At 42.1% G+C, this 144179-nt stretch overlaps 2 protein-coding genes across 18 annotated transcripts in view; both read left to right on the plus strand.

Annotated features, from left to right (window-relative positions):
* Positions 1-15807: 15807 nt before the first annotated feature.
* SH3BP2 (SH3 domain binding protein 2) lies at positions 15808-83742 on the plus strand. Of its 4 annotated transcripts, none has more exons than XM_054030895.1 (15): positions 15808-15912; positions 41106-41160; positions 48343-48460; positions 66567-66706; positions 67851-67953; positions 70960-71077; positions 71648-71718; positions 72352-72437; positions 74103-74171; positions 74779-75421; positions 78300-78408; positions 78886-78941; positions 80288-80369; positions 80685-80744; positions 81186-83742. In XM_054030895.1, the coding sequence occupies exons 4-15, from the start codon at positions 66571-66573 to the stop codon at positions 81321-81323; spliced, it is 1671 nt and encodes a 556-aa protein (XP_053886870.1). In that variant the 5' UTR covers positions 15808-15912; positions 41106-41160; positions 48343-48460; positions 66567-66570; the 3' UTR covers positions 81324-83742. The 4 variants fall into 4 exon arrangements, with proteins under 4 accessions (XP_053886870.1, XP_053886868.1, XP_053886869.1 ...); XM_054030893.1 differs by lacking the exon at positions 48343-48460 and adding an exon at positions 57566-57706; XM_054030894.1 differs by lacking the exon at positions 48343-48460.
* A 12209-nt stretch (positions 83743-95951) lies between these two features.
* Positions 95952-144179, plus strand: part of ADD1 (adducin 1) — a 112233-nt gene continuing 64005 nt past the window's right edge. For 12 of the 14 annotated variants that reach the window (XM_054030821.1, XM_054030827.1, XM_054030830.1 and 9 more), the window contains exon 1: positions 95952-96040. The gene's annotated coding sequence lies outside the window, so the exon portion shown is untranslated. Of the gene's footprint in view, positions 96041-103232; positions 103433-133568; positions 133720-144179 lie in introns of all 14 variants that reach the window. The other 2 variants (XM_054030822.1, XM_054030823.1) reach the window with 2 other exon arrangements.

The following is a 144179-nucleotide window of genomic DNA, read 5'->3' on the forward strand; positions in this document are numbered from 1 at the left end:
TATATAAGAGCTAGGTAGTAGTAGTAGTAGTAGTATCTTAGGGCAGGCCTACACTTAAAAAGCTGCACTGTGGGGCTTTAGTAAAGATGCTGCTATACTGATGGGAGAGCTTCATGGTTAATCCACCTCTATGAGAGGTGGTAACTATATTGTTGGAGAAGCCCTCCCATCAACAGCGCCGTCTACACCGGGTGTTAGGTCAGTATAACTGTCCCTCAGGGGTGTAGATTTTTCTGACACTCCTGAGCGACCTAGTTATACTGCTGTAAGTTTGTAGCGTAGACCTGGCCTTAGCATCACAGAGTGAGTGAGTGAGTGGCCACTTTAAGAGGGAACAGGACCAGTGACTGGGCAGCTGACCCAATTAGGTTTAAAAGAGGCACCTGGGCCTAGAGGGGAGAGATACTATGGTGAGTCGGAGCAGCAGGAAGTTCCCTGAGGTAGGCTGCCAGACCTCCCTGGGAGGGGAGACAATAGGAACCTGATGGGGAGGGCTTCCAGAGAGAGAACCCTGGGTGGTAGTGCTCAGTGAACAGAGCACCAAAGCTTCCTGCAGGAAGCCTTGAAACAGGAAGGAGTGAGAGGTAAAGGGGAAAAATCCCTAGTTGGGGTGTAACAGGAGCTATAGACTAGGGAAATTGGAGCTTTTGACCATTGACTGAGCCTGCCTGCAGTATGGGTGATCAGATTTGTGTCCATTAATTCTTTTGCGTAGAGACTGTCCGGTATGGCCAATGTACATGGCAGAGGGGCATTGCTGGCACATGATGGCATATATCACATTGGTAGATGTGCAGGTGAACGAGCCCCTGATGGTATGGCTGATGTGATTAGGTCCTACGATGTCACTTGAATAGATATGTGGACAGAGTTGGCATCGGGCTTTGTTACAAGGATAGGTTCCTGGGTCAGTGTTTTTGTTCAGTGATGTGTGTTTGCTGGTGAGTATTTGCTTTAGGTTCGGGGGTTGTCTGTAAGCGAGGACAGGTCTGTCTCCCAAGATCTGTGAGAGTGAGGGATCATCTTTCAGGATACCATACCATACCATCAGGGGCTCGTTCACCTGCACATCTACCAATATGATATATGCCATCATGTGCCAGCAATGCCCCTTTGCCATGTACATTGGCCAAACCGGACAGTCTCTACGCAAAAGAATTAATGGACACAAATCTGACATCAGGAATCATAATACTCAAAAACCAGTGGGAGAACACTTTAACCTGTCTGGTCATTCAATGACAGACCTGTGGGTAGCTATTTTACAAAAGAAAAACTTCAAAAACAGACTCCAACGAGAGACTGCTGAGCTGGAATTGATATGCAAACTAGATACAATCAATTTAGGATTGAATAAGGACTGGGAATGGCTGAGCCATTACAAACATTGAATCTATCTCCCCTTGTAAGTATTCTCACACTTCTTATCAAACTGTCTGTACTGGGTTATCATGATTATCACTTCAAAAGTTTTTTTTTTTTGTCTTACTTAATTGGCCTCTCAGAGTTGGTAAGACAACTCCCACCTGTTCATGCTCTCTCTCTGTGTGTGTGTGTGTGTGTGTATATATATATCTCCTCAATATATGTTCCATTCTATATGCATCCGAAGAAGTGGGTTGTAGCCCACAAAAGCTTATGCTCTAATAAATTTGTTAGTCTCTAACGTGCCACAAGTACTCCTGTTCTTTTTGTGAAAGTGGCTGATCAGTCAACCAAGAACTAATGGAAACATTGACACTATTAGAGAGATCATAGGCAACAAAGCTGCCATAGGGAGACTTTGCATGCTACAGTTTCTTAATTCCATCCATGTGCCTATGAATACATGTGCGATGCCAGTCCCTCTGTTCCATTAAACCTTTATCTGCAGTTAATCAACTCCTTGGTCCTCTGCCTGTCCATCTATCTACCAGCAAATTGGTAAGGTGTGTATAATGCACTTTGTATTTACATATCCACATCCAGTAAAGAAATGTGAAGTCTCTGAAGCCTTGCTGTGTCTGTTAAGTGCAATTAGGGGGAGCATTAAAAAGGGAATTGAGGACAGAAGAAAATGAAGTCTTTCTTCAGAGTTCACTTTCTTTGATCTTATACTGCTGTATATTCTGTACTAGCTTTCAACCAAATCCGGCAATGCTTACTGAAGCCATCTCTACACTGGGTTTTAAATTTTGGGAACAATTTTCAAAACCATCTTGGTATCTTAGGAACCTAATTCCCATTTATTTCCAGTGAGACTTGGGCTTCTATGTCATGTAGGCACTTTTGAAAATTTTACCCTCTAGCCCTATGTAAAGTTACACCAGTCCAGCCTGTCTGCACTAGGGCTGGATACTGACTGAAAGAGTGACTTGCACTGATGTGGCCCACCTGGTTTGAAATGGATGTGCAAGTCATCACTTCTTACATCTATGCAGCCCATCTATGCATCACAGACTATCAGGGTTGGAAGGGACCTCAGGAGGTCATCTAGTCCAACCCCCTGCTCAAACTTCCTACTTCTCCCGAGACAATCTGGACAGTTTCTCATTCCTAGAAGCTCTTTTAGAGCTTCCCTTCATTTGGTTTAAGAAACATGTAAGATGCTTTAGAAGTTAATGATGCTTCTGCCAGAGTATGGACTGCAGCCTGTTGGCCACTTTGTACAATAATGTCCATCTCATCTCCCCACACAGAGAATGGTGGGCTGGCTGCTTAATGCAGCCAGATTTCTCTAGTAAGCCCAATAGCCTGTATTTTGAAACATCTGTGTAAGGAAGAACTCTTGAAAATTATATTTATTGTAGGATTACAATACCTGTGTACAAAGATGTGCTGATGAAACATTGAAAAAGCAGAATATAAAGCAGACTAGCAATGTTAGACATTACCTGCTGAGTATAAATCAAAAAAGAAAAGACAAAATGAACACTTCTTCATCAAAGCTTATGATCAATTATGGATGATATTTTTATGAAAGTTTTGAATGCAAGGATGGGTTACTAATAATTTACTTATAATTGTCTTCAAAAAATACATTTTAAAACAGATTTTGATGGAAAATAAAGATACCCTATGACAGGTCATTGGAAATGTGAAAAGAAATCAAAGCCATTCCAGCTATACCTAGACTCATGTTAAAAATCATAATGAATGCTGGTGAGCACAAAGAATGGAGGGAAGAGAGGCCCAGGAAACTGAACCTTTACCTTAGTCGTGTGGGCCTGTTGTAATTCGTTACAGGCAGGTTTCCAGGCAGAACTGGAGAGAACACTCCATTTCCAGACAAGAAGAAATGTAGTCTGTGATAATTTATTTGACAAAGTTATTCCCCCAAAGTCTGAGCTTGCTCTGGGATTGATTAGCTGGATTGGCAAACTGTTAGCGAGGTGGAAGTACTGTAATTAAATATCAGTTGGATTTGTGGTTCATCATAGACGCTGCTAGGATTGATACCAACGTAGCAAACTGCGTTTACATAATGGAAAATAAGGCTGTGAGGAAATCCCCGACCGAGTCGCCACATGAGCCAGTATTAAAACTGGTGGGAGCCCTATTGTAGACAGGGTGCCAGCAGGGAGAGCCATTATTACTGTTTTAGTTAAACACAGTGGCAGAAATGATTACAGCTGCCAAAGGGCTTGCACTGGTTTTAACACTTTTCAATGAATTAGTGGGGAATTTTTTAGTTTAATTACCCAAGTAGGGTTGCCAACTTTTGATTATTATTTTTTTAAACCGGACCCCCTGCTCTGCCTCTTCTCCCTCGGCCCTGCCCCCTGCTCTCCTTGCCCTCCCCTTATTGCTCGCTGCTCTCCCCCCTCTCCATATCCCACCCCCACCAGCACGGCTCCTCCTGCTCCGGGGCTGGGACGCTACCTGCAGCCCCCGACACACAGCCTGCCTGCCCATGAGATGCAGGTAGGGGGCGGCCCTTGCTGAGCAGGGGCTGCTGCGGGTTGGTGACCTGGCACATCCCCGCTTGCAGTAACCGGACTTTTGGTGTCCAGTCAATACATCTGGCCGGACGCTGCCAGGTACCCTTTTTGACCAGACTTTCTGGTTGAAAACTGGACACCTGGCAACCCTATATCTGAGTAATTGTAAAGGTTTAAAAATCAAGTTTCAAACAAGTGGCTATTAAGGAGAAATTAAGTAGAGGGGTTGGCTATTATTTAAAACGTCCCAAATGTTATTGAGAAGATGAGTTCCAGGGAAGTCAGTTGTTTGTATATTTATGTAAATGTTAGCAGTTATTCATGAAGGTGGACACACATGGGATACCAGTTTGTAGAACACAATTTTACTATCCTACTTACAATTAAATACATGCCTTGCGTAAAGAATTCAAAAATACTATTCAAGGTTCTGATCTAACCCTGCACAAATAATATATCCTGGGCAAAATTCCTGAGAAGGCTGCAGACCATACACAAAAAAGAGCAATTGTCCTTCTCAGTTGCTATGACTGTGCATGGGGATCCTTTTCAGTACACTTTCTTGGCAATCCTCTCTATTCCTGTCCCAAACATGAGAGATGTTATCATGGCAGGCCTGGGACCCAGTACAGCCACAATCTCATTGTTCAACCTACACACCACACAGAAGTAATCTAAATACATAATCATTCACATTTTTATATGCCTTTTTTTCTTTCTGTGGATCTCAAAGTGTAACAACCATTAATTAATCTCACAATAACCCTATTTACAGATGAGGAGATTGGGGCCTAGAAAGGTTAAGTAAATTGACACAGAAAACTTGTGCCAGAGCTAGTTAGAGTCCAGAACTTTCAGTCCCATATTGTAACCATATGATCATCTTCACCAGTGATCTATAATTAGTTTTTCTTTTAGCAATTCATGCTGCATTATGTTTTGTATTTTTACTCGTAATGATTAAAGCTGGTGTGATAATTTGTAAATATAATTTTAATTCAATGTAATGGTTGAATACTAGGTCCATTTATTGGATGTTGAATTGTACAAGTACAAAAACGAAATGACGCGAAAGGCCCACTACTATAGTGGTTAGATGCTGTGTACTGGTGCGTGATATTTATTTTGCACTCCCACTGATTTAATATTATAATATTATTTGTCTTATTTTAAAATAAAGGCTTTTTCAAAGTAATTTTAACCCCCCCACACCTCCCATGCAAAGAATAGTTCCTGCACACAGTTTTATAAGTGACTGCATTCTGTGACATGGACAAATATTTTCGATTCCTTCATATACTAACGTGAAAGTGAGACTATAGGTCCAATCCTGCTTGTAGTCAAATCAATGGCTAAACTATCATAAAACTTCAGTGAGAGCAAGACCTGGCACTAGTACACTAGTCAACAACATTATTGCTTATAAGAATAACACTTTTTGGCTTGAAAAGCTAAATCAACTATTAGAGTATATGAATAATCTAGATGCAGCTGTCAGGGGAGAAATCATTTACATGTCTGACATGTTTAACTAAACAACTGCTACAAGGTATGTCTTAAAATATTGTATTTATAGTTAGAGGCACAATTTATGCAACATACACTCTTTAATGTTACAAAGTGAGCTATCTGCATGGGTATTTAATTAACATTAGAGAGGGCAGGGGACAGAGTGCATAAAGCATCCCTTTCAATCTGGTTCAAAGACCCCAAATGAGAGGGACCCACAATTCGAAACAGGAAGCCTGTAATACTGTGGTATTCCTTCCTTTAGTGTGAATAACTCTGTAACGTCAGTTTCATTATCCTGTATTTCTGATCCACAATAAAAGTGGACACCAGATTTGTGGGGAAAGTAGATGACTTTGAGACTAAAATGAGCCATGTCCTCAGGAGCGCCGCCAGCTTTTCTGCTGCCGTAGGTGGTGGAAGGTCCCGCTCCAAAATGCCGCCCCCCACAGAGGTGGCGGAAGGTCCCGCTGCTGAAATACCGCTGCGGTCGCCGCCCCCCAAATTGTAGCGCCCTAGGCAACTGCCTAGGTGGCCTAATGGGTTGCGCCGGCCCTGTATGTCCTTCAAAAGAAGGTACAGCTGAGAGGTACGTCAGTGAGCAGGACTATATATTTTTTATCATAGTGCAATATAAATAATCATAAACGGCCTAATTGTGCACTGCTCAGGGCACATTCCAGTCTCATCAAGTCACTGAAGCTCAGATCCTCAAAGGTATTTATCTTCCTAACTCCCATTGAAACTCAATAGAAGTTAGGTGCTTAATTACCTTCAAGGATCTGAGCCCATGAGTCTGTCCATTGACTTCAGATGGTGCAATATCAGGCAACTCCGTTTGGATGTGGGCAAAATTTTCAAACATTATTAGGAGCAGAATGAGTCCTGGAGTTGTTTACTGACTTCAATGAGTTTTACCTGAGCAAGAATTGAGGAACAAATCCTACTTTCTCGTCTGTGGTTGCAAGTGACTCCCAACTTGGGTCAGAGGAGGAGGCCCCAGTACCAAGCCCAGTTTCCAAGGCTTGGCTCAGCAGAAAGGATTTAGCCCTGTGTGTGGACTGCCGGATTTAGCCCAATAATACACTGCGTTCTTCACGCCTTTAATCTGAGGATCTCAAAGTACTTTACAAGCAATAACAAATTAAACTTTGCAACTCCCCTGTGGGGTAGAGTAGGGAGAAGTAAAATACACTTTATGCTGAAAGTATGTGGTTGCTCCATCATGTTCGGAAAAATAAATTGCAATCATCTGATTTTTCCCCCCTGGCTATGCCTCAGCGTTAGCAGAAGGAACAAAGATCTATGACTAAACAAAATGAGGACTGAGAAACCTGTGGCCTATAGTTAAAGATGGGTGAGATCTGAACTTTGAAACTCAGACCCACCTTAATTTTACAAGTATCAGGGGGTAGCCGTGTTAGTCTGGATCCACAAAAACAACGAGGAGTACGGTGGCACCTTAAAGATTAACAGATTTATTTGGGCATAAGCTTTCGTGGGTAAAAAACCCACTTAATTTTCCACTATCCCTTATACCCTATATATCATACTATATTGCCTTACCAGAGCCTCAGTAGCTCAAACATCCTATGATGTTATCTTACTATTAGCTGCCTGCTTCTCATGGAAATTGTATGCCTTGAGGGCACTGGGTAATAATAAGGCTTTTGTTGATTATTGTAATGTTCTGGCATTCTGTGGTGTGCAGTGACCTAGCACACTGGGGCAGACTGGCAAGAAACAGCAGGTTGGCATTCTTCCTACTGCATCCTCATCTGACTTCGCTTTGTGATACAAACAATGGTTGTAGTGTCAAAGTTATTCCTTAGAACTCCACTAGCCTCTCTGTGTTTATTTTATTCTGTATTGTCCTTGTTTGTGCCTTTAGACCATAAGAGGAATGGATTCTGTTCCTTGTTTGACTAACATTAGCTATCTAAAAATGTTATATACATTTATGATGCTAGAGAGATAATAAAATTGCCTGTCAGTGGTAAGTCATGAATAATGGTTACCTCTTATTTTCCTAACCCAATTCCAGTCTAAAAAATGTAGCCACAGGCACTGTTACAGATGGGCCTGTGATATAGAATTAGCCTGGACAAATTTGCCTGGAAAATATTGCTCTTGAAATATTCTCGCAGGTCTCAAGTCAGGGACTTTTGTCAGTCCTGATTCGCTATGTCAGACACAGTCACTGTTACTGAGTATGTGCTCTTCTGAATCGCACTGAACAGTACCATACAGTTTCCCTGGTGATACAACACTGCCTTGTTTGTTTTAGTCATGTGTTTTGCTTATTAGCTGAATTCTTGGCACACTTTTTGGACAGATGTCTACACTTGTTACAAACCCAATGCTGTCTTTGGGCTTCTAGTTGTTAGGTTTGGCTTTTTAGAAACTTAGAGCTTCTTTCATTTATTGTCTGAAAGAGGGTCCAGGCCCTTCTTGGTGACTTGCTTATCCCTTACCATCAAGAAAGTTTGATGAGGAAAACAGAACTTTCTCACCCGTACAGTTGGCACCTCTAGGTCAGAATTTAGGGTACAGGACAGTTCAGCTCAGTCTCTGTGCCCACTGCACAGATATTTCTGAGAAGCTTTTGACCTGACTGATGCTGAGATTTAATGTTCAGTGAGTTTATGGTTCCAGTTCATATGGTCCAACAGACAAAGACTCTTGGTCCCTTTCTCGTAGTCAAAAAGCGATGTCACTCTGGCTCATGCCTCCTGGTACTGTCGGTGACGTGTTCGATGTAGCTGTCCCTGGACCATCGGATGGTGTCTGAGACCATGAGGCGCCGCATGAGCCGTGCATAGCGTTGACCAATCCCGCAGGTCTGCAGCACATGCTCGTTGCAGGGGTCCCAGGCACCCAGGGCTCCAACTATTGAAATATAAATACTAAGTCATTAGTTCTTCTCTTGGTTCTCATGTTAATTCTTTTCCAGTGTTTTTTCCAGTAGTTTTTTCTTTATATTAAATACAATCAGAGAATCATAAGACTGGAAGGGACTTTGAGCAGTCATCTAGTCCAGGCCCCTGCACTCATGGCAGGACTAGTATTATCTATATTTTAATGAAGATGAATTACCGAGGAGAGAGGGACAGATGAAAATACATCAGCCAGTGCAACCATAGAGTTATGCATTAATTCTTAGCAGTGATATAGCATGTTATGTATTCACAGTACTTCACAGGCATGCATTGGTCCTTGCAACACTTCTGTGGGATAAGTATTTCTTTACAAATGGGAAAAGTGAGACACAAAGGGTGAAATCCACTATTGGTTTGAAGGGCCACTACATGGGGCAGTACAACACCCTGACACCCCACATGATTAGATGGTGGTGTGGCCATATCGGAGTGCCTGTGCCTTTTAGCATATTGTGGAAATAGTCTCTGTGCCAGGCCTTCATAGGCCAGTATTAAAGATCACTTTGGAATGGAGTTGGGGTGGAGCGTGGGGGCCAGGAGGGCCAGTGTATCCAACTCAGGGAAGCTGCAACTGCTACTCCAGCAAAGAATATGTGGATTGATGCTGCAGGGAGACTGGCAGCAGTTCTGTGGTATGAGGCTAGCATGCTCCTTCTTGCAGGCTCCACAGACACATTTCAGTGGAATTAAAATACATTCATTCACTTCCCTTTGCATGACACAGTGGACAGATGTCTCTCTCAGTTTGCACACCCACAGAAAAAGTATGGCACAAGTTCCTAGGTATTTCCAGGTCTACAGCCAGGATACTCAGGACAAGATGCAGACATCGCCCCCTAACAGCATTCAGGACCCCTTATCCTCTCACCCCCAGTAAATGGAGTCCACTTCATTCCCCATTTGTACCCTTTATTAGCATATTAAGTCCACTCCATTCTTCGCAGATTGAGATTTTCAGACTCCCAAAATATATGGATGCCCAATTCTTATTAATCTTAATGAGAATTATGTGTCCAAATCCCTTTAGGTGGCTTTGAAAACCTCAGCCATTTATAAGCACAAACACAAGCTAAACACCACTTGTTCTGAAAGGCCTTATCCCTTTCTTTGGCTTGAATTCACACCCAGCAATCCTGCTGGTGTAAGATAACACAAAGGTTTTGTTTACACTAACCGTAGTTTCCTATTGGAAACTTTGTAGCTACGAAGGTTGTATCACTTTGACAGCATGAAAATAATTTACTCAGTAGTAGACTGGAATTATGATGTTTTCCATAACTGTGTACTTTTTTTGTAACAGAGTGGAAAGAGTGGGAGGAGATCACAGTATGACGTGGTCTACTCAGATTATTAAATACATGGAAGGGTTTATCAGAGGATTATTAGTATTTGGAATTCTCTATCCCTGCAGATACTGGTAAAATCCACTTACTTGGATTCAAAATGGGAAAAGAACAATGAGACCAATTTCCTAGAGGGGGTATGAATAGGGATAAGTGTTTAACTGTTGTGTTTCTTGATCACATGCACAGGGTTAAATTGACCACTGCATTTTGGGTGGGGAAGAAATCTTCCCCTGATGTACGTGGCAGAAACTCTGCTGTTTTCCCGCCTTTCTTTGGAGGACTGAACAGGAATTATCAGATAAGATCAGGTGGTCACACCCCATGCTATCAATTTCCAGCCCTTGCAGCAGTTGGTCTTGGTCCTTCCTGTCTGTTTTCATGTGTGTACTCACCAGCAATGGCTTGCCCAGTGCCATTCTGTTAAACAAGGACAGTAATTAATTGTATGCATAGGCTCACTTGACTTGCCAAAGCCTTTCACTGCTGCAGGGGAAAAGTGCTGAAAAGAGGAGACACAGACCTTATTTAGACTAGGGTGACCAGATAGCAAGTATGAAAAATCAGGATGGGGGTAATAGGCACCACCTGTATAAGACAAAACCCTGAATATTGGGACTCTTCCTATAAAATTGGGACATCTGGTCACCCTAATTTAGACATACCTTAGTGAATGGAAATTCCCAGCTAAAACCCATGTGCACAATAAATTGCTCTTCCCTTCATCTAAATTTCTGTTTATGCACATATTTCAAATACTCTTCCCTCCACCCCCCACAAACACTTTAGATAAACAAGGCTGTACAATTTTTGCATTTGCTCCCCTGCTGTTTTATTGGCTGACTGTATCTCCTGTGTCGAGCTCAGTACTGTTGATAATAAGGGCCAAATTATAGATTCATAGATGTCAAGGCCAGAAGGGGTCATTGTGATCATAGTCTAACCTTCTGTATAACACAGGCCATAGAGCTTCCCCAAAATAATTCCCAGAGCAGATCTTTTAGAAAAAATCCAATCTTGATAGATGAATTAGGGCTGCTTCAGCAGAGGCACATTAGAATATAGGCAGGAGAGAGGGAGCCTATTCCCTATATGGGAGCAGCCCATAATTTGGCTCTAAATGTTTGGCAGCTGCTGCTGCCAGCAGCACTAATGACCCCAGAAGTGCCATGTTCCCATCACCCTACACCCAGGACTGCGATGGACATGGTGAAGGTGGAGAGGGAAACACTGGCTTCTGGCCACATGCTATTCAAGTGCAGAAAGTCCTCACAGCTGCAGGATGTATCATGATTTACAAAGGCACAATGCCTCCAGTCATCCCTACTTTGGGGGCACACTTTATTCCCCTCCCCGGGGACTGGTCCAGGCTGAGGTTGATGGTGGGGTGGAAATCGTTGAAATCCAGGTGGAATTCTTCAAGGGCCTCCTTCCTGTGGGTCCATATGATGATGTCATCAATGTAGCGCAAGTAGAGTAGGAGTGCTAGGGGACGAGAGCTGAGGAAGCATTGTTCTAAGTTAGCCATAAAAATGTTGGCATACTGTGGGGCCATGCTGGTACCCATAGCAGTGCCGCTGACTTGAAGGTATAAGTTGTCCCCAAATCTGAAATTGTTGTGGGTGAGGACAATGTCACAAAGTTCAGCCACCAGGTGTGCCATGGTCTCATCAGGGATACTGTTTCTGACAGCTTGTAGTCCATCCTCGTGTGGCATATTGGTGTAAAGAGCTTCTATATCCATGGTGGCCTGGATGATGTTTTCAGGAAGATCACCAATGCATTGTAGTTTCCTCAGGAAGTTGGTGGTGTCTCGAAGATAGCTAGGAGTGCTGGTAGCGTAGGGTCTGAGGAAAGAGTCCAAACAGTCAGATAATCCTGCTGTGGTGCCAATGCCTGAGATGATGGGGCGTCCAGGTGTTGGGGCTGACCGCAAGTTACCTTTGGCTGTTGTTACGGAATGGTTTGGGGGGAGCTAGTAGTGAACTGGCTTTGACCGGCCGGACTGGCTTGCAGCCACTCGACTGGATAAACAAGAAAAAAGATAAGGAAGGCCGGAGAGTGAGTATGGGAATAGAGAGCAGTTATGTTTCCTGCCAGAGCCTGCTTATGGATGAATACGCCCCTCCTTAGAAGGGGATTATGATAAGAGCAGCTATGAGAATTGCTTTAGATGAACAGTCTCACCTGCGGACCCTGGCCTTGTGAGTGCCCAGGAATTCCCCACGCTGGAGCACTGCCTGCTACAAGCCCCCAAGGACAAGGCTGGAGGGTCCGGGACTGTCCATAGCAGAAGGGGCATAAGCATTGATTCTTGCTTGCTTGCTTGCTGGAAAGCACACATTTAGTAATGTGTGAAGGCTGGGAAGCTTATTATACTTTGGCAATAAAACCGGTTATACTTATGCACCTGATTTGGTATCACTGAGTATATCCGAACCCCCCCACCCCTTTGGCTTGACACCAGGGTTTCCAGGTTTATGGATCTTGGGTAGCAGATAGAATACCCCAGTCGGAGCTCTAGAGGTGTGTCTGTGTAGATTTGTTCCTGTGATATAGCCGGGAGTTTCTTGAGCAGATGGTGTAGTTTCTTTTGGTACTCCTCAGTGGGATCGGAGGATAGTGGCTTGTAGAATGTGGTGTTGGAGAATTGCCTGGCAGTCTCCTGTTCATAATCTAACCTGTTCATTATGACTACAGCACTTCTTGTGTCAGCCCCTTTGATAATAGTGTCAGAGTTCAGAGGGGTAGCTGTGTTAGTCTGGATCTGTAAAAAGCAACAGAGTCCTGTGGCACCTTTAAGACTAACAGATGTATTGGAGCATAAGCTTTCGTGGGTGAATACCCACTTTGTCAGACGCATGCCTGACAGAGTTGTTTCTGAGGCTGTGGATGGCGTTGCATTCTGTACGGCTGAGGTTATGGGGCAAGTGATGCTGTTTGTTCACAATTTCAGCCTGTGCACGTCTTCGGAAGCACTCTATGTAGAAGTTCAGTCTGTCATTTCGACCGTCAGGAGGAGTTCACACAGAATTCTTCTTCTTGTAGTGTTGGTAGGAGGGTTCCTGAGGTCAGTGCACTGTTCAGTGGTGTGTTGAAAATATTCCTTGAGTCGGAGACGGCGAAAGTAGGCTTCCAGATCACTGCAGAACTGTATCATTTTCATGGGGGTAGTGGGGCAGAAAGAGTCCCCGACATAGGACAGACTCTTCCGCCAGGCTAAGTGTGTGGTTAGATAGATTAACAATATTGTTGGGTGAGTTAAGGGTACCACTGTTGTACCCCCTGTGGCATGAAGGAGTTTAGATCGTTTACTGTCCTTTTTCCTCTGTAGAGAAGTAAAGTGTGCATTGTAAATGGCTTGTCTTGTTTTTGTAAAGTCCAGCCACGTGGAAGTTTGTGTGGAATGCTGGTTTTGTATGAGAGTCTCCAGTTTTGAGAGCTCATTCTTGTTAAAGGTGATGTGTCCAATGAACACAGAAGAAATACTCTATATGCAAATATTTGTTCTTATTTTATCTATTTATCTTTGTACCTGAGAGCCTTTTCCTGCCTCTTTAGGGCTTCGATTAACACAACTACACAACATCTTTACATTTAAAATATTTCTATTTTTAAATGCTAAATGTATGTTTCTTGGAGGAACAAGTTAGTATCTTCATACATCCACAAAGCAAATATTCTTTACATATATTATAGTTGCATTCATGGCTCCAATCAAGATCAGAGCCTCTCTGGGCTGGTTTTCTTGAAGTTTTGTTTCTGTGACTTCAGTTGCAATATATTCCCAGATGGTGACAGAAACTAACCTAAGCAGAAGGAAATTAAAGCAATACTGGCTGTAAGTCCATCTTAGCATGATAGAGTGCTCATCACCTGAGAAATTCTTGAGATGCAAAGTATCTTTCAGATTCAAATTACCAACCTACTCAAGAATCTGAAAACTGGGGATGTGTTAGCATCACAACATAATCTCAGCTGTTCAAAGGACATTAAAATGTCATACTGTGGTTTGTCTTGCACTTCCCTGACAAATTTTATTTTCAAGCAGAATATTAATTTGAGGTTTGACATAAATGGCTCATCTTCTTGAAAATGAACATGCTTTAAAATATAGTCATAGGGAATTTTACAGAATGGTTGTTATGAGTGTAAAAAAATGTGTTTGCGGATACAGACTAACACGGCTGCTACTCTGAAACCTAAAAAAATATAGCAGCTTTGAAATACCTTTGCATTGTGCTTGAAATTCCACCCAGTGCAGAGAGTTTATTGCAGGCTCTCCACACCACTTAAGCCTCAGATTAAGAACTAGGATCCAGACCCTGCAAAGACTTAGGCCTGGTCTACACCTATAATTTAGATAAATCTAGTTAAGTCACTCAAGGATGTGGAAAAATTCACACCCCTGAGAGCGGTAGTTTAACCAATCTAAACTCTGGTGTAGACACTGCTAGGTCAACAGAAGAATTATTCCATCAACCTAGTCTACCATTTATTGAGGGGGTGGGTTTACTACAGCAATGGAAAACCCCCTTCTGTTGCTGTATTAAGTGTCTACGCTACATTGCTAGCGTGGCATAGCTGCAGCACTGCAGCTGTGCCAATGAACCACTTGAAGTGTAGACTGGAACTTTATAAGCGAGTAGTCCCCTTAAAGTGAATAGGATTATTTAGGCTTAAAGTTAAGCATGTGCATAAGTGTTTGCAGGATCGGGGTCTAAATGCCAACCTCACTGAAGTCAATGACAAAACCCCTTTAGACTACTCTGGGCTAGGATTTGGTCTCTAAGGGCTTAAGTGGTGTGGGCAGCTTTGCAGGGTCATCTGCAGTGGAGCAAATGTCAACTTTTAAAACATTCAAAAGAATGGAAATGGGGAAAAATGTAAGTTTTTCATCTACTATGATACATCTGCACTCTGTGTTGTACATCCTAAAACTAAAGTCAGTTATTATTAGAGTGTAAAAGTTAGTGTACAGAATAGAGAGCCATGAACTCTTATATTTAAATCCCATCTCTGACAATGACTTGCTGTGTGGCCATCATCACTTAGTATACAATTTTCAAAAGCCCTTAAATGGCTTAGGAGCCTAAAGTCCCATTTTCAAAAAGTGACTTAGAGACAGATTTTTATCTAAAGATGCAGACAAGTGCCAGGTGCAGTGGAAAAAACAGTAAAGTTTTTAAAAATGGGGGGGGGGAGAACAAAATACAATGAGAAAATGCATTTTGTTTCAAGTTTTTCATTGAAAATTTAAAAACCTGATATTTTTGAATGAAACTTTGTATGAAAATTTAAAAAAACTGAACAGCTCTAGTGCATTTATTAAACCAGATTACAGATGTGTTTATTAAACTGTGATAATACCTTTTCCTCCTTTATTTTACAGATGGGGAACTGAGGCATAGATACATTTAGCCCCTGCAAAAATGTATGCATGTTTCACTTCAGATATGTGGGATATGTCCTAGTGGATTCAAGTTAAACACATGATTTCATTGGGATTCCTCACCACAAGTGTGTAAATGTACCTTTGAAAGCTCAGACCCTATGTGACAGCAAGATAGTGACAGAGCTGGGACTAGACTCCAGAAATCCTTGCTCCTGCTTGGCCATTTACCACTGGCGTGCAAAGTGATGCAGGGACCGATCAAGACAAAAACAATCACGATCTGCTGCTGGCTTCAAAACAAGTAGTAACAAACAAACCCTGGCGTGCTTACAAGTAAACGATGGGTTCACTAGAGAAAAAAAAAAATACTTATTTATATGGGGCTAATAATTCACCCTCAGAGTGGAGTTTACAGTCCCAACCTCCTTCAGACCTGCGCACTGCCACGCATGGGCCTGCCTCGCCACATCTCTTTGCAGGCAGCCTGTGCCGCAGCCTCTGTCTAGGGAGGAGTTTCGCGTGGCGGGCTGAGCCTCTCCCCGGCAACCCACCTGCGGCCGCCCCAGACCCTGCCCCTGCCCCGCGCCGACAGAGGTGTAGCGGCTGGCGCGCGGGCGGCCGAGCGGAGCCCTCCCGGGGAGGGGGCGGGCGCTGCTTGGGGAGGAGGAGCCGAGCTGGAGCAGGTGGAGGAAGCGGACGGGCTGCGAGGGAGCAGCAGGGGCTCGGCTCCAGCGCTGGAAGCGGGAGTGTGGCCGCTGGCTGCACGGCCGGGCCTCCAGGTGCGACTGGAAGCCGGCGGCACCCAGGTGAGCTGCTGGCGGGGGGACTGAGCCTGTCTGCTCCTGCTCCGCTCCCTGGGCGGGTTCGCCTGCTGGCTTAACCCCTTCCAGGCCGTGCCGGCGGGGCTGGCCTTGGGGCGCCCTTCCCGTGGCCCTGGGCGAGCCTCTCGCCCCTTGCCTGCTCCTGCTGCACGGTAGGAACGGGGCGGCCCCTCGCCTGCTGCCCCGACTGTCCCCTGCTGCCTTCCGCGGGACGGGACGGGCTGCGGGGAGGCCGCTGCTGGCTCCGTCCCCGCCAGCGCGGTGCAGCGAGCGCTCTACACTGGGGACGGCCGCGCTCTCCTCTCCTGGCCGGGGGTGGGAATTGTGTGTAGCATTAGTCACCGGGCGCTTTGCAGACTAAGCAGCATTGCTTGGGTCGAGGGCTGCCGGGCTAATCCCGTAGCCTAAAGGCGGCTGGAAACTCCGATGACTCACAGTGGTTTAACAATGAGTTTTGTTGCAAATGCAAACATTCCCTCTTGGTGAGCCGGGCACGTTCTGAGTTGCCAGGACCTGTTGGCGTAATGTGTGTTTTGCACCCATTATTTGGCTTCAGGGAAATTACCTGCAACAGGTCCAGGCTGGAAGCTCAGCGTACCATCCCCAGGGCTTGGAACCCAGCATGCCTGATGTAGTTACTTGGTGCTAGAAAGGTGCTTATGGTAGGGTTGCCAACAGTCCTTTATTACAAGGGATGGCCCTTATTTCTTCATCTCTGTGTACCACAAGATCAGGACTTGCTGAGTGCTGCAAAAAGCAGCAAGAAATACCTCTGGCAAGTGTCGGTGAGTACTGCTTATTACTATTGATCATATTAATTATAATAATGATAATATGGAGAGGAGGGATGGGGTGCTAAGAAAGCAGTCCCTCATTTTTGACAGTGTTGGCAACCCTAAAAATAGTATGCCCATCACTCAGAGGAAAGTCTCTGTGGTGGTCCTTAGGGGAGAATGGACCCAACATCTTACCCTTGCAATCAACATTCACTCCTCCTTTCAGATCTCTCTTTGGTTTGTATTAGGGGGTAGCCGTGTTAGTCTGTATCTACAAAAGCAACAAGGAGTCTGGTGGCACCTTAAAGACTAACAGATAGTTGGTTTGTGTGGCTGCAGATGGAGGGCGGGACAGAGTAGCTCAGTAGGGTGAGCTCAGAAGTCTGTTGTATTTAGGCTGACCAGACAGCAAGTGTGAAAAATTGGGACAGGGGGTGGGGGGTAATAGGAGCCTATATAAGAAAAAGCCCCAAAAATCGGGACTGTCCCTATGAAATCGGGACATCTGGTCATCCTAGTTGTATTTGAGGGAAAGTATGGGGGAGAATTGTACAGAAACAACTTACATTGTTTCCAGGTCAGACTTGATGATCTCAATGGCCCCTTCTTGGCCTTAGAATCTGTGAATCTGAGTGGGTGCCTTGTGCTGTCTTTTAAAAACCATCACTTTCCAACTAACTTTGAGCCTTTTTGGTGTTTGAATTACAAACTGTAGGCATTCAAAGATGCTTCCTGGCATTTTTCCAGTCAGATGAGAGTTAGATATTAAAGTGTAAGGCTGAGAGGCTTTTTAAAGGTGAGGGGTGCAAAGAACTAGATAGCTTAAAAACATTTTTCCTCGGTGACAGCGATGTAGTAGTAGTAAGATATTCTGTAAGCCCCTTTAAAGTTTTGAAGATCACTGTCCCCTGCTTTAAACATACCTCCAGCCCCCTCAGGGTTTGCAGCCACCATTTATCTGAGAAACTGAACTCTATGAACATCACTGCTCAGGTCACCAGATTTGGGGAAGCTGGTTTGGGTAGTAGCATGTAGTGGGATCTGGGTCCTTTAACCTCTTAGGTGACCAGTTTGAATCCAGCCCAGGTCAGTGATGACTGAAAGCTATTGCCATCCAGAATTAATGGGGGAGGAGAGGTGAACTGGCCCGCTTCTCAGTGGAAAGTTCACATTACAGAAAACACCATAATAATTGGTACGTTTTGAGCTTGTGAGTAACAGAGAAGCCCAGGAATAAATGAGCATGGGAACTGACCTGCTCTTGTACGCCTAGGAGGTGGCTATCATGGGTAGGCTGTGGGCACATCATTGGGGTGATCTGGAGAAGCTTCTCCTGCTGCTGTCTGTGCTGTACTTGGTCTGTAGATGAAAAGCACTTCAATTTTCAGTGTGGTGTTAATCTGCCACTTTTCATGAGTCCTAGTATTGTATTTAGTTAGAGGTATTTAAAATAAATTATCTGATAAGTTTGCTGCTGTGAATGGCTAGTCTCTGCCTCCTACTAGCTTGTGGATCTGAAATCAATTCACATGGCCAACTACATATCTGCCTTCTTATTTCTAATTTTTATTTATTTGTACAGGAATGTTTAGCTGCAGACTCTGGTGCATGTTTTATTCAGACATGCACATCAGATGCAAAACATTAATTTCCTTTTATCTCCAAAGATGTTAGAATGTTTCTCCCCTGCCCCCTTCTGTATTTTGCAGTGAGGAGGTGAGTCATTGCTCTGGGCAATGCCCCACTGATAGGTAGTCACTAGTGAGCCTGCATAGTGGTGGGTTAAATGCTGTTTCCTTTATAATCTTGTCTCTGTGTGTTTTTGTTATAAATCTCCAAATGTTCAATAACTCCTTTTGGCAGGAAGACAGTTTTTTTTTTTTTTTTCTTTTCTTTTGGGGTGTGAAAGGAAACAGTTTTGGCAAAGATTTAAATCTATGTATTTGTGAGCTCTCGTAGCTCAAAATGTCTTGTTGCAGACATTTCAGGCTGGTTTATACAGACTTGTTCATAAGACCAGTTTTGTCACAGTTTAGATCCTGATCCTGTAAGTTCCCATGCACAGACAGATGCTGCACCTAAGCTTGCAAGAGCACATCCTTAGTTTTCAGTTTAATTACTAAAGATCAGATGCTTAAAGGGATGCCGTCAGGTCAACCTAGATTTTCTTAAATAATATTTGACAAAACCTAATGGCAATAGAAATGTTTCCACTGAAATAAAAATATGTATGGGAACAGTTTATTTTTAAAAGCTATCTAGCATTCTAATGTAGTGGCTGAAAACCAAACATTGCAATTATTTTCCTAATGCATGCAATCAGAAACTGAAAGATTAAAAACTGAATGGTTTGTTTACATTGCTCAAACGGCTAGAAGTGCAAGAAGTGGACAGTCTAAAGCCCTGAGCCTACAAACTCTTACAGCTGTGCTTAACTTTACCCATGTGAGTAGTCCCACTGCCTTTGATATGAGTAAAATTAGGCAGATGTGCGTCTGAAGTACAAGAACCTAAAAGGTTAAAAATAAACTCGATTTCTAAAAATCTAAGGTACTAGCAACTTAGGTGGTCAACTCTTTTTTTTTTTTTTTTTTTTAAATATGAATTTTAACTTGTCAGTGTCCCGTTACTATTGGAATTTCTGTCTGGTTGCCTGGTGTTGGACATCTGACAAAAACAACAATTACAAGGTCTTCTGGCAATTCATCACATTTTTACTTTCTGTGGGACACGTAGCCCTGTGAGCATCTGGTCAGTTAATTGTTGGTGGTTTAGGCCCTGGTCATACAGACGCTTACAGATGCGAGTAGTCCCATTATACATACAACTACTTATATACGTAAGTGTTTGCAAGATTAGGATCTGAGTTTATTGCTTCTGCAGGCCCTTTTAAGATTTCTAGAAGTGTCAGATTTTGCCAAGATAACTGATAGGTGAGTCTTGTAATGTTGGTGAGGTGTTTAGCAGTTACCACCTCCATGAGACCTTTCCTACCCAGATGAAGTGGCCCAGGCAGCCTCCAGAGTTTCATCAGAAATATCAATAGACCTTGGAGTACTTCACCCTGCATTCAGTCTTTTGATGCAGAGGATTCCATGGGTTTCTGTTGATGCTGAAACACCTGAAGGATTTAACAAATAGGAAATGTGTGACACCTTTTAGGGCCATGGATTAACCTTCAAGGGAAGGAGTATTATAAGTCCTCAGGCCTATCCATGTTGCTGAGGGGGAAAATTCTGTTAGACCTCAGGTCTTTGTGACCTACTGATCCTTCTCCAAATAGCCAGCAATGCTTGTAACTTCCATGGAACCTCACTCTCTTTTAAATGTGTCCCTTAAGTGAGGCACTTCAGAGTTGCCTCTAAAGGCTGTGGTGGGTTGGGGCAAACCAGGGTATTACAGGAGTCTGGGAGGGAGCTGGAGTGCAGGCAATTCAATGGAGGGGTCATAGGTAAGCTGAGATGATATGAGTGCCTGGTTGAAAGGAGTCTTTTTGGGAGGGGTGTGAAAGGATGCTGGCCACCTTCTCTAATGAGAATGCGGAATGGAGTGTGTATCTTTCAAACTCTCTCTTTCACATATGTATATGTCCATCAGTTCTCACGACACAGATGCATTTAATGATCATTTGTTTTTGTTTTTTCTCCTGGGCTTTTCCAAGTATTCTGTGTTAAAGTGTCTAGATCAAATAAGGAATATAAAACATCCTTCACTGAAGGCTGAGGCCAGTTTAGGAATCTAAACTATGGTCTTTGTTGAAAAGAGTCCATGAAATATATAGAGTGCTAATTTTTTAAACTACACTGTGAAAACTGTTTCACAAGAACATAAGAATGGCTGTACTGGATCAGACCAATGGTCCATCTAGCCCACTATTCTGTCTTCCAGCAGTAGCTAGTGCCAAAGGCTTCAGAGGGAATGAACAGAACAGGGCAATTATTGAGTGATCCGTCCCCTGTCTGGCAGTCAGAGGCTTAGGGACGCCCAGGACTTATAGCCACTGGTGGATCTATCCCCCATGAACTTATTTAATTCTTTTTTTAACCCAGTTATACTTTTGACCTTCACAACAACCCCTGGCAATGAGTGTCACAGGTTGACTGTGTTGTGTGAAGAAGTACTTCCTTTTGTTTTAAGCCTGCTGCCTATTAATTTTTTTGGGTGACCACTGATTATTGTGTTCTATGAAGGGGTAAATAACACCTCCCTATTCACTTTTTCCACACCATTCATGATTTTATAGACCTCTATCATATCCCCTCTTAGTCATCTCCTTTCTAAGATGAACAGTCTGTCTTTTTTAATTTCTCCTCATATGGAAGCTGTTCCATACCCTTAATCATTTTTGTTGTCCTTCTCTGTATCTTTTCCAATTCTAATATATCTTTTTTGAGATTAGGTGACCAGATCTGCATGCAGTATTCAAGATGGGGGATACCATGGGATTTGTATAGTGGCATCATGATATTTCTGTCTTATCTGTCCCTTTCCTAATGGTTTCTAACATTCTGATAGCTTTTTTGACTGCCGCTGCACATTGAGCAGATGTTTTCAGAGAACTATCCACAATGGCCCCAATATTTCTTTTTTGAGAGGCAGTACCTAATTTACACCCCATCATTTTGTATGTAGTTGGGATTATGTTTTCCAGTGTGCATTACGTTGTGTTTATGAACATTGAATTTCATCTGCCATTTTGTTGCCCAGTTGCCCAGTTTTTTTAGATCTCTTTGTAACTCTTCACAGTCAGCTTTGGACTTAACTATCTTGAGTAATTTTGTACTGTCTGTGAACTTTGCACCTCTCTGTTTACCCCCTTTTCCAGATCATTTATGAATGTGTTGAACAGCACTGCTCCCAGTACAGATCCTTGGAGGACCCCGCTATTTACCTCTTTCCGTTGTGAAAACTGACCGTTTATTCCTACCCTTTGTTTCCTATTTTTTAACCAGTTACTGGTCCACGAGAGGACTTCTAATCTTCCCTCTAATCCTATAGCTGCTTACTTTTCTTAAGAGCCTTTGGTGTGGAACCTTGTCAAATGCTTTTTGAAAGTCCAAGGACAGTGTTACTTGTGTCCATATGTTTGTTGATCCCATCAAAGAATTCTAACAGATCAATGAGGCATAATTTCCCTTTACAAAAGCCATGTTGACTCTTCCCCAACAAATCGTGTTCATCTATGTATTTGATAATTTGTTCTTTGCTATAATTTCAACCAATGTGCCTGGTACTGAAGTATGCTTATGGTCTGTAATTGCCAGGATCGTCTCTGGAGCCTGTTTTTAAATTTGACATCACGTTAGCTATCTGCCAGTCATCTGGTAAGAGGTTGATTTAAGAGAGAGGTTGCATATCACAGTTAATAGTTCTGCAATTTCATATTTGAGTTCCTTCAGAACTCGTGGGTGAAAACCATCTGGTCCTATTGACTTATTACTGTTTTAGTTTATCAGTTTGTTCCAAAACCCATAGCTGCGGGAAAGGGGTGTGCAGCCACCCTCCCCAAGCCGTAGGGCAGGGGCTGCAGGGTCCTGGTTCCAGCCATCCAGCCCCAGTTGAAGGTCAGGGGCGCACAGTCCCGCCTCCAGCCCCGGCTTCAGCTGCTGACAGTCATGGAATCCGAGACTGCCGTGACCTCTGTGACTAAATTGTAGCCTTATCTATAGGCTACACTAGCAGCCTAAATTTGGTCTCCAGGACCTCTCTCCTACCTTTCCCTATGTCATTACTGCCTACGTATACCAGGACCACAGGCTCTTCCCCAGCACTGCACAAAAGTCTATTTAGATGTCTCAAGAGGTCTGCAACCAGCACGCAATTCACCTTGAGGTTTTTCTGGTCAGCACAAACCAAACTATATATTTCTAATAATCAAATCCCCCCATTACTATTACCTGTCACTTCCTAATAACTAGGGTCCCATACCCCAGAGGGGTAGCCTCAGAGTGAGAGGATACAATGACATTATCTGGAAGGGATGGAAATTGTGTCCCTGAAAGTCTCATCTGTGTACCTCTCTGTCCTCCACTTCAGACACTCTGGTTTCCTAATGTTATGAAATTTTCAGAAGAAAATTCTTCTTCTAACCTACATTACACACACAAATCTTCAAATTGTTTGCTCAGACAAAAAGTTAGAGGGGAGGTCAAACTAAGGCTAACAGTGGAACTTTCAATGTATAGTATAATGTCTCCATGATATTTTGTGAACACCAGTCTTGAAGGTTTTTTGCTGTTGTCCTTGAAATCTTGCCTTTTAAAATGCTCAGGGCCGGCTCTACCATTTTTGCCGCCTGGACTGTGCTGTCCCAAGAATGGACGGAATGTCGCCCCTTAGCATGTGCTGCCCCAGGCATGTGCTTCCTCCACTGGTGCCTGGAGCCAGTCCTGAAAATACCAGAGCCCTTACCATAAACTTATTTTCTGTTTATAAGTGCAAATAGGGGGGTGTGAGTGGATGCTGAAAATACCATCTGAGATGATGAGGTTATAGAGGTAGATTGCCCATATTTCATGGGGCACTGGCAGGAGTTTTGTGAAAACTACTTTTCCCCAGGCAAGGGGTGAATTTCGTACAGTAATGGCCTGACTTTTAGAGGTTCTGAGGACCTCAATACAGGGGCTGCAGGTGCTCAGCCATAAATGAGGCCATAAATGCTTTGACAGAAACAGACTTTTTTTATAAACTGGTTTGAAAAGGTTAAAGAAGTTGCAGTATTGCAACAAATCTGCTCAACAAACCTCCCATTCAGAAACTAAGGGCTTGTCTACACTTACAGCACTCCAGCAGCGCAGTTGCACTGATAAAACTGTGCTGCTGTAGTGTTTAGTGAAGACGCTACCTGTATTGACAGGAAAGCTTCTCCCATCAGCGTAGCTCCTCCACCTCCCTGAGAGGCGGTAGCTATATTGACAGGAGAAGCCCTCCTATTGACATAGCACTCTCTGTCCTGTAAGTTTGGTTGGTGTAACTGCATCGCCCAGGAGTGTGGATTTTCCACACCCCTGAGCAATGTAGTTGTACTAACATGACTTTGTAGTTTAGACCAGGGCTAACATTTGCTCTCTGTAATATTAGTGTGTTCATCTCGTGCAGATTTTGCTTTGGGACAAGTGGGGAAGGGGAATAGCTTGAATTCCTGTGATAAATGGCTGTGTAGTAGTAAACTTGAGTTGCTAGAGCTTCTCTACTAGAGCTCTTGCTCAAGAAGTTCTTGTCTTCTCTCATTCTTAGCCCAGGGAAACTGGAATGCATAGGCTCTGGCAATTAAAGAAACAGATTATAAAGAGCTGGGCTAAATAATTGCCCTGGTATGATAGCACTTTTGGCCACTTCCTAAACTTAGCTATCTACCATGCCACTAAAGGGATTCTGATCATCTCTGTGGGCAGTTGATGGTGGAGTGAACAGACATCAAATAAGTCTTATGGAGTTACAACCTATTCAAAAGGCCCAGAAACTCAAGAGCTGAAGGGAGTCCTGTTTAACTCTTTTTATATTTAGAAATAACTTCAAACAGAGACCAGTTGAAAAGCTTTCTGAATTTACTTCCATTATATGGCATTGGCTCTCAATTTGTAGACCATTGACCACCTATGATCTGCGGTACTGCTTCTGTCTAGGGCTGTCGATTAATTGCAGTTAACTCATGTGATTAATTAAAAAAAAATTAATCGCGATTAATTGCAGTTTTAATCACACTGTTAAACTATAGATTACCAATTGAAATTTATTAAATATTTGTGTTTTTCTACATTTTCATATATGTTGTATTCTGTGTTGCAGTTAAAATCAAAGTGTATATTATTTTTGATTACAAATATTTGCACTGTAAAAATGATAAACAAAATAGTATTTTTCAGTTCAACTCAGACAAGTACTGTAGTGCCATCTGTGTCCTGAAAGTGCAACTTACAAATGAAGATTTTGTTTGTTTGTTACATAACTGCACTCAAAAACAAAACAATGTAAAACTTCAGAGCCTACAAGTCCACTCAGTCCTACTTCTTGTTCAGCCAATCGCTAAGACAAACAAGTTTGTTTACATTTACAGGAGAAAATGCTGCCCTCTTCTTATTGATCAGCAAGTGAGAACAGGTATTTGCATGGCACTTTTGTAGCTGGCATTGCAAGGTACTTAAGTGCCAGATATGCTGAATATTCGTATGTTGCTTCATGCTTCGGCCACCATTCCAGAAGACATGCTTCCATGCTGATGACCCTCGTTAAAAAATAATGCGTTAATTAAATTTGTGATTGAACTCCTTGGTGGAAAATTGTATATCCCCTGCTCTGTTTTACCTGCATTCATGTTATAGCAGTCTCGGATGATGACCCAGCACATGTTCATTTTAAGAACACTTTCACTGCAGATATGACAAAATGCAAAGAAGGAACCAATGTGAGATTTCTAAAGATAGCTACAGCACTTGACCCAAGGTTTAAGAATCTGAAGTGCCTTCCAAAATCTGAGAGGGGAGAGCATGCTTTCAGAAGTTTTAAAAGAATAACACTCCGATGCGGAAACTACAGAATCTGAACCACCAAAAAAGAAAATCAACCTTCTGCTGGTGGCATCTGACTCAGATGATGAAAATGAACATGTCGGTCTGCACTGCTTTGGATTGTTATCGAGCAGAACCCGTCATCAGCATGGACGCACGTCCTCTCGAATGGTGGTTGAAGCCTGAAGGGACATATGAATCTTTAGCGCATCTGGCATGTAAATATCTTGCAATGCTGGCTACAACAGTGCCATGAGAATGCATGTTCTCACTTTCAAGTAACACTGTAAACAAGAAGCAGGCAGTATGATGTCCTGCAAATGTAAACAAACTTTTTTGTCTGAGCAATTGGCTGAACAAGAAGTAGGACTGAGTGGACTTGCAGGCTCTAAAATTTTACATTGTTTTATTTTTGAATGCAGGTTTGTTTGTTTGGTTTTTTTGTACCTAATTCTACATTTGTAAGTTCAAATTTCATGATAAAGATTTTGCACATTACTTGCATTAGGTGAATTGAAAACTACTATTTCTTTTGTTTTTTTTACAGTGCAAATACTTATGAATATAAAGTGAGCACTGTACACTTTGTATTCTGTGTTGTAATTGAAATCAATATATTTGAAAATGTAGAAAATATTTAAATAAATAGTATTCAATTATTGTTTAACAGTGTGATTAATCGGGAGTTTTGTGGATCTCAGCGGAGCCTAAATTTGTAGACCTGGGCCTTTGTGCTTCAATTTAGCCCTTAGCTATCGAAGTATTTATTATGTAACAATGTCCACACTGTAGAAGACCACTTTCCTTTACAGGGGTGTTGTGAAAATTAATTAATAGGTGCAAATAGCTTTGAGATCCTTTAACAAAAGATGCTCTGTAAGTACATGTAATTAGAACATGATAGCTGGCCAAGCCTGTAATGATAAAATATATGTTGCAGTCTGTAAGGAAGGTGTTGTAACTGCTGTACTTGTTAAATTATTACATTTGCAAAATTCTGTCTTGTTTGGCTCATGCATGCAGAGGAGTATACATTCTTTACAGAAATGAGGCAATCACAGTAAAGTTTTTTTTTTTCTGCTAGCAATCAGTCACCTTGGTACAGGTGTATATATTAATGCAAAATATAAAAGTTAATTACAGTTCCGTTGGTTCATTATTCCTTTACCCTCCAAAGGCTTGCAGTAGATGAGTGCACGTAGGGAAATGCTGATTTCTGCATTTGACTGTGATGGTGCTTTCACTTTTAGGACTCTTTTCCTTTTGAGGGGCATTTCTCAGACTGGAAAAGATTACAATTTTCAAGTCAGATTTTGCATCTTCTCAAGATATGGGATGTGACCACAGTGTGCCATTCCCAAACAATACAGGTACTGGGAGACAATCATAAGAAGCAGGCAACATATCAGTATTACTGACAGAAATAAAAAATCTGTTTGTCCAATCTGAATAACAGGTAAAGAATTGGCACAAGCCATGAAAAATAAACTAGATTTTAATGTTCTTTCTACTTTACCATGGCCAATCCCAAGTGTTCGGGCCCTTAAAAATCATGAGGTTTTTTTTTTTTTTAAATGTTGAGTTCTTACTTGCTTTCTGGTTTCTGAGCCTTTAGGGTGCACTCGCCTCACATTTTCAAGATTTTTTTTTTTCCCCACAACTACAAAAGCTGGAAACTTCCTTCTTTTTAAAATGGAAGCTTAGATTTCCATGCAATCTCCTGATTCCAGTAGCTGGGGCTTTACGAAGAGCTCCAAGTATTGCAAGAGTTGGTAACATTGTTTTATTTACTTAGATTTAAAAAAATAATAAAAAAAAGATGTCTATCCAAAGCTCTAGGGGCCCTAGCATTGTTAATCATACAATAAGTACAATTAAATTAAACCCCAGCAGCATTAAAATCAGTTCTGCAGGAACTTGGCTGTCCAGAGAGCCACCTACCCCCTTCATCATCAAGAAAATACACCCTCAGCCTTCTCCAGAAACCATAACAGGTGCTTTTACAGTATGCCTGAAAAGTCACCAAATTTGGGCTATTTCAGACCAAGGGGTCCAACCTTTAATGTTGTTCGGTGTTGTTTAATGTTGGCAACACACCATCTGTTGTGGCTTATACTTAAAGCAGGGGTGGGCAAACTACAGCCCGCGGGGTGGATCCACCCCGTCAGGGCTTTGGATCCAGCCCATGGGATTACCACCCCCGTGGTGCCGCGGGCCCCGCACTGCTCCTGGAAATGGCCCTGGGGATGGGTGAGCAGAGGGCTCCGCGCTCTGCCCTCGCCTGCAGGCGCTGCCCCCAGCAGCTCCCATTGACCAGGAATGGGGAACCGCAGCCAATGGAAGCTTCGGGGGAGGTATCCACAAGTGAGGGCAGCGCGCAGAGCCCTCTTTCCCCGCCTCCCCCTTCCTCAGGGGCCGCAGGGACGTGGTGCTGGCTGCTTCCGGGAGCAGCGTGGGGCCAGGGCCCTGAGCCCCTTCCTGCACACTGCACCACCTCTGACACCCCAACCCCCTGCCCCACCCCTACATTCATGGCCCTGCATGCTATTTCCCCACCCAGATGTGGCCCTCGGGCCAAAAAGTTTGCCCACCCCTGACTTAGAGTGTAAGTGGAGGGAGTGCTTTTGTTCTGTATTTGTACAGTGTCTAGCACATGTGTCTGACGAAATGGGTATTCACCCATGAAAGCGTATGCACCAATATGTCTGTTAGTCTGTAAGGGGGCACAGGACTCTGTCACTTTTTACAGATCCAGACTAATACGGCTACCCCTCTGATACTTAGCACAATAGAGTCTTGGTCTACTGTGGGTTCCCTAGGCACTGACTTATCCTCCTATCTGTTTGATTATTTCTTGTTTCCAAGGAAGTTTGTTTTAAAAACATGATGTTGAATCTGGCACTGACTCTTTCAATGTGATTGGAAGTTTGTCGAAGTTGGCAACATAAAAGGAAAGGGGAGAAGTATCATTGGCTCTTTAGTCATATTAGGCTCCAATATTTAGATGTCAATCATTTTTTAAACTGCACTGTACAACTGACCTAAATAATGTATAACCGTGAGTAGCATTAACTGGCCCGTGTTTTACACTCAGTCTACACAGCATTGTAAGCCCAGGCTCTAGCCTAACCCCCCTTTGCGTCCACAGCAATTGTGCTCATCTAGGGTCCCCAGACCATGCAGGGCTGGAGGGTCTGAGCCCAATTGCTTTCCTGGGTACATGTGGCCCTGGCTTGATTCAGGTCCTGGAAATCCTCTGGTGTATCCCAGAGTTACTGGTGGCAGAGGAGCAGCACTGCAGGCAGGCAGTGCAGCGGCTGGAAGTACCATTGCTGCCTGGCTGAGTGTGCTCCCCCTTCCTGCTCCAGCTCCTCCTTGCTGCTGTGCAGAGCATGCCCAGCGCAAGGAGCAAAGCTGACAGGCAGGAAGTGACTCCCGACATGTTGAGTCATCCCTCCCCGGGCTGGGCTGAGCCAGATGCCGCTCCCCTTCCCTGCATAACAGCGCTTGGTCCCTGTTCTGCTCTCTGGCCCTTGCTCCCAGGCCCCCCATACCCTCCCTGAGGCTTCATGTACAAGGGGGCCCGGGCTGCAGGCTCTGTGAGGAGGTGACTGGGAGCCAGCCCCAAAACTTCCCTGCAGCTTCCTGTGGTGGGGAAGCTTTGGGGCGGGCTCCGACTGCACCTGAAGCCCCGGGGATGCACTTCACTGCTCCGCATTTGGCAGCAGCCAGGTAGGGGGTGTGTGTGTGTGTGTGTGTGTTTTTCCTCTGAAAACCTACATTTTATAACAAACTTCAAAACCAGACAAAAATAAATAAAAAAAATCAAACAAAAACACCTTCACTGAACATCCCATTTTAAAAATTAAGAATTGCAAAGTTTCATTTTAATAGTTTGACAGCCCTGGAGACTAATGTCCTAACTGTCTTCAGAACAGGTTTCAGAATAGTCTGTAACTGCAAAAAGAACAGGAGTACTTGGGGCACCTTAGAGCAGGTGCACGTGGGCGTTTTCCTGCCAGTGTGACTCAGCCTAGATGTGGAGAGCCCAATTCTCAGGTTAGGTGGTAGTTCAGTATAAACCCTTCTCAAACTGTGGTCATTCTACCGACACAGCCACCAGAGGAGCTAATTATGCAGTTTTTATGCTCATGCTTCTTATGGGCACTTGAGACCCATCAGTAGCACTGTCACAGTTAGGAAACAAGGTGGGCAGTAGAGTTTTCCCACAGTGCACCATGTTCCTAGGACTAGAGTGTCAACATTAGCGGAGGGAAGGGGGAGGGAGGGGCTAGGCACTTTGGGATATATTTACTTTGACTCAGGTTTGTGCACTGCGATGTGGCTCCAGAGCCCTAGGTTTGAGCATGCGTCAGAAAATTCTTAACCTAGGGTTAAAATGCAATATAGACGTCAAGCCCAAGGTTCTCTGGGTCCCGCTAACCCTAGGCTTACATTGCTGTGTAGACATACCCTTCCTTTTAACCAAGCACACCGCAGCAGCACTTCCTGACTGGAGCTCTGATTACCTGGTTCTCATTTAGCGCAATAAACCTCTAATACAGCAAGCAATGCTAACTCGCTACAGAAAGACAAGTGGCATTTTGGAGCCTAACTCATTTTCTATAGGATTAATACCAGCAGCACTTGGGGAAGGCAGGGTGGGGAAGCCTTGTGCCACCAGTGTCTGTATTGCTCTTTTTGCTGTCGCATAGGGTTTTCTACTTGTTTAAGCTCTGTATTTGAAGATTAGAAGGGATGGTGGGAGTTGTGGTCCAAGACCTATCATGAAAGATGATTAATGAGAAATAAAGATGAGGCTGAAAAGTGAAAGATTTTTCAGGAGCTTGAGGTATAGCCAAACACCATATAGAAGCTAGGATATGATGGGAAACACCCCTCTAAAAATAGGAAGATTTTGTTTTTGGGTCTTAGCTTCAGGATTGCTAGGTCTACTACTTGTGTAGTCCAAATGAAAGGTGATTTTGCAGCATTCAAATCTTGCTATATATTGTGGAGTTTGGCTCGACTAGGAAAAGTGGTTGAGTGTATTGCCCTCCCTTAATTCTTTATTAATCAAGTCCCATCCCAGTTGTTCCATTATTTTGCCTGGGATTAATGTCAGGATGACAATTCTATAATTCCCTGGGTCATCCCTTTTACTCTTAAATATTAGCACAACACTTGCTTTCTTCCCGTCTTCTGGAACTTCCGTAGCTTTCCACAACTCATTTGAAAATCAACATTAACTGTCTGTCTACACTGCAATAGAAGACGTATGGCTCAGATGTGGCTGGCCCAGGTCAGCTGACTCAGGCTCATGGGGCTTGGGCTGTAGTCTATAAAATTGTATTGTAGAGTTTGGGGTTTGGGCTGGTGCCCAGACTATGAGACAAGGAGGGAGGGTGTCACCTGAGGCCAAACATCTACGCTGCAATTTTATAGCCCTAGAGCTCTAGCTGGAGTTAGCTGACCTGGGCTCTGTAACGCAGTGCTGTGTTAGGCATACCCTAAAAACCCAGAGTGCTCCTTGGCTAGGGCTTGGCTTCTTGGATCTAAATTATCTGGACCTGCTGATTTTAAAAATGTCTATCTTTTGTAGCTGCTGCTAACAGCCTCCTGAGTTACTGTTGGAATGAAAAGTGTTTTGTTATCATGCTGTGACTATATTATCTGGCTTTTTCCCCAAATACAGAACAGAAATATTTCTTGAACACTTCTGCTTTTTCTGCATTATTGTTGACACTTCTGACACTTCCCTCTAGTAACACCAATACCAGTTGTAGGATTTTTTTTTGTTCCTAACATACTTTAGAAAACTCATTATCGTCTAACGCTGCTGGCAATAAATTTCTACTTGTGTCCTTTTGCTTCCTTTGTCAGTTTTCTACAAGTACTAGTTTCTGATTTATATTCATTATTATTAAGTTCCCCTTTCTTCTATTTGCTATATCAGGGATTGGCAACCTTTCAGAAGTGGTGTGCCGAGTCCTCATTTATTCACTCTTAATTTAAGGTTTCGCATGCCAGTCATACATTTGAACATTTTTAGAAGGTCTCTTTCTATAAGTCTATAGTATATAACTAAACTATTGTTGTATGTAAAGTAAATAAGGTTTTTAAAATGTTTTTAAAGAAGCTTCATTCAAAATTAAATTAAAATGCAGAGCCCCCCGGACCGGTGGCCAGGACCCGGGCAGTGTGAGTGCCCCTGAAAATCAGCTTGCGTGCTGCCTTTGGTATGCATGCCATAGGTTGCCTACCCCTGTGCTATATTTTTTAAGAGACAAGGTAGGTGAGGTAATATATTTCATTGGACCAGCTTCTGTTGGTGGAAGTTACAAGCTTTCAGACTTCAAGGCTTATGCTACAGTTTAAGTCGACATAAATTATGTCATTCACGGGTGTGAATTAGCCACCTCCTGAGCAACATAAGTTATGCTGATTTACGTGCTAGTCTAGACAACATTATATGAGCAGGAGAGCTCTGTGTAGAATGACTACACAGAGAGCTTACACCAATGCAGCTGCACCATAAGTGCTCTCTCTAGTGCAGTGGTTTTCAACCTTTTCTGACTACTGTACCCCTTTCAGGAGTCTGAAGGCTGAGCCCTGGGACTCAAGCCCCAGGACTCAAGCCCGAGCCCCCGCCACCTGGGGTTGAAGCATGTATCTTAGCTTTGCGGGGGCCCTCTGTGGCATGGGGCCCAGGGCAATTGCCCTGCTTGTCACCCCCTAACACTGGCCCTGCACTTGTGACCCCCCCCCCCCCCCGCAAACCCATCCTGCAACACCTGCCCCTGGGGTCGTGACCCCCAGATTGAGAGACACTGATCTAGGTGAATTGATGTACCTCCTGGAAGACCTCTGTGTACCCCTGTTAAGAATCTATGTAGCCATAAGCCACAGAGTTTTTCCTATCTGGGGAAAGAAATCAGAGTGAGGTTAAATACAAAGACAGATGGATAAGAATAAAGGATAACAGTGGTAGGAGGTCACTTGAGATAATGTGGGCGATAAGGGTTAGATTTCAGAGTAGCAGCCGTGTTAGTCTGGGTTAGATTGTTATGCAAAAGGAGTTTGAAGTGGGCCATTAATGGTTAACAGGCAGAGGTGGTGTGTGTTTCAGATTGTTGCAATGGGCCATGAAACCAGTATCCCTTTTAAATCCAGGTTTTTTAGTGTCTAGCAGTGTTATCAATTCAAGTTCCTAGGCTCACCTTCTGAAGGTGTTGTGCAAACAACACTGCAAACATATAAAAAAACAATTATAGGTGCTTTCACTTCTTTTCTAAGTCAGGTAGGTTTTTTTAAATCAGTATGGCCTTTTTTTCCCAATTGTGTGATTGCATCTTGTTAGGCAGCTAGTAAAATGTTCTTAAACAGTTCCCAATTACATTAATATTATTATCTTTAGATTTTCTCCCAAATGATTTGACTCATAATTGTCTTCAGCTTTTGTGAACTTGACCATTTTAAAGCACAAAGTATATTATAGTTAAGACAAACCTATGCTGTGCGATTTAGTGATTGGCCTTATAATAATGCATAGAGGTAGCCTTAAATCTAAACATCCTTACAATGGGGTGATTAATCATTCTCCGTCTTTGTGTTCTCTTAATATAAGAGTTTGCATTTAATTTCCTTGTTTCTCTTTTTTTCTTCTGTTTTTTAAAGAGACTCAAAATAACAAAGAGGAACACTTGGAAAAATATTTCACTGAGTACATTTGACTCTATTTTTATGTTTGATTTTCAACCAGCTGAACAAGCTATTGCCCTGGCGGGGTGGGAAATCTGTTTCTTCGGTGCTGAAATTCTGCTCAGGGTCCGCTGGTAGACGCAGCACTCCTTGCAGCAGCTTAGAGATTCTGCACCAGATTTGAATAAATTAAAAAGTGAACAATTAGTCAGCTTTTTTTATTTAATTGGATAGTAAGTTGATTTTTACTCTTTTCCCCCCATCCCAGAATGCTAGTGTGCTCCAGAATTTTGTATTTAAAACTCACAACTGCTTGTAGAAGTTTTGCAGAGAAGGGGAAGAGAGAGAGAGAGGAGCTAAAAGTTTTGGCAGAGGAGACATTTGGGGCTTTTAGCTCCTTGGAAGGCGCAGGGGGCAGTTTAGATTTTGGGAACCAAGCAGGTGGTTGAGATTTTGGCACAGAAAAGGGAACAAATCTCCTTTTTACCTCCCATTTGTGAAACAGCACAGAGTTGATTTGAAACTTGTGAAAGAGACTTTGAACTCTTATTTTTTCCATTCCTGCAACTCTTGATAGAAATCAGTTGCCCAGTGCCCTCCTGCTCCTGCAACCAACAGTGGTAGGGTTAGTATATTGATTTGGCTGGATGTGTTTGTGCTAAAACGATGATCAGTGAGAGTTAAAAAATATATAGATAACCTTGCCATTAGGATTCTGAGTTAATTATGAATGGGGGCAATTTACCTTTCTCAGGGCTATTGTTTTAGGCTGGCTGCAAACTCAGGAAGACAACTATGTATTAGTGCATATTTATTTTGTGATATAGAAGATTTTCTGCACAACTAAAAGTGCTAGAAACATAAGTGTAAAGTGAATGGTTGGATTCTGGAGCACAACTCTGTAGCAGGGGGTCAGTTCAGCAGTAAATTCCATGACTCAAGATACATAACATCATATGATTGCAAATTTTAAATTTGATTAGTATTGGAGTGCTTGAACGTAATGAGTGTTTATGGTTTGTGAAAATAACTTCAGTTCTTATCAAATGCACTAGAAAACTAAAATGTCTAGATAAAGGCGGAAGAGAATTGGAAACTAATTAGACAAAATTGAGATATTCTTAGTCTAGCAAAGTCTGCCTCCTCAGACTAGAGCGTGGTTTGGCATGAACCTTTGTTTCCCCTTACCTATTTTTAACTTCAGCTACTGTACCAACAGAAACTAATCATCATCCTGGAAACAAATTAATCTTTTAATAACAAATGTTTGCATATTTTCCTTTCAAAATTATTTGTACTGTCACTTTTAAAATCAACCCTTTCCCACTTTGACTGTTTAAATAGGCAGGATACGTCAAAAATTCCAACCTTTTGCTGAAACTTGTTATAAAATCATTAGGGGACAAATCTGCTCCTGGGTCCAGACATATAACTCTCCTTAACTTCAATGTGAGCTGCTTGCATGCATCTGAGGGCAGACGTTGTCCTTAAGACATTACTTTATAAATTTGCAGCGAACCCTGCAGCTTGGCTCCTCTGAGGAAAATTTGGAAGGTTTAATCATTATTCTTCTGACAGTGCTGCTAGAAACTGAATGAATTATTAACTTGACACATTGCTTAACAAATAGATCTATTAAACATTTGAGAAGTAGTCCAGTCTTTTTGGACTGGGAGGAGTGTATACAGCCTGTTTCTTCTCCATTGCTCTCCTGGTCACAGATTTGGTCTGTATTAAGGAGATAAGGGCTTGAGACCACCTCAGATAATTGCAGCTTTATAGCACCTTTCATCCCCAAACACTTGGATATGTCTTCATTGCAGTTAACCCAGGGTCTTACTGGGTGCTGTTCCTAACCCGCCTGCCATCCACACACAAACCTCTCACCTGAGTTTGGCAGTGCTTTCAACTGGGGCTAGCTCGCTTGACTTCAGGCTATTCACAGAAGTTCGAGTGGTGCTTTCATTTGGGCTGGTAACCTGTTCACTTTGCAGTGAGGATGCAGGCTAAATTACTCACGTACTGATAGTCCTTCAGTGCCATCCCACAATTCCCTCTGTGTGTCCAGATGGATAGATGAGTTCTCCCACAATTCACTGGGAAAGAATTGTAGAGTGGCTCAGCTTACTGCAGCACAAAGAACCTTGGGATATACCCCCAAAAGCCCATGCGGCACCAAAGAGGACGAGTGACTCAGGGCATTGCAGGGTGGCTGCTTACTCCCAGGTGCCAATTACCCAGGCTACTCTTCGGTCAAGACATATTCTATGAAGACTGGTTTCAGCGTGGTAACCGTGTTAGTCTGCATCAGCAAAAACAACGAGGAGTCCTTGTGGCACCTTATGGACTCCTCGTTTTTTCTATGAAGACTGTCCCTCATTTGGAAACTTGGCTGACCAGAGTTATACACTTGGATCTGTATTTAGGCAAACAAGTAAGTGACCTGGTTTGCAGAGGTGCTGAGCACCTGCAACTCCTAAGTGCCTCACTAATCAACGTGAACGTTTTGAGTTCTTCCCTGTAATTCCGAAGTCACTGACTCAGTCTCTAGTAAAATCTCAGATAGGTACGTTTTCAAAGCATTGCAGACAGTTCTAGCTATGCCATTTTCTGGTTGGAATGGGATTTAGTCATCTAAATCAGTAAGTTTTTAAGTGAGGTGAAACTTGGGATACGCAAGACAAATCAGACTCCTGAAAGGGGTATAGTAGTCTGGAAAGATTAAGACCCACTGATATAAACCTCTGCCTGATTCTTTGAGAGGCTGTTAAAGGGGCGGGTACATCACCTGTGGGATGCAGCAAACCTTTTCCAGTCCCTGCTGCTGCAGATATAGAAACAGGGTGCCCATCCCTAGGTAATGTCTGATTGGGGACTTGTGTTGGGGATATAAGGAGAGCTTAGCGAATTCTTCTCTTCTCTCCCCCACCCTCCACTCCACATGTTACAGAAGCCACAAAACTGTTTGAAATGGGCAGCAAACTAAAAGTTAAGGAAGTGTTAGACCTTTGAGAAACAGAAACAAATTATCTGGATGAGGAGCAGGTAGTACAAAATGGAGGAGATGTAGCAACTAGTATAAGTAGCTATTTTATTTATTTCAATGTTTGTGAAAGATGCTGGATTTTGTACCCTGGAACCGTACTCTGGAGAGGTCAGAGAGAGGAGTTTGCTCTCATGGGCTGCTCCATTGGTACTGCCAACTAGGCTATTGTGACTGGGGTCCTAGTGGGGAGACAGCTATGGTCACGCAATTAGGGTGAACTGCAAAGAATGGGGCAGACAATCCCCTATAAAGCTGATGGCTATTCCAATACTTAGATTTACCAAACCAGCACAAAACAGCTTCTTTATTACCCTACTGGTTACTCAGAAGTCCAAACAACACAGTTCCCTTAAAGTGATCCAGCCTCAGGCCTTCATCCAGGTATCCACATCAAATATGATGAAAATTTCTGTAAATCTTATTTCTTCATATAAAAGAAAAGGTTCTACCAATCGCAAAGGACTGGACACATTACCTCCCAGGTTAATCTGTATTTCAGATCTTACCCAAATACACGCTACAGCCAATTCTTATTAACTAAACTAAAATTTATTAAAAAACAAGAGAGAGTATGGTTAAAAGATTAATATACCTAGAGACATAAGTTCAATTCATTGAGATGCAGATTCATAGCAGAGCTGGCGAGCTTTGTGGTTGCAAAGAGTTCTTTCAGAAATAGTTCATAGATTATAGTCCAATGTCCAATATCACCTTCAGAGAGCACCAGCACAACTGGGCCCTCAATCTTGCGACTCAAACGTCCTCTGATGAAGCTTAAGCGGCTCTGAGATGACAGAATCAGGACCCAAGGATCTTTTATACAATTTCATGGCTTTTGACAAGTTGGGATTTCTTTGGGGAACAAAAGGTCGTTAGCATGACTTTAGAATAGCTAAGTACCTCCTTCAATTAACATAAGGCCACTTGCTTGTTCCGCCACCATTCACAGTACATGTCAAAGAGAGATGAATACTATCCCGTGTTTACAATTCATTTAAATGCTAGGCTGTTCTTTTGACCTCTGAATTATCAGAATACAGGATAGACAGGGACTGTTGACTATATTGTTGACCCTATTCATACATATGTAAAAACACAAACATCATCTCCCCACATGTCTTTTGAGGGTTATTTATTTTGCAGGATGTTTAACCCTTTCTAGCCATATGTCACAGCTACCAGTTAGTGCTAGTATATTCTGCTAACTATTATTTGCTTTACAGGGTGTGTGTGTTGTAGGTGTTTGGGAACTGGACTGAAAATCCAGTCTCACTTCATGTAGTCCACAGTCAAGCTAGCTGTAGAAAGTACAAGGGAGTTAGATAAAGATTTGATTTGTGGGTTTTGGAGGGAATCCTTTTGATACATCTGATAAGTAAACCACAGGATAGATGTAGCTGGCCTGTCTGATACTCTCCAGTAGCTATAACTTCCCTTTTTTCAAATATCTATTGGAGGCCTTCATGGAAATCACTTAATTTGAAATCTGTTTTTTCAGAGAACATCTTCGTGATGTGGAAAATCCTTTCCCAGCGCCCAGTTTCAAGTAAATCAGCTGCATGCCCACAGGGACAGAAACTTTCACCGCTGCCCACAGGCCACTGCTAAATGGCACAGCTACTCGGCAGGTGGGCTTGCTCACTAAGCTTTAGCCCTAACCCTTCTACAGGAGAAAATTGGGCTGTTAACTGTGAAAACTGGGCTGTATAGCTGTGAACCTGCCCAGCCTCAACCCCCCTGCGCACTGAGGTGCAGGTAGCTTCCTGTGCTATGTTCTGACAAATAAGGGATCTGCACCCTTTGTGTGGGCAGCTCCCCAGCACAATGTGAGTGCATCAGTTCCTGTTTCCTCTCCTAAAATAGCCCCTTCATTCCCTAATCAGCCTAGTCGCTCTTTTCAGCACTTGTGCTGATTTGAATTCATCTTTCTTAAACTTCCGTGAGCAGAACTGAACACAGTATTCCAAATGAAGTCTTACCAGTTCATTGTACAATGGCATTAATACTTCTCTATCTGTACTGGAAACGTCTCGCTTGATGCATCTTAGTTCTGATCCCATTTGCTTTTTTCACAGCTGCCTTATGTTGGTAGTTCATGGTTATCCTGTGATTGACCCCCACATCCAGGGGTCTCTCCTCTTCTGTCACTTCCAACTGAGGAGCTCCCAGCTTGTAGCAGAAATTGTTATTAGACCCGAAGTGCATGACTTTGTACTATTGAGTTTTATCCCATTTTTGTCACTCCAGTTTTCAAAATCATCCAGCTCTTCCTGTTTAATATTCTGATCCTTGTCTGTATTGATGATGCCTCCCAACTTGTACATCTGCAGTAAGCCTGGATTTAAAAAAAATGAAAATAATATATAATTCCCCAATTCACTGTCAGATTTTAGTTCTAAAGTAGGTCAGATTAGGGCATGAACTACTTGACAGCAACCCTTTTAAGGTCAGTGTTATATTACTTTTCTTATTTTTTAGTCTAGTATTTACCCTGTCCCTTCCAGCTTCAGACTTCCTTTATCCCATCCAGATAAACTAAAACAGTTGCAATTATTAGCCTCGCTCACGTGAGATGGCTGTTTCCAAGGGAAATCTAATACACACTTGTGTTTTGTTGTTGTAACTGACTTTTCTAAACAAATTCTGCTTTCATGCTCCCAGGCAGCCCACTGACTTCACAGGCATTGGCACAGGCTATAAGTGAGGATAGAATCTGGCCCTACTAAGTTCTTAAAAACTTCTGGTAAACTTAGTACAGATTTTTCTCTCCACCCACCCTTCTCTCTTTCTCATGTAATCTTTGGGACACAATAAATGTAGGACTGTCAGGATTTACACTGCTTTCTGTTCTAATGAACCTTTGCATCAACTAAAGGGTTGAATCTGAATCCAGTGCAAATAATTTTAGAGTATTGTCATGATCCATGAAGAATTATTTGCAAGATTAACAAAAGTAAGAAAAAAAAATCAGGCATTGCTTTGCAACTCCTGCAGTATACATGCCAACTGCCTATGCCGCTAGCTCGCTGGGATGAACCAAGACAGCTATAGGGCAGAAACAAAAGGGAACTGTGATTGGGAGATGAAAAGGAAGAGTAACGAATTAGTTTGGTTGCTTTCCAGTGTAACATTCTGAAAGTGAAAAGAAAAATGTCACTTCAGAGGGATGAGTTTTTACTGATTTTCATTATATTGGGAAATCAAAACTAGTTATCTGGACTTGAAGTAAGTAGATTTTTTTTTCTTTCCCCCCTTCAAGTGAAAATAAGTCGTGTGTGTGTGTGTGTGTGTGTGTGTGTGTGTGTAAAATATATATCTATATATGCACACACCCCCCGTAAGAATCTGTGGAGTTAACACTAGCATTAGCTGGGGAAGAGACATGTAGAAGATATGGGGCTGATCTTCATTGAATCCTCTTTCTCTTTTGCTTGCATGTGAAGAGAAATCATTCTTGTCCTTAAGGTTAGAATGCACTGGCAGCTGCTTGCATCCAGACCAAATCTGGTCCATTCTCTGGTCATTGCTTCCAAAAACAAGTATCTGTGCAAGGCTAGCGATATCTGAGTATTTAAAATCATAACTCCAGTAGCGTGCTACTCTTTTTTACCATGCTCTTGATACTATGACAATTATAATTATGTACAATCGGAAATACTGTGATCGGATTTCTTAAAGCTTTAAATTCATGCAAATATTTTTTTTCTGTTAAATGTAATCAAATGTGCACTGCAGTATTGTACATGGAATGTCTATTCTATCTGGAGAGGGGCCTGCATTACTAACCCTGAATCTTTTTAAAATACATCTTTAGCTTCAAAGGAATAGGTCAGTTTTGTGCTAATACTAGCACTTGGAGCTCAATACTGTTCAGGAGGGGATTTTAACAAAAAATAAAATAAAAAGCCCCACTTCCCACCTAGGACTTTCTAACTCTAAAATAAGCTGCAGTGTCATTGAAAGATCTCCCTGATTGATCCCTTAGTATTCAAGCAATGTTCTATGCATTTTTATACATCGTACAGTAGAGCAAACTAGTTTCACAGAATTATAACTGTATGCAGAGTTATTTTAAATGGGAGGGGAAAATAGTAGCTTCCTCACCTGCAAAAATCCCACTTACTGCTGTCTTGTACAGTGGAGTCCCTTTCAACCAAGTATTTCATCTGAAGGTAAATAAAAACCCAGTATCCCAAACTTAAGCAAAGAAACACATGCGGAGGTAGAGGCCGCCAGGCTGTGCTGTTGAAATTCTTAAGCACAGGCTGCTAGCGACTCTTCTGTCTCTCCTTTTAAACACCCAGTGGCACTTTATCCCTATGGAATGTAGTAGTGCTCGGTCTTTAACCCTAACTTTAACTCTGACTCTTCCAGATAGTTTTGTGTCCACTCCCACTCAATCCCCCAAGAAGTAGTATAGTAATTATTTGCTTTGAAGTAGTGCCTAGAAACCTTAGTCATGAACCAGGACCCAGATTTGCTAAAGCACTGTACTAACACGCAACAAAAAGACAGTTTCTGCCCCCAGAAGCTTATAGAGTAAGTATTGTGGCATATTATTTATAACCAGATTACTACAGTACCAAGCTCCTTCCCAGATTAAGATTAGCCCATTCTGTAAAAAGTCTTTTTGGGTGGTTTGAGTGGCAATGTGGTCAAGTGGTTTGGGCACATGGCTGGATGGTCAGGAAACCTGGGTTCGGTTTCTGGCTCTGCCGCTGACCTGCTGCTCTGTGGGAAAAGCACTTCGTTTCTCTGTGCATGAATTTCCTCTCCCACCCTTCATCCTGTCTGTTTAGATTAGAAACTCTTTGTAACTGGTAGTCCCTTCCCTAATGTGGCTGCACATTGCCTAGCCCAATTGGGGCCTTGTCTAGGCAGTACAGTAATATAGAAAATAACGCAGAAATAGATAATGGTTTATTTTTAAGTCACCTGTTCCTAGTTAGTTTCCAAATATGAAGTCTAATTTCTATACTGTAGCTTTGCTGCATCTCTGTTCGGCGAGCAACACCGTCTAATGCTGTGCAACAGTAAATTTACGATGGAAGATTACCCTTGTTGATATTTTTTGTCTTTATATTGTATCACACAATATTTTTTTGTAAGCAGAATTAAAAAAAATATTTGTTTCATTTTCTCTCTCAGGGTCTGACAGAAGTTGAGCTTCCTCCTTGGTGCTGGGTGCAATCTGCCTGAAGAGGTAAAACTTGATAAATTAAGTAGTACTGGTACCCACCAGGAGAGGGGCTAATCTCCACCTCCTGTGTATCAGTGACAGGATCAGAGGCTTTCTAGCGGGGACGGGGGAAGGAGAAAGTGGCTCACTAGGTTTATTTAGCATGTAATTAAATAGTTGTTGTTTGGAACAATAACAGTATTTATAAACTTTCTCATTGCATCTGTTTGCTGGTAGATATTTGAAAAGATGTTATTGCTAGGCTTTATTTTTTTTCTTTAAATGTCATACTCTAGGGATCTTCTTTTAAATGATTTTTATTCAGTATCTTTTCTACTCAGTTATTTATGTTTTTAAACAAACAATAGACAAAACCCCAACATCCCAGATTTCCTTAAAATGGAAACTAATGAAACCCTGTTCCCATGTCCTGCACATTCTCCTTAACTGACCCAGGGCTACTGCTGCACAGGTTTTGCTTGAAGTTTGTACTAGAGAGGTTTTCAATGAGGGATGTGCACATGCTTCCTGCTTCCAAAATGCCTTGGCATCAGGAACAGCCAGAAAATAGTAAACGCAAAAGTATGCATACATCCCACGGTGTTTTGGTTTCTTCACAATTTTTGCTGCAGTCTGATAATCTGCAAATTCCAAGCTTTCTTTAAACCTACAAAACAAACAAAAAAAAAACAACAACTTTCCATTAGGAAATACATAAAATAGGTTCCAATAGCAACTCTATCTCACTGCACACTTGTATTAACTGGGGTTCCTTTTTTTCCTGGTTAAATAGATTTTATGACAAGCAGTAGGTCCTAAAATATGTGGGATGTGGAGTGCAGCTGAGCTATTGTTGATTTTAGAGCTATCATTTCTGCATTTTCTGAATCATGTAAAATTTACATGGTAGGATGTGGGTTTTTTTTTTTTTTTTATGTTGTAAGTAAAATAGGCAATAAAAGCCACGTAAATTCTCTGTTGTATTGATAGAATGGACAGACTAGCATCTCAATGATAAGAAGGGAGTTTTAGCTGCTTGCTACTCAGTTGTCTATAAGCAACAAGGCAAGCTAGAATTTTTGCATATGTTACTTTTATTTGTATAAGTCTGCATCAGCTAAAATATCAGTCTCAAAGCAAAAACCAGTATAACTGCTCTTTCAGCTCACTCAGCTCCATATCTATTGCTTTTAAACTTTGGAACTCCTGAAGTAATAATGGATCTTTTAAAGCCCATTTATTTTCAAGTTTTCAGTTCAGATCTCTCAAGCTGCTCTTCAAAAACAATGAGGAGTCCGGTGGCACCTTAAATACTAACAGATTTATTTGGGCATAAGCTTTCGTGGGTAAAAAACCCACTTGCCTACAAAAGCTTATGCCCAAATAAATCTGTTGGTCTTTAAGGTGCCACCGGACTCCCCATTTTTGTGGATACAGACTAATATGGCTACCCCTCTCAAACTGTTCTGTTTATTAAAGCTGAGAGCTTAACAGCTGTTGGCTTAAAAATACTGTTTCAGATCTAAGCAGAATTAATTGTATGGTCTAAGCACAATTCATAGATGCGTTACCCACAACCTATAATTGTAAACAGTTCATCGCAAGCTAGCCTACTAGTTGAATTGCTTCAGTTATAGCATGTTACAGTCAGAGCTAAGAGCTCTAGCCCCAAAAAAAAGTGTTTGAGGAAACTCCCATTGCAGCTGTCTGCAGTGCACTCACTGTCTGGGGGCTACGGAGAAATAGGGCATTGGTGGCTGCAAGCTGCAACTCCATTCAGCTACATGATTTTAAATGTCTTTATTTGCTAAATGTATTTGTTACCCTAAAATCACTTCATAATGATTTCAATTAGCCCTTTAATTAACAGCCATGTTTATAAGGAGGTACATATAACAGAAGTAGTTGCAGGAGGTTGAACTAGGGTCAGACACGTGTGAATGGGAACAGATGGAAATTTCGATTAGCTAAGGGGGCCTCAAGATTTTAAGGAAATGATGCTTTAAGATGAGGGGCTAAAATGTTTGGGGTAAGAACTTCTTTGCCTTAGAATTAAGGGTCTCAAGTTAAAGAACTTGTTGCCAGCGAACTAAAGACCTTGTAATGAAACTAAAGCCTCTCTTCGGTCGAGGAATGTTTCTAACTATATATAATTCTACATAGTGATTCTTGTCTCTTATTCTCCATTGGTTACTTGGGCTTTATAACAGAGCAATGTGAGAGTCACTTGCTGCTCACTGTGCTCCCTAACATGATGAAGATAGACTCTCAACAGCAGATGTATGTCCCAGGACTATTTTTCGTAAAAGCATTGTTGGAATATAGATAAGGTTTTTCTGGGGTCTTAGAAACAAATATAGTACACTGAGGATTTGTGGGAGGGAAGGAATCAAACTTTCTGAAAAGTCTGCTTTTTTAAGCACTTATCTACATGGGAAAGTTTTACTGGTATAATTATACCAATATAGTTAAATTGCTATAGTTTTCCTGGTATAACTCCCTATGTGGACACTCTTATTGTGGTATAAGAGTGGATTTTTTAGCTTAAACTCCTTCCAATGTGACATACGATAAACCAAAAAAAAAAAGTCGACCAGTCTTACAAGTGAATAAGAGTGTCTACACAAGGAGTTATACTGGTATATCAGTTTAAATGCACACCTTAGGTTATTACAGGATAGCTTTCCCATGTATACAAGCTCTTAAATGCTTGCCCAGATCCCGCTGATGCACAACAACCTGTTAGTGTGCAGTGGTGGTCTGCCATGTTACAGTGCTGGTGATACTTCTATTGCTCTTATTGTGAAAATTAATTTATTTGTGAAGAGCTTTGATGTAAACTGGGCAAGGTTGATCTGTGAATCAGTCAAGCTCAATTTAAAATTAGTTTTCTTCCTTTTCCATTTGACACATGAATCTTCATCTGTGGCATGGTCATGTCTACAGCTAGTTAGTGCTGGCCTGCTTCTTAGAGGTTCCAATCACACAGTAGTCTGAAGTTTGTTCATAGCTCGGGTAGAGGGGGAGGTAGAGCCTCTAAGCTGAGAGACAGACCTGACTTTTTTTAATTGAAGTAGAATGTCGCTGCATCCTCTACAAGACTGACGGGTTTCCTCAGGCTTTTTTTCTGGCTGAGGGGATTGAGGCTTTGTTTTGGGTGAAGGGATTGGAGCTCATTTGGGTTGGGGAAGGTTTTGCAGGAGACCTTATTTTCTGTTTTTAATTGTTGATATGATTTTCACTCTGTAAAGCGTCTAGATAACGCTGATGGGGCTAATAGAAGTAAATCTGAACAAATAAACTGGACAAGTGGAATTCACATGAGCAAATCCCATTGGATGGAATAGGAACTGCACTTGCAGCATGCATTGTCAGATGAGACATCTGTCAATATAATTATGATGTGCTTTCTACTGTTTACCGTGAACGAAATGGCCAAACTCCATTTTAAGGCTTGGAATTCTGGGAATGTACAAGTTTCAGATCACTTTTGGGTTTCATTGGTGTCCTACTGTAAATTACTGGGACAGATCCAGTCCTGATGTAAGCTCACCGAAGCCAGCAGACTTATAGAAAGAGGGAATTTAGTCCCTTGTTTTATTCTCTGTCTACAGTATAATGTCAATACAGACACGTAGCATGGTTATTAAAGATACTCTGCGGTATTCATTCAGGCAGCTGACTTTTTCCTGGGGCCTGGAGAAATTAGCACTTCAAAAAAAAAAAGTGGTATTTTCATTTCTTGCTGCTTTGTTCATTCGCCTGCGTGACCTGTTTCAGGGCTGCGTAGGGCTGCTCTCGGCCACACATGCTGTTTCCTGTAAATTGGTCAGCAAGAGGAAACTGCTTGCAGCACTGCAGAGCCCGCTCAGCACGGTGCTGCGTCTGGACTAGAGAACTAACACCAGCAAGGGCAGCACAGTGCTAGGGATGTATATCTCATTGCTCTTGTTTGCATGCACCTGAGATAGAGGAAGAGCTGGTTTTGACTGGAACAGGCAGAGAGTGAGGAACTCAGAAGAATCAGGGAAGGATCTGATTCGATATCTCAATTAGATAACGATCACCCCCTCAGACTCCAAACCAAATTCCACATTTCTGCTGGCATGAAATTCAGATGCTACTTGGTTTGTGATATTCTGTCCGCGGTCTAATTCCCTGATTGAACTCTTGTAGTACTAAAGGGATAAAATTGTAGTTAATCCTTCTGGGTTAAATTCTCCCCTGTGCAGAGCCAGCATGAAGCCTATGAGTCCCTGGAGTCCTACACTGAAGGACTGAGTCTTAGTAGTGTATAGACCTCGTGCTAGCCTTCTTTGTGGGGGTGAATTTCACTCTTTGTGCAGAAGGATGTATGTAAAAGTACTCCCAGTCTGTTTCCTTGGGGTACTGTTACATTCTTAAAGTTGCCAAGTTTGAATCTTCCCTTGTTAATCTATTTCAGGAAGGTTTCAGAGTAGTAGCCATGTTAGTCTGTATCAGCAAAAAGAATGAGGAGTACTTGTGGCACCTTAGAGACTAACAGATTTACACCTCTACCCCGATATAATGTGGTCCTCGGGAGACACAAAATCTCACTGTGTTATAGGTGAGACCGCGTTATATCGAACTTGCTTTGGCCCTCCCTGTTCCTTGTTCCCTTACCGCCCTCTCCAGAGACCCCCGTCCCTAATCACCCCCAGGACCCCACCTGCTACCCAACCCCCCTGCTCCCTGTCCCCTGACTGCTCCAACCCCTATCCACACACCTCCAGCCCCTGACAGGCACTCACCGGCAGCGGCGGGAAACAGAGCAGCCTGGCCCCGCCCGCTCCACTCCGTCACCTCCCAGCCGCGGCGCTCCGCTTCCCGCTGTCGGTGAGTGTGGGGAGGTTGGGGAAAGGACGTCCCCCTGCACTCACCTGCGTCAGGAAGCAGAGCGCCGCAGCTGGGAGCTGGCAGAGTGGACCTGGCTGGGGCCGGGCTGCTCCGCTTCCCGCTGCCGGTGAGTGCGGGAAGGTTGGGTAAAGCGCGATTTCCCCCCCCCCCACACACACACACTTACCTGCAACGGGAAGCAGAGCAATGCGGCCCCTGCCAGCTCCCAGCCGCGGAGCTCCGCTTCCTGCCGCAGGTGAATGCGGGGAGGTTGGGGAAAGGACGCCCCCTGTACTCACCTGCAGAGGGAAGCGGAGCACTGCGGCTGGGAGCTGGTGGAGTGGAGCGGGCTGGGGCTGGGCTGCTCTGCTTCCACTACTGCCGGTGAGTGTGTGTGTGTGGGGGGGATCCCTTCCCCCAAACCCCCTCCCCGAGCGACACGGCTGAGGCCGGGGCGAGGGAAGCAGAGCGGACTGCTCCCGGCCCCCTGCTAATCCCCAGGGCCACTCTGGGACTGCGGGGCCCCCAAAAGTGTCCCACAGCTCCTGCCTCCCAGACCATGGGGGGGGGGGGGGAGTCTCTGACCGCCCCCCAAGACCCTCTGCCCCTTATCCAACTCCCCGGCCTGGCCCAGCACCCTTAACATGCTACTCAGAACAGCATGTCAGCTTTACCACCTTGTATACGAACCCGTGTTATATCGGGGAAGAGGTGTATTTGGGCATAAGCTTTCATGGGCTAAAATCAACTTTTATCAGCCTTCCCCATTTATGGTTCTAAAAGGCACAATGATTCTGATTATTCCTGTACTGGGAAATGACACATGTTCAAACTGCATCTGCTTCTCCAGAATCAGGAACTGTGTAAGCATTCTTATCTAGTTCCTCACACTAACCCCAATGCCTTCTGCAGGAAACAGTTTTGGTTCTGACTGCATTTTCCCCCTTTTATGAGTATCTCCACAAAATTGAAAATCACCCAGAAAAATCCAAAGGGGATCTCGAAATTTGAAATGAGAAATCCTTTTGCACTATATGGCTGTCTGCCTTGAGTATGGAAGGAGGCTGATGGGGAATTCAAAGAGAGAAATAACGTGAAAAAAGTAGTTGCTAAAGGAATATGTTCTGGATAAATGAGAGGGGATTGAGGTGGGAATGTGGATACTGGAGACCAGCATGTTGTAGTAGCAAAGGCAGGAGTAAACTGAGATAGGCTCACGCTCTTGCCCCTAAGAGGAGGAAAGGAAGGGCCTTTTTTTTTTTTTAATGATATTGTAGAGCAGTAGTTTTCAAACTTTTTTTCTGGCAACCCAGTTGAAGAAAATTGTTGATGCCCACAACCCAACGGAGCTGGGGCAGGGGTTTGGGGTGTGGGATGGGGTCAGGGCTCTGGGCTGGGGCTAGGGATGAGGTGTTTGGGGTACAGGAGGGGGCTCCGGGTTTAATGGGGGGGCCTCAGGGCTGGGGCAGGGGATTGGGGCATGGGCTCACCTCTGTTGGCTCCCGGTCAGTGGTGCAGCCTGGGTGCCAGAAGCAGACTTCTCTTCCCGCCTGTCCTGGCACCGTGGACTGCACTGCGCCCCAGAAGTGGCCAGCAGCAGGTCCAGCTCCTAGGCAGAGGCACGCAAGTGGCTCTGTGCAGCTCCCGCCTGCAGGCACCGCCCCCCCCCCCGCCCCCCCAGCTCACATTGGCCGGTTCCCGGCGAATGGGATTGCAGAGCTGGTGCTCAGGGCAGGGGCAGTGCCTGGAGCCCTGAAGCCCCTCCCCCCCACCTAGGAGCTGGACCTGCTGCTGGCCGCTTCTGGGGGTGCAGTGCGGAGTCGGAACAAGTAGGCACTAGCCTGCCTTAGCCGGGCAGCACCGCCGATGGGATTTTTAACGGCCCGGTGGAGGTGCTGACCAGAGCTGCCGCAACCTAGTGTCTTATATTCCGCAACCCAGTACTAGGTCGTGACCCACAGTTTGAAAACCACTGATGAAGAGAATTAAATGACAGGGTTTGGTAGAAGCCTGGATGTGGGCTGCAGAGAAAGGGGATGGAGAAGTGTGGCACGGAAGTATTGATCCTGGGTTAAAGGAGCCTGGTGGTGGTATATTGATGGTGATGTAGAGAGCTTGGGAGGAAAGAGGAAGTCACTTACATCTAAGGCTGATAAAAATTGATTTTTTTAAAACAACTTTTGGGTTTTTTTTTTTTAATTTAAATTGATTTTATTTAAATCCAAATTGATTTTTAAAAAATAAACGTATTTAAAATTAAATTTGAAATTGACAACTTATGCTTACTATCTATTAAAATCATTTAAATTAAATACACAAAATGTTAAGCAGCACATATTTGCTTCCAAGTTTTAAAGAAAGTCGAACTCCTGTACTGGTGGAAGTCACTATCGAAGTACCTGGAACCAGAGTGTGTTGAAGTGTGAAACCAACTTTTGTCAGTGGTAGCCACTTCTGCAGGTGCACGGTGAATATTTTCTTTATTTCAATTTATTCAATTAGTTAATTTCAATGATTAGTTCATTCAAAGTTAAGAAACCAACTGGGAATTGAAAAAGCAGGAAAGCTTGTTTTCCTCTTCCAAGCAATGAATAAAATTTAGTTGTGACAGGATTTACTATTTCTAAAATCTTGAAAGACCTAATGACCAGAAAAAATCAGTTCTCTTCACTAACTACAGGTAATACTTCCTTTTTAAATAAATCCGTTGTTTATCAAAACACATGTATCCAGCATTTTTAAGGTAGTTTTATTTAATAATAAAATTTAAAATACTGTTTCTGTGCATTTTTAATGAAAATTCAAATTCAAAGTAAATAGCGCTTGATGCAAATAGCAAGTAAAAAAGTAATCACCACCTAATAAATATGAAATGCATTATGAACCATTTGCTAACATAATAAAAAATATAAGTTAAGCTATATAATTGCTTGTGTATAGTTGTAGTGCAGGAGTGACCAAATTTACTGACCCTCCGAGCCGCATACAATAATCTTCAGAAGTTTGAGAGCCGCAAGACCGGCACAACCTGCCGGGACATCTGCCCCAATGCCTCCCTTTTTCCCCCCACTCTGGGCTAAAGCTGTTAGACCCCCCCCTCTTCAGGGCAGAAGCCCTAGTCCCCCACTCCACCACAGGGGAAAAGCCCCTAGGCCCACCACCCTGCTGCAGGTCAGAAGCCTCGAGCTCCAGTCTTGTAGGTGGAGAATGATGGGGGGTGTGCACACGGGTGTTCCAGGAGCCGCATTTTAACTGCAAAAGAGCCGCATGCGGCTCACGAGCCACAGTTTGGCCACACCTGCTATCGTGTATCCTCCTAGTTAGAAAAAGAAGTACCAAATTTAGTGTAAAGACTATATTTTGTTGCAAATCAATATGTTTTAATGGTTACCAACCAATAAGAATAACCTCTTTAGAAAAATAACTAAAATGTACAAATGCAATACACGATTACAACTGATGGTTTAAATCAAGGTTTCCTACTAGCTGGTTTAAATAATAATTTAAATTGGTGATTTTAAATAATCCACCCTGGTTATATCTGTTTTGGAGTTGGTGAGGAGATGTTGGAGAGACATGGAGATTCTGTCCTTAAATTTATCATACTGTTGTTTTGAAGGAGGTTTAAATTGGGATCTATCTTGTATTGTACGTAGAGTAATATGGTGCAGTATAGTGGTTAGCACAAGTGATTACTGCTCAGGAACTGCAGAGCTTTAGTCTTGTCTGTCACTGACAAATAACCTCTGCCTCAGGAACCTAATCTGTAAAATAGGGTTACTTACTGTCTGTACCCCTATGTACACCTCTTTTAAAAGACTATGATAACTTTTGTACAAAGTACACCTTGTGAGATGGTATATGAAAACTCATAATTTTGCTGATCATTATTGTACTTAGTAAAATATGTGTGGCAACATTGTGTGTAAAGTTATAGGGTTCATCTGTATGTTATTACTAGACATGTTCTAAGTATGGGAGGAGCAGCCACAAACCAGTTCTCCAGAGACAAAGGGCTAGCCAGTTCCTCAGCTAGGTGTCAGTAAAATCAAATGGACCATCACCTGGTTAAGTGGCCATTCTTTGGCAGGAAAGAGGATGTGAGTAAAAATCTATATCTTGGCAAAGAAACAGCTGCAGGTTCCCAACTACACAGCGTTTCTGTCTCCTGAACATCAGCTGGAGATGATTCTCGATGAAAAGAAAATTATAAGATGAGAGAGCGGGCACCCCAAATCATTCCTCCCTTTCTCTTTACCCACGGCATCCACAACATCTGAAGAACAAAGGAAACCGCTTTGGAGTGGGGGAGAGATCCTGACTGAAAGGAATTCAGTCAGTAAGACTGCTGTAACATGTAGGGAGAGAGAACTTTGCTTTAAATTCACTTAGCTTGTTAAGTTAGGTATTAGTTGCATTTTATTTTCTTGTAACCAATTCTGACTTTTATGCCTCATTACCTGTTATCACTTAAAATTAGGGCTGTCAAGCGATTAAAAAAATTAATCGTGATTAATTACACTGTTAAACAATAGAATACCATTTATTTAAATATTTTTGGATGTTTCCTACATTTTCAAATATATTGATTTAATTACAACACAGAATACAAAGTGTACAGTGCTCACTTTGTTTTTGATTGCAACTATTTGCACTGTAAAAAAACAAGAAATCGTAGTTTTCAGTTCACCTAATACAAGTAGTGTAGTGCAGTCTCTTTATCGTGAAAGTTGAATTTACAAATGTAGAATTAAGTAAAAAAAAAAATAGAACAATGTAAAATTCTAGTTTATAAGTCTACTCAGTCCTACTTCTTGTTCAGCCAATCACTCAAACAAGTTTGTTTACATTTGCAAGAGATAATGCTGCCTGCTTCTTGTTTACAGTGTCACCTGAAAGTGAGAACAGGTGTTCTCAAGACACTGTTGTAGCTGGTGTCCCAAGATACTTATGTGCCAGATGCGCTAAAGAGTCATATGTCCCTTCATGCTTCAACCACCATTCCAGGGGACATGCGTCCATGCTGATGGGTTTTGCTCAATAACAATCCAAAAACAGTGCGAACCCACACATACTTATTTTCATTATCTGAATCAGATGCCACCAGCAGAAGGTCGATTTTTCTTTTTTTGGTGGTTCAGGTTCTGTAGTTTCTGCATCGGAGTGTTGCTCTTTTAAGTATCAGAGGGGTAGCCGTGTTAGTCTGAATCTGTAAAAAGCAACAGAGGGTCCTGTGGCACCTTTAAGACTAACAGAAGTATTGGGAGCATAAGCTTTCATGGGTAAGAACCTCACTTCTTCAGATGCAAGTGAAGAAGTGAGGTTCTTACCCACAAAAGCTTATGCTCCCAATACTTCTGTTAGTCTCAAAGGTGCCACAGGACCCTCTGTTGCTTTTTGCTCTTTTAAGACTCCTGAAAGCATGCTACGCACCATGTCCCGCTCAGATTTTCGAAGGCACTTCAGATTCTTAAACCTTGGGTCGAGTGTTGTAGCTATCTTTAGAAATCTCACATTGGTACCACCTTTGTGTTTTGTCAAATCTGCAGTGAAAGTGTTCTTAAAATAAACAACATGCTGGGTCATCATCCGAGACGGCTATAAAATGAAATATATGTCAGAATGTGGGTAAAATAGAGCAGGGGACATACAATTCTCCCCCAAGGAGTTCAGTCCAAATTTAATTAACACATTATGTATTTAACAAGTGTCATCAGCATGGAAGCATGTCTTCTGGAACGGTGGTCGAAGTATGAAGGGGCATATGAATGTTTAGCATATGTCATGTAAATACCTTGCAATGCCAACTACAAAAGTGCCATGAAAATGCCTGTTCTCACTTGCTGATGAATAAGAGGGCAGCATTTTCTCCTGTAAATGTAAACAAACTTGTTTGTCCTGGAGATTGGCTGAACAAGAAGTAGGACTGAGTGGACTTGTAGGCTCTGAAGTTTTACATTGTTTTGTTTTTGAGTGCAGTTATGTAACAAAAAAATCTACATTTGTAAGTTGTACTTTTACGACAAAAAGATTGCACTATAGTACTTGTATGAGGTGAACTGAAAAATACTGTTTCTTTTGCTTATCATTTTTACAGTGTAAATAATAAAAAACATACACTTTGATTTCAATTACAACGCAGAATACGATATATATGAAAATGTAGAAAAATATCCACAATATTTAATAAATTTCAATTGGTATTCTATTGTTTAACTGTGCAATTAAAACTGACTAATTGTGATTGTTTTGAGTTAATTGTGTGAGTTAACTGCGATTAATCGACAACCCTACTTAAAATCTATCTTTTAGATAAAGCAGTACAACAAGTTTTTTAATTACAAATCAGTATATTTGGATTCTTTTGCTTGGGAAACTCCATTTGGGGTAACAGGATTTGTGCATAATCATTTTCTATTAATGAAATGAAGGGCTTTATGTGAGCTTGTATTGTCCAGGAGAGAGCTGGGCAGTACAAGATGTACATTTCTGGGGCAAAGTCTTGGCAATTTGCTGGTGTCTCTCTGCAGTGTAATTCATAAGTGGCTGGCTATAGCACTCATATAATATAAATGGGGGTAATTTACTTGCTGGAGGCTGTGTGAGAGCAGACCAGGAGTGGTAAATCTCACAGTGAAACAGTGTAAAAGGCACCCCAGATTGTAGAACTGAGGGGACACAGTTCCCTGTTCATTAGTCCAGCTGTTCATTAGTCCAGATTGTACCCTGGATAATGTCACACTTACCTACCTCCCACTCTAAATTCTCTCTAAGCTGTGCAGCCATGTGGTTGCACAGCTGCCTATTAAGCCCCACACAGGGGCTCAGGGCTGCGGCGGAGAGAGGCACCCCTCCCCGTCAGCCCCAGCCGGGACCTCCCTCAGACTTGCTGTGGCCAGGGGAGAGGAGCCCTTCCCTCGGCCCGGCCCCACCGGAGCTGCCACAGTCGGGGAGAAGTGCCTCTCCCCCAGCCCTGAGCTGCTGCAGTGAGAGGGTTTGGGGGGGGGAAGTCCTCTCTCTCCCCCCCCCCCCACTGCAGACCCGGGACAGCCTGTACCCCAATCCTTTGCCCCACCCCAGAGCCTGCACCCTCACCCCTATGCCCCAGCCTTGAGCTCCCTCCTGCACCCCAAATCCTCATCCCCAGACCTGCACCCCCAGCCAGAGCTTTCATCCCCCCCATACCCCAACACTCTGCCCCAACCCTGAACCCCCTCCCACAATCCGAATCCCTCGGTCCCACCCCCACCACACAAATTTTATGTGCACCAACATGAAGGTGATGTGTCACACATCACCTCCATATTGGTGCACATAACAAAATTAATTCCACACATGGATGTAAAAATTAGAGGGAACACTGCTCCCACTGTGAGGTTTTGTTAACATTTGTGACTAAGGGTATGTCTACACTACGGGACTAATCTAAATTTATATAATTCGAATTTTGGAAACAGATTGTATAAAGTCGAATGTATGCGGCCACACTAAGCACATTAATTCGGTGGTGTGCGTCAGTGTACCGGGGCTAGTGTCGATTTCTGGAGCACTGCACTGTGGGTAGCTATCCCATAGCTATCCCATAGTTCCCGCAGTCTCCTCCACCCATTGGAATTCTGGGTTGAGATCCCAATGCCTGATGGGGCCAAAAACATTGTCGCGGGTGGTTCTGGGTATATCCTCCCCCCTCTCCAGGGAAGCAATGGCAGACAACTGTTTCGCGCCTTTTTCCTGGGTGAATAGTGCAGACGCCATACCACGGCAAGCATGGAGCCCGCTCAGCTCAAGACAGCAGTCATGAACATTGTAAACACCTCGCGCGTTATCGTGCAGTTTATGCTGAACCAGAACCTGCAAAACCAGGCGGCGAGAGTGATGAGGATATGGATATGGAATTCTATCAAACCGCGGGACCCGGTGCTTTGGAGATCATGCTGTTAATGGAGCAGGTTATAGCCGTAGAATGCCGATTCTGGGCCCGGGAAACAAGCACAGACCGGTGGGACCGCATAGTGTTGCAGGTGTGGGACGATTCCCAGTGGCTGCGAAACTTTCGCATGCGTAAGGGCACTTTCTTGGAACTTTGTGACTTGTTTTCCCCTGCCCTGAAGCGCCAGAATACCAAGATGAGAGCAGCCCTCATAGTTGAGAAGCGAGTGGCGATAGCCCTGTGGAAGCTTGCAATGCCAGACAGCTACCGGTCAGTCGGGAATCAATTTGGAGTGGGCAAATCTACTGTGGGGGCTGAACGTCTGGGTGAGGAGGATATGGAACATGGTGAGGGGGGAAGGAGGTTATACAGCGGCTGCAGCGGCAGTCTGTTATCCTGCTGCCGTTCCTGAAGCTCCACCCTCCTTTCCCACATACCAAGCAAAGCCCGTAGACTGCTGCGGTTTTCCTGTTAACCTTCAGCAGCAGAAAACAAACTAACCCCGCCCCCCCATCCAATTCTCTGGGATGATCGCTGTACCCCTCCCCCCACCACGTGGCTGGTAACAAGGAAGATCCCTGCTAGCCAAACGCGAAAAGCTCAGGGCCAGTTCCCGCCCCCTCCCCCGTGCTTGGCTAACTGCAGGGAAGGATTTCTTTTCAGCCACAGGCAAACAGCCCAGTAGGAACGGCCACCTCTGTCCCCTTAATTAAATTCCCATATTTCAACCAGGTTACCATGAGCGATATCACTCTCCTGAGGATTACACAGCGAGATAAAGAACGGATGTTGCTTGAATGCCAGCAAACACCGGGACCGTATGCTGCCAGGCTTTGTCAGGCAATGATACCAGATTACTTGCTGCAAGCATGGCGTGGTCAAGTGTCCTACCATGGAGGACGGAATAAGGCTGCACTGCCCAGAAACCTTGTGGCAAGGCTTTTGGAGTACCTCCAGGAGAGCTTCATGGAGATGTCCCTGGAGGATTTCCGCTCCATCCCCAGACACATTAACAGACTTTTCCAGTAGCTGTACTGGCCGCAAATGCATCCCAAGTCCTCAGGGCAAAGTAATCATTAAAAAATGCTTGTTTTAAAAGCAAGTTTTATATTTTAAAAGGTAAACTCACCTGAGGTCCCTTCCATGGGGTCATGGTCTTGGATGTTGGGTTGGGAGGGTACTTCAGTCAGGCTGAGAAAAAGATCCTGGCTGTTGGGGAGAACGGAGTGCTGGGTGCTCTCCGCAAGCTCGTCCTCCTCCTCCTCTTCCCCGTCCGCAGAATCCTCAGGTGTAGCTGATGAGATTATCCCCGCCTCGGAATCCACGGTCAGAGGTGGGGTAGTGGTGGCGGCCCCCCGTAGAACTGCATGCAGCTCGGCGTAGAAGCGGCATGCCTGCGGCTCTGATCCGGAGCGACCATTTGCCTCCTTTGTTTTTTGATAGGCTTGTCTGAGCTCCTTGACTTTCATACGGCACTGATCTGAGTCCCTATTGTGGCCTCTCTCCATCATGCCCTTGGAGATTTTTTTCAAAAGTTTTGGCATTTCGTCTTTTCGAATGAAGTTCTGCTAGCACTGAATCCTCTCCCCATATAGCGATCAGATCCAGTACCTCCCATACGGTCCATGCTGGTGCTCTTTTTCGATTATCGGCCTGCGTGGTTACCTGTGCTGATGAGCTGAGCTATCGGTGGTCATCTGTGCTCTCCACGCTGGGCAAACAGGAAATGAAATTCAAATGTTCGCGGAGCTTTTCTTGTCTACCTGGCCAGTGCATCCGAGTTCAGATTGCTGTCCAGAGCGGTCACAATGGTGCACTGTGGGACAGCTCCCGGAGGCCAATACCATCGAATTGCGGCCACACTAACCCTAATTCGAAATAACAATATCGATTTTGGCGCTACTCCGCTCGTCGGGGTGGAGTACAGAAATCGATTTAAAGAGCCCTTTATTTCGAAATAAATGGCTTCGTTTTGTGGACGGGTGCAGGGTTAATTCAATTTAACGCTGCTAAATCCGAATTAAAGTCATAGTGTAGACCAGGCCTCTGTGTAGAGACGTTAACTCACCTTCAGGGCTCTGCCCCAGTGGTACTCAACCTTGGGATTGTGTAGAGGTCTCCGATACTTTTCAGCCACCCTTGCTTATTCCTTATTTCTAAGTGAGGGGAGGGGTCCAGGTAAGGTGGAAGAAGGACTTCAGGTGGTGTCCTGGTATGGAAAAGATTGAAAACTGCTTTCCTACCCAACACCGCCCCTTTCTCTATTTCAACCTAGACTATTTCCTCCTTTTCCTACAGCCTTTGTTCTCCGAAAGCCGTGCACCTAACCATACTGTTTGTAGCCTTCTCCTTTTTCCATATCATTCCTTGTGCTTGGAATCTCGCCCTCCCCTTTTGGGACACGGACTCGTATGTTCTTAACACACATCTTCCTTGAAACCTGTTGGTTCTGATCCACCAAAATAAGTGAAGTATGCAGTATACAGCATATCCCTCTTTTAAAAAAAAGTCTTGTCCCCACCACTCTGAACCGTGCTAGTCATCTATTGTATTATGTGGCTTAAGTGTGCTTTCTATCCTGTGGTGTTGGTTAATTCAGCCTGGTTAATTCCCACTATCAGTGGGGCATGTGATTTTATTGCATCTTTATAATTTAAGACCCTAAATTGAAGGGGCTATAACAGTATAAAATAGTGGTATTTTAAACATCTATATTATCATCATCATCATCATCATCTGATGGCCCTTAAATTGTAGAATTTTGCCTTTACGTTATAAGCTCCTTGGGGAAGGGGTTTGTCTTCCTTTATACTTTGAATAAGGTGAAGCATGCTGACAGTACACCTCTACCCCGATATAACGCTGTCCTTGGGAGCCAAAAAATCTTACCGTGTTATAGGTGAAACCGCATTATATTGAACTTGCTTTGATCCGCTGGAACGCGCAGCCCCGCCTCCCCGGAGTGCTGTTTTACTGTGGTGTATCGGGTCGCGTTATATCAGGGTAGAGGTGTATTTAAGATATTCCTACTATCATAGAGGGTGAACTTTCTGCATCAGTTTTGTGAGTACTTAACAAGGTGGCTGTCTTTAGTTCCTTCGGTTGAAAGAAGAGGGTCAACCTCCGGTTGCTTTGGGGAACATTAGAGATACATATTTAATCCATTCTGCTATTATAAACCACCACCATCTGAAACATTTGCTTCTCTTCATAAGCAGTAAGAAATCATTCTGAACCAGGCTTCCACTAGAGTGTAAACTCAAGCGTACAACCACGCACCCCAAACCTTCCTCTTTTTAATCCTCCATTTTCCCATGAAAAAAGTACCAAACCAGCTGTAATGGAAAATTCTCTCCCTTTTTGGCTAGCTGTCTGCCACAGGCTGAGATTTTTGTAAGTTTCATTTTACTACCTCTCTGGCGAATCAGGAAATCTGTGATGGAGATAATGTTGCCCAATGACCCCTGGAAACAGGAAGCAACACACACAGTCAACAAAAAAGAAAGCAACTCATTGCTGAGGCGTCCCATTTGACTATACTGCGCTGCGTGGAAGAGTCGGGCAGGGTTTTTTTTTTTTTTTTTTTTTAATATGAAACCTGAAGCTGCAGTAGCAACCATTACAAAGATATTTAATCAATAGGTGCACACTAGGGGGAGATATGATGACTTCCTTACCTGAGGCGGATTATAAATGGCTAATGGCTTCATCTGTACAAAGGAAACGCTCGTTCGGTGCCACGTTCAGTAAGAAAGCTGTGTGCCAGTCAGATCTTGTCATCAGGTTAGTATGAGTTTGTGGTTTGTTAATGCCCTTTTCCTCTTATTTACATAAAGAGTAAACTAATAAGATATTACATCCTGAAAAGAATTCTCTTTTCTTCTTGACTTTTCTATGTGGATTAAGAATGAATCCGTCTTCATTTAAAAAAAAAAAAAAAAAAAAAAGCGGGGGTCGGGAGAATGGGGAGGAAGGCACTTTCATGAAATTAAAAGCCAATCAAGACACTATGTGCACATTAAACTTGCTCATAATTGAATGCTTTGCAGTGGGATTCAGTCCCCAGTGTCTCTCTTCCCATAATACTGACTGGACTTCCACAGCGTTGCCAATATCAGTAATTCTACTTTTTAACAGAACTGTTGTTGAAAATGGAGGCAGGAAAAGGATTAACCTGAGAAAATTTAAATTATGTTGTGTATCTGATCTTTTTATTAGAAGTTTCAGTCTGAAATGGATTTATGTAGTGGAAGAGCACCTGAGGTCTCCGCAAGGTTAGAAAATCCAGTTATAGGAACAGAAAGTAAATGTGTGGCATGGTGAAGCTGAAATGAGAGTTTTGTTCTGACATGCTGAGAATATGCTTTTTTTTTTTTTTTTTTTTTTCTTCCTCAGTAACAGTGCTCTTTGCAGCCTGGCTATGTGTATAATGTTGTCTCACTCTTGACTAGGCCACTTGTGAAAGATGGAAATCTCAATTGTTCTTCCCTCTATCTTTATTTATTGCAGCATTCCTTTTGTTGTATTATTTGTAGGTTCAAAAGCTTCCCAGCTGAGATCTCACTTTTCATGAATGTATTGTCAAGATGGGACTTAGATGAAATGCCACAGTACATGCGATATTATGGCACTTCTTAAAATTCTCAAACATAGTGTATGCTGAGACACTTCTGACAAACTGAACTCAGATTTAATGTTTTGTGCTGTAAATTTGAGGCTGTTTTTCATTTGCTGACCAAATTGATCCCCAGTGTTTAACAACACAGGGTGTAAATAGTATCACGGAAAGCTAAAACATCCAATATAACCTTTGGTTGGTGAAAACTCAGTGGTTTTTAGGCCTGAATCCTGCAAGATGCTGAGCAGTAACTGCAAGATACCAAGTTGCTTCATTTCCAGTTGAATTCAGTGGGAGTTGGGGCACATAGTGCCATGCAGGGTGAAGTCCTTAACTGTTGTTCTGTATTTGCTTTAATTTAGGCTGGATGTCTTTGCAACATTCACAGATTTTTAGATTAATGGATTTTAAGGCCAAAAGGGTCTGTTGTTGTTCTACGATACACTCCAGATTTTGAGGGCAAAATTACATTCGTTTGGGTTCTTTCTTTTTCATTTTATGTAAATCTAAATGCATAACTGAATCTAGCTGCTATATATACCCGATGTGCTCAAGAGATTAATGGAGGAATGGATAGGAATAGGATTTCATTTCTCGATAAGATTTAGATAATTGATTTGAGCACCCCAGCAGCTGCAGAAATCTGCCACCTTTCTGCAGTTGATGGGTTTCAGTAACCAAAGGCCATTATACCAAGATTGAAGACCTCTCTGCACCCTCATGTTGAAGTGGTATTACCAAGTGGACAATACAACATGAATCGCATCTGCCTTCAGCTGTCTGTATGATGTTATTTGCAGTGCTGTTGTAGCTGTGTTGGTCTCAGGGTATTAGAGAGACGGTGTATGTGAGGTAATATATTGGACCAACTTCTGTTGGTGAAAAAGATAAGCTTTCGAGCTGACACAGAGCTCTTCTTCAGGTCTGTAAAAGGTAATCAGAGTGTCACAGCTAAATACAAGGTGGAACAGATTGTTGAGCAGAAGTAGTTAGCATTTATTCTAAGGGACCATTCAAGGTGAAGTGGCCTATTAATGTCCCTGTAGTCACAGGACAAAAAAGGGGGCTTGTTATCAGAAGCAAGCTCCCCACAGGACCCACCAACTCAAAGTGGCACCAGATCCTACCATAACAGATGTAAAACCTGTAAACATATCTCCACTGCTACTATGATTGATAACCCCCCCCCAAACACACCCTTCAAGATCCATCAGTCCAAGGCATACCTCTCACTATGTGTAATGTGCCCATCCAGTGCACGAAATGCCCCAATAATGAAGTGAGTGAAACCAGACAATCACTATGCTCTTGAATGAACTCGCACAGAAAAATGATAAAAGACAAAACCACCATATCACCCATGGGTGAACACTTTTATAAAATCACTCCATGTGTGATCTCTCAATCTTCGTTCACAAAGGAAACCTGCACAACACCATCAAAAATGTGCCTGGGAACTTAAATTCATAATTTTGCTAGACACTAAAAAGAACTGGATTTATGGCTTATTACAGTAATCTGTGATGCGTTAAGACCCCTTTTGGCCTGTGACTGCAGAGGTGTTAATGGGCCACTTTAACTGGAATGGTCTCTCAGCACATATTCTACCTACTTATGCTAAACAATCTGTTCCATCTTGTATTTAGCTGTGATACTCTGAGTACTTTCCCCAAGCCTGAAGAAGAGCTCTGTGTAGCTTGAATAGGGTGACCAGACAGCAAGTGTGAAAAATCGGGACGGGGTGTGGGGAGGTAATAGGAGCCTATATAACAAAAAGACCCCAAAATCGGGACTGTCCCTATAAAATTGGGACATCTGGTCACCCTAAGCTTGAAAGCTTGTCTCTCTCACCAACAGAAGTTGGTCCAATAGAAGATTTACCTCAGTCACCTTGTCTCTCATGTATGCTGTTGGCACAAACACACTGTAGCAATACTTTTTTTTTTTGTCCAAATAACTTCCCAAGTAATCCATCACAGCAACTGCAGCTATGTTCAAATTACCTGTGATAGAGACTCAGACTAACTTAACCCATTAACAACCTATCTAGAACCTGTCCTGGAAAACGATCCCTCACTCTCGTGAGGTAAGAACCTCACTTCTTCAGATGCAAGTGAGCTTATGCTCCCAATACTTCTGTTACTCTCAAAGGTGCCACAGGACCCTCTGTTGCTTTATGCCTGCATCTGTAATTTTCACTCCATGCATCTGAAGAAGTGGGGGTTTTTACCCATGAAAGCTTATGCCCAAATACATTTGTTAGCCTTTAAGGTGCCTGTGACGTTGTGCAGTCTATATGGTTTTATAAGTCAATATAATGTAACTGAGATAGTTTTAGAGAAAATACGGTAATAAGTGAATGTAACGTAACTGGGATATGCTTCATGCAAAAGGTCTCTTGTAAGGTATCATTACAAAGCTTATAAGCTACTGAGTATGATCATCTGATTTGTATAAATGTACCACTCTTGTATCTAAAACTAGAAATATAAAATGTAACTCTGAGGGCCTATTGTAATTGTGTAAAGTGTGGACCATTAATGATGGTTTGGAATCTTGATGACTCCCATTGTCTGCAGATGGCTGTATTTACCTGTGAGTCTTCCTGTATATGTGTGTGCTGGCAAGTGAGTAATGAAGTCTTGCAGTGACGTGATCATGTCACCTGAACTGGAATCCATCTTTAACCTGGTGCTTTTCCAGTGAGGGGGGGGTGGAAAACCAGAGAGACAAAGAGTTCCCGCCTTATGCAAAAGATATATAAAGGGGGGAAGAGAACAGAGAGGGGGAGGAGCCATCATGAAGAATCCCCTAGCTACCACCTGAGCTGCAACAAGAGCTGTACCAGGGGAAAGAATTGTGCCCAGGCCTGGAAGATGTCCAGTCTGAGAAAAACTTACTGAAGCATCTCTGAGGGTGAGATTATCTGTATTTAGTTTGATTAGGCATAGATCGGCGCATTTTATTTTATTTTGCTTGGTGACTTACTTTGTTCTGTCTGTTACTACTTTGAACCACTTAAATCCTACTGTCTGTATTTAATAAAATCACTTTCTATTTAGTAATTCACTCAGAGTATGTATTAATACCTGGGGGAGCAAACAACTGTGCATATCTCTCTATCAGTGTTATAGAGGGCGAACAATTTATGAGTTTGCCCTGCATAAACTTTATGCAGGGTAAAACGGATTTATCTGGGTTTAGACCCCATTGGGTGTTGGGCATCTGAGTGCTAAAGACAAGCACACTACTGTGACCTGTTTTCAGATAAACTTGCAGCTTTGGGACAAGTGATTCAGACCCTGGGTCTGTGTCTGGAGCCAGACGGGAGTGTCTGGCTCAGCAAGACAGGGTGCTGGAGTCCTGAGCTGGCAGGGAAAACAGGAGCAGGGGTAGTCTTTGCACATCTGGTGGCAGCTCCCAAGGGGGTTTCTGTGATCCAACCCGTCACAGTGCCACCAGACTCCTTATTGTTTTTGTGGATACAGACTAACACGCCTACCCCTCTGATACATTAATACTGAGTTCGTTTACCAAAAACGTTGCAAACTCCATTTCTAATTGTCGTCTTGCAAAAGAAGAAACCCTCAGCATGTGTTAAGTACTTGCTCTAGGTAGAGTATGAATAGGCTGTGTGGTATGCTGGAGAGTAATGTGACCACACTGTGTTGTGTTTCAAAGAAAACTCTTCAGTATTGAAGACAGTCCTACAAATTACTGTTCCTGTGTTCTTCCCCGGCATACTATAGAGCGCACAATCTTCCTAGCTGACGTGGGATTGTCCTGGAAAGTCCCTGAGGAGCCAGGTAGGCCAGGGACAAGGCCCTTCCTGGTATGCTTTGATTGTCTTTGGATTAGTCTCAGTACTACTTCAGTTGGGGAAGGAGGTGTGTTCAGTGACCACTCTGTTTTTGTTTTTTGGGGGGAGGGGAGTGGGATGGGTTGTTTTCTTGGCTTGGTGAAAGTGACGAAAATTAGGCAAAAAAATTCATCCCTTTCTTAAAAACAAACGCTTGTTACTGTTACAAGGAACTCTCAGAATGAGCTGGGGAAAATTCTCCGAGTAGCCTCAGCGAGAGGCCCCATTCTTATCCTGGTTATGCTCTGTGTAGAGCTGGAGTAGTTCCATTGACTTTATTGGAGAGACTTGGTACTTACACCACTGTAATGGAGGCTAGGTACACACTGCAGCTTACATCGGTGTAAGTGATGTCTCTTGGGTGCGAATAAGCCACCCTCCTGAGCAATGTAAGTTACACCAATCTAAGCGCTGGTGTGGACAGCGCTATGTTGGTGAGAGAGCTTCTCCCACCAACATAGCTACCGCCGCTCGCGGGGGCTGGAGTAATTAAGTTGATGGGAGAGCTTTCTCCTGTCAGCTTAGAGCATCTGTGCTAGCAGTGCACCTAGGGTAACCAGACAGCAAGTGTAAAAAATCAGGACAGGGAGTTGGGGGGTAATAGGAGCCTATATAAGAAAAAGACTCAGAAATTGGGACTGTCCTATAAAATCGGAACATCTGGTCACTCTAAGCGCACCTAAGACCAGAACCTGGCTCAGGGTCTCTTGTCTTGGCCTGCCGTCTCAGGTATTTAGACATGTAACCATAATCTAAAAAATGAGGTGGCATTCCCTGTCTATTAGTGATCCGAGAGCTTAATGTGCTCAGATTATAAGTCATAGAGTGACTTACTGCAATAACTGCCAACACCAGCTGGGGTTTGAAAATCAAGCCGTTCTTTGTCTCTCCTGTATCTGCAGTAATAAAGATCCTGCAATCTGAACTTTTCTGACAGTTGTGTCCGTGACATCTTAGGCAGAATAGAATCTAGTATTCTCTTTTTCATAGATATTTTTGGCTCTGTGGTATTATCAAGAGTAGTATTAGAAAAATGTGGTTCTCTTCCCCCCCCCCCCCCATAGAGTAAGCAGGTGTGATCTGAAGATATGTGGGGCTTTAAATTGGTCAGTTACATTGGTGAGACATCATTAAAGTCAGTGAGTTTATTCCAGTTACATTAGTGTAACAGAGAACAGACACTATCCTGTTAAGTAAAAATTGAATCTTTCTATTTAATCTCTTCTTTTTAAACATAAATAACCAAATCTCAGGACATTTCATCAGTTTGATTTCAGATGATTTCAATGTACATTTTGACTGATGTGTTTGTCATTTAAAAAAAAAAAAAAGTCAGTTCTGGATTTCCCCTTCACACCCTTCATTTTAAGGAAATCACTCCCATGATGACACTAGAGTGTTGCAACATTTGGGTTTCTACAGCCAACTGAAAAATGTGCTCACTTTCCCTCATGCCTATTTTTCAGCTTCTGTGTTATGGACAAAAACATTTGACCCAGTTTTGATTTCAGTTTGCAGGAATAACTTCAATATTCCTTGGAATTTAAAGCTTCTGTGCATAGTGCATCTCTGGATCTCTAAGAGTGCAGTGGGACAAGTCATCTAAGAGTGCATGAGGGACTAGTGAACTGGGTAATGGGTGTGGGAGAGGCTTCAGTGGAAGGTACAGCAGATAACAGCGTATGTGCAGACGAGGAACTATTTCAGTGACAGTGGGAAAGTATTTGAGACAAGTGTGGGAGTTCCCTTTATACTGGTGGAGCCTATAGAGAGCTAATGGTGGTGTTAGAGTTAATCCATCATGGCTCCATCTGTTGTCTTGGGTTTGAGACTAAAAACATTGCAACCCCCGGCCCTCCATCTCTCGAACCCTTCCTAAAAATAGAGGGCAAAAACTAACATCCATTCCTGAACCCTAGGCTGCTTAGGAAACTAGCACTGAATTTAGCAGACAGACAATGCAAATATGCACAAATGCATAATACTTTGCAAAAATGTTCTCATCCAGGGCGAGTTTAATTGCTCTTGAGGGAGAAGTAAAATATTACTGGCTTTTTCCCCATCATTGTCAGCACAGCAGGGAGCTGGCAAGTAGGTTGGATCCTGCTCTGGTAACTTTTTAATGACCATTTTTCAAGGCAACATAAGGTGGTATCACTCAGTGGTAAGAGTGGGTTATGTTGAATGTGACCTGGTCAAATCAAATCCACAATCTAGTATTCTGTGTGACATTTGTGTGCCTTGCTTCACCACAGGGGGCTGCCACAGTCTTTGGCACATAAGTTAATACATCACTGTCTCAGAGAAAGCAGGACATGTGCATGGGAGATGGGGCCTCTGTGGAAGTACAGGGAGGAAAGGTCAGAGAGAGAACAAAGGGAGCAGCATGGACTGATGATCTTCTGAGTAAGAGGAAGGGACTCTGGGAACAGCGAGCTGAGTAGATTGTGGGGTTTAAGGTTGGGATAGAATCAGTGAGAACAGAGAGGGAACAGCGTAATGAAGGAGACTATTAGGAATACAGAGAAACTCAGTGGATGGAATAAATGAGAGATTGGGGGAGTTCCCTGGGGAAGAGTTCATTACTGAGGTTAGATACCTCATAAATACCTAAAATATAGCCAGGTGGCCATGGGTGGGGACAAGAGCTGATAAGATAGTTGGTTCCATTCAGAGTGCCTCAGAACCTCGTGGCATAAGGCACCTTATGCAGTTTTGTCTTGCTCTCTTTTGAAAAGGAAGCTAGTAGGGTACTAATTATTTGTGGTGCAGCTCACGTCTATGGTTTTCAGAGTCACTGCTGTTACCTCAAACACTGGTTCCTCTCTTGTTTCAGAATAATTATGATTTTATGAAACAAACATGGACCAAATCCTTACTGGCTCTGTTTGGTCAGAAAACTAGTATGGAAAGAAAAAAGTACCCACTGTACATGCGGTGGGAAAACAGAAGCATGTACTGTACTACTGCAATGAATCATTCAGCAAAAACAGACTCCTTGCTCTTTTCACAATGGGTACTTTGAGTCACCAGGTTAGGCTGAAGGGAGTTTAGTTAGTGAAATTATATGTGTGGGAAGCAGGTTCCTAGGTTATAGATTGACAGTGTTAGCATCTTTTGTGGAAAAGATGGAGTAAACAGGATCCTTTACATTTTTAGTTCTTTCTGCTCCGAGTCCAACATCTGTTCAAGTCACAAACAGCTTGAAATCAACTAATAATAGCTGAGGAACTTTCGCAGTTCATGAGCCCTGCTCTCTCCATTTGAGGTCCTCTGTTCAAGCCTTGAGACTAATACAGCATTGTATGAGAAGGTCAAAGTTTCTATTCAGTTCATGGAGGGTGTTCTCGGTACTAGATAATTAAGGGATTTATCCAAGCCCTGCACAATGCCTTTTATTGCCAGTTGAAGAAAGAAGGGTCTCTTTGTGATTATAACCAGGCTGATAAAACTAGTTATTAAGGAACTAATACTCTGTCGCATGTAAACTGTATAAGAAGGGAGAGCAGAAAGAGCTGTAATTAACGTAGGCTGCCATTAAATGAAACATCAAGAGAGGGTGAATTTGAGTTTGATTATATCTTCACTGTATTGCATGTGACACTAAAATCAGTGTTATGTAATACACGCTCTGGTTTATAACAGTACAAAGAACTATGATCAATAAGAAATGAGGTGCACTCTGTATTTGAATCACAGTGTCACTTCTTTGTATACTGGGGGCAGACCTTAACCCTTCTGGCGGCAAGGCTATATACATTATTACTGGAGGTAGCAGTATATTAGGCAAAAGACAGTGGATAACTCTGAAAGACTGAGATTTGGGCCCCTGGGTTTTTTGTTTGTTTGTTTTGGGGTTTTTTTCTTCATGGAAATGTTTTCACTGTGTGTTGCTACAATGTGAAGTTAAATATCTTCTCCGGACCACTGTCATTACCTTGGGGATGTGTACAAAAATAAACGGGGACTTTCTGCCCCATATTTTTTTTTATGCATTGCAAACTTCCTGAAATCTCTGAGACACTAGTTTATGCCACATATTTGGCTGCTGTACTGTTAGTTAGTTCCTTAAACATGTTTTCCAAACAAGATTCCTTTCTGAAAATTCATTTCTTAGAGCAAAATATACATACAACGCGAAACACTTTTTTCATTCTAAATTGCAGAACAATGGCCACAGAAGAGCAGCAGTGGCCAGTCCCAATGAAGGCAATTGGAGCACAGAACCTACTGACGATGCCTGGGGGAGTTAGCAAGTCAGGATACCTGCACAAAAAAGGAGGTACCCAGCTGCAGATCTTAAAATGTAAGTTGAGGAAGATATTAACTGGACTGCATCCGATTGCTTTAAATGCTTGCATTTGTGGACAATGACAGGCAGGCAGTTAGTGTTACTGTGTTTATAATGAAGCTTCCCCTTTCATGTGTGTTGTTTGTTTTGGATTTAATTTTACAGTAATATCTTGCTTAATTAATTAAACATCCTAAAGATGATGCTTTCTTGTTTTGGAAGATTAATTTTTTTAGATGGGAGGTGGGGTGAGGATGTGCATTTGTTTCTTCCCTCTAGTTTGTTGGATTTGGATGTCAATGCCTCCAAAAATAAGATTGAGAAAATGAATCTACTTTCTCTCCAGTGTATTTGGAATACCTCATTTATTTCAAACATTTTGGTCCATTATTTTCAAAACAAAGTTCTAGTCAACTTCTTGTCCAGATTGGAGTTATTCTGAACTCCCCCAAAGCCCCCACCTAAAGATTTAGAATAAACATATTTTTCATATCAGTAATTGCTCCTGGAATCCACATACCTTTAAAGTAAGAAATTCAAGGCTGTGTGTTTTCTTTGTTTCTAGGAAATACATAAAATATATTTTCATCATAACAGATATGAAAAAAAAATGCTGCTTGTGATATAGGAGGGAGGAACACTGGAATTTGATTTTTTTTTTTTTTTAAACCACTCAGTTTTATTGCCAACTTTTCTAACTATATAAAGCCAAGGGAGGCTTAGTTCTGGTTTTGGGGTCAGCGTGAACATGTTTTGATTTTAGCTTCAGTCTAGAAGTGTGGCTTTTTTCAGAGATCGGGTATTGTTGGCCTTTGGCTATGTTCCTTGGATGTGGTTTCGGCTGCAGTCTCATGCTAGTGCTTTCCTCCACTAGAGAAATGCAGGTATATGTCAGCCTTACATTCTTTGAAGTACCTCCCAAATCCCCTTCAGAGCAGCTGTCTCTCAAATGAAAAGAACTGACAGCACGCTGCATTCTGATAGGCTTATGAGTTGACTGCAGTATCATGTGACTTGTCATTCAGCTAATTGATTATTAATTTTTTATAATCCTCTATTAAACTAGGCAGAACTGCGTAATTCAGACAGAATTGTTTGAAAGTGCTTAATAATTCACTCATTTTGAGTTTTTGTTTTTTCCTCCACCTTCTCTTTCAAGGGCCACTGAGATTTGTGATTATCCATGAGGGATGCATTTACTACTTTAAGACTAGCACATCTGCATCTCCACAGGGTGCTTTCTCTTTAAATGGCTATAACAGGTGAGTGGTACAAAATATTTATATTCTACACAGACACTGTTTAATGATGAAAGCATGGCTTTTACTTAAGTTGAAGTAACATTGACTCAGGGAAAAGTAACTTTTTCTGATTATGCAGATTTTGTTAATTATAGTTTCCTTAAGGAACATTTATGCACCCACAGTGACATTTCACTAAGGATTATTCCATTCACTCCATACAAATCAAATGGTGATCAGGCAGTTGGGAAAGGGATCTTGGGGTTGCCTTTTCAAGCTGCAAACTGTTGGCATTATGTTATCTGAATAAACTGTTTTGTCAACATAAATGCCCTTGGAGACATAGGCTATGTGCCAAAGGCACATGCTCTTATAAATACATATTCACTACAGATGGTTACAGTACTACTACTGGTGTCTGTGTTTAATTCAGGGAGGAGAACCTACATTAACTCCATAATACAGGCAGACTTCTCACTGTTGCTGTTGCACCATATTGCAATGTGAGATCTCTGCTTCAATGGGTAATATGATGTTTTTCCTTACTGGAAGATCCTATTCCTTTTACCATTTCTTCAGAGAAGCTGTCAAAATTCGAACAAATAGGATCAACTTGATTTCTGATTTACACTGATAGATGTGGCCTTTTTGTTTTTGGCAGATGTTATCACAGTCCCCATGTTTTCTAATTATCTTAATCATCATCAAAAAATAATAGAAATACTTTTGGAGTTAACTGATTCAGCAGTGCCAGCCAATGTTGCCTCCTTATAGAGGGCATGCTATGAAGGAAACAATACAAAACCACCCATGTGATCATAAACAAGAGAATATGCATGCAAAAATCTGTAACCCATCTAGCTATGTATGTGATATGTAAATTAAATATTTGATTTTAAAATCGGTGATGACAAATCTAATTGACACATTCTTTCAAGCTGTACAGTACTGTCAAAATTTTATATCTGTGGAGAGTATATATGAGTCACATTAATAAATCAAAACTGATTTATAAAAACAGCACTATAGTTACTGCCAATACAAGACCAAACTGGATACAGAATCTGGAGTACATTGCCATGTTAGTCTCAACCACTGAAATCAAGATCTGCTCTAGGAATTATTTTGGGAAAGTTCTATGGCTTGTGTTATACAGGAGTTTCAGATTGGATTATCACAGTGGTCCCTTCTGGCCTTGGAATCTACAGATCTATGAGTTGTATTATTTTTCTAGTGATTCTTCACTTTAATGCCACATATGCATTCTCATACTTTATTTGTAGGGGATTTTCAGCCTTAAAGTATTGGTAATGTCTGACAGTTCTTCAACAGTGCACAGCAGTGCTAAACAACTCTTAAGGGAAAATAGCAGAAAACACCTTATCCAATTAAAAGTGCACAGAGAATTTATATAAACAGAATAAAGTTAACTGAGTTGAAATTTGGCCATGATACTAGGGTTAACACCCCTGTTCATGTGAAATACATAAGGAAGTCATTGACATGGGTGATGTATTGATTTATATATTTATATTATACCACCACCCAAAGCCCTAGGAATTAGGGCCATATTGTGCTTGGTGTTGTACAAACCCAGACATAAACACTGTCCCTGCCCCAAATATTAAATAAAAAGCTTACAATCTAAGAAAATGTGTGCAACTCTCATTCAGATCAATGGGAGTTGCACGTGCTTGTCTGAAAAGAGGATCTGTGTCTTTGAGTAGACCTTGGTTTTATATCTCACGTTCAACAGTCCTGGGTCTAAAAGAACAGAGGAGCATTGGGTTCAAGTGACTCAGAAGGAAGAGTGATGTCACATGACTCACCAACACCAGTTTTAAAGCACCGTGGGTATTTCTTACACTGACTTCCTTATGTCTTTCTTTATTAACAGAACATGTTCCTGTTGCACTATTAACCTTTTCTGGGCAAATGCCATGTCAGTAAACTGTAGCCTAGAGTTTAAAATTAAACAAGGAATCTAGAAAGATCTATGGCCAGATATTCAAAAGTGTTCAGCAGTCCTCAATGGCAGCTGCTACATGTTGGCCAGATTTAAAAAAAAATATTCAACTTTGCTGCCTAAATGAGAACAGAGTGCTTCTGAAAATCTGTCCCTGGAGTTCAAAATCCAACTGGCTCAAGGTCTTCTAATGAGTTACTGACTCTAGGAAAGGGTGTTCTTTAGAAGGAAAATAGCGTTGAAAAGAGGTGGGGGAACAAAAAAAAAAATTCCTAATCAGAGCCATGAACTGTGATGGTAGTCGTAAGCTTAGTTCCCTTTGGCTTTTGTGAATACAAGTATTTTTTCAGACTACCAAAAATCTTAGCACTGAGAGCCCCAAGCCTCTTTTTCTCTCCCCCAAATCCCATGTTGTGAATTTGTAAGTGATTTCCATGTGAGATCTGTCTGAGTTGTGCACCTAAAAGTAAGGTCTTACTTGGTGAGGCGCGGAAAACAGAAACAACTCTATCTAACCTAGCTCCTTGAAGGAGCTGAATGACACATGTCATTAAGCATCAATTGTTTTAAAAGGACTGTCTTACACTAAAATGAGTGGAAAGGCAAAATAAGGCCTAAAGTTAATATTAAGTCTCCTTTATGTTCATGGAAAAGCAGTGTCATGAATTTCCCTTGTGAGGACACCTGAAATGAGGAGTACAACCACACAAATGCCTCCTGCCATGATATAAAATTGGAGTACACTAATATAACAAAATTAAAAATCTATAATGAACAAGTTTGTTATAAATGTAGCAGGTATCCTTTTTGGTGATTTTGCTAGTGAATATCATCTCCCTTTCTCTTTGGCTAGCATCCTTCATTAGCACTACTCTTTCCTCCATTTTCATTAGATAAATACTGCAGATGGCACTATGGGTATTAGATTTTCTTTAGCCTTTTGGCAAAGTTGCTTTGAAGGGCCATTTTGTAGCTGAGCATTAGGACCCTACATTTACCTGCACAACAGAAATAACTGCATTGACTAGACTTTTTACGCTGTTGCTTGTTCTGTTTCTCAGGGTTATGCGGGCAGCGGAGGAGACAACATCAAACAACGTGTTTCCTTTCAAATTAGTTCATATTAGCAAGAAGCACAGGACCTGGTTTTTTTCTGCCTCCTCCGAAGATGAAAGAAAGGTGAATAACTTCCCATGACCCAAGAATATATTTCAAGAGATGGGGGAGGGGGAGAATGAATATGTTTTCATAGGAATTTAGTAATTGGGTGCCTAATTCTCATAATGTGATTTGGGCACCTAACTCCTTGGCCTCATTTGAAAAGCCCAAGTTCTCACTATTGTGCTAATCCAAATATTGGTACAGCATTTCATGTCTTCATAACCATATTTTTGGTTCAAGAAATAAACACTATAGAAGTTTTTATGAACATGGAAAATGACTTTGTAAAATCCTTTCCCCATATAAAATGGGAATATTAAATTATCTGGCTTTCTAAGTAGCAGTTTGAGATCTGTAGACCAAACCTTCAGTAAGTGGTAAGTAACATCGTTTTTAGACTGTTATAACACTTTATATATTCAAAGCACAGGAACTAACAAATCCTTACAACACCCTTGTGAGTGAGTAAATGTTATTATGCAGTCAACCCATAATTGCTAGCACCTCCAGCCTTTCAGAGGGCAGACGCTTTATACGTTTCTTTACTAAAAGCAATAGAGAAAGTTTACATGAAATTGTTTCTTTTAGAACTGGATGGTCTCACTGAGGCGTGAAATAGATTACTACCATGACAAGAAGGAAACAGTAACAGATTTAAGGTATGCACCTGCTAATTCTAGAGTCACTTTCTTGATTCTTGCACTTTATCAAAAATTCCTTAGTAAAGAACGAGGCCCTTGTTTTTATTAGGCATTGCTGAATTCAGCGTTTAAATCCCATTGAGGAGATTTAGACTCCTAAGGTCCTAAATCTTTTTTGAAAATGAGATTTGGGCTCCTAAATCAGTTGGCCTTGTGATGCTGAGTGCAGTAACACCTAAAAAATACACCTTTTAAACATCTGGGCCCATATGTTTACAAAGTTGCTTCCCGTTCTTTGCACCTGATGACAAAACATGATTTTTTTGTTTTGTTTTATTGTCATCAAACAATAGCAAGTAAAGTAATTCCTAACTATGTCTGACTTTCTGACTACATAGGTTAAGGGATATCACAACAAAAAATAAACCTTTTTATAAAGAGAACTTAAAATGTCAACTTTATAAGTCCTTAAAAATGAGAAGTATTTATTTGGCTGTTAATTGAAAAATGAGTAGATCAGTTTTTCTGCTGCTTTCAATAGTCTAATACCAGCACTTGCTAATGTGTTCTTAACCTGAAAGCTAATGTTAAATCCCGTTAAGGCAACAGTGCACCTCTTACTATAAAATCCTTTTACTTTTCTTTGTGTAGTGACTCTGGTTCTGATGCAGACAGTTTCTATGGCTCAGTAGAACGCCCCATCAATATCAACTATTCTCATTCAACAGAAAATGAAGGTGAGACTTCAGTTTTGAATGTTTCCCTCTTTTACTCCTTATCCTATCAATAAATGAGACTTTTTGATCACGTTTTCCTCCTCAAATCACTCTGAGTTTGCAGCACTTTTACTGGCTTAAAAAAATTCAAATAGCTCATATATCATAAGAATATTTGGCCTAGTATTACAATAGAAAATTGTTAATGCCTATGATAACATTACAATACATGCAAGATTGCAATAATTGTAAAATAAGGGACATTTGGGGTCAGATTCTGAGAGATGCTCAGCATCCTAAACCCCCAGTGAAATCAGTGGCAACTGAAGAAGCAACCTTACAAGGGTTGCTGAGCACTGTAAAAGATTGTGCTCTTAGTAGTTGTCCATCAGTTTAATGTCAGAAAGTCGTTCTCCTAGCCCATACATCTGACTTAAGGGTGGATGAAGACACTTCTTTTTGGAACATTCAGCCATGTCTGTCTGCCCGCCCTTTATGGGAATGCCAAATGATCTTTATTAAAGCTGACAATGAGAGTGATTAAATCCCCTTTACTTTTACAGGAGCCACCTAGAGCTATAATCACTTAAATATAATAAGTTCTAAAAACTTAAAAAGAAGCAATGCAGTGAATTATGTGGACTTTTAGCATGACTTTTGATAAACCACCTGCTTCCGGCACAGACTGTAAAGTTAACCCATTAACCAAGCAGTGATTCGCGTTGTATTAGAATATGTTTGCATCTGGAGGAGTCCTCCTTTCACAACTGAAAAAATAATGGGTTGATGTTAGGGCCTCATAGACTAGCTGGGTTGAGTAGGCCTATGACAAAGACACTGGGTATAATTTTTAATGGGACTTAAGCTTGTAAGGGTATGTCTACACTACAAACTCAGGGGAAAGGTGAGCCTCTGGGGACTATGCTGAGAATGGAGTTTCAAAAGCCTTTATGTCACTTACGGTATGCCTACACTTCAGGTAAACTCCTGCGGCTGGCCCATGTCAGCTGACTTGGGCTGCAGAGCTGTAAAACTGCGGTGTAGCCCAGACGCTGGAACTATATCCATTCATAGGGTCCCAGGTCCAAATGTATATACTGTAATTTTAGAGCCCCGCAGCCTGAGTCAGCTGACATGGGCCAGCCATGGGTGTTTAACTGCACTATAGACATACCCTAAGGGCATGTCTACACTTACTGGTAGATCGAGTGTCGATTTACTGCGTCTGGTGAAGACAAGCTAAATCAATAGGAGAGCACTCTGCCATTGATTTGTGTACTTCACCCCACCCCGAGAAGGGAAGTTAATGGGAGATGTTCTTCCGTCCACACAGCGCAGCGTAGCCACCGCGGTAAGTGGATCTAACTACGTCAACTTCAGTTAAATTATTCACATAACTGAAGTTGCACAAGGGCTGGTCTACACTACCGCAGTAAATCGATCTAACTTACACAACTGTGGAGAAAGCTGAAAGTTAGCGCCTATGGTTATATCCTGAGTGAAACTAGCCAAAATGACTTAATCTTCTGTCTTGTGTTTTCCTTTGTAATGGAACCAGATTTTCATTAATTTAAAAAAAAAAAAAAAAAAGTTTTTTTTTAATAAAAATCAGCATATGCATGTTCCCTGTGATCTGATCCAAATGAGTACTTTACAGTTTTAAACACATTTTAATTGTATCTGCAGATTATGACCAGGAAGAAGATGAGGAATCTTACTTGCAGCCAGATTCTACGGATTTAGGTAGACCAGATGGTAAGACACTATTCACCTGTCATGATACCCTTTAAAGATCTCAGTTAAAGGTGACACTCGTGTGAAATATAAAAACATCTGTAGGCTGATGCTTTAACTCAGTATGCTTGAAGCGCCATGGGTAGTATGCATTGCTTCACAATTATTGTAAAGTGGAGCCTTATCCTGAGAGGTACTCACTGTCTAAACTCCCAGTGAAACCAGTGGCAGTTGAGGAAGCCAAGAACATTAGAGAAAGTGCTGTGTACCTTTAAAAGATTGTGTTTCTATCCATTGTCAGCCAGCTGAATATTGGAAGGTCTTGCTGCTAGTCCATAGGTCTGTCAAAAGGATGGATGATTCTTTTCAACATAGTTCTCCTTCCATCCTAACCTAGGCAAAACACCCAATGAAGTTAATGTGATTTGTGCCTGAGTAAGGACTGCAGGGTTTGGCCCTTAGTAAAGTCCAGAATTTTGTTTCAAAGTTAAGTGTCCATCTGGCACTGATAGGTGCTCTAAAATATCCTAAATCAAGTAGAAACTTCACTTCAAACAAAAGGAGAGTAGAATCTTATTTTCAGTTTTTAAATTTAATTCCTCATGTTCTGTGGGGTTTTCTTACACAGATAACATGATCCTCCCGCCAGCCTATCCGCCACCTCCAGTTCCTCACATCAGAAAAGTTGCCTATGCAGACACAAGGGTGCACTCCTTCGCAGGCCAGCCCACAGGGCCTATGCTTCCTCCACCACCTCCGAAAAGAAGTTTACCTGATATAAAACCAGAGGACCTCTTAAATATAAGGGGAGAATCCCAGTTTCACTGCAGAACCGAATCAAATCTAAAAATACTGCCATCAAACCGTAGAGTAAGTGACCTACCACCGCCGGTTCCCCCTATGCCTCATCTCAAAAATCCTGCCTGTGTCAAAGAAAGCTGCTTGCCCTCAGCAGAGATTCTACCTCTAGCCCGCATTTTAACAGCCAGTGAAGGATGTGAGAGGCTAAAACAATTGAACCTTTCCCCACGGGCCCCACCTCCATTACCAATCAACAAACCCAAGCTATCAGAATTAACGGAGAAGCCAGTGGAGGCCAACATGCCAAAAGAACGCAGCAAACCTGGGATGTTTATTCCACAAGTGCCAGTGGAGGCCAGAGCACCAAAAGAACATGGCAAACCTGGACTGTTCGTGCCACAAATGCTACCTAAACCGCCTGTGCCTGTATTCAAATCTAGATCAGAGAAATCTTTACTTCCCCAGTTACAGTAAGTATGAAAACAGATCAAACTTTCTGTAGCATATTTACCAAATGATATCTCTGATACTTAGTTCATCAGGTCTAAGTCAGCAGTCTCCCTCTCTCCCAAGCTTTGCAGTAAAGTGAAGTACTTTGCACTTGTCTTCATTTTACTGTCACCGCATTTCAAGAAAGATGTGGAGAAATTGGAGAGGGTTCAGAGAAGAGCAACAAGAATGATTAAAGGTCTTGAGAACATGACCTATGAAGGAAGGCTGAAAGAATTGGGTTTGTTTAGTTTGGAAAAGAGAAGACTGAGAGGGGACATGATAGCAGTTTTCAGGTATCGAAAAGGGTGTCATAAGGAGGAGGGAGAAAACTTGTTCACCTTAGCCTCTAAGGATAGAACAAGAAGCAATGGGCTTAAACTGCAGCAAGGGAGGTTTAGGTTGGACATTAGAAAAAAGTTGCTAACTGTCAGGGTGGTTAAACACTGGAATAAACTGCCTAGGGAGGTTGTGGAATCTCCATCTCTGGAGATATTTAAGACTAGGTTAGATAAAAGTCTATCAGGGATGGTTTAGACCGTATTTGGTCCTGCCATGAGGGCAGGGGACTGGACTCGATGACCTCTCGAGGTCCCTTCCAGTCCTAGAATCTATGAATCTATAAGAACAGATCATGCCATTTACTGGCCTCGTGGTGGTGGTGGGGGGAAGCAGTAGATATTAATATATTTTGATTTTTTAGTAAGGCTTTCAACACAGTCCCCCACAACATTCTATTAAGCAAACCAGGGAAATATGGTCAAGATTAGTAGTTTTCAACCTGTGGTCCCCAGACCGCTGTGGCTCCACAGACTAACAGCAGGTCTTCACTACTCGCCGATCCGGCGGGTAGTGATCGATCTATCGAGGATTGATTTAGCACGTCTTGTGTAGACGCAGATAAATCAATCCCCAAACACGCTCCCCGTCGACTCCGGAACTCCAGCTCGCAAGAGGCGGAAGCGGAGTCGATGGGGGAGTGGCAGTGGTCGACTCGCTGCCGTCCTCACGGCCAGGTAAGTCAACCTTAAGATACGCCGACTTCAGCTACGCTATTCGCGTAGCTGAAGTTGCATATCTTAAGTCAACACACACCCCACCCCATCCCTCCCTGTGTAGACCATGGCTTAGATTTCTAAATCTCCATTTGAAATTTTTTAGGGGTCTGCAATTGAAACAAGGGTGAAAACCACTGATCTAGATGAAATTACTATAAGGTGGGTACAAGTCTGGTTGAAAGACTGTACTCAGAGTAGTTGTTAATGGTTAGCTGTCTATTTGGGTGGGCGTATCTGTCCCACAGGGATCAGTCCTGGGTCATTTTCATTAATGACTTGGATAATGGAGTGAAGAATATGCTTATAAAATTTGCAGATGACACCACTGAAAGCACTTTGGAAGACAGGATTAGAATTCAAAATGACCTTGACAAGTTGGAGAATTGGTCTGAAATCAGCAAGGTGAAGTCAATGAAGACAAGTGCAAAGTATTTCACTTAGGAAGGAAAAATCAAATGCATGACTACAAAATGGGAATACCTGGTGAGGTAGTAGTACTGAAAAGGATCTGGGTGTTATAGTGGATTACAAATTATATATAAATCAACAATGTGATGCAGTTGCAAAAAATCTAATATCATATTGGGGTGTTTTAACAGGAGTATTGTATGTAAGACGCAGGAGGTAAACGTCCCGCTCTACTTGGCACTGATGTAGCCTCAGCTGGAGTACTGTGTCCAGTTCTGGGCGCCATACTTTGGAAAAGATGACAAATTGGAGGAAGTCCAGAGAAGAGCAATAAAAATGATAAAAAGGTTAAGAAAGCCTGACCTATGAGACAAAGTTTAAAAAAAAAAAAAAAAACCCAAAACTTGGGCATGTTTAGTTTTGAGAAAAGAAGACTGGGTGGGTTCTAATAAGTCTTCACTGTCCTCTTTATAACAGCCCTTAACATATTTGATCAATTGTTCTCTATGTCCACTGAAGGTAGGACCGGAAGTAATGAGCTTAATTTCCAGCAAAGGACATTTTAATTAGAGACTAGGAAAAACTTTCTAACTGTAAAGGTAGTTAAGCTCTGGAATAGGTTTCTAAGGGAGGTTGTGGAATCCCCCATCTTTGGCAGTTTTTAAGAACAGGTTGGACAAACATGTCAGGAATGGTCTAGGTTTACTTTGTCTGCCTCAGCACAGGGGGCTGCACTTGATGACTTCTCAGGGTCCCTTCCAGCCCTATATTTTTGTGATTCCATGTTTAAAAATTGCTACACTAAGGAATCTGTCAGGAAGTTTTATGGTATTCCCCTACTCTCTTCAGGGTATGAATATGCCTGATGTTCCTTATGAGACATTATATAGTCATTGATTATGTCTGTAATCTTAACTGCACAGCATTTCAAAACCCTGCAACAAACTGGCTCTTGGAAATATTTCAGGAATAAGTATTATACAACCGAAAGTAAAGTACTTAAGAACAAAATGTATCTTGTCTGTGTGGGGTTATGCTGAAAAGATACAATAGAGTCTTAGACTGTAGCTGGTAAAAAGCCTTCACGTCAGGATTTCAACATGAACTGAAAAACTAGCTTTATGCTCTTAAAGCACACGCAGGCTCTTACAGAGAAGGAAATTAATGCTTCAGTGTAAGTACATTCTTTAGTAAGGGACTTGGGGTATATCTGCAAAAATGTCCTTACAGATTAAAGCCTCTATGTCCATCGCATTGCTCAGCAGTTTTGAAGTGAATAATAAAAACTGTTAAATGACAAATAAGAAACTAACAGAAACTCACATCTGGTTCTGCGTTTGTCTCTTAATGCTTTTTCTGCAGAAACGTTCTTCAGTTTTGTTCTTTCTTCCAGGAGATCACCACCAGATGGGCAGAGTTTCCGAAGCTTCTCGTTTGAGAAACCAGCATTACCTTCAAAGCAAAATAAGTCTGGTGAAGATTCAGATGAAGATTATGAAAAAGTAAGATCAGATGGCACATTCCTAAAGAGAACACTTCTAAGTTTTAGGGGGTTGTAAATTTGGGCTTGAGTCAGGTCTGTAAGTTAGGAAGGAGTTAGTAGAATTAGTAACAATACTTCGAATACTGCTCCACTGCACTGGCCAACTTTATGAGAGAGCTGATAACAGATTTTGATTCTAATGTCAGATATGCAAGAATGTATTAGCGCTTTTGAAGGAGCACACACTAGGGAATAATAACATAGTAACAAAATCAGGAGACCACTGGTGTAATTTAATTATACAAAATATTTGCTGTACCGTAGAAGTTACCTGTAAAGTTTGGGCCTGAGTTTAGAGAATCCTAGGTAGCTGCAATATGTCAAAAGACTTTGCTTTGTTTCAGTTATTGCAATCATCTTTTTAAAATATTGATCATATAATTGCTGTTTATCTTACTTTACACATTTTAATTTTTTTTAAATGTTGTCTTAACAGGTTGAGCTGCCTAATTCAGTATTTGTCCAGACCTATGAATCCACTGAAGTAGAAAGGTAAACTTAACTTTTTTTTTTTTTTTTTTTTTTTTAAAGAGGAGTTGCTTATAAATCCTCAAATAAAATGACCTGGAGTCTAGAAAACCATATTGTGAGAGTTAAGACTAGTAAATCAACCTGAGATTTCTACTGAACGCAGGAAGTAATTTACCATTAGTTTGTATATAAATAAAATATTACAATTCCTTTACATTGAAAACCAGTAGCCTCTAGGAAAGCTAATTAAATGTTAAAGTATTGACCATAAAGTAGTAATGCATAAAATTGATACCATCATTGGGCTTTATATCTGGATTACCCTACTGGGACAATGAATTGGACTGGAGTCCGGCTTAGAGTTCTGTAGAACTTTTGAACTCTAGGTCATTGGTTCAAATGCAGCCCAAACTGGTAGTGACCAAAAGTCATTACAATGTGATGGCCATTTCATGACCTATATGAAATGAATGTGATGGTCTTAGTTTGGTTCCCAGGACAAGTGTCCTCAACAACAATTGACCTAAGCTTGTTGACAGTCCTCAGCAGAGAGGCCAATGATAGAAAGCATGCGACTGAATTGTCCTCTCATACCCTAAAGGTGATCCCTCCAAGTAAAAGCTGGAGAATTGGGGAAGGGGGGTGCAGTATGAGAAAATTGCACTACTACTGCCTACTCTATTATTATTTATTTTATTTATGGTACCATCCAATATATGCTAGTCAGTTTTGAAATATTCAGGAAGATGATTCAAGGATGCTCTGAGAAGCTGATAATCTAAAGAGAGACAGAGACATAGGTTAGGAGAAGGGGAACAACAGACAATTTGACTTGAATGTAACTTGATTCACTGGTCTGTGGAGAAATAAGAGACCAGTCAGCACGTTTCATGAGCACAGAATCCATTTAAAAAAAAATTTGAGTCTAAAGTATTGTGCAAATATTAATCAACTGAGATCTTCACACCACCAATAGGGAAATACAGATTGGGAAACTGAAGGAGAGAGTCCATGATGTTTCGAAGGCCACACAGCAAGTTGGGGAGAGAGTAGAGATTAGAGACCTAGAGTTCCTTTTTTCCAGCCTGTGCGCAATCCACTAAGACATCGCTACCTCTCTATACACTAGCAGCTTAAGGACCCTAATGAGTCTTCCTAAAATGATGAGGTTCTGTTAAGTGTCCATTACCATTGGTCTGTGAAACTGCCTTCCCAGCCTTTAATCAATTCTTAGGCTAAATCATTACAATCACTGAAATGATGATTTACATTAAGGATTTTGAGATATAGACATATCCATTCTATCCCAAATCTGTTAAGTTTGTTATATTTTCTGAATGTGATATTTAGTTTCCATATTATTTTAGGATGTTCAAATCTACCAGCCCAAGAGGACATCCACAAAATGGATTATTCTGTATTAGGAATTCATCTACCAAGCCTGGAAAGGTAATTCATAATAGGGGAACCTGTGCTATAAGTTAATTAAATGTAACTCCCATTTGATTGTTACTTGCAAATTAACAATATTGGAGTTTAATTACAGTAATGTATTTATTTAGCAATTTAGATATGCCCTTTCTTAAAAAGGGAAGTAGGTCTGAAGCAATAGCTGTACATCCTAACTTGCATAATGCTCAGTTATTTGAAAGAAATGTAACTGATTCCTTAAAAAAAGGTAGTTTTGATTTTTTTCTTCATAAATTTGTTAGGAGGACTTTTTTTTATGCGTTCTGAATGTAATGTTGCATTTTCTTTTTCAAGGTATTAGTTGTATGGGATGCATCTGCTGAGAAAGTGAGAAACTACAGAATCTTTGAAAAGGTTGGTATGAATTCTGTATATAAAAAGGGCCTCTGACATTTACACCTGCTCTAGATACATCATACAGTATCAGCCTAAGGCTTCCCATTACCTCCAAACACCCTCTCCTCTCCTCCCCAACCCCCCTCCAAAAAAAAAAAAAAAAAAAAAAAAAAAAAAAGGGTACTGATAGGCCTGAGTTGCAAATATCAGATCTGGATTTAGAGCCTGAGATCTCCGATCTGGGCCTTCCATTTATGAAGATATGGAGTCTATCATGTTCAGATCCAAATATGATCTTCAGTAAAATTACAGGGTGTTTGGATCCCCAGGTTTGGTTTGGGCTTATCATTTATGTGACATGAGCTAGTCAGGTACATAATATTTTGCAAAGTAGTGGTCTGTTCGAAAGGGCTTCATAGGTGCCATTGGTTACAGTTGTGTTTTCTATCCCTACAACAGGATTCACAGTTTTACTTGGACTCAGAAACCATGTTCTGGAACGTTGGAAGTTTGGTTGAATACTACTGCACCCATGTCTTACCCAGCCATGACAGCTTGATTCTCAAATCTCCTTATGGCTACTGTGGACCCAGGTGACACAGCCTGCAAAATTAACTGCCTGTAAGGTCAAACACACTGTGGAAAAATGGGCACTTAGAGGGATGATACTTTTCCCCCCCAAATTAAATAGGAATTCCATGCCACTGGGTTTGATTTCCTGAACTTTGCACACAGAGACTGTTTCTGCCATTTGTTCTCCCACTGCCTACAGACTTGCATTTAAGTATCTCTTTGATAAGCCCTTCCGAACCAGACTGCTGGATTTCAGACCCTCATTACAGCTCTTTCTGTGAAAAAGGGCTGATCTGGCTATGCTGTGAAAGGTATTTACAAGACATGCCCTTTGAGGAGCTGCTGCTGCTACTTTTCCTAATCATGTGGATGTGAAGTTGGAGGAAGGATCTGGCCAAAGAGGCATTGTGGACAAAACTATTAGGAAAGGAGAACTTTTGAAAGAAAAGCACTGTCCATTTGTGACAGAGAATACTAATTTTCTGACTCGTATTGCTCCTTGAGTCAGTACTGGTGCTTGACTGAGATTTTGTAATAGTTTATAATTAATCTGTAAATAACAAGGCTGCTTATGGAGTAACTTGGTTCAATGTGGATATAGGAAATCAAGGAAGTGGACCTTGTAAGCCATGCCTTACAGAAGGCCCATCTCTAACTCCTGCAATCACCCTCCCAGTGCCTGCAGTGGTATGCTCAGCTGTGATGGTGGGTGTGGAGTTTTACATATTGCTTACTGATAAACTATCTGGACTATTGTGGACTAGTATTAAGTTTGCTCCATCGGAAACCCCATTCACAAGTTCTCAATCAGAAAGATAGTTGCCATAAAACAACTTTTTCATGTATGTATGAAAGAAAAAAGGAGGGTATAGGCTGAAGTGGAGAATAATCTGCAGTTACCCAGATTGAGATTCACAGACTTCTCCCATATCACCACTACCAAAGGCAATAGGAAGGATGGTAAATAATACAGAAAACTTCTATTAAATCACTTGGATGAAATTGTCAGCACATCAAATTCAATATATGTAGAGCACACTGGTCCCATTATACATTGTGTAAATCACAAATTGTTCTTTCTATTGGTTTTAACAAATCTATTCAGTTTGGAGTCCTTGTATAAAATAAAGTGCTGTATTACAAATGATCCCAAACCTACTATTCTCACTTCCTGTCAACTGAAATAAAACTGCAGCATTAACAAACCTATTAATGGTAGGTGTGTGTAACTCTTGTTGACATATATTTGTGTAGGAAAATCCTAAAGCCAAGGTGTTAATAGGAAGAGCATCATTTCCACATAACTGACTTTTCCAGTGTATGTTGTTTAACAAGGGGAGGGAGGGGAAAAAATACCCTAGTTTAATGTCCAGTGTTTCTTAATTTTGTGTGTCTCAAGAGTACTGTAATGGTAACATTGTGATGAGCTCAAACTCCGTAGAAGGAGAATAGAACTGATTCAAGTTTGTATGATAAGGTTTCTGAATCCAGATTGGTGAATAATCTCTCCTGCTGTTGGCTTTTATATCTTTATGCACCCCAGGTTTTATTTCTGACACTGTTTGTATTTAAGTTATTTCATGCATTTAACAAAGGTGTTACATGATAAGATTTTCTATTTATAAAAAGAATAAAAAGGGATCCACATTAGATATTACCTGTAATTGAATTCTCCTTTAGAAAAGAGAGATGTGATCTTTGAACTGGACTTGGAGCCAGAATCCTTGGGTTCAGCTCCCAGCTTTTGACACAGTGTATGGTTTTAGGCAAGTCACATAATCTCTGTGCCCACCTTAAAGGACTGTTGTGAGTATAAACTAAGGCTCATATGGTGCTTGGAAAATGTAAAGCACTATGCAAGTGTTTGATATTATCTTTTAATAAGTTAATATTTCTGAAGTTTTAATGGGAATCCTCTGGGTGTCTCTGCTTCTCCTCTAATATGAAGAGCTGAATGTGAAGCACACGGTCAATGAAGTGTTTGCAAAAAGTAATTAGAGCTGCTTCTACTCTGTGTGGAGAGAACTAGCATGAGGAGAGAGGATTGCTCAGAGGTCACCCAGAAAATGTTTATTACTTTCGACCGCCGCTTTTTTTAAACAGATTTTAATCAAATGAATTCTGCCCTGTCTGAAAACAACTGACTAGGTCATACCAGACCATTGAAACTTATGACATACTGTCTTGAAGGGAGCAGTTGGTTCAGATTTAGAATTATACTAGCATTTTGTTTATTTCCTCCTACAACTAATATTATTCATCTTGAGTGCCTTAAACTGCAAAAGTACTTGCATAACCCAGTATAGTAAAACTACATAACACTGTCTTGTGTAATATGTGAAATTTGCACACATGTAAATATTCATTTTGAATTACTGTCAATTTCCTTGTGATAAACCTATGAATGTATACATTTCTGAGGTAAATAAAATTTTAAGACGAATTCATACCGACTGTGTAATTTCATTGACCTACAATACACACTAAAAAGGAAACTTCTTCTTTTGTTGTGCTATCTTTAAGTAGCATCTGATTCTTTGATTTTGATTTTCAACACCATTGAGAAGTAATGTTGTATATGGAAAGATCTTTCAGAAAAATCACAATTTCAGCAAATAATTGTGCATGAAGAACAGATTAGACAAACATCTGTCAGAGATGGTCTAGGCAGGAGTGGACCTATGCATTTTGCAAGCCAGAATGGAAAATATTTGCAGCAACCTCTTCCCTCCAACTCTACTGAGAAGCTAAACAAAACAAAATATGGCTGGCCAATCAGCAAAATTGAACAAAGATACTCCCATGGAAGCTGGTGTTCTAGAACCAGCCCTGGGTCTAGGTATATTTAATCCTGCCTTAGTGCTAAAAGATGGACTTGGATGACCTCTTGAGGTCCATTCCAACTCTACATTTCTACGATTCTGTGATCATGAAACTGTACCCTATTGTGAGGTGCATCAATAAATAAATATTAAGGGGGAAAAAATCACTAAACATGGGGGCCTTAATGTAATTGAGAATCAGCCCAACAAAGTGTAGTGGAACTGTCTGGATGCAGAGGTTATTTGATGCCCCTAAGGGAGTCCCATCATCTATTCCATAATGGTGCCCCTAGCAGGAGACCCCCAACAGGCTACAGACTCAGTGGTTTGTTTAAGGTTCAGGCCCCAGCTGAGAGGATGTCACTGAAGGCTCTGTGTAAGCTTGAAAGCTTGTCTCATCAACAGAAGTTGATCCAACAAGATAGTACCTCACCCACCTTGTTCCTCTAATGTCCTGGAACCAACACGGCTACAACAATACTGCATACAATCATTGAAGTGAGGCAGTCTGTGCAGCAAAGATCTTGTCTAGATTTTATCACTCAGTTTGTGCTTCTACCGGATGTATTATACCAACTCTCACACCACTGATTGTGCTTGTCAGTGCTAGCCACTCTCATTAAGGTTTTTTTTTTTTAACCCTTGCATCCAGAAGTAAGCACTGAATTGCTAATTTCACTTAAGGACACAAAATGCTGAGCGATGCCTATAGCAGAGAGATATGAAGAACATCTCTGGTGAATGGGCATGTGTGAATCAAGCAAAGAACAGAGTCTACCTGAGCAACCTTCCACTGGGTTTATGGTGGGTGACAGTGGATCTGCCTACTTAATAGCACCCAACAACTGCTATCTCTTTTAAGATTTCAGAAGGACAGAGAAGGCCAATCAGCCAGTCTTCAGACTACAAGATGGAGGTAGTGAAACACTAGATATAATCCCTTCAAGAGCCAAGTAGAGGGAGAATATTATAGCTGTAGCCTCTAGTTAGTTCCTTCCCTGTCTATCTGAATGTGGGGTACATACATCCCATCACAAGCTTTTTATATCTTTTTAATTCCCCCAATAAAGCACCTTTAAAAGGCATTACCCAGCAAAGCCAACAAAACAGAAGTTGTAGGCTGAGCCAATTGGGAGATATGAGGCAAAAAACAGCTTACAAGACAAGAGACAACAGGTGGAGACAGATGGGGGAGCACAAACTAAGAGACAATACTGGTCAGCATGATTATGCAGCTGGTGTGCTAAAACCACTTCCATTTTAGCCTTGTAATCAGAATATTCATTTCTAGTGTCAAATACTATCATGAGGAAGCTATAAACATTGAGATGTTGATAATTAAAATATTACCAATTAGCTTTACTTGTTTTCTGTCCTTTGACAGTGAAGGTGCTTGTACATTGTTCCTTTGTTACAGACGTCTCTGTGAAGTATTATACCCTTGATGTTTGTAGCTGGAGCGATTAAGCAGGTAAATTGAAGTTTACTTACATGTACATACAAAACAGTGTGTAACATATATGGTCTATGCTGCTTCATGCTCTGAAAATTTTATTGTCAAAGTTAACATTGCTTTTTTTTTTTTTTTTTTAGATTTCTTGAGCCTCTGTGGCAGTTATTTTGAATTTAGTGACATCAGCTGGTCAAGCAGTAGAATAGCACTGTGCAGGGCAAGTTCCACATCTGAATATATTTAACAAAGATTGGGTGATTTGGAAAAAAATCTTTGTTACATGAACTTTTTAAATCCTGTTACAGAAGCTAGGTCTTAAAGCTCAACTCTCAATATCAAGTGAAAACTTGATGGGATAGAACACTACCGTAACTGGCTTTGGGTGTAACATCATGTGACCAAATCCTGCTCACATTTCTCCTATAAGTAGTTCCACAGATGTCAGTAGCACTCCTTACTTGAATAAGACAGGATTTGGCCAAGGGAAAGACTGAGGCAAATTTCTTATGATATTCCTTATGTTTAAATTACTCTGGGAAAAACACTTTCCTATTACAGTATTTGCACAATGTTGGGCATTTGGTCTCTAGACAAATCAATATTTATTCTATCCCAAAACCTTACAGGATTGCTGCTGATTGTTGTGAAATTTAAATATTTTTGGATGGAAAACTGTTTGACCCGATATCAAACATATCTGATATCTCAAAAGGGTTTCTAGCCCCTTAAATGTTCAAAGTTTCCTTTAAAATTTGATGAGGCACTTTTTTATTTTGGCAATAGGAACATTTGGGGATGCCAGACTATTTGTACAGCTCATGAAATATAGAATAACTTTGTAGTTCTTCCATCTGAAAAACACTTTGCAAACCTTAGCTTCACCACACCTCTGTACCTCCATTTTTACAGCTGGGTAAATTGAAACACAGAGGTCCAGTGAGCTGAAGATCTATAGGAAATCAGTTGTAGATCCAGGACAGAAATCAGGTCTGCTGACTCCCAATCTGTGCCTCAAACACAGGGCTATCCATTACTACCTATCCTGTATGTACCCTAATTATAGCATCTAATCTCTGTTTATTAAGGGAGGTGGCCATGCAACTGGGTGATGACATGGTTCTTTCCCTGAGGGGCCTAAATCTAGACACTGCAAACAATTATTTCCATGTAGAACCTTATCACACATTCTCACTAAAGCCAATGGATTTTTCATGGAAACAGGATATTTGCTGTAGTAACTGTTTGCAGAATTAGCCCCTGAGTTCGATGCAACATGTTTGGAAGAAGGGGAGATGAAATTGAGTGAGGCAAAAAGAGCAAGTCAACAAAATAAGATTAGGAGGCTAATGTGACTTTCAAAAAACAAGCATTGTTCCTTTTTAATTTGTCTAATGTATTTAAGAGGCAGTTTAATGTTTTCAGCTCTTGATTATAGCTGCTTTTCTTGCCTTTCGCTATCCACTCCACACTAACTACCCTCTAAACCAGTGGTCTTCAAACTGCAGGTCGCGACCCCCAGTGAGGGCACTGGGTTGCAGCAGCTCTGGTCAGCATCGCCGACCGGGCCATTAAAAGTCCCGTCGGTGCAGTCTGGCTACAGCAGGCTAGTCCCTACTTGTTCTGACACTGTGCCACAACCCAGAAGCAAACAGCAGCAGGTCCAGCTCCTGGGCGGGGCAGGGGGAGGGGGACATGGGGCTCTGTGTGCTGCCACAAGCACAACCTCTGCACTCCCATTGGCCAATGGAAGCTGGGGGGGGCGGTGTCTGTGGGTGAGAGCCGCATGGAGGCATTTCCGTGCCTCCGCCTAGGAGTCAGACCTGCTGCTGGCAACTTCTGGGGCGCAGCGAGGTCCACAGTGCCAGGACAGGCAGGAAGCCTGCCTTAGCATCCCGCTGCGCCACTGACTGGGAGCTGCCCGAGGTAAGCCCGTGCCCCAATCCCCTGCCCCAGCCCTGAGCCCCCCTCAAACCTGGAGCCCCTTCCTTTACCCCAAATCTCTCATCCCTGGTCCCATCCCACAGCCTGCACTCCCATGCCCTGAGCCCCCCTCAAACCCAGAGCCCCCTCCTTCCTGCACCCCAAACTTCTCAACCCTGGCCCCACCCCAGAGCCCACACCCCCATCCCAGAGCCCTGATCCCCCTTGGCACCCCAACCTCCTCCCCATCCCAAAGCCCCCTCCCACACCCTGAACCCCTCATTCCCAGCCCCACCCTGCAGCCCTCACTCCTGCATCCCAAAGCTCTGCTCCAGCCCTGAGCCCCTCCCACACCCCAAACCCCTCATTCCCAGCTCCATTGGGTTGCAGGCATCAACAGTTTTCTTCAACTAGGTCACCAGAAAAAGTTTGAAAACCACTGCTCTAAACCCTTAATGTGACCAGTTCTTCCTTGGTATCAGTTTTGGCCCTCTTGTGTATTGAAACTGTTACCCACATAGACCACAACCCTGCAGGCTGTTCTGCATGGATGAACTCCTACACGCACACAACTCCATTAAAGTGGATGGGCCCTCACACTGGTGCGGGTGAGAACAGCTTGCAGGATTGAGACCTAATATACTGAATTATAGAAAACATGACAAAAGAGATACAGATGGCCTCACAAATTGTGAGTATGGTGCCTCAACAATCTCTTGTGATTTGTGCTTTTCTTATATCCGACTTCTGTTTGCCTTTCCAATGGCTGCCAGACATATACGGTAGGTATGTCTATGCTGCAGCTGGGAATGCACTTCTCAGCATGGGTAGACGGACACGCACTAGCTCTGCTCAAGCGAGCACACTAAAAATAGCAGTGTGGCTGTGGGGCACAGGTGGCTGCTTGAGTTACCTACCCAACCCCCGGGTACAAACTGGTGGTTAGCCCAAGCCACCACCCATGGCCCTGCAGACATGCTGCTATATTTTAGTATGCTAGCTCACGTAGAGCTGGCGCATCTATCTACCGGTGTGCTGAAGCACGCTCCCAGCTCCAGTGTAGACATACTCATACAGTGATCATTTAAGTACTATTTTCAAATCATACCTAGGTATTCTTGAAAATGTTACTTTCTGTTTATTGCCTTCAATATCAGGCTTTTTCCTGAATGATGTTTTGCAGATTGTACCCATTTGGCTTGTAATCTCTTTTGGCCGTATTCCATCCTCATCCTCCTTGCTTTACACATCCCTTGATTTCTTCAATTCTTCCTTTGATCTATTTGTAAATGTTCCTGACATTAGTTTCTCTTCAATTCTAACTGGGCTATGAAGAGTCCAAAACCTTTGCTACCTGCATTGTTCCTTTCTTTAATGCTCAAGGATGAGGAAGGTGTCCTTAGAGAAAGGATAAGAATCCCATATCAATGAGTTTATTAAATATATCTAGTAACACTATAGCTACCATACAGGTCATTCATTTAGAGAACTCCACCCAAAATCTGTTAGGTACAGGATGTTTACAGGATTTTAAAAGTTGAGATGAGAATTGCAATTTCAGAGGCTCGCTTTCACTTCACAAAGGATTTTTCAAAAAAGTTGTAGTATTGTAACAATTTAAAAAGAGAAAATTTGTCACTTGCCTTTGACCTTTTCCAGACCAATAATTACCAATGAAATCAGCCTCCCCAAAATCTAGTGTGTTTACTGCAATCATTAACCAGTTTGATCTACTATTGTAGATTTATGTTTAGACTCATTACAGTGTTTAACAATGTATTTATTTTAGTGTGAAGCACAAAGTTATTATTTTTCAAGGTTAAATAGATTATATGAAAATCTGGCAGCATCAATCATCCTTCTGATCCAAAAACTATACCCTATTTTCCTACCTGCTGTTTCAGTTCTTTTTAATTTATTTTTCAGATCAAATCAACTCCAGATGTGGATGTGTTTAGCAGTGGAGTGACATAATTCAAAGCCTAGAGATGGGCTTCAGCTAGGTGAGTAAAGCGGAATAGTTCTTCTGTATCTTAAGTTTCACAGGGAAGCTTTCATATAGGAAAGATTTGTTGGAATTTTTTTTCAATAGGCAGAAAATTTCCCCTCCTTATGTCACTAAAAATTTCATAAGGAACAACTCCTTCCTATAAAAAGTCAAAATGCACCTGGTCAAAGGTAAGGCTTCTAACAGAACTCTTGGCACAACCTTAACTATACTATAACATGTCTGTACAAACTTTGGCACATCTATACATAAAATATCCTTACGTAACAGTTAAGGCTGCTATGTGGAATTCAAAAGATAACGTTCGATTACACACATCATGTACCAGGAAAAAAAATCAAAGCATTAAAAGTTAGGGTAGTCTCAATGAAAAATTACCTTAAAGCATTCTGATACCAACCTTAGCTCTCAAATCATGCACACCTCCATTCTTACCAATACACACAAAGGGGAAAGTCCTGCTATTTCAGTGAGATGCACAGAGCTTGCATCTAGACCCATATGCTCATTTTCATAAGGACATTTTACCTTTATTAGTTTTTTTCCTCTTTGAGCCTTGTACAATTGGATTCCTGCAGTCAGGTCTTTCAGCAGTATTATCTGCAATGTGGGTCTTCTCTTTGTGGATCTACAGCAAGGGAGTGTGCAGGCTTAGATCTTCCCTTTCACGCCCCAGGGAAAAGCTAGCAGAGAGCTAATGAGGGGAGGGACTTTTAAAGGCCAAAGGAGTTGGAGACCATCCCAGAAGAGTTTCAAAGGCCTGGATCAGATGACAATTACAAGTCACAACATGGATCCACCCACAAATCCCAGAAAGTCTCACCCACAAATGCCCAAACCAGAGTCTGATATCCTAGTGTGTAGAGCCTAGGACACCCAGAGAAGGGAGACTGCTGCTCAATGTGCAAAACACCAATTCTCTAGTACCTAAGGGACCTGATGGGCCCTTTAAGACTGGAGGGGGCCAGAAGACCCCATTCCAGGGATACTGGAATGAACAAAGGCCCTAGAAATGGTCTTGTAGCAAGAAGAGGGGAATTAGTCCCAGAGAATTAGTAACTGGATGGGAAAAAATAGGATGCTGTCCCTCTAAGTGCCTGGGAACCAGGAGACCTGTGGGGGTGGAGAGGAAGCAGGGCTCCCTTTTCTCCCAAACAATCAGGAGGAAGCTCTCTGAAGGACAGCGGTATATATAATGCCTGCTCTCAGAACAGGAAGTGCAATCATTGGAAGAAGTAAGCCAGAGCCAGAAGGCTGAGCTTACACTAGGAAGGGCATGATCAGTATCTCTGTGAAGAACATTTATCTGGGACAGAGTAAGAACTCCATGTGTGGTAGAAGAGCTGGATGTGAGTATAAATTTTTGTGCTGCTATAGTGGACTTTATTTTGGGGACATTGAGGACTCCTTTGAATTGTTTTGGCTATCAACCCAGCGCCAGGCAGTGGTTGGTGGTAGTGCCAAGAAAATCTGGAAGGGGCTCCAAAGAGGAGAAACAGAGCCAGGGTGATGTAGAGGCACCTCGGGCCAAAAGGGGGTGCTCAGTTGTGACGTTCTGTACCTCGTGGGAACACCCTGCACCCCATGTTCATCCTTGTAAAATGATTGTGTGGTATCCAATGCAAAGTTTTGTCATGTCGGGTGTCTTTGGAAGGCTCATGATGCACTGAGCATTGTTGTTACAGTAATATTATAGGTTGTAATTTCATGTATATAGTTATGAGGCTGAAAATGTGTCCTCATGGCTAAACAAGCACAGACAAAACTCTCCAAGAGCAGAGGGGCAGTTCAGACCTCATTAGGGCATGTATGGGACAAACCCAGTCCAGCCTTACAGGAACAAAGGACACTGGCCTAGGCAACAACAAAGGATCTGTTGGACTCGCGAGTGAGTCACCCCCCCCCCCCTTTGTTCAATCATGGACTGGGATGAGGTAAGTGCTCACCTGACCCTGAAGGGCGGGGCGGGACAAAGCCAAGAGGGAAGAAAAAACATGATAAAAGAGAGACACATTTGCCAAGCTCTTCCTCTCTCTTCCACCTCCATCTACAGACATCACCACCAAGCGACTGAAGCGCTGATCAAAGGAGATGTCCTTCAGCCAGGCTAACTAGCCAGCCTGTGGTGAGAAGCATCTAAGTTTGTAAAGGCACTGAAAGTGTTAAGATCAGCTTAGAATGCGTTTTGATTTATTTCATTTGACCAAATGTGACTTATGTTTTAACTTATAATCACTTAAAATCTGTCTTTGTAGTTAATCAATTTATTTGTTCTATCTGAAGCAATGCATTTGGTTTAAAGTGTGTTAGAGACTCCCCTTGGGATAACAAGCCTGGTGCATATCAATTTCTTTGTTAAACTGACGAACTCATATAAGCTTGCAGTGTCCAGTGGGCATAACTGGACACTGCAAGACGGAGGTTCCTAGGGTTGTGTCTGGGACCGGAAATACTGGCTAGTGTCATTCGGTTGCACAAACCAAGGAGCAGCTTACATGCCAGAAGCTGTGTGTGAATAGTTCAGGAGTGGGGGTTCTCACAGCAGAGCAGGGTAAGGCTGGCTCTCAGAGTCAAGGATTGGAGTGACCTAGCAGATCACTGGTCCGGATAACACCAGGGGAATGTCACAGTAAACAGCAACTCTGCTACAGGATCATTGTGGTGTTTAATCCATTTTTGAAAAAGGGGGGAAAAAAAACCTCAAGAGTCCCAGAAAAAAACAATTAGGTGAATCTTATGCAGATCATTTCCATAACATTGCTACACTTCGTAGTTCAAATAAGAGTACTACTGCTATTTTCTGAGGATCTCAAAGTGCTTTACAAATATCAATTAATTAAACCTCATCAAAGGTACATGGAGTAGGAATTATCACCACCATTTTACAGGTGGTGAAGAGGTCAAGTGACTCAAGAGAGGGAGTCAGACCACAGCCAGAAAAGGAAAAGCCAGGTGCCCTAACCCTTAGTCCTGTGCTTTAATCCCAGTACCATTAGATAGTAAACTGTTTGCTATCTATTGTACATGTCCTGTGCTCTTCTGTCGAGTTTTGGAAAAAGCAGTTCCTGCCCCAGAGAATTTACTGTCTACAGCAGTGGTTCTCAAACCTTTTTTTTTCGCGGACCACTTGAAAATTGCTGAGGGTCTTGGAAGACCATTTAATGATCTTTCCAAATGTTGTTTGTACCGTTAGCTAATATTGTAAAGCGCTTGGATAAAAGCACTATATTAAAAAAACTTTATTATAATTAACTTTTTTTTGTTCTACAAATAAAAGTGCACAACTCACATTTTAATATCAGTAGTCTTACCTTTCTAATGCGATGGATGTGCCCTCTCTCCCGCACCATGGCAGCCCCCAAGTGGGGACTTGGAAGGAGTGGGGTCTCTCCCCTGCCACATCAGCCCCAGAGCTGAGGCTGGGAAGGAAGGCCATCTCTCCTCGGCAGCTGCAGCCCTGGAGCTGGGGAACGTCACCTCTTTCTCTGGCCACCACAGCCCTGCACATCCCAAATTCCCCCCACCTTCTCTTTTCAGTCCAATTCCCCCTCACACCTACCCTTTATTCCTCCCAAGGCTATCACCTCACTTTACATGTGCGTCTTCTCCAGGGTCCAGGCACCTAATTAGTGGAACCACGTTGGAGCAACTCCACTAATTAGGTCGGTGGCCCTTCATGCTCTTGTGCGCAGCTGGCCAGGCATGCACCTTAGAGGGAACTATCTGTGGACCACCTGAATGGAGCTACAGACCATAGTTTGAGAACCTCTGGTCTACAGTTTACAAGTGAGGGTGGCAAAGTGTAGGGAGGTGGGACTGAGGAGAACAAGGGTGTGACTGAGCAACCTCTTAGTGCAAACTGGCAGAGGGCATAGGGAGTGCATAGTATTTTACAGGCATTTCCTGGGTCAATTATAGGCACAATAGTTTACCAAAGGCATGTGAGAGCTCTACTGGGTGCCCTGGTCATCATAATCATTACAAAATGTATGCATGGGTCATATTTATGATATTATGTATTTATACTAAAAATTGTTCTTAAGGTCTGGGAGTTAAGATACCTCGAACATGTTCCTTTCAGGCAGGAGATAACATGCTTATCTCTCTGTGAGGCAGCCCCAGCAGAGCCTTCCCAAAAGTGGGGGTGCCCTGCCCCTTCTGCCTGAGGCCCTGGCCAAGCTGGAAGCCAGAGCAGGCCAGGAGCCGCAGACCCTCCACCTGCCTGGGGTGGGGGGGCCAAGACCTGAAAGCAGCCCCTAACCCGTATCCCTGCCCTGCAGGCCTCCCCCCCCCCGAGCAGATATTGGGTTCTGTCTCCCCACAGCTGCCTGCATGGCTCTTACCCTGACCTGGCTCCGGCTAGGGGATGGCGCCTCAGAGCCACAGCCTGGCCATGGTAAGAGCCACGCGACCAAGCAGCTGTGAGGAGCCATGGACCCTCCACTTGCCCTGGGCGGGGCACATGGATTGGAGGCTGTTCTCAGCCCCCAAACCCCGGGCAGGTGGAGGGCCCATAGAGTGGCGCCACCCATTGCCCGGGCTCCATCTGCCAGCCTGGCTGGGGGGGTAGGGCCTCGGGGGAAGAGGAGGAGCAGGGGACCGTGGCAAAAAAGTGGCCAGGCCAGGCCACTTTTAAAAAGTGGGAGGGCCATGGTGCCCTGGTCTCCTCTATTCCAGCGCTGATGTCATGAGTGCATTGTATGCCTCACAATGGATGTCAATTTGCATATTGAGCCAGATACCAGCTGAAAGATTGTGAAATCTATTAGAGACACAATCTACAGGGGAAAAAAAACAGTCAGCAGGGGTGTCCTATTTATGACTGAGATCAAAGGATTAATCTGGTATATCAGGGAATGCACAGGTTCCTCTACTGAGGAGACCAGCTAAAAGCATGTTTGTCTTATGAAAGGAGGGTCACAGCCAGCCTGGCTGTAAAATGCTGAAAGGACTTAGGATGAGCATTACTCTACAAGACATGGGGGCATCTAATTAATTAAGGCTAGGTTCTACAATGACTGTTATGATTTGATTGTATCTGTAACCATTTATTTCCAATACTTGAATCTCAGTGCTTTGTTCAATAAATCTATACTTGATTTCACTATAAACATATCTAAGTGCTATGTGTTAAGTGGGGCAGTGATCTGAGGTGGAACTGGTAAATTTGGGTGTACTGTTTCTTTGGAAGCAGCAGATCTGTGAATAAATATGGTCTGTGCAGGTCCAGAGGTGAGTGCTTGTGTTGCCTGTGGTTGGTGACGCTGAGGAGCTGATCTTTAGCAGATGACATAGATAAGGCTTCCTCGTGTTAAGGGCAGGTGGTAGTGAGGTACCTCACAGACCAGGGTACTCCCAGGAAGCATCCAGAGGCTTACGGCAATAAGATCACATGGTCAGTCTAGGCATCTGCATGTCTCTCTTAGTGGTTCTGTGTTCTGGGGTTTTGTTTTTATTTCTTACATTTATCTGAAAATGAGAAAGTTATAGGACGGTGAATATCATGAATTTGCTGTTAGGTGGGGACACTGGAAGAAATGAGTCTTGAGGAGGGATTTAAATGAGAAATGGTTGATGGCTTGATGGATGTCATTTTTCTGGCTTGTCGTGGGCAGACCATAAATTACCTTGGTAGCAGACAATTCTAGTTGTTAGCTCTCTGGTGTACCAAAGCAACTGTAAATTGAAGGTATAGAGAACAATTTCAATAACAGGTAGCTGTCTCTTGAGACTGTATTTTCCATTAATTGAGTGGGCAAATATTGATTTTTGACCTATTTCTGGCTAACAAAAGGAAAAACATTTCATTATCTGGAAAATTGTTGATTCCAGAGGCTCACTGTAATCTGTGGTTTTTCCATTCTCTCCTATTTCAAATGTGTATTACTGCAGCTGCAGGGATGCTTCTCCTCTACTGCAATAAATCAGTACTCTGGGAGAGAGAGAGAGTGTGTGTGTGTGTGTCTTCAGTTTGTGAAATAAGCACTACCATGCAAGAGGAGTGCCAGTACCCTTTAGAACTAAAACTCTTTAGACAGGATACTGGGCTGGATGGACCTTTGGTCAGACCCAGTATGGCCAGTGGCCACTCTTACATTTTTTTCTTATGCCTTCTACTCTGCCTCTTCCCCCCCCCCCCTTCAGCCTGCCATGGGCTGTTCCCCCGCCCCGCCTTCAACCCCCCCTCCCCCCACCCCGCGAGTTTGCTTTTCCCGCCACACCCCTACCTTTGATTCCACCCTCCCCCCAGCTTCTCTCTGTTTTACCCCCTTCCCGCCTGGGCTCCGCCTCTCTCCCCTCCGTTAGCCAATGGGAGAGCCACTTGGTTGCCGAGCCTGCGCCCTCCAATTGGCGGCGCGGTTGTTGGCCTGCGGCCCCTGGAAGCCGCACCCTGCTGGGGAGGGGTGTTGGGGGAGCGGGGCGGGGCTTGGGGCTGGAGGCGGCGGAGACAGAGGCGCGCCGAAGACGGGGAGACTCTGCAGCTGCCTCCCAGGACCGCAGGCTGCCGCCGCCGCCGTTACTTCTTCTGCACGCCGGGGTGAGCTGAGCGCCGCCGGGGCGCGGGCGGGCCTCGGGGAGCGGCCGTTGGGGGAGCAGCGGTGCAGGTGTTGGGAGGAGGGGGTGCAGGCCTGGGGCGAGGCTGGCGGTGCAGGCGTTGTGAGAGGGGCTAGCGAAGAAAGGCCGCAGCTGTTGGCGAGGGGGTGCAGATACTGGGCCCAGGGGCTGGGGGTGCAGGCGAGGAGGAGCTAGCGAAGGAAGAGGGCAGGTGTTGGGGACGGGGTGTAGGTATTGGGTAGAGGGGCTGAATCTGGGCTGGGGGACAAGGGTGCAGGCGTTGGGGGAGGGGCAGAGGCTGAGATCTCTGACATTGGTGGGTAGACGCAGCCTGGGTCAGGGTGCGGGCTCTGTAGTGAGATGAGGCACTGGGGGTGGGGTGGGGTGCGGGGGCATAATGCGTGGGAGAAGCCTTAGCAGATGTGGGGTCTGGGGCAAGGGGCTGTAGCTCAGGCTTTGGGATTGGGTTGGGGGGGCGAGGGGTTGGGAGCCAGGCTCAGGGTGTGGAGGTTTTGAGGGGCCTCAAGCTTTCGTTTTGGATGAGTCAGGGGATGGGCTGGGGGCTCTTGTCTGGGAGTTGTGTAGAAGCTGCTGTGCTGATAGCTGGGATGAAAGGGGCTCCTGTGGTGGTCTAAGCAGATGTGGTGAGGGGGATGGGTCACTATGTGTGTCTGTACCTCTTCGCAGCCCTGTGATGGGTGAGGTGTAGTGCTGCTGCTGTTACTGCAGGAAGCAGCTGCTCAGTGTTCAGATCTCCATTACACCACTTGGTGCATCTACCACCTCTTTCTCGGTTCTCCTTCGATCTGCTGTTTTATGGAATTGGTGGAGATGTTTACAATCAATCTGACTTGCTGATTTTTGCAAGGTGTGGAGAATGGCAATACAGATTAATAACAGCAGCTGGTGTAGAGGGAGGGAAATAGTGAGATGGAGGAAAATGGGGAATGTGTTGTGTTTGTGTACAGTGTTACTGATTGGTAAGGTACCAGTTGCTGGATATGGGCATTGGGCAGCTGTTGCGTTTTGTGTACAGAGAGTGTTTCTCATCTTTCCAGTATCTGTTCCTGGGGTGCAAAACATTACAAGCATCTGTGCACATAGCAAATATATATTGTAGATGTTTTGTGTTTGACACTGAGTCTTAGTTTAGGTCGGCTTTAAATAAAACTGGGGGAAAATCCTATTGAGAAAAGACCACAGTTATGTGGGGGCTATGAACGGTGGTGGGTCTAAATCTGCACAGAATATTGTTGCAGCTGGTGGATGTCAGTTCAAAGCTGATTCTTTTCTTTGGTCTTCTGAAAGCTATTACCAACAGTGGTCTTTTTTTTTTTTTTTTATTACCTGCTTTGGTGATTTATGTCAGCAAATTAATAGTATAGCGAGAATATGTATACACTTTGTTCATTAAAATTGTTAAATTCTCAAACTGTAAGTATTTGAGTTAAACAGTCTGGTTTGCCTGAATCTACAAGTTTAGTCTCCATACATACGGGCTGCAGTGTAGCTATTCTGTACAACACCAAGCAACAGAATTAAGGTGGTATAATGAAACTCCAGGTGTGATAGAAGGATAGAAAGCACTTCTTCTCTGAACTGTCACAAATTCTTTCTGTTGTGGAATAAAGAGGGTTTTTTTTAATTACAGAAATACTTATTTTTTTTTAAAAAAAATTAAGGATTAAAAAAGGAGTACAGTAGAACCTCAGAGTTACGAGCTGACCAGTTCACCACACACCTCATTTGGAACCTGAAGTACGCAGTCAGGCAGCAGAGAGACGAAAAAAAAAGCAAATACTGTATAGTACAGTACAGTGTTAAATGTAAACTACTAAAAAGGGAAAGTAGTTTTTTTTTTTTTTTTTTTTTTAAAGATTTGACAAGGTAAGGAAACTTTCTGTGCTTCTTTCATTTAAATTAAGATGCTTAAAAGCAGCATTTTTCTTCTGCATAGTAGATTTCAAAGCTGTATTAAGTCACTTCCATTCCTGAGGTGTTCGTAACTCTGAGGTTCTGTACTAAGAAAATTGTTTTCATTTTATGGGCTGTTATACTGAACTGCAGAGCAGAATCTACGTTGCATTATCTGTTTTGCCCTCCATATCGAGGAATATGGATAACTCAAATTATCAAAAACCTCTTGAGTTGTTTAAGATGGAGTACAATATATTAAATTGCTGTAAAGTGAGTTTAATGCCTGCTGTTGTTTGTTTTGATTGTAGCCTTGAGGTTACAGGATTTAATTGAGATCTGACCAGGCTTTCCAGCTTGCGGATGCTTTGGTCTTCCAGGATGAAAATGCATGCATTGATATACTAAACATATTGAATGTCTTGCACTTCTATTTGACTTAATTTTTGCTTAAACTCTTATTAGAGAGAACATTTTGGTCCAAAGATAGTTTTGTGTGAACATGAGACTGGCTAATTGTCCATCTCACCCAGTATCTTGACAGTGGACAATGCCAGTTGCCTCCAAGGGAATGAACAGAACAGGGCAATTTCAAGTGATCCATCTCCTATTGTTTGGACCCAGCTTTTGGCAGTCATAGGTTTAGAGACACCCAGATCATGGGATTGCATCACAGAGCATCCTGACTAATGGCCATTGATGGGCCTATCATCCATGTGCATAGCTAATTTTTTTATACTTAGTTATACTTTTGGTCTTCACAGCATCCCCTGGCAACAAGTTCCATAGCTTGACCACACATTATGTGAAGAAGTACTTCCTTTTGTTTGTGTTAAATCTGGGGCCTTTTAACTTCATTGGGTGTCCCCTAGTTCTTGTGTTATGAAATAAACACGTTCGAATTCATTTTCTCCATACCAGTCATGATTTTATAGTTCTCTACTGTATTCACCCGTAGCTGTTTCTTTTCTAAAATAAACAGTCCCAGTCTTTTTAATCTCTCCTCTTATGGAAGCTGTTCGATACCCCTAATCATTTTTGTTGCCCTTTTCTGTATCTTTTCCAATTTTAATAGATCTTTTTTGAGATGGGTTGACCAGAACTGCATATAGTATTGGAGGTTCATGGATTTATGTAGTGGCATTGATATTTTTCTGTTTTATTATGTATGCCTTTCCTAATGGTTCCTAACGTTAGTTTTTTCATCTGCCACTGAACATTGAGGGAATATTTTCAGTGAAATATTTGCAGTGTCTCCAAGATCTTGAGAGGTAACAGCTAATTTTACACTCTATCATTTTGTAAGTATAGTCATGTTTATATTTTCCAATGTGCATTACTTTGCATTTATCAGCATTGAATTTCATCTGCCATTTTGTTGCCCAGCCATCCAGTTTATTGAGATCCCTTTTGTAGCTCTTTGCAGTCAGCTTTGGACTTATCCTATAAAGTGTTAAAGATAGTTAATCTTCGTTTAGCTTGGAATGTCTTTTAGCATATTTCATGTAGAAATGTTAAGTTAAGATATATTTGCGAGGTATTATTAAAGTAATATTTTCCGTCATTATTTATGATGTCTCTTGGTAACTTGCCCCTTTAGCAAGCCAGCAAGCACACATTCAGTGGAGGAAAAAGTGTTGGTAAGCAAATATTTTAGTTTCAAGTAAACCCTCACTGACTGCAGTAGCACTCAATGTGGGTACAAAGGGATCCAGTGACATGGATCCCATTGCAGGATTGGGATCTTAGTTCTTGAGTGATATCTGATGAGCTTGAGCTAATATAGATGCAAAAAAATCAAATAAAAAAAATCAAAACGTCTTTTACCAACTACTGCATGAATTCTGCAAACTGAGAAGAAAATAAAAGATGAACATTTTAACAATCTAACCTAAGTTCCCTTTCAGATTAGAATGCTACATTGCAATACGTTCTCGATGTATGCAAACAGATTTTGAATATTGGACAAAAATGTCCAGCATGCAGATTACAAGCATATATACACTTTTATGAAGTGAATATTCTTAAAACCCCTAGAGTATGACTACACAGCAGCTGGGAGCAAGCCTCCCAACCTGGATAGACAGACTTCTGTTGGAGGGTAGGTCTCATGCTAGTGTACTAACAATAGCTGTGTGAACATTGCCACACTGGTGAAGGCTTGGGCTAGCCATGAGAGTTCATACCCAGCCTATTCCCTGGTGAGCCATAAGAACGGCCATACTGGGTCAGACCAAAGGTCCATCTAGCCCAGTATCCTGTCTTCCGACAGTGGCCAATGCCAGGTGCCCCAAAGGGAATGAACAGCCACACTAGCACAAGTCTTCAGGCTAGAAAGTTTGCTCCCAGCTGCAGTGTGGACATACTCTAAGAAGTTAAATTGTACCTCTTGTAATTGTAATCACTGATTTTTGAACTATGGCTTTCAGAAAGATTTTTTTTTCAATTTCTTAATTACTTGTTTGAGATCCTAGCTTAAACCATATTCTGCTTACTAATCATATGTTCCCTTATAATTTCAGTTATTCTTTGTCTATTCTTTACTTTCCTCTTTAAAACATTTCAGTGTTGATGATGTGAATAACTGCTATATTTCTGCCACAAAGGTGTCTGTGTTTCAGTGTCTTGGGGTATGTGGTCCTAGTTCATACAGTCTGTAAAGGACTTTAGGTGATACTATCTGGATTCTGCAGTTTGTGCCATATATCTTGTTGAAGTGATATGCCATAAATAGCTGGAATAGTAAATGCAGGTAATCAGTTACATTTTACATATTCTTGTTCACTTTCTCATGGTATGAGCTGACAGTATTGAGCATGGTAAGGTTCTCTCCTAACTTTGAATGAATACCTATTTTATTTACCAGAGCTGTTCTTGGGAGTTAGGGGTGGAAGTGTCAGTAGACATTTTATTCAAAACTATCATCACTGAACTAAAACTTCAGCCATGAGACTTAAGTTAGAACTTACTTCACTTTTCTTTTCTTGTGGGAGGGGGTGTGTGTCAGTTTTCAAATTCCTGACATTATTTTAAGGCATTCTTGTTGTTTCGTGTAACCTGACTCTCATGAGAGGTACAGTTCACTGTTGGTACAATTTCACTGAAGCTAATGGAGTTGCAACATCTTACACCAGCAGTGAACCCCCCCCCCCCCCCCCAAACCTCTCTGAACCACTAAGGGCAGTTCTATCTTCAGAAGTAATGTTGACCCAGCTACATCACTCAGGGATGTGAAAATTCACACTCTAAGCAACCTAGTTAAGCTGACCTAACTCTTGGTGTTGCAGGCAGTGCTAGGTTGATAGAATTCTTCTGTTGACCTAGCTTCCACCTCTCGGGGAGATAGAATAACTAAACCAGTGGGAGAACCCCTCCCATCGCTGTAGTGAGTTTCTATACTGAAATGCTACAGCGGTGCCGCTGTAATGTTTCAAGTGTAGACAAGTCCTCAGCTGGTGTGGTTATTTTTGACAAAGCTATGTACACTCATAATAATTATATCCAGTTACAGTGTTCTTATTCTTGCATCCTGGTTTTCCAGTGAAAATTCTCTTATGAGGGGTCAAGCATATTGAACTACTCTCTAGGGTGGTAGCTGAAGTAAAACCTGATCTACGTTATAAAGTTAGGTTAATGCAAGACGCTTATGTCGACCTAGTTGTGCATCGGTCTACACTTCAATCTGTCTCCCACCACTGAAAGCGCTCCATTAGGCTGACATAGCAACACCACCTCTCCGAGTGGCATAGAGCCATGGCCAATGTACTTAAGTAGACTCAGCATGAGTGTTGACACTGTTACCCTAACTGCCTTTCAACAGCTGTCCCACAATGCCCCACACTGACTGCTCTAGTTACCATTGTGACTTCCATTGCTCATAGAACACGGAGACCAGAAGCCCCCCTCCCCTTTAAAGCCCTGTGAATTTTTGAAATTTTGATTTTTGATTGCCTGACTTGGTGAGAGAACCTAACAGTTCTTCACTGTTGAGTGCAAGTGCCCTGCTGAGCATGCTGCTTACATGCTCCAGATGTGCTCCTGCCTGGAATAGACAGGAGATATTGGATCTCCTGGGCCTGTGGGGAGAAGAGGCTGTGCAGACATCCCTTTGAACCAGCCATAGAAACATTGAAATCTATGAGCAGATTGCTCTGGGGATGCAGGAGAAGCAACCAGCAGCAGTGCTGCATGAAAGCCAAGGAACTGTGGCAGGCATACCAGCTGGTTGGGAAGCCCACAATTGATGTGTTGCCAACCTGCAGACCTGCTGCTTTTACAAACAGCTGCATGTAATGCTTGGTGGAAACTCCACAACCTCCCTGCCCCTTCCAGCACCATGGATACCTCCAAGGAGCCCAAGTCACAGGGCCCTGTTGTGAACAATGAGGAGGAAGTGATGGGGGAGGAGGAGTACGGGGGCAGGCAACAGGATGATACAGCTGCACAGCAAACTAGGACCTTTTTTTGACTTCTTCACAGTCCAGCCAGTCAAGCATGGGATGGAATCTCAGGTAAGTGTATAGATGAATTTTCAATTACAGAGATGGCATCCCCAATGTACAAGGACACAATCTTTTGACTTTTCATTAATTTACTTGTGCTAGAAGAGGTAGTGGCACAACTGAGAGAGAGAGTTTTATCTGCTTTTCATTCCCCCTCTAGAGTTAGGGTGATGCAAAGCAGTTTGTTTATAGGGATGTCCCTTCAATCCTCCTGAGAGATCTAGATGAAACTTTCATGGAGGTACTCTGCAATCTTCTGCTGAAGGTTTCTAGAGAAGGCTGCCTTATTCCTTCGTCTGTGGTAGGATACTTTCCCACTCCACTCAGTGATAACTTCAGCAAACACCATTTCAGTACATAGGCTAGCAGCATACGTGCCCCAGCGTCTTTGGGACGCCAGTAGTGGCTGTGCACTCTCTGCCTTTGTTACCCTGAGGAGTGAGATATCCACTAAAATAACCACCACCTCTGGAAAACTGTGCCAGTATTCAGTGCCATTGCACTATACTACTAAACTCATGTAACTGAGCAATTCCCTCCTCATTTTCCAAACCCCTGGCAGGTCATGCTTACCATTGCTGGTGTTGTGCACAAACAGTTCCAAGCAGAAGTGAGAACGTAGTGCTTAAAACTTTAGGGGGACCAGGGGCCTGAGTTCAGCATCCTTGTTTTGCTTTCAGTAGTGAATATGCTGACAATGGTACCTCTGCTTGTTTTATCTTCATCTGCTGCCATTGCGGCCCTCCTCCACATCCGCAGAATGCCTGAGCCAGATGAGGAGAAAGAAGAGGACTCTGGATGACATGTTCAGTGAGATCCTGCAAGCCAGTGCCGCATCGGATCATGAGCTCTGGGCGTGGAGGATAAACTTTGTGGACAGCCTGGAGAAGGATAGTGAGGAGAGGAGTGTCCCAGCAGGAAAAGCACATGCTGACCTATGAAAGCCATGGTGGTTGTAGGTATAGCTGAAATGGACATTAATGTTCATTCCCCTTCATAAGTTCTGTTCTCTTAATTTTTTAAATTTTATTAATTTTTTAATATATTTGGGGGTTTTTTTGGTATTGATTTCGTTACAGAACATTTTTTTCTTTGGAACACAATTCTTCTTATTTCACAACATAGGCTGCTGAGTACTGAGCAGTTCTGAAAGCAACCAATTACCTGCTGTACAGGCCTGGTCTACGCTACAGAGTTAGGTCAACATAAGGCAGCTTACGTCAACCTAATTATGTTAGTGTCTACACTTCATCCTTGCTCCTGCTGATGTAAGTGCCCTAATACACTGATGTAACTCCACCACCGCAAGAGGCCTGGGGCTTATGTCGATGTAGTTAGGGCAATAGTGTCCGTGTAGACATTGCGTTACTTACATTGGTAGAGCTCTGTGCAGATAGAAAAATTTTGATCCTTATCTGCGGTAAATAAATAGTATCCAATCTGCGATCTCCATTCCACATTTTATATGGATCCACACCAGCACCCTCTAGAGCAGCAATTCTCAACTAGTTGTGTGTGGCCCCCTGGGGGGCTGCGAGCTGGTTTCAGGGAGGCCACGGTCCCATGGGCTTGAAGTCTGGTGTCATGCCCCTTTAGCCCCCTTCCCCCGTGGGAATGAACCCCGGAGTGGGAAGTTGGGAGCCCAGCTTGGAGTGGGGAGCTGGAAGCCTGTGTGCAGCCAGGCTCCCATGGGGAAACAGGGAGTGGGAAGCCGGGAGCCCGACTCCTAGTGGGGAGCACTGATCTGGGAACCTCCCACCTGCCCCGGGGTAACAGTCCAAGCTGTAACCTGCAAGGGGTTCACAGCAGAGAGCCTACCAGCCTTCCTTGTCAATTTCACGGCTCCAGCATGGGAGCTGTGAAGCTGACAACAATGACAACGAACAGCTGATATATAAAGCTCTGGATATCCACTTTATATCTGTGGATATGCACGTCCATGGATGCAGTTCTTTGTGGATCAGATGCAGATCCAATTTTTTTTATCCCACAAGGGCTCTAGAGCAGCAGTTCTCAATGGTCTGCAGCCCCCCCCCCCCCAGGAGTTACAGGGGGTCCACCCGCTGGGGAGTGGAGCTGAGAACCCAGGCAGCAGTTCAGCCCGCACATAGTACCTCTTAAGTCTGTGGACAAGCTCCTGGAGAGGACGTGCGCCACCAACAGAAGGAGGGTAGTGTGTACATGAAAAGCTGCAGTAATTACTGTGGTAGCTGCAAGTCTACCTAACGTAGGTTGACTTAAGCTTGTAGTGTAGACACACCCATAGTGTTACACAACTCTTAGAGTGATTCTAACAAAATTAATAGGTTCATTGAGAATGTTCTATTCTGACACACACAGCAATCACCACGATTCCTAGCAGGCCACATAAGAGTAGGGCCAGGTAAAGTACACTACAATAAGACTCATTACCTTTGCTCACTGTTAAAATGGTCTTTCAAAGGCTTCATCAGCTGTATAGATCTACGTTGAGCTCTTCTAATAGCCTTGTATCTGGCTGTTCAAATTCAGCAGCCAGCCAGTTCATCTCCACCCCGGTTGAATCTCTTCTCCATTTTCTTCTCATATATCATGCAGCATATAGCAGGCAGCTATAACCATTGGGAGTAAACAAAGCCAGCGAACCTTCAGACAACCAAAAGCACATTCAGCTGTGATTCTGCACCTACTGAGCTAGTACACCTCTACCCCGATATAACGTGACCCAATATAACACGAATTTGGATATAACACGGTAAAGCATTGCTCCGGGAGGGTGGGGCTACGCACTCGGGCAGATCAAAGCAAGTTCAATATAACGCGGTTTCACTTATAACACGGTAAGATTTTTTTTGTCTCCCGAGGACAGCGTTATATCGAGGTAGAGGTGTAGTTGAATTATTCTTTGGCTGTCAAGGTAGCTGCTCTATGTCTTCATGAGCCAGGGAAGCAAGGAATAGGCTGGGTCCCCCAGGATCACTATTAGCATTTCAACATTCCCAAAGGTAATCTGCTGGTCGGAAAAAAAAGTCCCTGCTCGTAGCTTTCTGAACAGTGCTGTGCACTTAAAGATGTCATGCACCTTCCCTAACCAGACCATTTGTTGTCATTGAAACATCCCTGGTGATCCACCAATGCTTGCATAACCGTAGAAAAGTAGCCCTTCCTATTGATGCATTCAGTGGCAAGCTGGTCTGGCACCATAATAGGAATAGTAAGCATGCTGTCTATGGCTCCACTGCAGTTCAGGAACCCCATAGTTGCAAATCCATCCACTGTGTCCTGCATATTGCCCAGAGTTGCAGTCCTGCATAGTAGGAGGGGATTAATAACCCTGCACACTTGCATCACAATGCCTCCCACCTCCCCATCCCCCAAGTGGATTTCCTGACTCCAAATTGATTCCTGATTGACTGGTAGCAATCTGGCATTGCAAGTTTCTGGAGTGCAATTGCCACTTGCTTCTCCATTGTCAGAGCAGCTCTCATTTTGATGTCCCTGTGCTGGAGGGCTTCAGTGATCTCAGCACACAGATCCAGGAATGTGGCCTTGAGCATCTGAATGTTCTGCAGCCACTGCTTGTCACCCCAAACATGCATTATTATGTGAACCCACCAGTCAGTGCTTGTTTCTTGGGTCCAGAAGTGGTGCTCCACCATCTGCAGCTGGTCCGTGAAAGTTACCAACAACCTTGAACTGGTTCTTGCTATGTCCCACAGCAATCTGTCCTCCAAGGAATCATCATGGTCTTTACTTATTTGGTGGTTCTTGCAGCTCTGCAAATATTCCAGGATCATATGCCCTGTGCTTGCAGTGTTCATGACAGTAGTGCAGAGCTGTGCAGGCTCCATGCTTCCGTCAGAGATGGTGAGGAGGGCCACCTGGATTTGTGGGATTTTTGGGGGGGGGGGGGGGAAAGGGCATGAAAATTGTGGGATATAGATAACATTATGGGATGGAGACAGTTGGAAACTGGGAAGTTTACCCCATGATCCCAGTCACCCGTGCGTGACTCATTTCAGCCCCAGCATCCGTTGTTGAAACTTCCCAAAAGACCATGCACTAGACGTGGCAAGTTACACAGTGGGGTGCATCACAGTCTGCATCAATACAATTACTCCTGGTGATTGCGCACACTGCTGGCATAAGGAGCCAAGTATGCGTGTGTACAAGCGAAGTACTGACTGAGGCAACTGTATGCTGATGTAATTTAAGTTGGCATAAGTTTGTAGTGTAGACATGACCTAAGTTTCTTTAGTGGGTGTTGAACCACTCATGTGAAACATGCTCTGCATCCAAATGTAAGTCCACTTGCAATAAAATGAGATAGCAGTTACTCTGCATGTTGTGAGAGATACTGTCTGATTTTTTTTAAATTGATCAATTTTTTAAAAAAAACCCTGCTTCTAATATATCATTGGTTAAATGTCTTGAATTAAAAGAAGGAACTTGCTATACAAGGGACACAGTGAAATTGATTATACATTTGACAGCAGTTTATGTATAAAGTAAACTGGAAGGGAGAGAACAGATTTAGAAAAAAAATTCAGTGATAGACATCTTGGATCTTGTAATTATAGTAGATACAAAATTTGTAGATGGAAAAGTGATTTCCACCCCCCTTTTCCCCCCCCCCCCCTCCAGTTACTGGTGCTCCTTTTAGTTGCTCAAAGTGCTTGCACCAGTTCTGAAAAGAATGTCAAAACTTTCATTTGGGAATCTGCACAACTAAATTATTGCTTTAACTATTAACTTTTTAAAAATGTCATTTCAAGTTCTAGGTGATTTGATTAACATGTCCAATGTTTTGCATAAGCTTTTATTTGGATTCCTAAGGGAGTTCCCCCCTCCTCCATCCCACAATTGTGGCTATCAGTGTTCTCTTACACATGTTGTGCTCTTGTTAATTTAGCATGCATTCCAAAGAGAGTCTTTCCTAGTTTATAGTAATGTTTGTTAGAATAGGTGGGGCAAATCTTCATGTAAACACAAGCCAGTAAGTGAACACTTCAATCTCCCTGGTCATTCTATCACAGATTTAAAAGTCACTGTCATTGAACAAAAAAACTTCAGAAACAGACTTCAAAGAGAAACAGCAGAACTAAAATTCATTTGCAAATTCAACACCATTAATCTGGGCTTGAATAGGGATTGGGAGTGGCTGGCTCACTACAGAAGCAGCTTTTCCTCTCCTGGAATTGACACCTCCTCATCTATTATTGGGAGTGGACTACATCCACCCTGATTGAATTGGCCTTGTCAACACTGGTTAACCACTTGTGAAGTAACTCCCTGCTCTCCATGTGTCTGTATATAATGCCTGCATCTGTAGCTTTCACTCTATGCATCCGAAGAAGTGAGGTTTATACTCACGAAAGCTTATGCCCAAATAAATCTGTTAGTCTTTAAGGTGCCACCAGACTCTTTGTTGTTTTGGTAATCCATTAACATTTCAGACAACTATTGTGTCCTTTGTAAGTGACCTAGAGACCAAGCCAGTTAATGAGGGAGGTGAAGGCTTCAGGAACACTTCATTGTTCTTTTTTTGTAGAACACTTTTATAAAGGATGTCTGGCTGGAGGTAAACTATAGAATGAAATTGGCTATGCAGCGTATTCATAGTACAGTATTAAATTATTGTAGATGTTCGAGGTGGGAGAACAATTTAACAGTGAATTTGGGTGTCAATTTGTTCTTAGGTCTTTGTTTATACACATGAAAGAAACCTTTCCACATGTTTGCAGGCTGTATCAGGACACTGCTGGGGAAGCCTCAGTCAGCTCCTGGCACTCCAGCCCCAATCGGGGAAATGGATTGGGGCTGTGTAAATAGCCTAGGTTTTATGACATCAAACCCGTGTCATACCTGTATTGCTATATAGGTCAGAAACCTGGGCCCTCCTGCAGGCAGACTTGGATGGACTAGAGGCATTCCATATGCACTGTCAGCGCTAAGTCCAGAGCATAAAGTAGTTTGGCAGCAACATCTTGCAGAGATCTGGCCTTCCTTCAGTCGTTTATTATATTCAAAAGTGGTTTTGCATGCTCTTCCGCCATGTCACGAGGATGGATAAAAATACTATAGCACACTATGCTCTCAAACTCTCCATCAACATGTAAAGTGGTACACACCCTGACTCTACCTGGCACTGACCAAAGGGCTGCCCCAGAGATTCATGGATTTGCAGGATTGAGCCAGATCTGTGAACTTCACCAGGCATTGTGTAGTGCAACACCCTCAATTGTGATCACTCTGGCTGGCACAATGGTTTTTAGTTTGTGTGTTTGATTATGACTGGGGGGTGAGAGAGTCTCAGCTGCTGGCCTCTTGCCTGCCCAACAAGCAGAAGGTGATGACTTTTTTGTGGTGGCCAGCCAAGCAAAGCCCGACATGATAGGCAGAAGGCTGGGGAGCTAGGGACCGGAGCACAAAGCCTGAGTGTGAGAGACAAACTGTGGAGGGTTAGGTAGGCCAGCTAAATATGAGGGCTAACTTTCTGTAAATCAGAACATTCCAGCTGTAAGAGAAGTTGCCTAAGGCTTTTTCTTCTGTAGTTTTTCTGGTGCAATATTTACAACAAAAGGGGAAAAACAAGGCGCCTGCTGTCAGATCAAAACCGAAACCCCTCAGCTGTGGTTGCCAGTCACTTTGGGGCTGGGATCTTACCTATTGCAAGCCCTCACCTCTTACTATGTCACCCTCCTTATACAACCCCCCCAATAGGTGGTCTCCCTGGAAGGCCATGAATTCACCCACCTCTCCATCTTCCTCTTTTTTTTCCATCTATCTTTTTACCTTAATACCAATAGCCAAACAGTCTTTCTTATTATTTGGGGCTGTCAAGCAATTAAAAAAAATAATCACAATTAATCATGCAATTAATTGCGCTGTTAAACAATAATAGAATGCCATTTATTTGAATATTTTTGGATGTTTTCTACATTTTCAAATATTGATTTCAATTACAACACAGGATACAAAGTGTACAGTGCTCACTTTATATATATTTTTGATTATAAATATTTGCACTGTAAAAAACAAAAAAAAATAGTATTTTTCAATTCACCTAATACAAGTACTGTAGTGCAATCTCTTTATCCTGAAAGTTGAACTTACAAATGTAGAATTAGGGTAAAAAAAAAAAATCTGCATTCAAAAATAAAATAATGTAAAACTTCATAGCATACAAGTCCACTCAATCCTACTTGTTCAGCCAGTCGCTCAGACAAACAGGAGATAATGTTGCCTGCTTCTTGTTTACAGTGTCACCTGAAAGTGAGAACAGGTGTTCGCATGGCACTGTTGTAGCTGGCATCACAAGATATTTATGTGCCAGATGCACTAAAAATTCATATGTCCCTTCATGCTTCAACCACATTCCAGAGGACATGTGTCTATGCTGGTGACAAGTTCTGCTCGATAACAATCCAAAGCAGTGTGAACCATGAATGTTCATTTTCATTATCTGAGTCAGATGCCACCAGCAAAAGTTGATTTTCTTTTTTGGTAGTTCAGGTTCTGTAGTTTCCGCATTGGAGAGTTGCTCTTTTAAGACTTCCAAAAGCATGGTCCACCTCTCGTCCCTCTCAGATTTTGGAAGGCACTTCAGATTCTTAAACCTTGGGTTGAGTGCTGTAGCTATTTTTAGAAATCTCACATTGGTACCTTCTTTGCATTTTGTCAAATCTGCTGTGAAAGTGTTCTTAAAAAGAACATGTGTTGGGTCATCATCTGAGACTGCTATAACATGAAATATATGGCAGAGTGCAGGTAAAATAGAACAGGAGACATACAATGCTCCCCCAAGGAGTTCAGTCACAAATTTAATTAATGCATTATTTTTTTTTTTTTTACAAGCATTATCAGCATGGAAGCATGTCTTCTGAAATGGTGGCCGAAGCATGAAGGGACATACCAGTGTTTAGCATATCTGGCGTGTAAATACCTTGCAACGCCGGCTACAACAGTGCCATGCAAAGGCCTGTTCTCACTTTCAGGTGACATTGTAAATAAGAAGTGGGCAGCAGTGTCTCCTGTAAATGTAAACAAACTTGTTTGTCTTAGCGATTGGCTGATTGAGAAGTAGGACTGAGTGGACTTGTAGGCTCTAAAATTTTACATTGTTTTGTTTTTGAGTGCAGTTATGTAACAAATCTATATTTGTAAGTTACACTTTCAAGATAAAGATTGCACTACAGTACTTGTATGAGGTGAGTTGAAAAATACTATTTTGTTTATCATTTTTTATATTTGTAATAAAAAATAATATAAAGTGAGCACTGTACACTTTGTATTCTGTGTTGTAATAGAAATCAATACATTTGAAAATGTAGAAAAACATCCAAAAATATTTAATAAATTTCAATTGGTATTCTATTGTTTAACAGTGCGGTTAATTGCGATTAATTTTTTTGTTAATTGCGTGAGATAACGGCGATGGCCCTATTATTATTATTATTATTAATTTGTTATTTAGATTGCAATAATGCCCATAGTGTACATCCCCAAAGAGCACACATCTGTCTTACCTGGAGGATTCACAAGATTGCTGAGATGCATGAGCCGAATTGAAGTTGCTTGGGATACCTCCGCTTACAACTTCCATGTTATCCAATTATTTTATCTGTAACCATAACTCTGTCTTTAGGGCATATGTTAAAATATTTACAACTACAATCCCATACTAACATAATTTGTTTTCTGGAAATTAATTTGTCTGTCAGTAGCTACTGTCTTTTTAAGGCACAAATTTTAATAGTAACAGTAGGTGTCTTGTCTTCATTGTGTGTTTACTTTGGGATAGCTCACATGTTAATTACCCTGAGGTGAAAAAGAACCTTTTTTTAGTAGCGAAGAAAAGGTGTTAGTGCTAATGAAAAGCATTCAAATGTTTGAGTGCCAAGTGCTGAGAATTTCATACATTGAGAAGTATATGGTTAACCTAAAATTTGTGAGTGGCCATAACTTGCCCTCTGTTTCCCCAGGTCTGAATGACCTTCATGCATTAGTCTGCTTATTCACTTCTCAAACATGGTAACACTTGAAATAAAAAAAAAACTCATCAGTATACAAATGTCTAGGAAAATAGTGGAAGTTTTCAGGATAGATGTGAACGTTTAAAATTTAATAGCTGTACTTCACATTAACATCCTAATGTTCCTTTAATTCAGTGCTCAGTTTGCTTACATTAGCTAGATGTTTAAAACTCCTAGCTGCAGTGCATGCTCAACTTGTGATATTGCAATACGATATTTTTCTTACTTTAGTTTAATCAGTTGTGTTATGTAACACAGTATTTGGTGTTAATGTAAGAATTTTTATAGCTAAACCAAATATAATTTGCACATTAAACAATATTGTTTTCAGTTCAACCTTTCATTGCTCATATAGTATAGTAACTCAGGTAAATAGGGTGCCTAGAAATCATTAGGTGCACCAGGTTAGCTATTCCTATAACAAATAGAAAAACATTGATTTGTTAAGCATTTATAGATGGGATGATGATAAGTCCATTTTAGGAGAGTAGAATAATTTTCGCTCTTTTTTTAAATTTTTTTAATGGCTATGTAAAGTAACAATTTACGGACGTGTTACTGATTGGGCCATGATGTCAGCCCCCATCGCCCAGTTGTTAAATTTTCAAACGGGCATCTTTGTGCTTTCTCCCATTCTGTCCATCACATTTGGGAGGACTACCCTGTAAACATCCACAAAGCGACTTCATTGTTCTCCTTCAAATTTTTTGACTCTCCTTTTGCCATGATGTCTACACAAAATGTGGTAATGGTTGTTGGGCCACTGTTGTGCTGATATCACTGCCTATCTTTCTGCCCAATGTTGTCTTATTGTTTCATTCTACAGCCCGTCCCTCTGTCCTGTGGATTTTAACGCTTTGTGGCGGGTTTGTTTTTCTTTTCATGCATCACAGCTTGCTCAGGAAGGAGAGACAGGGGAAAAAGGGAGGAGGTGTTGCCTTATATATTAAAAATGTACACACTTGGACTGAGGTGGAGATGGACATAGGAGACGAAAGTGTTGAGAGTCTCTGGGTTAGGCTAAAAGGGGTAAAAAACAAGGGTGATGTCATGCTAGGAGTCTACTACAGGCCATCTAACCAGGTGGAAGAGGTGGATGAGGCTTTTTTTTTAAACAACTAACACAATCATCCAAAGCCCAAGATTTGGTGGTGATGGGGAACTTCAACTATCCAAATATATCTTGGGAAAATAACACAGCGGGGCACAGACTATCCAACAAATTCTTGGACTGCATTGCAGACAACTTTTTATTTCAGAAGGTTGACAAAGCTACTGGGGGGAAGCTGTTCTAGACTTGATTTTAACAAATAGGGAGGAACTCATTGAGAATTTGAAAGTAGAAGGCAGCTTGGGTGAAAGTGATCATGAAATCATAACGTTTGCAATTCTAAGGAAAAGGTAGAAGGGAGAACAGCAAAATAGAGACAATGGGTTTCAGGGAGGTGGATTTTGGTAAGCTCAGAGAGCTGATAGGTAAGGTCCCATGGGAATCAAGACTGAGGGGAAAAACAACTGAGGAGAGTTGGCAGTTTTTCAAAGGGACACTATTAAGGGCCCAAAAGCAAGCTATTCCGCTGGTTAGGAAAGATAGAAAATGTGGCAAAAGACCACCTTGGCTTAACCACGAGATCTTGCAGTCCTAAAAAATAAAAAGGAGTCATATAAAAAGTGGAAACTAGGACAGATTACAAAGGATGACTATAGGCAAACACAGGAATGCAGGGGCAAGATTAGAAAGGCAAAGGCACAAAATGAGCTCAAACTAGCTACGGGAATAAAGGGAAACAAGAAGACTTTTTATCAATACATTAGAAGCAAGAGGAAGACCAAAGACAGGGTAGGCCCACTGCTCAGTGAAGAGGGAGAAACAATAACAGGAAACTTGGAAATGGCAGAGATGTTTAATGACTTCTTTGTTTCGGTCTTCACCAAGAGGTCTGAAGGAATGACTAAGATAGTGAATGCTAATGGAAAGGGGGTAGATTTAGCAGATAAAATAAAAAAAAGAACAAGTTAAAAATTACTTAGAAAAGTTAGATGCCTGAAAGTCACCAGGGCCTGATGAAATGCATCCTAGAATACTCAAGGAGCTAATACAGGAGGTATCAGAGCCTTTAGCTATTATCTTTGGGAAAGCATGGGAGACGGGAGAGATTCCAGAAGACAGGAAAAGGGCAAATATAGTGCCCATCTATAAAAAGGGAAATAAAAACAACCTAGGAAACTACAGACCAGTTAGTTTAACTTCTGTGCCAGGGAAGATAATGGAGCAAGTAATGAAGGAAATCATCTGCAAACACTTGGAAGGTGGTAAGGTGATAGGGAATAGCCAGCATGGATTTGTAAAGAAGAAATCGTGTCAAACCAATCTGATAGCTTTCTTTGATAGGATAACGAGCCTTGTGAATAAGGGAGAAGCTGTGGATGTGGTATACCTAGACTTTAGTAAGGCATTTGATACGGTCTCGCATGATATTCTTATCGATAAACTAGGCAAATACAATTTAGATGGGGCTTCTATAAGGTGGGTGCATAACTGACTGGAGAACCGTACTCAGTTGTTATTAATGGTTCCCAATCCTGCTGGAAAGGCATAACAAGTGGGGTTCCGCAGGGGTCTGTTTTGGAACCGGCTCTGTTCAATATCTTCATTAACGACTTAGATATTGGCATAGAAAGTATGCTTATTAAGTTTGCAGATGATACCAAACTGGGAGGAATTGCAACTGCTTTGGAGGACAGGGTCATAATTCAAAATAATCTGGACAAATTGGAGAAATGGTCAGAGGTAAACAGGATAAAGTTTAACAAAGACAAATGCAAAGTGCTCCACTTAGGAAGGAAAAATCAGTTTCACACATACAGAATGGGAAGAGACTGTCTAGGAAGGAGTACGGCAGAAAGGGATCTAGGGGTTATAGTGTACTACAAGCTAAATATGAGTCAATAGTGTGATGCTGTTGCAAAAAAAGCAAACATGATTCTGGGACGTATTAACAGGTGTGTTGTGAGCAAGACACGAGAAGTCATTCTTCCGCTCTACTCTGCGCTGGTTAGGCCTCAGCTGGAGTATTGTGTCCAGTTCTGGACACCGCATTTCAAGAAAGCTGTGGAGAAATTGGAGAGGGTCCAGAGAAGAGCATCAAGAATGATTAAAGGTCTTGAGAACATGACCTATGAAGGAAGGCTGAAAGAATTGGGTTTGTTTAGTTTGGAAGAGAGAAGACTGAGAGGGGACATGATAGCAGTTTTCAGGTATCGAAAAGGATGTCATAAGGAGGAGGGAGAAAACTTGTTTACCTTAGCCTCTGGATAGAACAAGAAGCAGTGGGCTTAAACTGCAACAAGGGAGGTCTAGGTTGGATATTAGGAAAAAGTTCCTAACTGTCCGGATGGTTAAACACTGGATAAATTGCCTAGGGAGGTTGTGGAATCTCCATCTCTGGAGATATTTAAGAGTAGGTTAGATAAATGTCTATCAGGGATGGTCTAGACTGTATTTGGTCCTGCCATGCAGGCAGGGGACTGGACTCAATGACCTCTCGAGGCCCCTTCCAGTCCTAGAATCTATGAATCACAACAGGGTCTTGGTTCATGACTAGGGTGCCAGCACACTATGGTAATAAAGGTAAATAATTATATTTCTCAAATTGCTGTACAATAAAATACTAGCTCTTTTAAATGAAATATAAATTGAGTATTTCTGTCACCCTCAACACTCTCCCCCTCAAAGATTTTAGTCAGACAAGGTTAGCAATGCCTGAGAGCTCACTGATTTTTCTCTCATGTATTCAGATCTACAAGTAAGATTGTGTCATAAAACTGTTCGAATGTCTGCCTATGTGTTTAGAATAGCTATATTGTGATGATTTTGTTTATATTGTTCAGAATGTTGGGATTGGGGAACTAAAGATAAAATTCTTACTGCTACTTTACATTTTGATTGTGGTTTAAAAGATATATAAATTTATTTAAATGGGCCATCTGAAGCTATATTAATTTTTTGTCCTACACCACCACTAGTTGTAAGATATAAGATATAATCCTTAAACAAATGGAAACAGAGAGTCTCTTGAAATGCTGTATCTGGATTTTATTATAGTTCAGAATTCTGTGTATCCTAAATCTGCATATCACATCCTTTCCATTGTGTATATCTTCAGCAATAAACCTTTCATTTCTGGAAGGAAGTGCAAGCAAATAAATCAGTTTTGGTGGGGATAGGATAGGATGTGGATTAGATAAAGTTTGGAAGCTTCCTTCCTAACGGCTGTTAACCTGAATTCCACCCAACTCCTCAGAACTGCCATTTGAATTTCCTGTTGATTTTTATGAATAATTAATAAAAAACAAGATCATCTTTTTCCAGTTTACAGCATACAGCTAAGATGATGACGTCTTGTTTAAGCAATTAAATTCCAGTAGGTTTAATAATAGGGCCTAAGTTAGCTTTATGAAAATAATGCTTAACATTCATAGTTATGGAAAGTTGCCTAAGAATGGTTAATATTCTTAAGGCTTTTATGTGCATCAGGAAGCATTTACTGTTATATGAATACTGGAAAAATGTATGTTTAATGTGCTTTATTGTTTTAGCCTTTCTGCCTTGTCACTTGCTTTTAAATATGCACAAGCTGTTTAAGGCCTAAACTGATAAGATAAGAAACGCCAAACTCCAAAGTAATGCTGAAGCCATGTTTGGCAGTCATCTTCAAACAGTGGATGACTTAGCAGATATACTAGAACTCTTTCAGCATGGACAGACATCCTTGCATAGGGTGCAGCCTTTCTGCTATTTAAAAAACATACGTTTTGAAAGTGTGCTGATGCATGGGCAGTAAGAAGATTATCAAAGTTAATTAACTTGGCCGTTTAGTTTGTTTAATACATTTAAACCAGTCATCATGGATTAACCATGGATCACAAACTTGGAACTATGCAAATTTTAGCAGGTACACTGCTCTACAGCCAAAATGCTTCTGAAATAAATGTAGTCAAACTTTACTAATTCTGGGTCACTGAGAACGAAAATGATGCTTAAAATTGTTGATTGGCTCTAGTTTTAAAGATATGCTATTGGGTCAGGATATACGACCCTTGACTTGGGAATGGCGAAGGATAAGGGAAGGGATCTCAGTTTAAACCAGTAATGACTAAAATACATCTTTGACTGGATCTATGAATAAATCTATGACTGGGTTTGGACAAGACTTGCTTTTTAGGCAAAACAATGAATGATGCAATCTGAAGCTGGTATTGCGTCATACATGATATGAATTGCATCATGTTATTCCTAGAAGTCATGGATGATGCAGTCATAACGAAGCTTACATCACTCTGCTGAACAAACTGCCCTATATCAGCTCTAGAAATCATACAGTGTGATGCTCTCTTATTTGTCAGTGTTTGATTTTGCAAAGGGACACATTTCTGTTTAGCCAAAGTGAGCAGAGATGCCTCGTACTTGTGTGAACAGTGCAGATAACTTCTGCTATGTTTGTGGTGAAGTGACTTTTGCATCACAAAAGCGCAGTATAACCACTATGGTTAAGAAAGCCTATCACCTTTCTTTTGGCTGCAAAATTGGAGATCAGGACAAGAGGTGGGCCCCACACATATGCTGCAACACTTGTACAACACATCTTCGCCAGTGGTTGAACAGGAAAAGGAAATCTATGCCTTCTGCAGTGCCAATGATTTGGAGAGAGCCAACAGATCATACCAGCAATTGTTACTTCTGCATGGTGGAAAAGGTGTGTCAAAGAAGAAAAAGTGGACTGTGCATTATCCAAACATTCCATCAGCTATACGCCCAGTACCCCACGGAGTAGGACTGCCGGTTCCTGATGCACCAGAATCATTCTCACTTGAGTCAGACGAGGAAGAGGATGAAACTTCTGGTCCTGAACCATCAATGTCACAGGACCCACATTTTCTCCCATCTTCCTCCTCTGAACCACACCTCATAACACAAGGTGAACTGAATGACCTTGTCAGGGATTTGGAACTACCCAAGAGTAAGGCAGAGCTGTTGGGCTCCAGACTACAGCAGTGGAATCTCCTGGCAGGTGATGTTAGGGTTTCCATGTTCCGTGATCGTCAAAAGGATCTTGTCTCATTCTTCATGGAAGGTGATCTTGTAGGCTGCAACAACATCGATGGTGTGATGGCAGCCCTCAACATCCTTCACGATCCAGATGAGTGGAGACTGTTCATTGATTCATCGAAGACGAGTCTTAAAGCTGTTTTACTGCATACTGGCAATGTTTTGCCATCAATTCCAGTTGGTCATGCAGTCCATATGAAGGAAACCTATGACAACATGAAACAACTTTTGAGGTGCATAAACTATGACCAACATCAGTGGCAGCTTTGTGGCGATTTGAAGGTTGTTGCTCTCTTGCTTGGTCTGCAGACTGGATACACAAAGTACTGCTGTTTTCTCTGCGAATGGGATAGTCGTGCAAGAGATTCCCACTACATCAGGAAAGATTGGCCACTCCGACAGTCATTGGAGCCTGGGAGGAAAAGTGTTCAGCATCCACCACTTGTTGAATCAAGGAAGATTTTGTTACCACCTTTGCACATCAAGCTGGGTCTGATGAAGAACTTTGTCAAGGCCATTGACAAAACACAAGCAGCTTTCTAGTACCTCCGTGGAAAATTTCCAAGGTTAAGTGAAGCTAAGATAAAGGAAGGTGTCTTTGTTGGTCGTCAGATTCGTGAACTTCTTCGAGATGATGCATTTGACCATGCAATGCGTGGCATGGAAAGCCTTCCAGTTAGTAGCAATAAATTTTCTCGGAAAAAACAAGGCAGACAACTACAGGTTGTTGGTGGAAAACCTCCTCAAGGCATACAAAAGCCTTCGTTGCAACATGTCACTAAAGATACATTTTTTGCACTCTCATCTAGATTTTTTTTCCCACCGAACTGCGGAGCAGTGAGCGACAAGCACGGCGAGCGATTTCACCAGGACATTGCAACAATGGAGAAACGCTATCAGGGCAAATGGATCCCATCAATGCTTGCAGACTATTGCTGGACAGTAACAAGAGATGCTCCATTTAATGAATACAAGAGACAAGCGAAGAAGCACTGAGTAGACACTGAATAGGACTAAACTATGTACATAATAGTTTTTTGCCTTTTGTTTCATAATAAATTTTATTTATATAACCCTTTTGCTGATTTTTAAAGTGTTACATAAACAGGACAGGTGAAATATGATCATGTAAAGCAACCATAAACACATGAAAAGACCTAGGTTTACAATTTTATTAAAACTCTACTATCTACACAATATACATAGACATAAAATGTAAAAACTTAAATATCTTAGAAACAGTAGCAAATCAGTTGTTTTAATTGTCATATTTGAATTCAGCACATCAAAATACATAATAAATAGCACATTTTATCTTTGAAGCAGACGATGTCTCAAAAATTGTAGACCAGTGTAATTTTAGTATAGACTTGTATGATAAGAATCATAGTACCTTCCACATTATCATTGAAAAGTTACTGATAAATTATTCACCTTGATCCCCAGTTTATGATGTAGTCGGTAGTACTCTGCATTATCAGTTTTACTTTTTCTCCTTGCTGAGAAGATGCTTGGAAACATCAATGGGGAGTGTTTAAAAAAAAAAAAAAAAAAACCACACACACACAACGCTGTGTTTTTGTATGCATGTATATAGTATATATAAAATTAATTTTTAAGAATTAAAAACATTTTAAGACTTATCAAGTGTGCTGTATTCCTCTTAAATTCAAGTTGACAGTGTCCCTTTAACTTTGAGCTAAAATAGTAAAGATTAGTTGCTGATTTATGTCTTAAATAACCGTTTCTCAGTTTGATAGCATACCTGTATGCAACCAGTGGTTTTAAGACCACATTTTTCTGTTATTAATATGATGGACATGTTTGTTTCATAGCCATTTCCTGTATCCATGGCATATAATAAGGTTAGTTCTGAAACTGATGTAATCAGCATCAGATGCCTTTGGGATAGTTCCCTGGTGATATGACTGTTCGTGACAGCAAGAAATATTTAGAATGTAGTGGCTTAGTATTTTATAAAAGCAAAGATGATGGATCTTGAGTAATAGTTTTTGTACATGTACCATATGTGCAAGCAGGAAGCACACCCCAGAGGGAGGGCTTTATTCTACATTCAACGCATAGCCTGCATTTGGGAGTACTGCAAAGACAGCATGGCTCTCTGGGAGCTTCTAGGGATATTGTTTCTGCCTTGAGTGTGGTAGCTTTTGTGAGCATAGCTGCTCCTCTGTCTTTTGGAAGGGTGCAGCATGTGTTTCATATTTACACGTCACCCCTGTCCTGTATGGGTCTAGTTTTGCTGGCTGCTATGCAGAATATGGCCAACCCCTTCATCACTACTGGGGGGGAAAATAATTCTACTAAATGGTTGCCTAATACAGGATGTGTGGTGTTTTGTTTTGTTTTTTTAAATTTTGCTTAACCCCTTTTTCTTTGTCAAATATGTGTAAGTATGGATCCCACAGAAGGTGTGCATGCACCCCATGCAGGCAAGACCAGATTCTTTTAGCTAGCAGTTATGCTTTCTTTTGCCTCCATGCAAGAGAATAAAGGGAAGGGCAGCTGCAACCCTCCCTCAGTTCCCTCTGGCCACCCATGGCAACAAGGTGGAACCTAGATGTGTCCTGCTGACAACTATAATGAAAGCTGTCTTCATCTAAGCTTCTGAAACACCTTCAGAACAGCTTTCATTCCCTTACTTTTTGACGTCTTGGACTGAATAATTCTCATCCATACAGACTCCTGTACAATGATCTCAAGATGGTCAACACACAACTTGCAGACTTCAAGCCTTGAGTGTCCTGCTTAAAGACTGGCACTGCAGGTGCCTCTTCTGCCCGAGGAAATACCACATCCCAAGCACGTGCTTGGTTTGCACCTTGTTCTCCACTGGAACCTGAAAATCACAGGATGCAAGATTCCACTTCGATTGCTTAGGTAAGTCTTAGAGGGGCATCAGACACAGAAGATCTGAGGTCTAAGGACCCCCCCCCCTCCCCCCCCCCCCCCGCCAATACTGTGCTCTGTAGAGCAAACACTTGACACCTAAGATTCAGTGAAGTCAGCACCTACCACAGCACCGGAATCAATGAGACTATCAGCTTTGAAGCAGATTACAGAAAGAGATTGTCCAGAGCCCTGGGATAACAGTTCGAGGAAGAGCTCGGTATCCTCTCTCTGAGACACACAGGAAGGCATCTTGGGATAAAACCCTGCAAACCTCATCCAGTAGTGAAGACAAGTGAAAAGGAGCAGACTGCGGTGCAGCAGATTCCATTGGTACCATGGGACCAGCACTGAAGGCACCCACACTGATGCCGCCCCTGGTACTAGTTAGTGGAAGAAATGCACACCGTGGAACTCTCATTGGCACCAAGATGTTGACTGGTACTGACAAAAGTCCCAGCACCAACAGCACTATACGTATTGGAGGAGATATAGTCTTCCACAGCATCACCTTGGCACATCTTCCCACCAGCACTGAGCCACTCACTGAGTGGTAGTGGTAGTGCTGGAAAACCAAAAGAGTTCTTTGGAATTCAGCCATTGCATCAGGGCTGGCATTGGTCTGGTCAGCAACCTACCAACCAGGATGCTACCCTAACCTTTCCAGACCTTAGGGATCCACTCCCCTCCATCAAGAAAGGAGACTTTCAGGGAACGGGGGGGTTGGATGGGGCAGGAGTCCCAGGGAGGGGGGGTGTCAGGCGCTGAGAAGCAGGGGGGATGGGGGTGGGGGCCGGGCCATACCTGGCTGTTTGGGGAGGTACAGTCTCCCCTAACCGGCCCTCCATACAATTTCCAAAACCTAATGCAGCCCTCAGGCCAAAAAGTTTGCCTCCCCTGTTCTAGAAACTCAGACCTTTGCTGTTGAGAGAGTTCTTTCTTATCTATTGAAAAACTGGTTATAAAATCTTCAGACCTATCTTTTAGCAGGTCAGTAGTGCAGTTCTTGAGCCAGCTCAAGAATTTGATAAACAAAGCAGAGTTACCATCTTTGAATACCCCATGCTAAAGTTACAGGGGGATTGAGTACTAATTCAATGAATTAATTCAATGAAATTCTTTAATGATTCTTCAATTAAAGTTGTCTTGCTATCTTGGTTATTTCTGCATCCTGTACTCCACCAATCTGGAACTGATATTAATCTAAAAGGAACTACACAGAGTTCAGATTATTTTTGTTGCCTTCTGCATATTTTACTGTAGCAATTATCTTCCCCGCTTTGTCTGCTTTGCTTCATATTGCATCTGTTCCAGCCCACAGTTTTGCAAAAATGGAGGTAATAAGAAAAGGCTAGAGTCACTCTGACCTGTGTATTTGTTTTCTGTCGCTCTTTTCCGTGCATTTGGAATAATACTAATAGTATTGGATTTGATTCTTGTTTATTAGCTAGCTGACTAATATTGTTTGTGTTAAGAATGTGAGTTTTTTAAATAAGTGTGTTCGATTAGTTATATCATTACACACTGGCATGATAGGTCACAACAAATAACATTTATGAGATTAGATCCAGCTACTACAAAATATTAGATATACTCAAAAGAGAATGTTTGTTTAATTGTAATTTACATTTGATTTTTTCTTCTGTATCCCCAGAAAGGGAATAATCTAGTACTGTCTTTAAGACCAGTTTCTGTCAGACTTCTAAATAAGAGAATCAGCATGTATCCCTTCCAGGCAAAATACTTATTAATTCAGGTTATATGAATCAGGCCAGATTCCAGCTTCTGCTGCTCGTTTGCCAGTGGCTTTAGGACAGTTAAGTAAAGGAGTAGGGGCTGGGGATTCTAGCATCCCTGGTGAGTGAGCTTACAGCCTACAAGACAGAGTGCAGTGGGAGGCCCAGATGATGGCTTAATCTATTTCTTTTTATGTTAATATAAACTCTGTTTATTGTAGAATGCTACTAATAATCAAGTATTAATGTATGGATCCAGTAGTACAAAAAACTGAACTTTGCCTGCCTGATAGGGCTCGCTAATGGGGCACAGATCACTTTCAGTTACATTTTGAGTTAGATTTTGCAGAGCAAAGCTTAGATCTTGATCTTGCTTCTGTCAAAGCCGATGGCAAAATTTCATTTTGAGAACCCCAGGACCCACCCATCTCACCACCCTTCAGACACCTCAGTGTATGTACACTCTCACCAACACCCTGCAACAAGTTCTTTAAAGCTCCATGTCCTATCCATACCATTGCTTGGAGCATGGAGTGTAAGGTAAGCGAGACTGTCTTGTACACATGAAAAACATCAGACATGGAGTTACACAGAACTCTGTACCTATTGTCAAGATGAGAACTGGATTCATTAGTTATCTGGACTTTCAAAAAGCCTTTGACTAAGTTCCTCACAAGAAGCTATTAAGGAAGCGAAGTGGTCATGGTATGAGAGACAGCATCTAGCTGTAGACTGAAAACTGGCGAAGAGACAAAAACAAAAGGAATAAATGGCCAGTTTTCAACATGGCAAAAAAATTAACAGTGGGATGCCCTAAGGTTGCACACTAGGACTCGTGGTGTTTGATGTATCCATGATCTGGAAGAATGGGAGTGAATAGTGAATAATACTTGAAGATAGCACTGTTATTTACAAAAAGAACAGGAGTACTTGTGGCACCTTAGAGACTAACAAATAACACTGTTATTTAGTTTACTTACACTGGAGTAGAGTAAGGAGCTCCAGGAAGAGCTAGCAAAGCTAGATTAAAGCATGCTGGCAGATTCAGTTGACAAATGCAAAGTAGTACATATTGGAAGGAATAATTTGAATTAATAATACACATTACTGGTTGTAGGTAAACTGTAATTACTCAGGAAAGACCTGGGTGTCACTGAAATGCTCAGTTCTCAGCAGTGGGCAAAAAAGTGCATGATGATAGATGTAAAAAGAATGGTTATAATATTCACAGTATTTTCTAATGTTGTTATATGAATCTATGGTATACTCTCAATAGGAATACTACTTTCAAATGCTAGAGACGTGAGAGGACTTCCCCCATGTGGCGAGATTGAGAAGATAGGTATTGTTCAGTGCAGAGTGAGGGTAGGAGTGTAGTATAGTCTAGAAAAAAATAAAATAATAAATGAAATAGGGGCTCTGATTCCTGATGGGCACAGCATAAGAACCTGAATAGAATATTTATCTTTCTCATAATACAAGAGTCTTGGGACTTGAATGAAATTTAAAGTCAACACATTTGAAACCGATTAAAGTGAATATTTATTTAAACAACTCATAACTAACCTGTGGAACTCATTGCCATCAGATATCATTGAGGCAAATAACTTTATAGTTCCAAAAAGGATTAGCCATTCTTATAACATCAACTACAATTACATTAGATGTGTTAAAAATGCAAGAGAGAGAACTCCTGCTGGACGGCATAAGTCATACATTAACTGTCCATTATTGTTTCTTAAACCTTCTATAAATCATCTGGTCCTAGCCACTGTTAGAGACAGAATATTGGACTAGTTGGATCACTGGTATGATCCTGTGTGGCAATTCCTGTGTTCTTGCGTATGGTTTCGGTCTTGACCTATAAAGCTGTAAATAGTTTGGGCTCTAACTTCTTGAGAAATTGTTTCCTCTCTATAAGGTGGTTGCAAGTAGTAGAGGCACTTATTTTAACAGTGTCTGGGTTTTTAAAAAGGGGCATTCAGATCACAGAATTTCTCATGAAGGGTTTCCCTTGTCTGCAGCTGATCCTTTGTAGGTGGGTCTTTTGGGAAAGGCTGAGTGGAGGAATATGGAGGTTTGGGTATGAAGGTATCATTGTGGTGTTGAAAAGTATGTCTGTTCAGTTTCCATCATGCACCAGCGAATAATTACCTTATCAATCTGATATTTTTTTTCTTAGTGTAGACAAGACTGCAGGAATTTTGTCACATGGCTCATTGCTGAACAACCCAAGACTCTTTATTGTAAGAATAAGAATCTAACCCAGTTTACCACTAGGCTACTGCTGAACATCTTTATCCATTTTGTTTGTTCACCTTGATGGTTCATGCCTCGTGCTTTTTTCCTCTTTAACAGGAAGCCTGGCACTTATGAACAACCCTATATAAAATAAGCAAGTGTGCATGTGTCTGATAAAGGGGGAAAAAGTAGGAACAAATGTTAACTTTCAGGGCTCCAAGATGTGGTGGGAAATAGCTGAAGAAAACCAGTAATTTGTAAAAAGTTGGAAATTTGGGAAATCCTTATTAACAGCAAACTACTGCATTCTTATGAGTGATGTTTTATGGGATGGAACTTACTGATGATCGGTGGCTAGGAAAATAGTAATACATTTTGGCCAGCAATCAGATATTTGGGCTAGTAAAATGTCACCATTACAGTGGACGTGTCAGTGACTCTGTCGTCATTATCCTGGACCCTTCTTGGTTATACCAGAAAACAAAACTAACAGGTTAAAAAACAGAGTAGGTAGAGGTTTAAACGTCTTAAACACACACACACAAAGCCAAATTATTTAATAGAATCAAATTGTGAGCGTTGACTTATTATAACAGAGTAATCTTATTACTTTCGCCCACATCCTCCCTCCTCCTATTGTTTTTCTAACTAGTTGCCTTTGGCCTTAATTTAGATTGTAAACTCTTTGGGGTAAGGATTACGTTTCTGTGGCCCTGTTCTGCAGTTGGATCTGCATGGGTGGACGCTACTTACGTGTGGGGAGGGTCTCACTGAAGTCAGACTGTACGTTGGCATAAAGATCTGCCTGCACAGATCTAGTTGCAGGGGCCTGTTTATATACAGCACCTCGCATAAAGGTCGTGTTACCTTGGTTGGTTTTTCTTAGACACTACTGAAAAATAAATGATCTTCATGAGATTTTTGTCTGTGTATCTGTTTTTCATGAGGAATAACCAACTGTCCAGATGAAGGTTCAGTACTATTTAGATTATGCTCTGTAAAGGCACACAGAGAACTGCTCACATGGTTTAGCAGAAATGTGAGCAGGATAACATATTGAAGTCCATTTTTAACAGATGACGTGTTTTAATTGCCTCGCCCAGTTGTTTTTTAGAAATCCCACCAGGGATAGCCCGGTTAATCTGAAGCACTTTACAAGTTGCTTTGAAAAGATACTGTGTAAATGTGAGGCGACTATGCATGAACTTGGCTCTAAAAATGTTGAAACTGATGGGATACCAGAACAAATGTTCTTATAAATGGTTAACGGTGTACAAAGGTGAATTATGATGACACTGCTATGATGTAAGTACTATCACCATTTCACAGATGTTAGAGAGGTAATGACCTTCCCTAGGCCACAGAGGGAGTCCTTGTGAGAACTTGTGTTAGAAGTCAGTATTCCTCAATTACAGTTCTCTGCTCAGTCAACTAGACTATGCCATCTCTGATTCTTACTACAATAAAACTATGACAGGTTTCAGAGTAGCAGCCGTGTTAGTCTGTATCCGCAAAAAGAAGAACAGGAGTACTTGTGGCACCTTAGAGACTAACAAATTTATTAGAGCAGAAGAAGTGGGCTGTAGTCCACGAAAGCTTATGCTCTAATAAATTTGTTAGTCTCTAAGGTGCCACAAGTACTCCTGTTCTTCTAATAAAACTATGCTTATGTATAAGTTCAGCAATACAGAATTCTACCAAGGGTTGTCTGGAAGCTGTAGTCAGAAACAAACTGTTACAGTAGCTTTCATAATATTCAACAGCTACACAAGAACTTGGTTGTTCTGACATAGTTTTGCACCATATGCATTTGTTGACTAAATTGCAATTGAAAACCTTTCTGGTCATGTTTTAACAATGATTGAGCATGATTTTTAAAGCCCAGTAGGGAGAAAGCCTCTGACTACTACTATGCAGGCAGAAACAAGGTAGGAAGTATTTTATTTTATGTACTCTGACAAATCTTGTAATCTGACCTGGTGCTCAGTTAAAATCTTGGTGATAGCATAAATGAAGTTGTTCAATTTTCCCTTTGCAAAAGGTATATCTTGCAAATGGCTTTTATATGCTACGGGCCTTGGCTGTGCAATGAGAAATGGTTTTATTTAACTTCGCAAGTATGGGGAATGCATTTGGTTTGTTCTATCAAAATTGCTTACTTCAGCAGAATTCTAAGATGCAATGTGCATGTGAAGAGAAAGGGATACCCCCGATGGAACTAAGAAGAGAGAGTATCCTCCACTGTCACTCTTACCGCCATGATGATGAAGGCTTGATTATAGTAAGCATATTAGGTGCCATGGAAACAGCCTGTACGCTGTATTTAAATTCATTTTTATATTTACCAGACTTTTTTTCTAAGTTCTAGTAATAGATCCAAGCAGGGATCAAAGGTTTCTGTATTAAAATGGGGTTGTGAAGTTCCTGCACAGCTGTGGGGTGTTAAACTCACTCTCTCTCTCTCTCTCTCTCTCTCTCTCTCTCTCTCTCTCTCTCTCTCTCTCTCTTTGAGGCAAGAATATTGTATAAAATGATCTGCTTAGATAACTTTACAAAGCAAACTGGCTTATTAAAGATTGTTTGTTGATGGTATACCAGCATAGTGGAAGAGCTCTGCACTACCTTGCAGCAGGCCTACACATTAATCACTCTGCCTTTTTCTTCTGAGGCCCACAGAGTTGGGGAAGGAAGTGTCTCATGTATAGGGCCTTACCAAATTCATGGTTCATTGTGGTCAATTTCATGGTCATAGGATTTTTAAAATAGTAAATTTCATGATTTCAACTATTTAAATATGAAATTTCATGGTGCTGACTCAATAGGCAGTTGTGTGGGGGGATGCAAGGTTATTGTAGGGGGCTCACAGTATTGCTACCCTTACTTCTGTGCTGCTGCTGGTAGTGGCACTGCCTTCAGAGCTGGGCAGTTAGAGGGCAGAGGTAGAGGCCAGCAGAGGCACAGCCCAGCTCTGAAGGCAAAGCCGCTGTCAGCAGCAGCTCAGAAGTAAGGATGGCATGGTATGGTGTTGCCACCCTTACTTCTGCGCTGCTGCTGGTGGGGTGGGTGCTCCCTTCAAAGTTAGGCACCCAGCCAACAGCCACCGCTCTCCGGTCGCTCAGCTCTGAAGGCAGCGCAGCAATACCATGACCCCCCCTAAAATAACCTTGCAACCCCCCTGCAACTTCCTTTTGGGGCAAAACGCTGGTCTCCCCTGTGACATCTGTATAATATAGGGTAAAAGCACAAAAAAAAGACCAGATTTCACAGGGGGAGACCTGATTTCATGGTTCGTGACGCATTTTTCATGGCCATGAATTTGGTGGGCCCTACTCATGTAAACCTTTTGGGTAGCAAAGGAACAGTGTTGACAGATTGCAAAGGGAGTCTTGTACCTAACTGGAAGGAAGGTGATTATAGAATATGGGGCTTTGTGGGGATGGAAGTAAATATTCTCAAGGCCCCATCAGGAATAAGGAAGGATTAATTTTGTTGGCCTCTCTGCAGAGTGTGCATAGAAGCCATTTAAAAAAATGAATGATTACTAGTTGTAACAAACATCATAAGACTTTGCATAAACAATTCCACAAGAGTTCAGTATCATTTGCTTTTCATTTTTTTTAAGTATAGTGATTTGTTACATACATTTTAAGTTAACTTTTAAAATACTGTTATCAAACAACTTTTGGAGAAAACACTTAGAATATAATATTTGAGTGAATATAATGAAAGTCAGCATAAATGTGTCTGAAGCGTTGTCGTAGCGGTGGTGTTCCCAGGATATATGAGAGAGAAGGTAGGTGAGGTAAATATCTTTTATTGGACCAATTTCTGTTGCTGGAAGTTACGAGCTTTCAAGCTACACAGAGATCTTCATTAGGTCTGGGGAAGGAAGCAGAGTCTGAGCTAAATACAAGTTGGGACAGATTGTTAAGCAGAAGGAGTAACATGTTGAAGCTGATCACTTTAAATGAAGTGGACAGTTGGGGGTTAGCTTGTTATGCATAAAAGGTTTGCAGTGGGCAATTAAGGGTTGCAAGCAGTATGTGTTACAAATTGTAATGAGTCATAAAAACCAGTTTTCCTGTAAAGTTCATGGTTTTTGGTGTCTAGCAAATTTATTAATTTAAATCCCCAAGCTCACCTTTCAGGTGTTTGCAGGTTTCCTTTGGGGGCAACTACTAAGAGATCAGATATGGCGTGATGACTTTGTAAAAAGTGTTCTCCCATGGGTGATATGGTGTTTTTGTCTTCTATCATTTTTCTGTATGAGTTTATTAAGAGTGTAGTGATTGTCTGGTTTTGCCCATATAGTTGTTGTTGGGGCATTTGATGCACCTACCACATGTTGTGATAAGTGTGTGTAGGACCCAGGAATCTTGAACGGTGTGTTGTGGTGGGTATTGATCATTGTAGCAGTGGAGATATGTCTGCAGGTTTTGCATCTGTTATTCTGCAAGGGTCTGGTGCCACTTTGAGTTGGGGTGTCCTGGTTTGTCGGGAGCTTGCTTCTGATGATGTGTGTGGTGAGGTTGGAGGGGTTGTTTGAAGGCCAGAAGAGGGGATTTGTGAAAGATTTCATTCAAGATGTGGCTCCCATAAAATATGGGTTGTAAATATTTGATGATATCCCATATGGATTCCAATGTGGGGAGGCAGGTGACAACTATGGTGTGCGGTCAGTGGGTTTCTTTTTTCTGTATTGAAGTGTAAATAATAACATGGGACTTTCTCTAGCAGCCATTATATCTGAGCATAATAGAATAATTAGGACTAGGAACAGTGGCCTAGAGAGAACCAGCTGCTCTGTCAAACACAAAATGGGCCCCCAAAAAAGGGGAAGTTCTGATGAAGAGGGGAAAGGACTTCATTCCATCCATGATACTTGCCTTAATGCCCACTTGTCAAATTCTTCCACAGCTGTCTTCATATCTTTCCTACAGCCCCCTATAGAGAATGTTTTCCTTGAATTGATCCAAAAGGGCTGCTGCATTCTCCTTTTTTTACTCCTGAGGGAATCATGCGCCAAAAAAATTAAAACTCATGCTCACAATATTTTAAAATTCTGCACATTTTATTTGTCACTAAATAAATGTGGCTCCAGCTGGGTAGTGGGGAGCAGAGGCCACTGGCTGCATTGAGATGGGAGATCACCCTGAAGCCCCCACATCCCCCAATATAGGGACTCGGTAGTGTCTAGAGTGCCAACAGGCTTGGTGAGGTCAAAATTATTTTACTAGACACTTCTTGTTAGCCAGAAATAGATTAGAGACAGAGGGTGGGGAGCCCACACTAGAGAAATGTAATGTCTTGATAAAAATTCCAGTCCCCCTGGCACTTCCAGTTTCTGGTAATTTGGAAGTGCTGGGATTTCTACCAGGGTGCTGTCTCTGTTCCCTGCTTGAAGTCCCCAACTTTCATGTTAGTTTCAACTTGTAGGTCTCTGGTAAACTTAAAGCTCCACCCTCTTCTAACTGCTGTAAATTTTTACTCCTCTTCCCTTTCCAGAGCCTCCTGGCTGCTGTAGGGTAGGTAGAGCTCTTTCCTGTTTTTCCTTTTCCTTCCTCTTTTTGTGGATTCATCTCTCTTATAAGTATCTCCTCTACTTGCCTCTACTGTTAATAATGCTTCCTAAAAAGATTCATGAAACTGAAATGAATCATGAGTTTAATTGCTGCCCACAGGTTTCTGGATCGTTTCAGCCATATTGTTAATTTCACAGTGCTGTTGCTTGGCAAATCTATGAGCAGCAGTGGAGGCACTAGGAATTGCATGCAGAAAAGAGAACACTTCAGTTCATATATGGACTAAGACAGCTTTTTGAGAGAGCTCAGATTTTGTGGAAATTGATGATTTAGGCTCCCCAATTCCCATGGTAAGTTTTCTAATTGCTTGTGGTGAATAGATGAGTGAAGTTTTCAAGTTCAGTGGCTACATACTTCAGTGGAGCTCAGAACAAAGAACACTACCAAAACAATTAAAATAACTAAAAAGCAATTTAAATAATCTGATTTTTAGTACCATGATTCCTCATTGCAATATTTAAGGTAATGATGCATCAGGCTTCATTTAGGGTTCTTTCATAAGAACGTAAGAATGGCCATACTGGCTCAGATCAGTGGTCCATCTAGTCCAGTATCCTATCTTCCGACAGTGCCCAGTGCCAGAAGCTTCAGAGGGAATTAACAGAACAGGGCAATTACTGAGTGATCCGTCCCCTCTCATCCAGTCCCAGCTTCGGGCAGACAAGTTTAGGGACATCCAGAGCATGGGCTTATGTCCTTGACCATCTTGACTAATTCTTTTTGAACCTGATTATACTTTTGGCCATCACAGCATTCTCTAGCAATGAGTTCCATAGGTTGCCTGTGCGTTGTGTTTCAATCTGCAAAGCAAAACTTTTCTCCTGGACCTCTAGTTTGTCCTTACAGTGACCTGTTTCTTCAGTCTTCCTGACAGCTGCTATGTGAAAGTTTCTTGATATGTGAAAATTTTAGCTGCTTCTGGTAGAGGGAAAAGATCTTTGTATAATGAAATAGAGAGAGACTAGAATATGAAATTTCACTTTTGCCACACTGCTTTGTGTCTACAAGAGAGAGTCTTACATTTTTAAAAAGTTTTTCTAGATGGTAATCTCCTGATTTAAATAGTTATTTTTAATTTAGACGTTGTCTTCCTAGATTAGAAGACATGTTGTAGCAATAAATAAATAAAAATTGCATAAGATAGCAATAGAAAACTTAAGGTTTTTAAACATTATTTTTACATGAGCTAAGAAGAGTTTGAGAGTAAAGTTAATGCTGGCAAAACCTACACAATCTCTATCTGCGGATGATTCTACCCAGTTCAGGGTCCATCTTAACCATGGGTGTTATTCTTGACTGAAATGTTCATTTGCTTAGGGAACTGGTCTGCACAGAAGGGAAGATCACATAAACCAGAGTTCCAGCCATCTTCACTCGAATTTGTTATTCCATCTGTGGCCCTCAGACTAGGATTACCATACATACGGGGTTTCCTGGACATAGCCTCTTTTTTGAGCCTGCTTTCTCTGTCCTGGTGGGGTTTTCAAATAACATGAAATGTCGGGCGGGGGGATGGAAGGGCAGACAAGCTGCAGCTCAGAAAGAGCCCCTATTGTTCCCCTTCCCAGTTGCTCCCTCCCCTGCATCCACAGCTGATTGGTCCATTCCCCTACAAGCCATAGCTGCCAGATCCTGCCCACCCAGGACACTCCTGGGGAAGGCGTCCCTCAGAGGGGCGCTGACTGATGGCTGTCACTGCATCTTGGGCTTGTGCCAGCTGCCCTGCCACCATGACAGGGAGCAATACTGCCCCCAACTGCAATGAATATCCCCCTATGTCCTCCTTCCCCTTCCAATTCCCCCAACTGTGCGTCCCTCCGGACCTTTCCCCCAGTGTCCTCTTTTGGGGTACCTGAAGTAGGATAACCACAAGACAAAATTGTCTTTAGTTATAGACTCTGTTTTTTGTCAAGTTGCATAAGTTACTTGACAGTTGTTCTTTTAACCTTTACTAAAAAATGGCTTTCCTCCTCTCAAATCAATTATGGGCCTAGAAATTAACTCTGGTGGAGACTGAACTCAATGGTTCAGCAAAGGGTCAGATTTATCCACCTAAAGTTGAACTTCTATGTATCAAACTATTGCTACTTAGCAACAGCAACTGATCCATGTGGACAAATTTGTTAAAGCGAGGGCTAACCTGTTAAAATTCTATAGGTTCCACTGTCTTTTTATATTTCTTAAAAAACCTGCTGGTGAAAACTAAACCTGATTCTTTGCTCAACACTATCCGAAAACTGTCTTTTTAAAATGAAATTAGTCAATGTAATGTTTTATATTAGTTTTGTTATTAAAGTGTTACAGGTCTTTGATATCAAGACTACCTATTGTTCAGATTGTGATGGGGAGGGGAAAAGGTTGTTTATGGCTGGATTATTATAGAATTATAACATTTGAGGCATCTTTAATTTATAGTATTACTGCTATTTTGTCATAAAACAGCGTTTGGAGAAAGTACCAGACCTTTGTTCACAGAATGGGTATAGCACAAACAACAAAAGTGCAATTTCACTGTTATGCTTCGGTCCTACTCTGGGAAAGACTATTCTAGATTTACCATTTACCCGCCACTTTAGATGTACAAAAAGCCATACAAACACTAACTGTCTTACAGTACCAATTTGTGGGACCCAAGTATGATTCCCATTTTACAGGTAGGAAACTGAGACACCAGATGGGTGAAGCAAATGAGATCTCACTTTCTTATATTAATCATTTTTGAACAATTCTCCTTATATCTTTCAAAATCTAGTATTAAAATTGATGAATTGGGCCAAAGTAGAGCTGAAAACTAAATGAGAAATCCACAAGTTTTTTTTAAAATCCCAGCTGAAACTCCAAAAGTCTGGGGAGAATGCTCAACAAATGCTTGTAAAAATCCCTGTCGATTTCTGTTATCCTTTGTCATAATGTTCCATGTTCAGAGCACCCCTTACCGCCTGAGCCAGGCCTTTGCATTCACCCAGCCTCTGGTCTGCAACATCTGGGCATTCCACCACACTAGTCCAAGTATAGACATGTGCTAGTCCAGTTAGAAGATGCTCAGCCCTCCAGCTGAGCCCTGGAGGACAGTCCACCCCTTCTTGGGTTGCCAGTGAGCACAAAAAGAAAGGAACACACATGAATTGTCTCATTGGTATGGTAAAATTCTGTTGTTCTACGAGTAGGGTTCCTACAGGTGCTTTCACTTCAGGTTCGTGTGCACCTTTGATCGGAGATGTTCAGTAGCAGTGCTCATTTGACCTGCCTATGCACTCCTGCCATCCTCTTCCCCGTTATGGTGGATATATAGAGCTGCATGGGCAAAACACCTTAAGTTGCTTCTCAACTTCCCTTTGGCCTGAGATGGAGTGCCTAGTATGACTCTTTCAAACGGAGTTCATAACTCAGCATTTTCTGATAATTTAGTTTAGTTTACTTATTTTTATTGTTGTAACATAGTTTTATAGTTTGATATTATCTTAATGTGTTTTCTTCCTTTATCACCTTTTTTCCCTCTCCTCCAGCCTTCCCTGGAAGGCCGATCTTCAGGAATAGTCTTTGCAGAATTATGCTGGGATTCAAATGCTGCTTCACCCGCCAGGAACTGATTTCCAGTTAGTGACGGATATTCCCGGTGTCTCCACTGACTAGGAGACACCCATGTACCATCAAAGGGTAAAATCTGCTTATCTATTAAAAGCAGGTCTCAAAAAAACAGGGAAACTAAATTTAGACTTCTTATGAAGTAGCAATCCCTGTATCCAGGTCTAGGTAACACCTCTGTACATCTTCCTCTGAGTGAACACCACGCCCCATCGGTACCCCATTCACTGAGTTTTGTGGGATAAGAGTACAAAGGGTATCGATAAAGGCACCCAAAAAGAGGACTTTTAGCTCTTTGACAGAGGCTGTCTGTGAGAAAAAGATTTGGTCACTACCAAAGTCTGACCATTCTAGAAAATCTGGTCCCAGATGGGATACATCCAAGACTTCAACTTGCTCTGGTACCGGCAGCTTGTTAAAGTCTTCTGGTTCATCCAAGAGCCATGGAAATTGTTCTTTGCACGGAAGCATGACCGTTGCAGTAGGGACTCTTAAGCACGTTGCACCAAGGAGAGTGCTTAGAGTCTCTCTTGCCAGAAGCTGGGAATGGGCAACAGGGGATGGATCACTTGATGATTACCTGTTCTGTTCATTCCCTCTGAAGCACCTGGCGTTGGCCACTGTCAGAAGACAGGATACTGGGCTAGATGGACACTTTGGTCTGACCCAGTATGGCAATTTTTATGTAGGAAGCTTATACTGTCTTCAGACCCCTTGGTACCCAAACAGGTGTCTCAGACCACTACACAGTGCCTTTGAAGTCATCAACATCGGTACCAACATAATCCACTCAACAGATAGTGTTGCAACAAACAACATCCTTGGTACTGACACCAGCCAGTTCAGAGCCTCATTCACTCTCAGTGCAGATACCCTAAGTTTCACAGGAATTTAGGTGCTCCAGAGACTCTATTTGGATGAGTTGGAATCTCCTTTTGTTAATGGGTACAGAACATTTGTCAGATCTTCTGAGTCACCAGGGCCTTATCTTCCATCGGTACCTCCTAGTTCTCTGGTACCTATTACCACAGGGCAGACACCCTGCTTCACCCTTTTTATCTGCCCCTCCTTTGGAATACGTTGAGGATGACTCCTTGGATTCTTAAATATCTGTGAAGGAGTCACCCACTTACAAAGGGATATCTCCCCTCTCAGGGGGGAGGGATTGCTCAGTGGTTTGAGCATTGGCCTGCTAAACCCAGGGTTGTGAGTTCAGTCCTTGAGGGGGCCACTTGGGGATCTGGGGCAAAAATCAGTACTTGGTCCTGCTAGTGAAGGCAGGGGGCTGGACTCGATGACCTTTCAAGGTCCCTTCCAGTTCTAGGAGATGGGATATCTCCATTAATAATAATAATAATAATAATAATAATAAATGTAAGAGGTGAGAGATTACACAGGGTGTCATTACATTCTCATCTGACCTGATTACGGCAACACTCAATCCCGGCCTACACTGCAGTTAGGTCAATGCAAGGCAGCTTGCGTCGACCTAATTCTGTAAGCATCTACACTAAAATGTTGCTACACCAAATTAATTATTCCACCTTTGCAAGAGGTGTAGCGCTTAGGTCTACAGAGTTCGATACAGTGTCCGTGTAGACAGTGCATTGTTTACATCAACTGTTGCTGGCTTTCATAAGCCATCGCACAATGCCTCACACTGACAGTTAAATCAGTGCGAGCACTTCTGATGAGGATGTGTACCTCCGACACAAAGAACGTAGTGTGGACATGTAAAGTGATTTAATTACTGCGGTGGCTGTATGTTAATGTAATTGAGATCAAAATAGTTTTGTAGTGTAGACATACCCTGAGTTATCTAGACAGCAGCTTTTTTTTCATAACACAACAGTGTATCCGATGCCAGAAAAACCTCACTTCAGACACCCTGGTTGGTTATAAACTCTGTGAAAAGCTGTAGCATGATGAGTGTACATATAATTCTTTAGCATACAATAAATTAAGACCTGAATGCTGGTGTCTTCTTTTATCAAGACTGTGTGCCTGTTGATCATGGTAGACTCCTCTACCAAGCAAATCTGAAAACTTTTGTATTAGAAAATCTAGTCATGTTTCCAGTTAGTTACAACTGGGATGTGACCGGAGTCTAGTAAGATCTTCCCCATGCACTGCCCAATTGTGGTCAATACCTTTACACATTACAAATTAACATTAGGCATTTTTATTTATTACGATTGTTAAAATTGCCTGTATATTTTAATTATGAGCAAGATATGTGTGCCAATTTAGGGTTTTTTTTCTCCCCTCAATATTAGATTGTTTGTTTGCCTTCCTTCTCCCATCTTCTTCCTGTTTCTAGTGCCTTCCAGTACTTATGTCCTATGAATGTGGGAGGGCAATACTTGAAGCTATAGAAATTTAAAAAATAAAAATAAATCTATGGAGAGGTGAGAGAGAGCACTGCCAAGAAGAAGCAAGCAGCAGTCAAAATGAATGAATTCCCTTCAGGAATTCTGCCTCACTTTGTCCCAGATTACCCTGGTTTGGGGAAGCAGAGGGTCAGGATCATCCAGACTTTTTTTGTGTGTTTCTGTCTTCAGAGGGGTATTCCTACCCACTTCACTTTTTATTTTAAGAAGTAGGCGTGCAGCTAATTGTGTGTGTTTTCCCCTCCCCCCCCCAGAAGTCCAGTATTGGGTGCAACTTCCATTCATTAGACTCTGTAAGGATATTGTGTGGTGTGAGGCCAGTTTTCATTTTCAGCTTCGGTTCAGACATGCTGACCAGTCTGTGCCCTCAGGCTTTTTATGTGCTGTTCAGGTCAGATCAGTAACTTGCCACTGCGAAATTAGATGCACAAGCTGCTGATCTGATCTGACCTGTGCTTAAAAATTCTGAGAGAATTTGCTTACTGGCATGTCTGACCCCGAGGCGTGGGCTGGGCATTTGTGTTCACAGGAACCTAATAATCAGTATTTGGGTTAAACCTGAATATCTCCTTATTTATATCTTGTGTTTCTTCACTAACTCTCAAGCCTGAAGAGTTAATATGGCAAAAATAACCATATGGTATTCTCCCAGTATTAAAATTCCTGGCTGGTGGAAATACCAGGAGAATAACAGCGCTTGTGCTGCTCTGGCCCCATTAAAGGCTCCCTGAGCATTAAAAATGTAAGTGAAAAATTTCAACATTATAATTAAAAATACTAAACCCTGCTCACACCAGAGGCTGGAAATGGCTGCTTGCCACAGTTCTTATAAACGTGTTGAATGGCAGTTGTGGCCTAGTACTGTGCCCTTGAATTATCTGTGTGTATGCTTCTCCAACTACAATATGAGGTGTAACTGAGTGATACTAAAGAAGGAATTTAGCATAGCAATAAACGAGGCTGGAAAAACCCTCTTTCTTGTACAATTCAGTGGAATTTACCAAAGAAATTGAGGTTCGAGGGGAGGCCGGTTTTCTTTCTTTCTCTTGTTCTCTCTGGGCAGGTCATCTGTCAGTGCTTGTGAGATTTTTAAGTGTAGTTCAGCTGCTTGTCTAGTGGGTAGTAAATTAACTACTTATCCTTTGCATACAACTGGATTTTTGGCGATTCTAAGCTACCAGAAAATGTTTTTTAGTTATCATTAGTCTTGAGGGAAGTAAGGAACATTTTAAAAACCTTTTTTTTAAAGGTTAAGATTGGTCTTGACTGTCATTTTATTTTTGAAAGTTAAAGTAAATTTTTAAGACATCAGCTGCATTGCAAAATGCAATGCAGTATTAAAAGCATAGAGCTAAATATGAAGAAAATATGAAACATTATGATAGAGTAGCTCATTAAAAATGCTACAGAACCCCCTCTTCTGCTACTTACATCTCAAGTGTAATATAATAGGTATAATTAACTTTACCATATCTTTAGTTAAATATTAAACTCACTGGGGTAGGGTTTGTTTCTTTTACAATATATCTGTATAGCGCCCAGCACAGTGGGGCCTCTAGCTGCACAAATGATGTGCCTGCATGGAAGGAATGGGGAAGGATACTAATGAAACTCATGCTTTCCAGTTTGCACAAAAAGATCAGTTTGTAAAAATGTCTGGTGCCCTTGTAGTGAACCTCTTTGGTGTACCTCATTTTAGTCCCCGGAGATAAGCTAAACATGTTTGTTCAGGCTTGTTTCCCAGAATGTGTGTGTGTCTCTAATCAGTGATGTGAGCTGTTCTGCAGTATAGCCTGACTCTGGCAGCATTGTACTGAATCTCTCACCCAGCTACGATAAACTGCTGAATCCATGCCAGCACTGTTCTCGCAGAGCCATTTGGACAGAGTAGGAGAACAAGCTGAAACTGGTTAGAAACAATCAAACCAAAAAAATGGCAATGAAGAACTAGGCCATTAGTTTGAAACCTCTTACTTTACCTTTAGCAAAGGCTTTAACGTTTAGGAATGGCTGTTCTGTCAGTGGGTGATGTGCCATACATGCTTTTATTCTTATGTTGGTGACACAGAACAGGCAGTGGAAGGTTAGTGGAGACAAGAAAACCATATTATCAGAAGAGGAAGTGAGAAACAGGACCTGTGCATAGCCTCAGCTTGGAAGCCTGAGAAGGAGCTGATCAAGGAGCCAGAGCAAAGTAGGAGGCTGGGATTGGGAAGAATCCTGGTAAATCAGATACATTCAAGTTAAGTGTCTCTAGCTCCCTTCCCTTCTTAATCTCTCTCTCTCCTTCCTCTCTGCTCCAGTTGTCCCAGGTACTCATTCCTCTCCCCTCTGTTCCTGATCAGTCCCTTCCCAGGCAATTGAGTGTCTTTCCTTCTCATTAAAAGAACAGGAGTACCTGTGGCACCTTAGGCTAGGTCTATACTACCCGCCTGAATCGGCGGGTAGAAATCGACCTCTCGGGGATCGATTTATCGCGTCCCGTCGGGACGCGACAATCGATCCCCAAATCGGCGCTCTTACTCCACCAGCGGAGGTGGTAGTAAGCGCCGCCGACAGAAAGCCGCAGAAATCGATTTTGCCACCGTCCTCACAACGGGGTAAGTCGGCAGCGATACGTCGAATTCAGCTACGCTATTCACGTAGCTGAATTTGCGTATCTTAAATCGACTCCCCCCTGTAGTGTAGATGTACCCTTAGAGACTAACAAATTTATTTGAGCATAAGCTTTTGTGGGCTACAGCCCACTTCATCAGATGCATAGACTGGAACATATAGTAAGAAGATATATACATACAGAGAACATGAAAAAGTGGAAGTAGCCATACCAACTGTAAGAGGCTAATTAATTAAGATGAATTATTATCAGCAGGATAATAATCATTCTTGCTTATCTCCTGTTCTCTCTTCTGGCTGGTCTGCACAATGCCCTCCCCTCCCCATACAAACTGGAAACAGACAGCTATAGGAACATCCCCATAGCTCTTCTCCCCAGCCCCCATCAATGACTCCCCTGGTCTTTCAGAAGGCAGGTAGAGTTGGTAGCAGATCCCCATAGCTACTGTGGAGCTACTAGTCCCTCAGTCGTTTGATGCACATGGAGATTATTCTGTTAAAGCAGAACTTTAGTTCAAACACTGGGATCTGTGTATCAGAAGAAACCTTAATTTCATGCCTTTACTCTTGCCCTCCTGCCTTTTGAGGTCTGGGAACTGATAGAACAAAGTTAGAGGAAGCAAGTGAGAATGCAAGAAACTGGGCCCAAAAAAATCTCTCTATATGAGGTAGATGTTTTGTCTGCGTTAAAAATTAAGGAAATGCATTTTTTTCCAGTGAAAGATGCACTTTTCCTGTTAGCTGCTAGAAATTTAGTTTTATGTTCTGCAACATGTGCTTTATCTGGGAGCTTGGGTGTGTTGCTTAATCTAAAAGAGAATGTTTAAAATACATGAAAATGTGGTTACGCTGGTTTTTAACCCCAAATGAATGTTTCCAATTGAGAGGCTCTTGGGCAACTATTCCCCCCCTCCCCCACCTGGGAGTCAGTTAGTAATTTTACCTATTTTCCTTCTTCCTGTTCCCCCTAGATGGTCCCACTTCCTGGTTGCAAGCACACTTGTTCTCCCTCGTGTTGCTCTGTCAGTTCACAAGCCCCAAGAGGCTAGAGGGAAAGACTAATGGCATAAAGCTAATGTTTCTAGTAGCATATAGATCTCAGTGTCTGAGCTAGGATGTTAGATTGGCTTTGGTAGAATAATCTCCATGTACAGATGTTGATTCTGAGCTGACAGGGCTTATCTTCACTGTAGTGTTCGTTCAAGGTATAACTCAATTGTTGCCCAACCCAGCTCGCATGCATAAATATCTTTAGCTCAAATTAAATGGTGCTTTAAACTCAAGCTAGTTGGCCTATCAGGGAGTGAAGTTTGAAGCTCAAGTGCTGCTGACACTGGAGCTAATAATGCAATGGGGATTCAGCTACTCTGTGCTGCTGATCCAGGCACTCTGTGCAGCTCCAGTGTTTTACAGTATGACCTCTCTCACTGAAGCTAGGCTAACTTGAGAGGAGTTAATTCCAGTGTCGGTAACTCAAGCTAATGCTGCAGTGAAGACAAACCTTCACAGTATTATTATCACTGTTTCACAACTCTTCTGATGTTTACAAATAGAAGCCAGGTCACCTAGCTTACCTGCAGATGTTGACGAAGTGCTCACCTTGGAGTCGGAAGTCGGTTTTTAGCATGGAGGAGCCTTGGGAATTAGATTTCTTACTAAACATGGATATTAAAAAATGCATATTGCCTTGCATTAACTATGAAGTTCCTAAAATAAAATCAAAGTATCCCTTCCTTCTTATTTGTCTGAATTCACCTCCTTCTCCCTAAGTGGTATTCTGGTAAGGGAAAAGGGAACTGTCTGTGCTGTGTTTTTACCCTAGGATTCTAGCTAGGTCTGTCTTCACTTCTGCTTAAGAAGGGCAGTCTGTTGTCTATTCTCCCTCTTGCCATATACAGGACAGAGTTAGCTGGTTCTGAGAAATCTCCTGCTCCGTCCCTTCTCTCCTCAGAGAGCAGAGCTTTGCTGCTGGGGTAGAGATCCTGGGTCCTCATCTTCCTGAAGAGGATGCAGATAAGGGACTTCCAAATAGGATATCACTTCTCCTGTCAGATTCAGTTTTGCTCCACTAAGACCTAGGAAGTAGAGGGAAATTCCCCAACTGGCATTGGCTTATACTGTTGTTCCCACTTCGTATTTCCCTATCTGGAGATTCCTCACTTTCTCAGCTAAACTGGAGGGGAGCACTTGTCCAATCCAGGCAGAGGGGTTGGAGCTCTCCTGCTTTCAGAAGTTTGGGAGTAGCACTCTTTTCAATCCCTGGTTAGTATGAAGGGACGGGGAGTCACCTATCCCACTTTAGCGCTGGTTTGCGCTGCATGTGTGAAGAATAGCATCTGGGCTTAAATACATATTCTGAGCCTCAACTGTACTGAACTTTGAACATATTAAGTAGCAGCTGTGTTTAAGTATGGTTTCAACTAAATCAGTTTCTACATTCTGGTCATCAAGTGTAGATAGGGCCAAGCCATCTTAGAAGCATGTTTAAAGATGTTCTGACTTAACCATGTAAAAACTGGTTTAGCTGGAAGTAAGTTCAAATGTGGTTCTGAAGTCCTTTCCTAACTGAAGGTACTAGCAAAAAGAACAGGAGTACTTGTGGCATCTTAGAGACTAACAAATTTATTAGAGCATAAACTTTAGTGGACTACATCCCACTTCTTCGGATGCATATAGAGTGGAATAAATATTGAGGAGATATTTTTATGCTCTAATAAATTTGTTAGTCTCTAAGGTGCCACAAGTACTCCTGTTCTTTTTGCGGATACAGACTAACAAGGCTGCTACTCTGAAACCTGAAGGTACTAGACGTCATATTTGGTAATTTATATGGCTGTAAAAGGTACCGAATACTAATCACTGCAGTTTGCTTTTTAATGCAAATTAACACCAGAAAAATAGAAGGCAGCTGGGAATTGATTTACTCTTACGTCATTTTTATTGCCATGTTTCAAACATTAGACCTTATTTTTCTTAGGCATACTCTGTAGAAGGTACCAATAAAGGACTCAATACTTACAAAAATGCCCCCCCAGACAGTATTTTTCTATGATCCATGGTTAATTGAGCAAAGAAAAATCTTTATTGGTTTTTAGCAATCAAAGAGCAATTTCAGGTTTTCCATGGCAAAAGGCCCATAGCTATCTGCTACTAAATAGGTCTGTACTAGTTTTCTAAATGCAATTTCCTGTCTAATTTGAAGCAGATTTTTAGGCTTAATTGTTTACATGTCTTTCCTAACCACTTTACAGTAACTCCTCACTTAGTCGTCCCGGTTAACATTGTTTCGTTGTTATGTTGCTCATCAATTAGAGAACATGCTTGTTTAAAGTTGTGCAATGCTCCCTTATAATGTTGTTTGGCAGCCGTGGGCTTTGTCCACGGCTTGCAGGAAGAGCAGCCCGTTGCAGCTAGCTCGTGGGGGCTTGGAACCAGGGTGGACCAGCAGCCCCCTATCAGCTCCCGTCTCCCCTAAGTTCCCTGTGCGGCAGCTGCTCAGCAGGCTATCAATTGCCAGCAGTTCAGCTGTCCCTCCCCCCTTGCCATTTACTTCTCCTGCCCTCTGCCTTGGAGCTGCTGCTGGGAGCCTCCTGCTTGCTGTGCAGCGGGGTTGGAGAAGAGGGGGGCTAATGTGAGGGTGTCCCCCACTTACCCCATGTCTATAGAGCAGGGTGGGGGGGACACACGACAGGGCTCATGATGGAGGCAGCTTGCTGGCAGCAGCTGCTGTCTCAACTTGCTAAAAAAGACAATGTAGAGTGAAGTCAGCGTACTTAAAGGGGCAATGGGTCTCTCTCTGTCTGTCTGCCATGATGTCTCCACTCCCTCCATTCCTTCTACCTTGTAGAGTGTGATGCTACATTAACAACAATGTGTTAACCATTGAGTGCTCAGCCAAGTTCTAGTTCATCATTTAGCACTAAGGTTCATTCCTTGGGAAATATCCTACCCTCTTCCACTCTCTGCCTTCAGTGCCGCAACCAAGCTTCACAGTAATCATTGCTGTGTACAGTATTAAATTGTTTGTTTAAAACTTATACTGTGTGTGTGTGTGTGTGTGTGTGTGTAATTAATATATATATAAAATCTCTTTTTTCTGGCCCCCCCATTTACATTAATTCTTATGGGGAAATTGGATTCGCTTAACATCGTTTCGCTTAAAGTCACATTTTTCAGGAACATAACTACAACGTTAAGCAAGGAGCTACTGTAAAGGCTATTGTAATTTTTACTCTGAAAATAATCAGAATAGGAAATTCTCTCGTTCTGGTTTATAGTAGTAGAACTGGGTTGCACATACTACAGAAATTGAAGACAAGATACATCGTATCAAGCTGATCGCAGAAAACTGTGACCACATTGTTCACTTTCTTCTCAAAGTTTCTGTGAAATAGTCCTCGTGGCTATTGCAAGGTCTATTCTGTTTGGTGGCAGCTAGTCTTCAAGGAATATGAGAAAAGTGGTGATCCAGACACAACAAAAGGACTAATAGACATTGAACACTACCTGCCTGAAGAAATGGAAAGTGTAGGATCTTGACTTTCCTCATGTTCCAATCGCAAAGCTTGGGCACTCCTTTGTAAACTTGGAGCTGCTGACTCAGTAAACACCATCAACCGAAAGTGACAGCCAATGCTGTCACCTCACACCTTCTCTGTAATTTATAGACTAGAACTGACAAGCTGATTAGTCAGCAGGTTCAGAAGGAGCTTTTTCTAGGTGTCCAACAAAGTCCTGCCATTTCACCACTATTGTCCCCATATACTACAGAAGAAATAAACCAATCCCTTATGGCCACTAAGAGTAGAAAAGCTGCTGGTAATTCTTTAAGAATTTGGGGCCAAAGGGACAAGCATGGTTGGCAGACCTAAGCGTCGCCATACATTCGATGGGGAAGATCCCAAAAAGCCGGTGGGAGGCGATAGTGATTGCCCTCCTCACACAGGGAAACCACCAACTGGTGGTGCCAGCAATTGCCCAATATCACTCTTCTCCATAACTCGTAAATTAATGGAAAGAGTTTTACTGACCTGTCTTACCCCTATCTTTGAGGCCATCCTGCCAAAGGAATAGGTCAGTTTTAGATCAGAATGAAGTTACTGCGACCAGGTTCTTGCCATTATTAATTACATCAAAACTGGTTTCCAGTGGAATCTAAAAACTGGAACAGCATTGATTGATTTGTTTGCTGTCTGTGATACAGTATGGAGATATGGGCTATTACTCAAGGCATCAAGAGTCATCAAATGCTGTAGTACTATGAGACTCCTGGCCATAAGTTGAGCAACTGTAAATATCGCTTCCTGTTGAATGGGCAGTTCAGAGGTCTGTGGTGACTTACCCCAAGCATCTGTGCTGATTCCTTCACTAGTCAGCATCTGCATTAGTGACTTGCCTGACACAGTTTCATGTAAGTTCATTTGTGCTGACCAAATTGTTCTTGCAGTACATGGCAAAGACCTCACCACCATCAGTGATATTCTCTCCACCGACCTCAAGATAATGGCAGAATAATTTCAAAATTGG

Source organism: Malaclemys terrapin, chromosome 5 (assembly GCF_027887155.1).
Source record: "Malaclemys terrapin pileata isolate rMalTer1 chromosome 5, rMalTer1.hap1, whole genome shotgun sequence".
Lineage (NCBI taxonomy): Eukaryota > Metazoa > Chordata > Testudines > Emydidae > Malaclemys > Malaclemys terrapin.

What these genes read in the sequence shown, in the direction of transcription:
- SH3BP2 (XM_054030893.1), top strand. Translation starts at nt 57,585, where the DNA reads ATGATGACTTCCTTACCTGAGGCGGATTATAAATGGCTAATGGCTTCA. An exon ending in CCTCCGAAGATGAAAGAAAG is followed by an intron (nt 71,078 to 71,647) that starts GTGAATAACTTC and finishes TGTTTCTTTTAG; the next exon opens with AACTGGATGGTCTCACTGAG. An exon ending in ACTACAGAATCTTTGAAAAG is followed by an intron (nt 80,745 to 81,185) that starts GTTGGTATGAAT and finishes TCCCTACAACAG; the next exon opens with GATTCACAGTTTTACTTGGA.